At 40.7% G+C, this 125985-nt stretch overlaps 3 protein-coding genes and 1 long non-coding RNA gene across 4 annotated transcripts; 2 read left to right on the forward strand and 2 right to left on the reverse strand.

Moving 5' to 3' along the window:
* Positions 1–9028: 9028 nt before the first annotated feature.
* On the reverse strand, positions 9029–9815 carry LOC122708240. Its single transcript, XR_006345070.1, has 2 exons — positions 9737–9815; positions 9029–9692 (listed from the first exon to the last, which is right to left on the reverse strand). It is a non-coding gene; the product is annotated as an uncharacterized LOC122708240 (long non-coding RNA).
* Positions 9816–16688: 6873 nt separating this feature from the next.
* Positions 16689–49017, forward strand: ADSS2 (adenylosuccinate synthase 2). The gene is made up of 13 exons (XM_043923804.1): positions 16689–17083; positions 30389–30491; positions 31296–31364; positions 33268–33318; positions 34215–34281; positions 34565–34672; positions 35689–35770; positions 38478–38604; positions 39792–39946; positions 41094–41218; positions 42457–42554; positions 46401–46550; positions 47870–49017. Exons 1-13 carry the CDS (start codon positions 16901–16903, stop codon positions 47920–47922), a joined length of 1371 nt encoding a protein of 456 aa, XP_043779739.1. The 5' UTR covers positions 16689–16900; the 3' UTR covers positions 47923–49017.
* A 1554-nt stretch (positions 49018–50571) lies between these two features.
* LOC122707857 (60S ribosomal protein L37a-like) lies at positions 50572–51006 on the forward strand. Its single transcript, XM_043923805.1, has one exon. It carries the CDS (start codon positions 50595–50597, stop codon positions 50946–50948), a length of 354 nt encoding a protein of 117 aa, XP_043779740.1. The 5' UTR covers positions 50572–50594; the 3' UTR covers positions 50949–51006.
* A 1025-nt stretch (positions 51007–52031) lies between these two features.
* C14H1orf100 (chromosome 14 C1orf100 homolog) lies at positions 52032–76576 on the reverse strand. Its single transcript, XM_043924341.1, is given in 5 exon segments — positions 52032–52065; positions 52067–52148; positions 62592–62764; positions 67672–67767; positions 76521–76576. Coding segments are annotated over 5 exon segments (441 nt in total).
* Positions 76577–125985: the final 49409 nt, after the last annotated feature.

Raw genomic sequence — 125985 nt, forward strand, 5'->3', positions numbered from 1 at the left:
ACCAGGAAACCTGAATTTCAGTATCAACTGTAACTTTCCGTGGACATGTTTCCCTAAAAATATTTCTGGCCTATCCCCTGTATGGTAGGTGTGAAGTCATATATAAACTAAATGTAAGCAGAGTAAAATATAAGGATAAAAACTCAAAAATTACTTAAGCATTTGCCCTCCAGCAGCATCCAACAAAGGAACACCAGCTTCCCTTGCACTGTTCCCATGTACAGTGCAAAATAACCATTTTTGCAGTCTCACCTGACTAGTGATTTTATTTTCTTGGGCTCCAGAATCACTGCAGATGGTGACTGCAGCCATGAAATTAAAAGACACTTGCTCACTGGAAGAAAAGCTATGACCAACCTAGACAGCACATTAAAAAGCAGATATATTACTTTGCCAACAAAAGTCCGTCTAGTCAAAGCTATGGTTTTTCCAGTAGTCATGTATGGATGTGAGAGTTGGACTAAAGAAGCTAACCACCGAAAAATTGATGCTTTTGAACTGTGATGTTGGAGAAGACTCTTGAGAGTCCCTTGGACTGCAAGGAGATCCAACCAGTCCATCCTGAAGGAAATCAGTCCTGAATATTCGTTGGAAGGACTGATGCTGAAGCTGAAACTCCAATACTTTGGCCACCTGATGTGAAGAACTGACTCATTTGAAAAGCCCCTGATGCTGGGAAAGATTGAAGGTGGGACGAGAAAGGGATGACAGAGGATGAGATGGTTGGATGTACGTGAGTTTGAGCAAGCTCCAGGAGTTGGTGATGGACAGGGAAGCCTAGTGTGCTGCAGTTCATGGGGTCAGACACGACTGAGCGACTGAACTGAGTGACTGTCTGACTGTTATTAACCATTTATTAAAGGGTTCCCCCTATTCCTCAATGTTTCTGTTTTTGTTGAAAACCTGTAAATTAGACCCACAGACTTTATATCCCCGTGTATGGATCTTGTGTACGTGCCTGTGTCTGGTCATAACTTACTCATTACAGTACCAAGGACATTTGTTAGGGTCAGGTTATGGGATGTAACATTTGGAATACAATGAGGCCTTCTAGATTGGGGTGGAAATCAAGAAATTAATGTTTAATATAAGGCAGTTAATTCATTTGGTTGGGAGCCAGAAGTGCCAGTTAGAGCCCTGTCCAGGTGGGTTATCTTGGTTTTTAGGACCCCAGCCTAACCCTGAAATAGCTCCTCAGAGCTGTGTAAAAAATCACAACACAGTGACATGCTATGGATGTCTTAGTAGAAACCCTTTTGGTTTTTCAAGAATAGTTAACAGTACCCTTTTAAAAAGAAAATATTTTTCTCTTTGTAAAAATACATTATAATCATAAAAAAATTTACAAGCATGCTATATTATAGATGAGAATAAAAACTATTACAAGAGAGAGAAAACTTCTGGTAACCTATTCATAATTCCCTCCTGCCACTGCCCGTAAGTACCTGTGGTGGTTTTAAAATGTCCACAAATTCTTTGACAGTCCTTCCACCAAGAGGTAGAGTCCATGCCTTTCCCCTTGAGCCCAGGCAGCCACTATGACTCCCTTAATAAAACATAATGTGGTGGGAGTGACAGGCCAAGTCAGAAAAGGTCAGGCCATTCTTGCTAGTTTCTCTTGAAACACTTTCTCTGGGAACCCTGAGCTACTATATAAGAACTCTGGCTACTCTATGGCTACCATGCAGAGACTGTGTTAAAATCTTCCCAGTCTACAGGCAGACAAGTAAGTGAAAAAGCATTTGAGATGACTCTGTCTGGGGCTTGGAGATGGGAGTAAGGGAAAGAGCTGAGCCCAGGCACAGATTTAACAAAGATTCTTCTGGATCTTTTAAAAAACACAAAGAAAAGGGAGAGGAGTTTATAATTCCAGAAAAACCGGCTAAGAAAGAAAACAAAAAAAGAAAGAAAATAATTTTTTTTTTAAGTTAAAAAAAAGAAAAAGAACAGAAGAGCAGGCTAGACGTACTTGCCAAATACATACAGGTCCAGATCCATGAGGCACCAGGCAGATTTTCGTAATCTCCTTCCCTTCCTTAACTCCACCTCTAACCCAAGCCCTTTGAGTCCTAGAGGAGCCAGGAGGTTAAGAGTCTGCCAGGAACAGCTTTAAAGTCAACAATTATTACTAGGGAGACCTGTGCTGCTTGAAATGGAAGGAAGGAGAGGCAATAAGAAAGACATATGCCAATGTTAGAGCTTTGAAGGAATTAGGACAACCCAATAAAGTAGGTTGAGGGCCTTGTATTCTTCGCACTCTAAGGATTGAGTAACAGTGAGGGAAAACCAAGTAGGAGACCTGTCAGACCTCTACACTCGGAATTGCAATAATAGAGGAAAATGGGAAACCAGAGAAAGAGACCCATCACCAGGAGACTGACAGTCACATAGGCCCATAGCCTCTATTAAATGCATGCAGCGCCATGGTAGGGGTCAAAGCCATGGGCCCAGGCACCACACTAATGGGCTCTAGGACACCATTCTCTCAGCAAACCCTCCTTGGGGTCAATCAAGCAGGGCTCACAGATGTTGGGGACCAGTTCCTAGATTAATGCTAATAACTAGTTCCCTGAACTCAAAGCAAGGCCATGAGTAACATTTCCAGGCAGCCCCTGGAAAGGCTCACTGGAGCCTAAAAAAAGCTCACAAGGCTCACTGGAGCCTAAAAAATAGCAGGCGCACATTTCTGAGTTATATATGCTAGAGTTGAATATCTGAAAATCAAAGCAGGTAAAACCAGGTCAAGAGAATGAGTCTTATTTCTCTGGTGAGGGCTGGGCTGGATTCTGCTCAGGCTTGCCTGAGGCAGAGCCTGGCCCCATGAGATTCCCTCCTCTTTGAGAGCACAAGTATGCCCTCCTACCTGGCTGAGGGCTTTTCAAATACATTAAAGAGAAGTCTCCTTGAATCTGAGCTGAGCTGGAAAGGGCCATCCAGTTTAGCCCTTAGCTACTGCTATGCACTTTGACTAATGCACTGATCTCTAAAACTATACATGATTAGACCCTGGAAGAATAGTTCTTTTCTTATTAGAGACCCCTTTAAGAGTAGAATTTATCGATCTTCTTGTCTAACAGGCTCTTTGGCACTTCAAAAATTATTTCAGATGTTCCAGACAAGTTAAGATCTATTAAGTTAAAGACAGCCTCTAAGGCTGTTGTTTGCCTGATTCTCCCATCCCTAGTGCCTGAAGTTCTACAGGAATCTCACCTCTCAGTGGGTACACAAAAAGCATGCTAATCCCTCCCTTTCCCCCCAACTTGCTTTGAAACACATGGGACACCAGCCCACAAACCAGATGATGCACCTGGTCTTCAGAGTGGCAATGGCGGCATTCACATGCTTGGGTACCACATCTCCATGGTAGAACAGGCCATTGTTTGCCATGGTGAGGGTCACACTTGACCCATCTGATTGGGGGCTTTGGAGCAGACATTGCTAACCCCTGACACCAAGAGCCGCTCATGATGGTCTTTCTCAGCTGAGACAACATGTGAGTGGGTCACCAAGGGGAAGTGGATGTGGGGGTAGGCACCAGATTGGTCATGGACTCTGTGAGGTTCACATTGAGGGCACTATTCAAATGCAAGGAGGCAATCGAAGAACAATCTGGCTTATGAGCCAGTTGAGGTGGATGCAGGTTGAGCACTTGATGTCCTGGTTACAGTGACAGATACCATAGATAGCTTCATTATCTACATGAAGACACAGTCCAAGTGCTTCAGGGTGGAATGGTGGTCAGGATGGAGCTACCAACTGCTTTGGACACTTGAGAGGCTGGGTAAATAGCAAACTCCAACATGGATTTCTTGTCATAGCAACAGAAAGCCAATCCATCAGCAGGATACCGAGCCAGTGTCCCCCTCAAAGCTATAGAAGATCAGGAAATAACACTATTAAGGATGCAGATGGCATTATCATCTCTCCCCAGCCCTCTTCTCTTGACAGAATGATTTCCTGTCTCCAAAACTATTGTGACCTAACTACAACTGTATTCACTTCTGTACTTAAACACAAAACTTTCAAGCATAATTTATACTTAAGTATATACATACTACTGTATATACAATTAATGATTTGACAAATGTATATACCTATAGAACCATCAAACCAATCAAAATATAGAAATTCCCCCCCCCCCAAAAAATATACAGAAATTTCCATCACTCCAGAAAGTTCTCTCATGCTCTACTGCTTCACCTCTAGAGATATGAGAAGAGAATACTTAGAAGGGGCTTGGAGTTCTGGGGAGACAGATGACCTCGAAGGGCAGTACTATGTGTATGAAGTGGAGAGGGGAGATGAGGGTCAGGTGGACACAGGATTTGTAGTCAGAGAGCTGAGCCCTCTCAGCTTTGTGGCTTTGCCACCTAGTTGCAGGAGAATGGGATTGAGGTTGGTGGTGCTGAAGTCCATGGGGTCACAAAGAGTTGGACACGACCGAGCAACTGAACAACAACAACAAATATATAATAAATTTTTTAAAAGCTAAAGATAAAAGAATTAGGCTTTATATAAATTGATAACTAAAAAAATTCTCCTTTTAAGAAGGCTCTAAGCTTAGTGAGTACTTCATTTTACTTTCACACAGAATCGCATTCTTCAGATCTCCAGCAAATCCTCTGTCTCTGAGCAGCAGAAAGCATATCTGGACAGTCCCTCTAGTCTAGAAGGCCAGTGACAATGTACTGGCTCCTAGCTGGCCTCAGTCCTGGTATTCTCGGCCTCAGGCAAGGGTTAGGGTAAGCTGGAAGAGTAGCTAAAGCTAAACAGGAGCCTCTCCCAGCTGGAAAGCCCTGCTTAGGAGTCTAAGAACAACAAGCCGAACTGCTGAGGCAGCTTCCTTCCATCTGCTGGGGCTAGAGGTGAATAAAAGACCAAAACAGGTTTGGATCAGACCGTCAGGCTTGGCAAAGCAAGGAACCAGCAAGGTGGGAAGTCCTAGCCCACAGACTCACGGCAGAGCACGTTTCTCAGGCTTCTAAGCCTGGATCCACACTCAGGACATGCAGCTCCCCGCAGAGGAAGCCGAGTGGCCAGACAGGCCAGAGAAACCAGCGCCAGCCACAGGCCTTTGGGTCCCCTTTCTTCCACACAAGTCCATACTCCAGGCCAGAGAAGAGGTTGTGTGTGTGTTAGTCATGCAGTTGTGTCTGAGTCTTTGTGACCCCATGAACTGTAGCCCCCCAAGCTACTCTGTGCATGGACTCCTCCAGGATATACTCCAAAAATACTGTTAAGAATGCATTGAAAAAAAAAAAAGAAGAATGAATTGATCTGCAGGTGCCAAGGGCACATGGTCTGCTCACCAGTTCTTGGATCCAGTCCAGCGCGGGATAGGGATCTCCTTCCACACAGTGTAGTGGCCTCTGGCAGAATGGCTGACAGCATCTTCCTTGTCAGATATCAGCTGCTCAGGAAGAGCCGCGGATACCTGCCAGTTTTTGCCCTGCCCCGCGGGGAGGAAAGGTCTCCTCTCCTGTGGGGACACGGGCACTAGGACCCTTTCTGCTGAGTTCCCCCAGGTAGAACTGGAGAGCGGGGCGTGAGAGGCACATGGCACTCCCGAGAACCACTTCTAAAGCCCAGTCTTAACCTGAGCAGTGAGGCATCCTGCGGGGCCCTAGTGGTAAAGAACCCACCTGCCAATTCAGGAGATGTAAGATGCAGGTTCAGTCCCTGGGTGGGAAAGATCTCCTGGAGGAAGGCATGGCTACCCACTCCATTATCCTTGCCTGGAGAATCCCATGGACAGAGGAGTCTGGTGGGCTGCAGTCCATAGGGTCTCACAGAGTCAGATATGACTGAAGCGATTTAGCATGCACACATCTGAACTGTGAGGAGTTAGGGGATCCCTTTTCCTGTCCCGTCCCATCATGGCTACTTCATTCTGCTTAGTGAGGAATCAGGGATGTGTTTAGGGGAATCTCCTTTGACTTTTGATTCAGATAAGAACACAGACTAATGCAGAAACCCCATCCACAGTTTAATATCTGCAACAATGTCTTTAGGAAGATGGGGGAGGGGCAATGTTTTCAAGAACAAGAAATAGGAAATCCAGATGCAGAGACTCCCTGGGAGCCGACAACAGCCAAGTTCACACAGGTCCGCATCCTATTAAGGAACCCATTTCAGTTAAACTTAGGGCTTTCCTGATATCTCAGTTGGTAAAGAATTCGCCTGCAATGCAGGAGATCCCGGTTCGATTCCTGGGTCGGGAAGATCTGCTGAAGAAGGGATAGGCTATCTACTCCAATATTCTTGGGCTTCCCCTGTGGTTCAGCTGGTAAAGAATCTGCCTGCAATGTGGGTAGAACTCGGTTCGATGCCTGGGTCAGGAAGATCCCCTGGAGAAGGGAAAGGCTACCCACTCTAGTATTCTGGTCTGGAGAATTCCATGGACTGAATAGACCATGGGGTCGCAAAGAGTTGGATACAACTGAGCGACTTTCACTTTTCAGTTAAACTTAATTGTTATCTCTGAGAGCCGGAGGGTAGGGAAAGGGTGGTTTAAAGTTTCTGCTTTAATATTCACTCTTTTCTGCAATCCTCTTTCTAAGTCTGACCTCTGACTCAAATATTTAGCAGTTTCCCAGGCAGAGCTCTTTGACTAATCTCCCACTCCGCACAGGAAGCCCCCAGGACCCCTCCTGGAAGACAGAGTCTAGACGAAAGCAACAGACCTCATTGCTGTTCTTGTTGGGTGACTGCCTGAACTACAAGAGTTTTTTCTCCTAAGCAGCGCCCCCAGCAGATTTTGGAGATTGTGAAAAATATGGACTGGGGAGTGGGGAACTCCCCAGTGCTTGCCAGTCCTGTCTCACTGATGGTGTTGAAAGAGTCACTACTAGCTCCCTAGTTGCTGGGCACAGTGCCATCTGCGCTCCTGGCAGTCAAGTTCCCAGCAGGCACTGCCCATCTGCACCCCAGCCTGGCCCACGGGGATAGAGTCACCCTCATGCTGTTGGGGGAAGCAGAGCAGTGGTATGATCTGAGAAGGGAGGGAGGTTTCAAAAGCCTTTCCTGGGAGCACCCCTTTGTCTTTCCTCCCCTGAAGCTGAAACCTAGCAGTGCATTACCCAGTTCCCTTTACTGGATGCCTTTTCAGGCCTTCTTACACTTCACAAGACCCTCATTTTCTCTTCATTTACTCAGGGCTTGAGAACAAAGGTGGCTAAAGCCTAGATCTTCTAGAGAAAGTCAATACCAAGCAGCCAAACCCCACTGCCTAGTGCCCTGTCTTGCTGGCTGGGGTGATTTGGGAAGGGGCAGAGCCCCACATGCAAAGTTAGGGCACCCTGGAGCCCTGGACCCCTAGGAGAACGAGTCTCCAGGGCCAGGACTCTGTGTCCTCCACACCCTGAGGAGGCAGAAGATGGAGTTCAGGTCTGTGGGTTCATGGAGGCACAGATTCTGGAGTAAGAACACTTTACAAGCTCATCTGCACCAAGGGGTGTGTGTGGACACAGGCCCTAGTGCCTCCCAGAATCTCAGGATCCCCACCTCTGACCTGAATCCTGGTGGAGGCTCTGGGGCTGTCTTGGAGGACTGTTCCTAACTAAACTGAACTGTGAAACTGTTGCCAATATTCTAGAAAACTCCCCTCTGCATCTAGGAAGGTCTAGGGTGGGTTGGGGTGAAGGAACAGAAGTCTGGGGAGTCTGCCCATCATAGGAGCTACCTCAGTGAGGAAAGTAGCCAGGTAGGGTGAATTTTCTGCTTCTTTTGTGACCCTTGGAGCAGTTAGCTGAATTAACAAATCTGTGGTCAGTGGGCCAGGACCAGTGTCCAGAGTAGAGGCTTATCCCACTACGCCAAAGGACAGGCTATAATGTAATAGGTTCATAATACTTTTCACACAAAAGAATACATAAAAAAATAAGCAAAGATAAAAAATAAAGAAAACATTTTTAATATTACAGTAAGGTACCTTGAGAAGTACAGTGCATGCTAAATCGCTTCAGTCATGTCTGACTCTTTGTGATCCCATGGACAGTAGCCTGCCAGGCTCCTTTGTCCATGGGGATTCTCCAGACAAGAGTGGCAACTGAAGTGGGTTGCCATGCCCTCCTCCAGGAGATCTTCCTGACCCAGGAAGACAAGAAGATGACCCAGACATCTCTTATGTCTCCTGCATTAGCAGGCAGGTTCGTTACCACTAGCGCCACCTGGGAATACAACAGCTGTTTACTAGCAGTTCCAGCTACATCACCATGCTTTCACTCTTGCTTCCGGACATCTTGGACTTGAAATAAAGATATTGTCTACTGTACTCTATACAGTACTCTAAAGGACACAAAACACAACCACTTGCACAACCACACATGACAATGTATGCCAGACACGTGAACTAACTTATGTGATTGGACATGGGAATGCGTGTTCATAACTTTGAAAGTTCACAACCTGAAGGTTCATATGTAAGGGACTAACTGTATCCTGAAATATTTTTAAACTTAATGCTCAGGCGGGAAAAGAGGTTTAAGTCCAGGGTGCAAAGGTTAACTTTGGAACCCTGAAAACTATTCTTTGGTCTCAATCCTTGGGTTTTATGAGGTTGCCAGCTCTAAACTGGATGCCTCTGGTGAAGGGATAAGATGAGAGTGAATATTCAAGAAAGTACTTTGGAAACCCTTGTATGTACAAAGCTAAGTCATGGTTATTCATTGCCTGTCACTGCCCCAAACGAAACAACTCAAACGTTGTGTCCTATTGAAGGTGGGTATACCAATGATGAAAATGAAGCTACTTGGCCATAAACTCAAAAAGTTGAACTCAAGATCATTTTCTCTTCCTTGCCTCTCCTCATTGGGCATCCACTCCACCTGCTAGCAGAGTCGGCCAGTTACAAATGTCCTTCCACCCCTCCATTGAAGAGACTGCACTCTAACCAAGAGATTATAAATACATTTGAAACAGTGACATCCTTGTGTGTTATTTTGTGGAAATTACACAAACCCTTCTCTCTTTTCTTTTCTCATTAATTTGTTATTTAATATTTATCTATTTTTTTTTTTAAGTTAACAACTTTGGTTTCTTGGTTTAATTGAATCTATTCCAGTTAAAATCCTATTTCTCATTAACTTTACAGGAAAATAATCAGGCTTCACATGATACAAACTTAACTTGTGTAAAATTTACGGCTTTGGTAAAACAGGTTGTGAAGAGTATATGAACTAAAAATGTGTGAGAAAAATGTGAACTAAAAATGTGTGACTGCTGTGTATGTCAAGAGTTCTGGAGAGGAGTGCAATTATTCCATGTTATGGATTTTTGTCAAATACTAGATATCTGTTCACCAGAACACTTCCCATATTGTGTTTCCTGCAGCTGACTCCACAAGCCTCTTCTGTCTCACGTCACATCCCAGTGCCATGCTTCACATTTTCTTCTTATTGGGAGACACTCTGAGGATGTCTCGTCTTTCTGAGTAAAGATGACTGTAGGTGAAATACATACCTACAAAGAGCATCATGAGATATATTTTCAGCACATATGGGAAATAGATGGATAAGTCAAAGGGCATCTTTGTGGAGTAAGTGCCAAATGATTCGAAATAAGGCAGCGACTGATAGATGGTAAATGCTTCAGCGAGAACACACAGAGGATAAATTGGCATCCACAGTGTTTGACTGAACCATGTCAAGACAGCATAGGATATTCCAATGACTGACAACATGCTATAAGTGTACCTAACCATATCCAATAGATTCCAAAAGATGAATAAAACACACACCACGTATTTCTCTTGGACTTCTTCTTGACTGGTGATCACCAAAAAGAGGACAATTATTCTCTCTGTGAGCTGCAGAAACCTGGGCTGCAGCCAGGCGGGCAGCGCCCCGGGTCCCATGGGCCGCCGCCACCGAGTCCTCCAACGCCGTCCCTAATATTTATCTATTTTTGATTGATGATTGTTTTACAATACTGGTTTGATTTCTGTCATACATCATAAAACCTCCTTTCTTGATGTAAATATGTTTTTCTTTACATCACACCTATTAAAATTAGTCCTTTTACAAGGTATTTGTATTTATTTCTTTTATCTAAATTGCTTCCAAGTTTAGACTTTTCTTTCTTTTGTTTGTTTTGGTGACTCTTTGTGACCCTATGAAATTCTCCAGGCAAGAACACTGGAGTGGGTAGCCTTTCCCTTCTCCAGGGTATCTTCCCAACCCAGGGATCGAGCCCAGGTCTCCCGCATTGCAGGTGGATTCTTTACCAGCTGAACCACCAGGGAAACCCAAGAATACTGGAGTGGGTAGCCTATCCCTTCTCCAGTGAATCTTCCCGACCCAGGAATTGGACTGGGGTCTCCTGCATTGTAGGCAGATTTTTTTTTTTTTTACCAACTGAGCTATCAGGGAAACCCTTTGTTTTGGTCGCACCCTGCAGATTGCAGGATCTTAGTGCCCTGACAAGGGATTGAACCAGGGCTCCTGGCAGTGGAAACACCAACTCCCAAACACTGGACCACCAGGGAATTCCCTAGATTTTTTTTTTTTAATGCCTGATAGGATTTTCTAATAGTAATTCAGAAAATTATTTATTATATTTTATATTTGACTGCTGGGTCTTTGTTGCTGCAGTGAGCAGGGACTACTCTTCATTGTGGTAAGCGGGCTTCTCATTGCAGTGGCTTCTCTTGTTGTGGAGCACGGGACTTACGTGCATGGGCTTCAGTTGTTGCGGCACACAGCTTAGTTGCTCCAGGGCATGTGGAATTTTCCCAGACCAGGGAGTAAACCCCTGGGCCCTGAATTGGCAGGTGGATTCTTAATTACTAGACCATCAGGGAAGTCCTACAGTAATTTTTTTCTTTTTCTATAGTAATTTAAAAATTTATTGACTTGGCCATGCCAGGTCTTAGTTGTGGCACATGTGATCTTTGATCTTCACTGTGGCACACAGGCTCTTTAGCTGAGGCATGTGAATCTAGTTCCCTGACCACGGATCGACCTCAGGCCCCCTGCATTGGCAGCATGGAGTCTTAGCCACTGGACCACCAGGAAAGTCCCTATACTTTTGTTTCTAACTTTTCCTTCTCCTTTTCTTTATATCACCTGTCAACCTCAAAAATAAAAGTCAGCTATTTTATCAGCAAAATGGGTTTATTTGGGAATAGCAGAGAATTACAATTCAGCTATGGTGAATCATGGGTAAGTCTAGAGAACAAAGAGGGTTTTGCTTTTGTTAGGTTTTAGAAGGAAATTGCTAGAGCTGTTTTGAACAAACATTCACTGGAGAAGAGCCAGAGTTGGAGGCTGTGGCAGTTTCTCATTGGATGCAAGTGGGAGTTAATGCATTTTTTCTGGGTGAGGGAGGGATTTTCTTTTCTTTTTTAAGAGCAGGAGATAGGGATTAAGAACTGCCTTGCAATGCAGGGGATGTGGTTTCGATCCCTGGTAGGGCAACTAAGATCCCACATGCCTTGGAACAACTAAGCATGATCACCACAACTAAAGAGCACACACCACAACTTGACATAATGAAGATCTTGTGTGCTGCAGTTAAGACTTGACATGCCCACAAAAATAAACAAATAATTTTTTTTTAAAAAAAGCAGGAGATAAAATTGCTCTGTGAAAAATGTCTTCCCTTATACCAGAAAAAAATTAACCTTCTTTTTTTCTTTCTTGCTGCTGGTTATGCAGATTGCAACAAGTGGCAGGTGGGTGAGAGCTCCCTCTTTAAGGCTTTCTGACTCCATTGAAGATGACGGTTCCTTTCTTTTCATACTTCCCCCTTTGGTCACCATCTTCCTTTGAGAGCATGCTTGACCAAGAGTCAGGTTTTCCAGATCTAGAGGTTTTGGTCCTTGGTTCCAGGGGGGAGCTTTCTTGATGGCTGTGCCCCATGTCGGAGGGAAAGTGCAGACTGGAAATCATTGAGACCACATTTGAGGAACAAAGAAAAGTAGGAGGGATAACTATCAGGCATTTCCCATCTAAAGTCTATATCTTATCAAGGCCATAAACACTGGAGATCATCTTGAACTGGTAGGCTATTACCACCCTAGCAAACTTGGGTCTACTCACCCATGCACAATAAAGCTAATCTACTGACATCAGATTGTGGTGGAGGAAAGTGTAGTGCTTATTGCAGGGCACAAAACAAGGAGTCCAGGCAGCTAGTGCTTAAAAGACCCGAACTTCCTGATGGCTTTCAGGGAAAGGTCTTTAAAGATAAGCTGAGGGAGGGGAGTTGTGGGGTGCATGCTCAGCTCATGGAAATTCTTCAGACTGGTTGGTGGTAAGCTAATTGGGAGTCAATATCATCAGTCTTTTGGTTCCCAGCTGGCTTGGTTTCTATGCACTTATGAGCAGCATATAGCTAACTTCCTCCACTTGGAGGGGATTTCATTAGCTGCAGAACAACTCAAAGGGATATAGCTCAGAATATTAGCTAAAGCCCTTGAGGAGGAGCTAAAGATCCTTGACTTTATGGCTAAACTGTTATTATTTTGTTTCTCACTTCTCTGATTAAATTTATTCTTTGGAACTTAGAGAAGGCAAGTGGAGGACATGCAAGAGTGAGATCTACCCCAGAAGGCCTCATAAGGTCCTGCTCAGTTACACTGGGTATACGTCATTCTTACAAAGGTTTAACGAGCACAAAAATAATTATGCAAAGCAGAGTTAAAAGTAATATAAGTTCAGTTTGTATTATGGTTCTAAACCAGGAGCCCAAATTTAAAGGTAACACTAAATAGGTTTAAAACAAACAAAAAAAACCCTAGGGATCATCAGGTGAAATTTATTGTAACCAATGAGCTAGTTTCCTGATCTTTTATGACTGAGTTTTTAATCTCTCCAGAGGCATTTAACTATGTGTAACAGGTAGTATTTGCTACTGAAAAAAATGCCTTCTTGTTCAGCAAGTAGGTAATGAGGGAATATGCAATTTTCCAAAACTACTTTAGCTAATGAGTCAGGTGATTGTTGCTGGGCTGCTATGCTTTGGCTGTGGAATTGACTAGCTCTCCTAATGTTAGGGAGTGTGAATCATGCTTTCATTGGAACTTATTCTGACCCAGAGGAGAAAGTCTCTCCCTATGGAGGCAGACTCAGAGTCAAGTAGGCTTCTTTTAAGAGGTGAAAGAATGGGAAGCTTCAAATGTTTTACCCTGCAGCTGATGTCAAGTGATTGATGAGTGAAATTAGCAATAGTGCTTGGGACAAGTGAAAAATGTGTTACAGGATGGACGAAAGGGTCACCACTATTGTGAATAGATTGATTTCTCTAGGGGCAAACCCAATAATTAGGTAAGTTTCCCCCTTTTGTAGTAGATTGAAAATGTGGATAAGAGTATTGTCTTTCCAAGAGGAGGGAGAGGATAAGGCAATAATAATAGAGGAAAAAGTTACACAAGCCTGGTTCAGTCATCTTGGGAAAAAAGATGCGTCCTTCAGCTGTTATCTACTTCAGTTCCTGGTCAGTTTGATTCAGTGGTCTTCAGAGCTTGTTACAGGATGGGATGCCAGGTAGGGTCTTCTTTAGCTGTGAGATGGTTTATTGTTGTTTAGTCGCTAAGTCGTGTTGGACTCTTGCAACCCCAAGGACTGTAGCCTGCCAGGCTCCTCTGTCCACTGGATTTCCCAGGCAGAAATACTGGAGTGGGTTGCCATTTCCTTGTAAGATGTTTACCCAAGGTTCAAAACACCCAAGGCGTTTTGGCGCATCTGGGTAGTGAGGAGGACCTTTGTGTCCAAGGAAATTCACAAATTTTATTCTTATTGATTCCAAACCAGAAGTGTTGGAAAAAGTTGGAAATGTTAATTTGGAGACTTGTAATCAGATATTTGAGGAAACAAGAAGACTTTAGGATCTAGTCCAGCTTATAGGTATATAACAAAACTTGAAAGAAAATTAACAGGACAAGAATCTAATATCTACAAAGGTGCAAACATAATTTCTCTCTCCATAACTTTCTCCCTTTTATCAAAAAAATCATAGTAAAACTAACTTGTTTGTATTATATTTGGCCTGATTATTTACATAAATGTAGCAAGAATAGTGATTGACCATATAAATTCTTTTTAAGATTACTGTGCTGGAACCTTACAAGCAAGGTGCTAGGCTTAGTTTTTCCAAGCAATTCCTTAAAATTGGTCATATCTGAGTCTATGTAACTCTCTCTCAAATATGACATTCCAGTCAAAGCCTTGGCAATGTAGTTAATATTTCCTGTTGTATACTGTTATAAGAACAGGTTCTCACTGAATTCATGTAAATAACTAACTGTACTGTCAGGAAAAGAATATTTAAGAGTTCCCAAATTCTGAAGGGATCAGGTAGGAAAAGATGAATATTTCATCTTTGTTTACAACTAGTTTAAGTGACAGATGCTTAAGAGAAAAATTTCCTTAAATACGGAAAAGTAAAAATTAGGGGATTAGCATATGAAGTCATAAAGATTATAATCATCCTCTAAAAGACTTCATTCAGGAAAAGCAGAACATTAGGGAACCAGCATAAAAAAATCATATGAATTATAGTCATCCTCATTTGTTCATTCAGTCTCCTGTAATTCTTGTTGATCTTGGGTTAGAGGCTTTATGAATCAATCAATTTCCATTAAAGCTTTGTAAGTTTTTACCTAGTTCAGTGTTATGATCTTAAAGTTCTCAGAAATCTGCATTCTAATTATTTGCGGCGGCGGGGGGGGGGGGGGGGACTTTTCCACGATTCTCCTTGAAGATGAAGCATTTTTATAGGAATATTTTTGCGAAGCATCAGAGTAAAACTAACTCTCTACGGTGACAAAAGAAATGTCCGTTTTTAGAGGTCCAATAAGAGCTCATTATAATAGAATGGACAAGGGAATTTGTTAAGTTCTATGACATGCATTTTAAGATAATAACTAGAATTATGAATGGTGCATGTGTGTGTGTGCTAAGTTTCTTCAGCTGTGTCCGACGCTTTGTGATCCTATGGACTGTGGCCCACCAGGCTCCTCTGTCCATGGGATTCTCCAGGCAAGGATACTGAGGTGAGTTACTGTGTCCTCCTCCAGGGAATCTTCCCAACCGAGGGTTAGAACCTGTGTCTCTTATGTCTCCTGCACTGGCAGGCAAGTTCTTTATCACTAGTACCACCTGGGAATGGTGACTGGTAATAATACACCAGATATATCAGATTTCGAGGAATGTTATATTTATGAAGCATTTATAACACATACCTATATAGATGCAATATAAAGAAGGCTTAGTATTATTCACTTGACAATGCTTCCCATGTAATTTCCCAAATAAGTCCAATTAGTTTAATATCTCCCTTTTTATAAACAGAGAGAACAGATCCTCTGAGATGCTCCACGGGCCCTCCAAAAAAATCCCAGTTAGTTCAAGGTCAAAAAGACTTCAATTATAGCTTGATTTGGGGGAAGTTTTTTAAAAATATCAAAAATTTTGGACGTGACTAAATTGGATCACAGATGATCGTAAAATAATATTTAACTATTCATTTAACTAAAGTGACAAAAAGATTTCAAAGGTTAGAGCATTGTTACGGGGGCAAAGGAGGAAACTGCCTTCCATTTTTTAAAAGCAAGAGATAAAATTCCTATGTGAAAAATGTCTTCCCTTATCCCAGAAGGAAAGTAATATTCTTATCTTCCTTCTTCCTTGTTAGGCAATCTGCTCGGAGTGGTACCCGCATGAGAGCTTTCCCCTTTGGGGCTTCCTGATTCCGTTTAAAATGAGCTTTAGTTTTATAGTATGCTTGGGAATCTAATAACTTCCCTGGTGGTTCAGACGGTAAAGCGTCTGCCTACAATGCAGGAGATCCGGGTTCAATCCCTGGGTGGGGAAGATCTTCTGGAGAAGGAAATGGCAACCCACTCCATTACGCTTGCCAGGAAAATCCCATGGGAGAAGTCTGGTAGGCTACAGTCCATGGAGTCGCAAAGAGTCGGACACGACTAAGCGACTTTATTTACTTACTTCTGGAAATCTAATGGCAACTGAAACACTAAACACTGCAAAGAGGACCTGGGCTCTGAACTGACCATCTAGGTATCAATTCACTCCTCACTAGAGGTAGTTAACTAACTTTTAAATCCTGTAAAATAAGGATAAGATAGTATTACTTACCTCATATGGTTGTTACTGTATTCTGGCATACACTATAATGACATCGGCATTTAATTCTAATAAGAAGGTATAGGACTATACGTATTCTGTAGATTTTCAGGCCCAATGACCTCTACATTACTGCTTTACATTCGAGTTTGCCCTTTTTTGATGCCCGTTCGCGTCTGTTCTTACTTTCAGACCTTTACTTTCCAATTCTAAACTATAGTATGTTCCAATTTCATCCCATTTGTATTTTGAAGTTCCACCCTTCGTATTTTGTATACACTCTCATTCCTTAATAAAAGCAAATTAAGAAACAACTTAAAAACAAACATTTTTCACAAACTGAAACGTGCAGATGGCAGACACCAAATCACCGGAACACACCACTTCGACCAGAGCGCTGCCGGGAGTTGTAGTCTGACGCACTGGCACGTACCTCCCCGCCTCTCCAGTTTGAAAAGCCCGAGAAAGGGCTGGTGGGCGGGGCGCTGAGGTTGAAGCGCGCTCGAAGCCCCGCCCCCGCCCTTTCCGTTCCGCGTTCGCACTGGAGGGGCGCGCCCGGCCGCGGAAGGGGCGTGGCTTTTTTCTGGGGCGGTGCTGCCGAGGCCGGCGTGCGCGGGGAGGTCCTGGTGCCCCTCGGAGAGGGCGGTGGGAGCGCGGGGCGGGCCTGGCGGGAGGGTGGCGACCCGGCAGGCGGGGCGGGGGCGGGCTGGCTCTGGCTCCTTCTTCCTCCGCATGTGGCTGGCGGCCGCAGAGCAGTTCAGTTCGCGCACTCCCAGCTACCCGCGTCCCCTTCGGGCTCTCCTCGTGTCTCCGGAGCCATGGCGTTTGCCGAGACCAACCCGGCGGCATCCTCCTTGCCCAACGGCGACTGCGGCCGCCCCAGGGCGCGGCCTGGAGGGAACCGGGTGACGGTGGTGCTCGGCGCGCAGTGGGGCGACGAAGGCAAGGGGAAGGTGGTGGATCTGCTGGCGCAGGACGCCGACATCGTGTGCCGCTGCCAGGTGAGGCGGCAGGGCTCTGACGGGAAGCCGGCCCCTGAGCTCGGGCCCAGGACTCGCATCCACCGTCCGAAAGAAGGTGTCACCTTGAGGTTCTTTCCTCTTACTATGAGCTGCGGCGACGTGGAGAAATGGCGGGAGGTCGGAGACCCCTGACCTGGGTCTCGGGCTGAGGGCTCATGATGGCTCAGGAGGAAAATGCGGCTTGACTCTGGGAGCCTTTGAGATGCGCGATGCCTGGGGAGTTGCAGTGTTCGGTCTGAGGACCAGTGCTCAAACCCAGGATGGGCCGGGGTGGAGATGGGAGACCGTTCGAGTCTGAGGAGCTACAGTCCGAGGCCTGATGGCGACTCCGGGCAGAGACCCTAGGGGGCCGCAAAATCGTCCCCGTCATCACCCATCCACCCAGGGGATATCAAGTGGGCCGAAACGCCCAAAAATCCAGACTCGCCACTCCCCCACCTGCAGGCCCGAGCTTCCGAGCTTTGCCTCCTCGGGTCCACTTTGTTGACATGAGAACCCACCTCTGGGCTTTAGGGCGGTTTAATGGCCCCGTCTTTTACTGGGTACCCGGTATACTAAGGAAGGTTAATTTTACTTCTTGGTCCTAAAGGTAGGAATCCCAGCTCTTTTACGAGTGAGGCAAGTGAAAGGACACATGTGTCAAATCTAGTATTTAGAAATATTTACATTGTTAACGCTTACACCTAGAGTGAACTTTCGGGAAATGGAATGGTAATATACTTCCTACCGGGAGACACGTGGTTTTCAGTGTAAGCCGCCTTCCTATTTGTCGTTTGCTTTGAAGCAGCCTAGAGGCTAGGCCTTTCTAAAGGCTCATAGGTAACTGTTACGAATTTCAAAATTCGAAATAGTTGAGCAATAAGCCCTTTCAGAACGAATGGTAATATAATGTCTGAAGTTAACTGCTGTTTAGGTTGCAAGAATGTTTCTTCTTCATGAACTGTGTACATGACATAATATAATAATGCTGTGTGCATTCTAACAAGTTCGTAGGCCTGCTTGATTAGAAGTGTTCTACCTAAAACTGAGTACCATTTTGGCAGGCAGAAAAAAGTAATCATAGGTACATCAAAAGTTAAATGGGAAAATCTTGTTTTTTGCATTAGGAAATCCATCCTGCCTGTTTTCTGGGCTAAGATAGCTGTTGCACCAGTTGCTTCTTAGTATTACCAGCACCACTTCTCTTCCAGTCTTCTTTTCTTCCACCTCTCTGGCTACACACACAGGTTACTTCATGACGCTCCTGAAGGTGTTGCCTCACACTGCTGTAGAAGCTGCTTCAGAAGACTGACCATCACCTTCCTTTTCTCTTAAGATTCTATATTGCTGTGCTGTGGCAAAGTCTGGGAATACCTAACTCTTTCTGGGCGGGAGGAGAGGTTGAGACCCCTTTATCTACTTCACTGTCATTTCTGATATCTTTGTTATACAGAAATGGTTGTGGTTTAGTTGCTAAGTCCTGTCCGACTGTTTCAAACCCATGGACCGTAGCCCACTAGGCTCCTTTGTCCATGGGATTCTCCAGGCAAGAATACTCCAGTGGGTCGCCATTTCCTTCTCCAGAGGATCTTCCCAACCCAAGAATCGAACCCAGGTCTCCTGCACTGCAGACAAATTCTTTTATACAGAAACAGCTAACATAAATAACAGAATAAATATATTATAGGTTGTAAGTAGTTTGGGGGGATGTAACCATTTTGTGTTTATTCTAAAAGAGCCTCAATTTTAATAATCACTTTGAAAAGAAGTAGAACTCGCTTGTTGGTTGGAGAGGGATTACCATGTTACTGTAAAAAGTAGTCTTGAAGGAAGTCATAGGCTGATCTGATCTGATGCCCTTGGAAAGTCTGGAGAGAAGTGATTGAGAAGGAGCCAAGTTTGGCTTTAGAATGTTAGCTGAAGATAGAGGAGAAACGTGTGAGCAGACTTGTTAAGCAGACTTGACTCACCTGTAAAATTTTGACTTACTACCTTCCTTATATAATTTTAAAAATGTATATTCTTCTAGTGTTTAAGAACCCAAAGGATTCTTATGTCTTGTTAATGCCAGTAGATAAATAATGAATAGATTTAAGAATATCCATTGTGATTCACTTTGGTAACTGTATTATTTGGTCAGTCCCAGTAAGCTGACATCTCTTAGTGAAGTTCTCCTGACTTATAAAATTGACAGTTATGGATTGTTGAAATTCTTAAGAAGTATGTATAGAGAGCTGGGAAAGGTCAACTTTTGGAAGGACAATTTGGACTAGGCTTGCTCTGTTTGATGATTTAAGTTTTGTGTATTATTGAAAATAATATGCACTTTTTAGAGTTTAATCAGTATATTTTGTCATATTCATGCCATAAACTCAAAATTTTATAGTGTTTCTCCAGAAGTGGTATACTCACAATGCATCTCTAATGGAATCATAAAATAAGGAATTTCTCCCAATAAAAATACAGTTTTTAAAAGAAAAACTGACATTGCATTTAACTGTTTATTTTAAATATAAAATATCTTTTTGGAAAGAATACGTGCAAAGCTTGTGGCATATTCATCATCATTTTAGATTTGGGATTTATAGGAAGCTATAACTTGTCAGATACTTAAACTTTAGATCCTTAAATAAGTGTGTAGGACTTGCATGGAAGGATGACTTAATTCAATAGGTCTTGTAAGAAAAAGAGAAGAAGTAGTATAGGACCAATTTCTGGCATAGTTCATTCATCTAACAATCTCATAATAAATATCTATAGGGGACCACTTAGCCCCAGAGTTAGCTGACAAAGACAGGGCTTGTGCTCACAAGGTGTTTATAGTTAGTGGATAACTGTTACTTAGAAAAGTATTGCCAGGGTGGGGATGGAGAAGGGTGTTAGTGTGGGTTTTTCAAAAGGTTAAAATATGGAAATAGGAAGGCCCCTTCCTGGCAACAACACTAAAATAGTTTTATTAGAAGGTCTATTACTGTCCCCTCACCGCAATTCCCTCAAAGTAAATTAGGCTCTATTTTCTTTATTTCGTCGAATAGAAACTACAGAGATTTTGACTATCATACTTTATGTCAGGCCTGAAGCATAGGCTTGTTTATTGTTCTGGTGAAAGTAAAGCTTGGTAGTCTTGTCTATGACAGGCATGAGTTTAGTTGCCTGTGATGGGGTAGCTAGAACAGTATTTCCTTTCTTTGTGTTTTTCCTCAGGGTTTTAATGTTAATATAAAGAGGAAATACTAAGTAAAATTAATTATAAAGGGAAAGTATGTCCTGTCACATGCTGTATGTAAAGTTGGCCATAAAACTAAGCACAGTGAAAAAAATGTTTGTAGCTAGATTCAGGTATCTGTTGAAGGGTCTGAAACCAGTTATTAGCAAGTGATAAAGAAATGCAAAAGATGTACCAGCAGCAACTGAGACTTTCTCCTTGAAATACTCAGAAAGGTTGAGAGATAATTTAAAAGAAAATAACTTCCGTGTTTTTTTAATGCCTTGACCTTATACAGCTAAAATTATCTTCTAAACCACCTCCCATAATTTTGAAGCTGTTGGAGAATTAGCATTTAAGGTAAGCCATTCTTCCAGTTTTATAACAATTGCTGTTTCTTTGTCTCATGTCAGGATTGTTTTCTATATATGGTATTTTCCAAGATTGTACATAAGTGATTACCACTGTGTGTTGTACTTTGTTAAATCTTACTTTCTTGGATTATTGTGCTTTCCCTAATAGAATGCTTTCCAGGTGGCGCTAGTGGCAGGAACCCACCAGCCAATGCAGAGTCGGACACAACTGAAGTGATTTAGTACTATTAGAATGTAGGTTTCTCAGAAAGAGGACTCATTCCCTTTTTGTTTTCTTCCATAGCACCCAGTACTACATGAGGCAGTGTGTGCTTAGTCTCTCAGTTGTGTCCGACTCTTTGCGGCCCCATGGATTGTAGCCCGCTAGGCTCCTCTCTCCATGAGATTCTCCAGGCAAGAATACTGGAGTGAGTTGCCATGCCCTCCTCCAGGGGATCCTTTGCAAGCCTGGGATTGAACCCATGTCTCCTGCATTGCAGGCAGATTCTTTACAGTCAGCCACTAGGGAAGCCATATGAGGCAGAGAGGAAGTAAATACTCAACAAATATATATTGGGTGACCTGGATCACCCTTAGAAATTTCTTTGAATTCCGTAGGTTAGCCCTTTCCTGTATTATCTTAATACGTGCTCAGTCACTTCAGTCGTGTCTGACTGTGACCCTATGAGCAGTAGCCCACAAGGCTCCTCTGTTCATGGGATTCTCCAGGAAAGGATACTGGAGTGGGTTGCCATGCCCTCCTCTAAAGGATCTTCCCCACCCAGGGACTGAACCCACATCTCCTGTGTCTCCTGCATTGCAGGCGAATTCTTTGCCGCTGAGCCACTGGGGAAGCCTTATTATTTTTAATATATTCCTGGGCAATTTAATTGACCATTGATGTGAGCTTAATGTGGAATCCCCAGCGTTCCTTGGATTAACATTTGTTACATAGTATTTTTAGCTGGTATTAGTTTTTTGTGTTGTACTGTTATGTTCAAAGGCTTTACTCCTTTGATAATTTTTGTGCATTTCCTCAACAAATTTCAGTTGACTGCCATGTGTTCCTAGTAAATAGTTTTTCTTTGCTGAGGGCAGTAGATCTCAAAGTTTGGTCGATGAGGATGTCCCAAGTTGTTCACTGTTTAAGCTTAGAATAGATATTAGAATATCTGTTAGATATTAGAATAGATATTATCGCACTATCTTTATTTTTGAGGCATAAATTTTTAAATTATATGAAATTATCTTCAGTAGTCTGACCAATATTATTCTGTTTCTTTAATTTTGGTGAGAAAGGGTGGATTAGTTTGGTAGTTTTAAGTATCTTTAGGAAAAATTGTTGCCTAGAACAAATCTAGAGTGAACTTGTAAATTGATAATATACTTAATAGCTTACTTAACAGTAATTGGATACAAATCTACATATGTTTTGGGGACTAAATCAGTGTTGACACCAAAGATTAATGTGGATTAGCTACATAACAGTAAGTGAAGATTGGTGATGTTAGAGTACTTTTTATCAGTGGAAAAAGGGATGTTGAGGTATTCAGTATTGTCTGGGGAAAGCATTTGAAAAGAACAGTAAAGTGTGTATACACAGGGAACACAATGTTTTGTAATAACCTATAAGGGGAAAGAATCTGAAGAAAAAGTATATGTGTGTATAACGAATCACTTCACCGTCTACCTGAAACTAACACAACATTGTAAATCAACTATGTGTTGTTGTTCAGTTGCTAAGTTGTGTCCAACTCTTTGTGATCCCATGAACTGCAGCATGCCAGGCTTCCCTGTCCTTCACTATCTCCAGGAGTTTGCTTAAACTCACGTCCATTGAGTCGATGATGCCATCCAACCATCTCATCTTCTGTCACCCCCTACTCCTCGTGCCCTCAATCTTTCCCAGTATCAGGGTCTTTTCCAGTGAATCAGCTCTTAGCCTCAGGTGGCCAAAGTATTGGAGTGTTAGCTTCAGCATCAGTCCTTCCAATGAATATTCAGGGTTGAAGATTCCAGCTTGTGATTCATCCAGCCCAGCATTTTGCATGATGTACTCTGCATAGAAGTTAAGTAAACTGGGTGACAGTATACAGCCTTGATGTACTCCTTTCCCAATTTTGAACCAGTCCATTGTTCCATGTCCAGTTCTAACTGTTGCTTCTTGACTTGCATACAGATTTCTCAGGTGGCAGGTAAGGTGGTCTGGTATTCCCATCTCTTTAAGAATTTTCCACCGTTTGTTGTGTGCTTCAATTAAAAAAAACAAAAAGGACAGTTAAAAGAGGACAGTTCCCATGGCTACTCTGGCTCCAAGATGGAATGGTTCTTTACATTGAACCAACTTTTAATTATATTTAATTCAATGTAATAAACTTCCTTTTTAAACAATAGGAGGTCCCATGACATTTTTTAAAATGGGACTTTTGTCTGTATTATGTTTTGAAAACCCGTTTAAAGGAAGGGTTTTATTCATGAGAGAAAATTTTTTTGACTTGAAATCTGCAGTTCAGTGTCAGTGTTTTAAGAAAATATCTCCATAAATGTTTTAATGACTAGAGGAGTTTTTATCTGGCATTTATAAAGAGCTGCATAACATTGGTTTATGCATTTTTTCGTTGCATGTCTGATCCTCCTATCTATGACTGGTCATCTCTGACCCTTCTTAAGTGTGTATATTAGAGCACACACATGCACCTAGAATCTGGAGCTTCTTAATCAGGAATCTGAGATCCTCCAAGTCTATTCCTCTTTCCATTTTCCTCGTGAGTTGTTTTATAATGTAATTTAAGGTACAAAATGCAAGGTACCTGAGATTTTTGTCTTCCATGTGACACTTAGCTGTGTGTGAAACTGGAAGGTAAATGTAATACTGTAAGGTAAAGCAGATATCTTAAGCCTTTAAGAGATAACTTAGCAGTGCACTTGGATGTCTTTGCTAAAAAGAAATTCAGATACCCTGTATATGTTTTCCTATCTAGCGTGTCTGGTTACTGTTGAATAGTTTAATTTGATCAGCTTACTGCTGGTAACTTAAACCTGCTCTACTTTGGAATCACAAGCTAATTGCAGTTATTTGAGTGTTTTTATAAAAGAACAGTCATCCTTGTTTATAATTCCTTTATTGCTGCGGATTGCTGTGTTTTAGTTTTGGCAAATAGTGACATCAACAACGGGACACAGGCCGCAACAGTCTTTACCAAGAAAAACAGCACAGGTAATGAAGCACCAACTCAAAAAAACTATTAGGTTTCTGAGGAGCTTGAAGACTAGATACGAAGTGGGAACCCTTTTTTGGTTGCTAGAATAGTTCAAAGGCATGGATCTGAGGCATTGCTGCTCTCTGCTGCAATCCACAGTGTTTATTCTGACTTTTTTTTGATTGATGTTCATTTTGAGCTCTATGATTACAGTATAGTATTCATGTATTCAGAGGAACAAGGACAAAGAGAAGACACAGACTATTTTGGAGGCCAAACTAAGTGGCCTGAGTAATGCCTCTGGGCTATGTGCATGAAATTGTTAGCCCTTAGCACTCTTGCTATTAGATAGAAGAGAGACACTATTGTTTCAGGTTTGTAACTGACTGTTTTCCATCTCCTCTCACAGCAGAAACTCACTTAGTTGGAGTGATTTTGGAAAGAGGAAGACCTAGTAGCAAACTAAGTCAAGACTCAGGAGTCACTTTTTGCAGACTAGTGTCATTTCATTCCAGGCTAAGAAAAATTTTTTTCTTTTCCTTTCTTCTTTTCTTTCCTGTCCTGGACCTTCTTAGAAACTAACATATAACAGCATTTCCTGATCCAAACTTTTATTCTAGAGTTGGGCTTGATAGCCTCTGGTTCTGAGGAATTATGGAAAGAAAATTTAAAACACTTGTCTTCTGACTTTCTTAAGTTTAAAATCAAATTGGGAAAAAAGTATACATGAAAACAGTATAAAAGAGCTAAATATTTTTATTTTGAAATATACGATCTAAAACCCCAAGAAACAAACCAACCAGTGGAGCTCCAAAGTGGCTTCATAGTGTGGCAAGTCTCTGAGGAAAATCATAAGTCTATAATGCCTTTTATGATATTTAAGAGAACAGTTACAAAACAACTAAATAATATTATATTATCCCTGTGTCCTCCAGTACCATGTTTTAGAGGTTTATTTTTGACGGCATAGATACTAAAATTTAGAAATTAGTTTTTAATTGAAGAATAGTTGATTTACAGTATTAGTTTTAGGTGTACATAAGTTAATCTTATATTCAGTTATTACTAGTGCAGGATGTGAATTTAGAGAATGGGCTGTATACATACTATCTTGCAGTGACTTTGCTTTGTAAATAATTTGGATTCTTTACCAACAATGGTAAAGAGACTGTCTTAAGCAAAATGGAGCTATGTTTAAAGGAAGACCTATGTGGCTAAACCTTGGAGTGGCCTGGCCTTAGGCAGCTCCTTGGATCTCAGCAGGCAGAACTGGCCACCTTTCTCTTCAGGATACTCTGTTAGGTGATAGGCATCTCTTAACTCTCACAATCAAATTCCCGAGAGAAGCTTGATTGGCTCAGGCCTGGATCAGGTTTCCTCCTCTGGATCAATTACTGTGGCCAGAGGGGATGATTACACACTATGATTTATGACGTAAATGGTAAGGGGGAGGGGAGGCAGAGGGACTCAATGTACTGAAGGTATAACTGACCTTCAGTTCGTTTCACATGGGAGGATAAGAAATGAGGAAACAATTCAGGGTTATTCTCATTTGTAAGTTGTTTTCTAATACATTGTAGACCTTTGTTGCTTTTCTGGAGGGAAAATGTTTGGTGTTAAATCGGTTTTTATTGTTTTAACTATAATTAAAATAATGAGACTTAGCTGTGTTGGTTTTTAAACCCTAAATGTATACAAGAAACTTTGCTCTTCATCTTGGAGAACATAGAATTTTAGTTCTGCTCTCCCCCACCTCCATCATAATATTCTAATTTATTCCAGTGAGGTACAGTTTTTTTTTTGTCATTAAGAAGCTTGTTTAATATTTACATTCAATCTTGATGTAAGAATAATGGTCAAAGAAAATCAGTAAAATAAACACCAAATTAGAGGATGTTTTTGTGATTCTGGTGAGTGCTGAGTGGATGATTGGATTTTTTTCCTTTTACATATTCTTCACTTTAATATTGTTAATTTCCTTTTGTTTTGAAGAGGTGGTAGAATGGCTTTATTTTCAAAGAATTGTAGAGTTTTACTTTTCTAAAATTATCATTGTTGTTACTAACTCTTGTCCAACTGTTTTTGACCCTAAGCACACCAGGTTTCCCTGTCCTCCACTATCTCCCGGGGTTTGCTCAAGTTCATGTCCATTGAATCGGTGGTGCTATCTAACCATCTCATTAATTAGTCCATATCAAATAAGTACTAACAGTGTCTAGAACTTTATTGATCACTGTAGGGGAAGCAAAGAAGTATTGAGCCCTTGTATTTAAAGAGTTTATATTCATCATCTTATATCCCCACTGAATTTTACATTTGTTCTTGTTATATAATGTAAGAAAAATATATAAGGCATTATAAACTTATGTTTTTCCTCAAAGAGACTTGCCATGCAATATGCAGCCACTTTTGAGCCCCACTCATTTGTTTAATGGTGTTTTAGATGGTATATTTCAAAATTAAAAATGTTCAAAAGTGAAGACATCTGAGATTCATTAAGAAATATTTTCTCGATTGATATAGTTGATCTGCAAAACAGCATTAATTACTGTTCCACAGCTCCTTGTTTCTATAACAATTGAACATATTCTGTTTTTTTACTTAAGTAGTATAAAATATACAGCTGTGATATTTAGAAGTATTTGTTAAATGCTGCATGAATGAGTGGGATCATAAGTGTTATGGGAATTTAGCAAAGCAACAAGAGGTAGTTACATATAACTATTAATATAAATATGTGGTTAATGTTGTATCTGGGAGGATACTTTTCCAAATTTGCTTTGAGGCATCTGTTAAAAGTAGAACGAGAGATATATTTATCTTCCATCATTTATCTGGCCTTCCCAGCACTAGTTAGGAGAAACATGAAACATAATTAAACATATATGTCCTTGCTACTTATCTAGGTACATACTACAGAGAGTTGCCCATGTGAGAAGCTGTTCCATCGCAAATGTGGGAGTCTGCAGTTCAGAGTACAGTTGGCCCTCCATATCCATGGGTTCTGTATCCAAGGGTTCAACCAACTGTCAATCAAAGATAAATTGGAAAAAAAAAAAATCCAGAAAGTTCCAAAAAGCAAAACTTGAATTTGCTATGCTGGCCACTGTTTACATAGCATTTATGTTGTATTGGGTATTATAAGTAATCTGGAGATGATTTAAAGTATCCCTGAGGGTTTGCATAAGTTATATGCAAATGTTACACTATACAAGGGATTTAAACACTTGTGGATTTTGGTGTCCCTGGGGGTCCTGGCACCAATCTCCTGTGGATACAGAAGGAGGACTATATCTGCCCTGGTAATGTGATCATGGGTCTTGGTGGTTGGGTGAGACCGGCAATGATAGTTCTATTGAAACCTGTTTATTTTGCTGTCTGCTGCTAACGTGTGACCCCTCCTTGGACCTGTGTTTCAGAACAATTTCCTCAGCACCCAAGAAGAGTTTTGTATATTCCACACAATTTATGGGCTTCCCTGGTGGCTCAGATGGTAAAGAATCTGCCTGCAATGCGGGAGACCTGGGTTTGATACCTAGATTGGGAAGATCCCCTGGAGGAGGGCATGGCAGTCCACTCCAGTATTCTTGCCTGGAGAATCCACATGGACAGAGGAACTACAGTCCATGGGGTTGCAAAGAGTCAGACACGACTGAGGGACTAAGCACATTGCACACAAAATTTATACATATTGTAGGTTGGCATCCAAACAGGTAATTGAAATTTGAAGCTTCATCTGAGGCTTTTTGTGAAATGACCCTATACTAAAAGTTTTATAGTATATAGATTTGTCAAAAAATGCCTTGAGTAGCCCCATCTCATTTCACCTCAGGACTCTTCGGCACAGCAAGTGTTTGAAGATTAGAAGCTTTTACACCCCAACCCTCTTAGGGCACTAGTGACAAACTAACTAATACACACATTTTCTCCCTTAACTCCTCAGCAGGATAATTTAGGGTTATTCTTGGATATATTTAACCATATTTTCCTACGCAATCAATTTGTGGGATTTAAACCACATAGTAATCCTTAATAAGGCATTGGTTATTGAACAATCTTGGTTAATGTTTGAATGAGCAAGCTGTTCATGAAAGTGTGATTTCAAGCCTTTTGCAGCTGAACTTTTCCAGCTGAACCACCACGTGTGTAAACTTGGAAGAGCTCAAAGAATTAAACCAGTATATCACCCTGAAGTCATTTATCACCAGTCACAATGATATGTCTCAAACAAACGTATCAGCTACTATCTTTCCATCATTACGTCCTATCTTAGTAAGATATTATCTAAGAGAGTAGTAGGCTTTGTTATACACAAGAACAACTGAGTTAAAAATTATTTCTCCAAATGACTATATTAGTATATCTTTAAAAACAACTGTGTAAAAAAAATATGTAAAGAGACTTACTTTAAAAGTCTACGTCAAAATTACAAAGTGGTTTGTTTTATATTAAGCAAATGATGAATTAAAAAGAAAACTGGTTCTGCTTAAATAATAACACTTTATTGTTTCAAAGTCACCAGTACTTTATAACAGTTTAATATGAATTCATTAAATTTAGTGTTTTATAACAATTTAGAGTAAATAGTTATAATAACAAATTAACATTTTCCTAAGATTTGAAGAAATTTTAATGAGTTTTCATACTCTGAAAATATTTTTCCTGAAACTTGGGGGAAGTTTCCTAAATCACAAAAAGTTGTGATAAAAAGGCTAATACTGGTATGAGGGATAGAATGATAGAAAAGCCATAAAAACCAAGTAAGAATTTTCCTGTGGGTTATTTAAGAAAGACTAAGATCAATATGTTCTTTTTTTTTTCCAGTATATTCTTTAGTTTATGTAATATATGTTTTAGGATTCTGTCAGAGTTGGTGATAAACTTGCCAAGGGTAAAATAATAAAGTATGTACCAGGAAGTATATTGCAACATTGTTAATAAAGACAAAAGGTTGGAAATAACCCAAATGCCTTTCTGTGGGACCAGTTTAATAAATTTATGTGTCCTAGGTTTTTCTCTTTGCAGGGTTATAGAATGAGCTTCAAGGTTTGTTAAGTAGAAAAGCAATTTGCCCAGGTCTGTATCTTTGCTACTGTTTGCATAGGTGGAATATGCAAATATGTGTGTGTATATGCAGAATTACTCAGGGAAGGACACAGAAAGCTGGTGGTAACAGCAGCCTTGTAGCAGTGAAGGGGAGAGCAGTCATGGGAAGGCTTCACTTTTTACTGTGCGTCCTTCCGTGCCTTTTGTATCCATATGCAGATGTTGCCTACAAATAAGTAAATAGTAAAAAAAAAAAAAAAAAAAAAAATTCACCTGTTCCTTTGACGTATCAAGTGAAGGAGGTATTGCTTAAATCCCTGCTTCTGTCTTCCTGTGTCTTGTCACCTACCTATTATCTGGTAGACTACAGGCTACCACTGCCAAGTCTTTTTTTTTTCTTTTAAACATACATGACATAACTCTAGTCTTTAAGCAAGGAACCCTTTGTACAATGCAAAACACTGTAAATAAGTATTTGCTTTGTTGAAGATTTTTAAGCAGGACCTATCTTTCTGGCATTTTTGTGAGTTCATGATGACGGTAAAAGTACGTAATTTTGGTAGCCTTGTGATCAAGTTAAACCAGTCATGTCCTGCAGAGTTGTTGTTAAACTTTTCATTTGTTCAGATATATTCCTAGTTTGTTGTTTATTTTTAAATTATTGTTAGTGTTCTGTAGACATTTGAACATAATCAAATTGATTTGTGTCTTTTCCTCATGCTTTTTAAACTTAGAAATTAGAAAAATTGTCTGGTCACTTAATACTGTCTCATTTGTACCTGATTTTTATAATTCAGTTTCACATTTTGTTTCATAGAGTAGAAGTTTCACCATGGATTTGTACTGTGATGCTCAGCTTTAGAATTTCCTTGACCCAGTGTGTTACTTTAGCCAGAGACAAGCAGATTCAAGGAATTGGTCACTAACCAAGCTCACAAGGCTGATTTTAAAATTTAAAAGTTAGTCTTCAGGATAGCTAATAGTTAAGGGAATTGCTTGGGAGATATCCTAGTTGATAAACCCATATAAGAATAATAATTTTAGGTCACAGAGTTGCCTGTCACACTTTTAGGACAATGAGAATTGTGTGAATATTTCTATCAAGTTAGGATAGATTACTTTTTCAATTTTAAGGATATTTTAAAGATCAGTGTCATGGATAATTAAGTAGATTGCTACATGTTCCACATAGTGCCAGAAACAGAATAACAAGCTAATTGTTCCCTGTACTTTTTTCATTTTTTTCTCTCTTTTTAAGACGGGATATGTCTTCCAGAAATCTGAATCCCCCAATTTCTAGATCCCATTAGGAATAATCATTAAAGTAGGGAGAGGAGAGAGGATGACCAGACTGTTGGGAGCCTCGAGAGAACAAGTATTCATGGCCAGTACTGGGGTTGCCTCAAGGACCGTCATTTTAGATCATTAATTCACTTTGGAAGGAGTTATATTGCTTGCCATATTCATTGTTAGGTTTAGTTTTCCCAATCTTGTATTTCAGGGAGGAAATAATGCTGGCCATACAGTTGTTGTAGATTCTGTGGAGTATGACTTTCACCTTTTACCCAGTGGAATAATTAACCCGAATGTTACTGCATTCATTGGTAAGTATGTAAACTGAACTTAGGGATTTTCTTCCCCCAGTTGATAATAGTGTTTATTTTTCATTAAACTTATTTAATCTCTAATCAAATGATTTATTGATTGCTTATTAATCCTGACAATGGTACCTCCTGGAGTATACCTGACTTTGACTGTTTAACACATCTTTTAGCCCTAATACTTTTTGGAATGATTACTTTGCATTTATTTCTTATTGGCATTCTTAACTGTGTAGCAAAGTGTTGGATCATCAAATCAGGTTTCCAAGCACTATGAAGCATAGTAAGAAAAGCGAGAAGTCTATGTTTCATGGATGGATTCTGAATGCTTTTAACATAAGATGCAATCTGACATTTTCTCTTCTAGTCTTTTATCTTTAAAAATGCTAATCACAATCCAGTAACTTGATTTTATGGCCACTGATTGGTTTGAGTTCCCAAGTTGAAACACTGTGATCTGGTTCAGTTTGCCTAAAACTATATAACTGGTTCCTTTCAAAATAACAGTTTCACTTCATTTCAAAGAAATTTCAAAGTTTATTGAGTGTAGTTTTAAGTGTTTTATATTATGTGTATTATGTTCTACTGTGTATTTACATTTTACTACTATTTAAGACTTGGAGTCATTTCTGTGGTAACTCTCTGGTAAATTAGAATGTTCTACTAATCAAAGTGTATCACTCTTTTACTATTCTAGATAAGGGTTATTGTAAATGTCTTTGTTTAAATATCATTATGTATTACAAATATAGATGTTCAAAGTTGGGATTTGTTTATTTGTGTGTATGTGTGTTTTTTTTTTTTAAGGAAATGGTGTGGTGATTCATCTACCTGGATTGTTTGAGGAAGCAGAAAAAAATGTTCAAAAAGGAAAAGGTATGAAAGAATGAGTCTGCTTTGTCTGGTAACCAGCTATTTGTGGTGTTTTTTTTTTTTTTTTGGAAGAGTGGGTAAAGTTTTAAAGGGACTCTCATTCCAGAAAAAAACTTCACATTTTTATCTTCTACTTTAAAATTGCAGGTTATTGTAGGACATAATTTTTATGTCATAATTTTTATTTATTTTAATTTTTATTAAATTTTATTCATTATAATCAGTGTTCTAAACAAAAGACAAGCATAGCAAGTTCATTGTGTAAGTCTTGATTTTTTTACACATTGGTTGTCTGCAAACCTTATCTTTAGGTAGCTAGAATTACTATATGTTGGTGGCAGGACTCTAGGAAGTTCCCAAGCTCATCTTGTCACTTGTGCTTGCTAGCATCCTCTTCTGCACAAACCAAAATTAGCTTAAGGCAGTTTCAGGAAGTCACTGTAGCCCATTTTGTACACCATTAGCCTCATTTCCTAGAGGATCTGGAAGTCCCTTGGTTACCACAACCCAGGACAAAATAGGGTTGTTTAGATCCCTCCCTCCAAGTGAAGGAGACACTTCTTTGCAGTGTATCCACTTCCAGGTTTAAAAAATAACTTGATTTCCTGCCTTCTCTAATCTTTTCTGGAGTTTTGGAAGTCTATTTACATTCAATTTGGCTGCCTTTCTAGGGTTTGAGGGGACTGTGACAATACAAATAAAACATAATTGAGAAAAATCATTAGTAATTTGAGTAATAATGAGTAATTTCCCCTTAACTCATATTTAATTTACTAAGTCCTATTAAATTTTTAAAGTTTATCTTTCATGCATAAAAATAGCAGTCCATCCATCCTTAAGTGTTCCTGACAACTAAATCTGACTTAAGAGAATCCTGTCTTGCTTCTGTCTCTAGTCTTCGCTGAAATGTTACCTGTTTGTTGTGTCTGCTTTCTTTAATTGGTCAGGTTGAGGTTCCCATGCTACTCTCCATTGTTCTTCATCCCCCTTACAGTTTTGCCCTACTCTTTTTCCTTCTGCCCTACCTAACCTAGCTGACTCCACCTTGCTGAATTTCTTTGTAATATTTACTTTATAATAATGCCTAAGCTAACTTTAGAATACATATGTGTTTACATGTCAACAACTATGGGGGGGGCTTAATGTCATCTTTATAAGGAATATTTTTAAGACAAATCTTTGAATATTGTCAAAAGTAATTTTTTAATATTCAAGTACTAATTTTGAAAATTAGTATCTGGTGGCTTATCCTTAGAATACATATAACCCAAGGTTCTGTCTTTAAAGAAAAATATTTAAATTCATTTATTTATTCATTCAACAGTGATTTTCTTTGAACATTGGATGCCAGACCCAGTGCTATGAAAACTCATGACCTCTACTCTCAAGCATTCCCACTTAAATGGGAAGATACATAGATCTTCTTATAATTCAGTGTGATAAGTGCAGTAATTGATAGTACTTTGGAAGAATAGTGAGAGCATTTTATTATTTTGTTTAATCACATTTTTTGTAATTGTCTTGGGAAAGGGCACCATTCCCAAAATTAATTCCCTCTTCTCAAAATTCTCCCCATGCTCTGCTCCTCACTCCCCACTGCTGACAAAATAATATTTTGTACCATTTGTGTTTTTGGATGCTTAAAAGTATTTTATGTGGCTATGGCTGGCTTGAATTTGGAGCAGCTTAGAGCAAAACATTTAGAAAGATAGAATTTGTGAATGAGTTTATATAATGATAGATGAGAAAGTTCTTGTTAAACATATTTCCTATGCAGAAGAAAAGATACTAAAATGATTACTTCAGTGAAAAACACTTTTAAACATTGTATTTCTAAGGAAATTAAGATTTAAAAATTATTATACAAATGTTCAATTAAGCATGTCTATTCTTCCTTTCCTTCTAGGTCTGGAAGGCTGGGAGAAAAGGCTTATCATATCTGACAGAGCTCATATTGGTAAGGGGGATATGGTGCATTTATATATAACCATGTTTTTATCAGAAACATATGAAAGTGTTTAATAGATGATTTGATCTTTAATTTTATTGAAAACTAAGTAGGATGAATTGTTAACAATTGAGTTCAAGTACATGAAATATTATTAATTTTTTTCTTCTGTTTCTGATAAGGACTAGGTTAAGATTACCTATTTCTAAAGAATTAGCCAATCAAATGAATAAGCAGTGTTTCAAGAGGCTTTGCTACTTCTCTTTGAAAATAAGCCATGTTAAAATACAAAGAGCATTTATTTGCACATATTATTAACCTATTTATATCTTTATATTTATGGCTCATTTATTGTCAACAAGTATATTGGGACCTTGCTTTTTATTCATTGTGATAATGTTCCTTTTAATTGGAGTATTTAAACTATTTACTTTTAGTATAGTTAATTAGTGGTATGGTTGAATTTATATTTACTCTTTGTTTTCTATTTGTTCTTTGTCTTTTTTCTTCTTTCCTGATTTCTCTGGGATATGATTTTTTTTAGTATTATCTCCACTATTAGCTTATGAGGAAGAGAAGAGGGAGATGATCAACATAACCCCCAAATTTCTAGAGTCTAAAACATGCAGAGAATATCTTAGTAAATTGAGCTTTATAGAATTGTAGGGTAGGGTATTCCAAAATTACTGTCTTAAGGGCTCATTTGTAAAAATATGATAGATTGCAATAAATAGGAATGAATGATCAGGTATATTTTCATAATAATATACCAGTTAGGATTGTATTTGTCATAAAGAAGCTAGGCTGAAGGGATTTGTAACTTAAGTAATTTAAAACAAAATACATTTTGCTTTCCTACATTACTTTTGATTCATTAACAGCTGATTTTGTTTTTTCTCCCTCAGTATTTGATTTTCATCAAGCAGCTGATGGTATCCAGGAACAACAGAGACAAGAACAAGCAGGAAAAAAGTATGTTGTGTTTTTTGTGGGTTTTTGTGGGTGGATGTGTGTGTGCAGTTTTAAGCATATCTAGTGTTTTTTTGTTTCAATTCTAGGCCAGAAGTTTAAGAAAAATAGCTATTAGACTATCCTGTTTAGATTTCAGAGAAAATCAGTAAGATCATGAAAATAAACATAAAGAAAATAGCATAAACAGAAAACACTCATAGTAACTTAATTCTTTGTGGTCAACTGACCTTAAGAACTGGATCTTTCTTTTCTAACTCAGAGCTTGTTTTGATCTATTTTTAAGTTTGGGTACCACAAAAAAGGGCATTGGCCCAGTTTATTCTTCCAAAGCTGCTCGGAGTGGACTCAGGATGTGCGATCTTGTTTCTGACTTTGATGGCTTCTCTGAGAGGTAACTATCTTGTATTTTGAAATGGAAAGAGCAAATGGATTTTTAGAATTTTTAAAACTCAATATGCAAATTGATAAAAATCTGTATTCTAGTTGATTCGTGGTGGTTGGCTTTTTCATTTCTTATGAAATACTAAAGTTATTTTGTATTACATTTGAATTGGTCCTTAATTTGAGATTAACTTCATGAAAATAACATGATGTCGATATCATATGAGTACCCCCAGAAAGACAAAGCCAAAATTATATTTAAGGATTGGGATTTAGAATGCTTTACTGAGATATAGACATGTTTCTGGGGGGATGTGACAGTGCTATGGTGGGGTCTCCATATCCTAGGGTCTTGATCCTCAGATTTTCAAGTTCAAAGACACTATTGTGTCCTTTCACCTAGAAATAATTAGGTTATCAGATACTTGTGAAATAACGTGTATCAAGCTCAGCTTGAAAAATAAGAATGCCACCTTGACATTTAATCACTGTAGATGGGAAACCTAATAATCATCAGAAAACTATATGGTGACTCAGTGATGAGTTAGTTGGTTTCATCTAATAAGAGCATCAAAGATCACTTGCTGTATCCGTTTCCAGTCAGCAGTTTGTCTGTCTGCATTGTCAGGGCACCTCTAGTGAGAATATTGGAGACCAGTTGCTAATGTCTGTCGCTGACTCTCCTAGAAGCATGATTTTAAACCATTCCCTTTTATCTTTCACAGAGAATAATATAATTAATTCAGATTTAAGTCTTGCAGTTACAGATTTGAGTCATTCCTTGCTCCTCCTGCCCCTCACACACATCACCTTAATTATATTGTTGATATTCCTATCAGTAAAAAATATTTTGAATGTATCATTTATTCATATGACTGACCTTAATTAGATTCTGTTTCTCAGAGTGTAACTTCATTTTGGGGATCGTTATTAAGACCACTTAACTCTAGAAATCATTTGAATAGAATGAAATTATTCAGAATATTTTAAAACAGAGCTAAGGTCTTGATTTATCTTTTTTCTCAGGTTCAAAGTTCTGGCTAACCAGTACAAATCTATATACCCTACTTTGGAAATAGACATTGAAGGTGAATTACAAAAACTCAAGGTAATGCTTTCTGACATTTATAATATTCTTCTTAAAACTTGTTTGCCAAAATAGCATCTAGATCTTTCATTCATTCAGTCTTGTATTAGGAACTGAAAATACAAGATTGAAGAACATGTGGTTAATAAGTGCCACACAGATATGTGTAAAGTATTATAGGTAAGAACTAGTAAAGTGAGTTTGTATTTTTAAGTCTAAAAGTATACAGGCCTAAAAGGACGTGGCATGTTTGAGTAACTTTACATGATGTGGCTTTAACAAAACATCCAGTGGGGACCAGGGAGCAAGAATAAAGTACTTGAAAAGGAGCCTGACAGGCTACAGTGAATGAGGTCACAAAAAGTTAGACAAGTAGGAACTAAATCACAAGTCTTGTGTTGATCTTATATGTAGTAATAGGAAGGTTAGCTACTCAATAATTTTGAGCAGAAAAAAAGGACTAACTTTGTATTATATAAAAATCACTCATAAGCATTTGGAGGATAGATCAACTAAGGGACAAGTGAGAGATGATAACTTTTAAAGCTAACCAGCACATTTAGGACTGATACCCCAAAGGGTCAGTTTCTTTAGCACTGTGCTCTTTAGAGACAGAAGGTGATTGACCAAAAGTTAGGACCACAGTTGGTGCCTAAGTTAGTCAGTAATCAAGTTGCCTATCCTTTCCACCCTTCCATTCCTCCAAAATCTTTGGAGTTTCCAGCTGCTTCCTTTGTGTCTGACTATTACTCTTTCTTTCCTGTGAATAAGTATGACATCAGCTCCAGAACTGAATAGGAATTTACATACCTTATATGTCATTTTAGAATTGTAGCAGACCTTAGGTCTGCCTACTCACTGAATTTCTTTTGAAAAAGTGACCTTCAAGGGACAGTGTGAATGTTAGTTACTTGGATTTCAGCATATTGATTGTTGCTTAGAATGGACTGCCACTTTGTTTTCATTCTGTCATGCAACAAGTATTTTAAATTTATTAGTAGCAACTTAAAAATATTTACATGCTAATAAAAGGTGTATCTTTTCAATTCTATTTTATGCATATTCCATATAAATGTAAAGTAGATGAATAATAATGACCAGAATTAGGTAAGAAGATTTTTAATAGGTGATGAACAGTATTCCCCCATTATCCTTGGTTTTGCTTTTTGTGGTTTCAGTTTCCTATGGTCAGCTGCGAAACAACTCTCAAGTTTTAAACTTGAGACTTTCTGAGTAGTGTGATGAAACCTCTTGCTGTCCTGCTCCATCCTGCCCAAGACATCAGTCATCCCTTTGTCCAGTGCGTCCTGCCCGTTAGTCGCTCACTGGCCATTTCACTTGCCAGATTGACTGTCCTGGTATCACAGTGCTTATATTCAAGTGACCCTTTTAACTTACTGATGGCCCCAAGGTACAAGAGCAGTGATGCTGGCAATTTGGATACACCAAAGAGAAACCATACAGTGAAAGTTCTTGACTTAATAAGGAAAGAGAAAAATATGCTGTGGTTGCTAAGGTCTACAGTAAGAATAAGTCTTCTATCCATGAAATTGTAAAGAAGGAAAAAGAAATTTGTGCTAGTTTTGCTGTTGCAAAAGTGTAACAGTGTGTTACATAATTTTTATTATAGTATAACGTCATAAGTGTTCTATTTAATTATTGGCTATTGTTGTTCATCTCTTGCTGTGCCTCATTTAAAAATTAAATATTATCATAGGTATGTATAGATAGTAGAAAACACAGTGTAGGTGGAGTTTGGTAATGTCTGTGATTTTAGGCATCCCCTGGGGGTCTTGGAACATATTCCCCTAGGCTATGTGGGGGATACTGCTGTATGTTGAACCGGGACTTTAAGGAACGTGATGAATGGTACAGTCATTTCAGGCATTAAAAAAAAAGGACTAAAACAGGAAGCAGCATGAGACTGGGGACTCGAGCCAGAGGGGGATTATATGTCCATCAGTACATATAACATACTCAGTGAGTCATGAGTGGATCTTGGAATTTCCATACTGGTCTGGCTAAACATTTAAACATGGTTGAAACTAGATTTTATTGCAGTTATACTATAGGCCTTGGGGGAACTCTTGTTTATATTTTTAATTGAATTTCTAGAATTAAGCAGTATTATTAATACTTTAAACATGTTTTGAGAAAGTTTTATCATGTTTATGTGAGTTAGTATTTGATATTACTAGTAATACTGCTAAGGTATTTTACTGTAATGGAATACAGTGGGAAAAGAATATTAGTAATCAATTATTGACGCTTGCTTGGCAATGTCACTGGTGGCCTTCACAACATTTTGAGAAAGACTTTAATGCACTAATGGTTATATGGACTCTAAGTGCTGCTTTTTTAATACCTACAAAATATAAAAGCACAATATTCAGTTCTTTTTATTTTCCTAAAAACTGGTATATGAAGTATGAGTACTGGGCAGTTCAGAAGATTGTTACCATTATTTGCAGTGAGGTTGAAGTAGAACCTTTGAATTTCATTGTATCTCTACTTCTCTTCAAATAGTGTCTCTTTTCTGGTTCTGGAGAATCAGCATGAGAGACCAAAGCCATGCCAAATATTGCAATAGGGTGAGCATTGTCACCAATCCCTTTCTCCTTTCCAGTTGTCAGTTTTCACTGTCAAAAGTTGGGTAATTTTTACTCAGATAGTTTACATTGTAAATTTATTAGTATACATCGAACTTGGTTTTTGTCTTTGTATATAGGGTTATATGGAAAGGATTAAACCAATGGTGAGAGATGGAGTCTATTTCCTGTATGAAGCTCTCCATGGACCACCAAAGAAAATCTTGGTAGAAGGTGCAAATGCAGCACTACTAGATATTGATTTTGGTAAGTGAGATACAACCCACGGGGGGCATAACTGAGCCCTAAATTGCTTAAGATATGCATAATTAATGTTAGCATTAAAGGATTTTAGAACAAGGCTTTTTTGCTTGTATATTCAGGAATGATGCAAGTTTGTCATCTTATCCTAACCCTTTTTTTAAAAAAGGAATATTTTATGTTTTGCAGTTCATTAGAAAAATGAAATCACTCTTTGGGTCAATGGGATTTTTGTTGCTTGGTTTATAGCAATTCCAGACTGTATTTCATTGGAACTGAAAGATGATTAGATGAATTCTGTGAAAGAACCTATAATTCAACCTTTTAAAAACTATCAAGAGCTAATAGTATACATTGTTACTGAGCATACACATCCTAAGATCTATGGAAGTCTGTTTAATTAGTTAATTAGAGTTCCCTGGATGAGAGATTCTGAGTTTAAAAATTTAATGCTTATCATCTTCAAACTTTGTTGACCTTTCAAGCTAAAGATGATCTCTCAGTATAAGACTGATTGTTCTCAGCTGTTACTAACATTTCATTGACTTTTGACTCCAAGTAAGCCAATTCAGGTGTATTTCTATACAGTAGGTACATATTTTTGATACCATAATATGCCTGTCCAATCTGGAAAGAAAGCAGTGTCTAATTAGCATAGGGGATAGTTCAAGAATGAAGAGGATCTTGGGGTCAGAGTTGGAGGGGATAGGAAGTACACCTTTGCTTACTCTTGTCATTTCTGGGGTTTATTCCCTGAAGAGAGATCAAAAGGTCATAGAATGTTGTAATACCACAGAATTCTTAGTGTACTCTTGTCACTCCAGGCTGCTGGGGTATCCGTATCAAGGGAGTAAAGTAACTTTACTCCTGTTTTAAATTAACAGGAAAGTATAAAATATAAATCTACATAGTAGGATAACACCAGAGTTTTGGCATTAAATTAGGTGAGAACCTACTGGACAGAACCGAGTAACTGCATGTACTCAAGGAGCATCTGTAGTATAGCACTGCAGCTAAAGCATAACCACCTATGTTTTTATCTCTGCAGACAAAAAGAATCAGGAATAAAACATCGAGGCTTTGAAAGGGTGGTTCCATAAGTCTGTCAAATACCTAGAATATACTCAAATGCAGAACTTTAAAAAATAGCGTCTATCATTTGTGTATATTTTACTGTTTGTTTCTGTTTTTAGGAACTTATCCTTTTGTGACCTCTTCAAACTGTACAGTTGGAGGTGTGTGTACTGGTTTGGGTATGCCCCCTCAAAACGTTGGAGAAGTGTATGGAGTTGTGAAAGCTTATACAACTAGAGTTGGTATTGGTGCCTTTCCTACAGAACAAGACAATGTAAGCCTGTTTCTCAGTAAATCTGATTCAAAAGTTTGAAAATGAAAAATCATGCCTTTTTCTTAATGAATTATTGTCTTTTATGCATTTCACTTAATTTGCAAGATTAATCAGTGCAACTTTAAAGAAAATTACATATACCTTTATTGTTAGTGGTAATAGATTGGCAACAAAAGGAGAGAGATTAGTGGGCACTTAAAGGTAACTGTAATTGCAGGCAAGTGAAGGTGGGTTACGAAGGGGATTAAGATAGTAGAGGAGGGAGAATTTAAAAATAACAGGTATCTTTCACCAAGAGCTTATTAGGAGTCAAGGTTGAGGAAAGTGACCTCCAGACATTGTCTAATCATAGCCCACTCTTTACTTTGTGGTGACCTCAGGCCAGCCACTGTTTAATTGCTGTAAACTTAGAAGCTCTTTTTATCCTCACAACAACTCTGGGAGCTGGGTGCTGTTACCATCCCTATTCTACATATGGGGAAACTGAGGCCTGGAGAACTGAAGTAACTGCCTCAGGCCACACAGATAGACAAGGCTAAAATTCAAACCTGATAAAGCAGGATTTTAGTTGTAATTCCGTCAGAATATGTGTGATAATGAAATGATGGCTTTAATCAGAAAGGTGTAAATTAAGGAATAGATAGATGATAGATGGGAAAATTAGGTTGTAGGGAGTGGCTGTAGCTTAGAACTTTGAGCATTGTTTTGAACCTTAATTTTCTTCGAAAGGACATTGTGGTAGCAACTAGTAGATGGGAATTTGCCTTATGGTTTTCAGGAAAATCATCAAACTACAGTTCTTAGAACAAATTGGCCTAACTTATCTATTTTAGTAAATATTTATTAGCAGCTTAGTTTTTAATATGCAATATTTATAATTTTTATGTTAATCCAAATTTTTAGAAGTTATCTATATAATGTAAAAAAAAAAAGGTTGGTCTTAAAATAGTGGTTAAAAAATAAAGTCAAAAGTGGATGTATTTCAAATAGTGCCTCCTTCACATAAAATCTATCTCTGAAATTGTTCCTTCCAACTTATTTTTTCTGAAAGACGTTTATCTCTAAGAAACTTTATGCCTTGTTATATGATCTACTAGATTTAGAGTGCTGGTATTCTAATCCTAAAGTTTTATTTTCTGTTCTTTAGGAAATTGGAGAATTATTACAAACAAGGGGTAGAGAGTTTGGTGTAACGACAGGAAGGAAAAGAAGATGTGGCTGGTTGGACCTTGTTTTGCTCAAATATGCTCATATGATTAATGGATTTACCGCGTGAGTATTCTTAGAAACACTTATTTCATAAATGACAATTCATGACCACAGGTTAAATTTTGTGGAGTGCAAACTTGAGGTAGTGCACTAATACAAAAATTTCACTCTTTAGATTCCAAATGAAATTGCAGTTCAGAAGTAGACCAAAGTACAGGGGAGGGGTGCATCAGGAGAAAGACCCTAGTTTTTCTCCCTAGACACCCAAGGTTGGGAGAGAAAATCGTGATACTCTTACATGCATATAAGTTTAGAGGGAAGTAAGACAGGCAGGTAGAAAGGTGAGTAGGTAGACAGATGGAGCAACATAAAGTATGTATATCAGAGGGGAGGCAATGTAACTGATTTAATGGATAGGCATCTTGATTGACATCTGACTTCTGGATTCAAATATCAGATCCATACATTATGCTATGTGACTGTGGGTAAGTTAATCTTTCTGTGCCTTTTTCATCATCTTTAAAATCTAAATAATAGTACTGTCTACATCACAGGGGTATTTTGAAATCTAGACGAGAGTATATAGCATGCTGCCTGGCACACTAAAAATGCCCAGTAAAAGTTGCTCTTAATACTGATGTTTACACATAATAAATTAAAAATGTATTCATGTTTGTGTTATTCAGGCTTAACTTTTAGCAAATATTAGAGTAAAGGATAAAAAATAATCTGTAGGCAAGAATCTCAGACCTAGTGTTTTATCTCATTTCTATAGATTTTCCTAGAAAACTGTTTTCCAGTCAATTTATTGGGAGAATTTGATGTGTTATGAAGAGATCCTCCCTCTCCTTTGACAATTTCTGACCAGAAGGGTAATGTTAAAGGAGAGTGAAGAAATGAGGATTGATCGCATATGTGTATATATCGTACAGGTATCTTGTCATTCACGTGGAACAGTCAGTTTTGCTGTGTCAGCCACAGAATGCATCCTTTGCTCCAGGCAGCCCTATCTGGATATGTATTAGTTGATCCTGAGAAACTAAGCGAGAGGATGTGGATCTATCAATCAGTGAAGATCTGTTACAGTTATAAGAAAAGTGACTCACTAGTAGATCAGTTAAGTCATTGTTTTTAATAGAGGAAAATATATCCATGTATTGCCCTGTAGTGTTTTATGTGTGGTGTGCTTTAAAATATAATTCTAACCAGTTTTCAGAATTGCTTTGGAACTTTTAGCTTTGTATGAATTCTCCTTTACTTCTTCATCAAGTTGTTAACATCTCCTTTTCTTCCAAAATTAGGTTGGCACTTACCAAATTGGATATTTTGGACATGTTTACAGAAATCAAAGTTGGAGTTGCATACAAGTTAGATGGTGAAATTATACCTCATTTTCCAGGTATTCTTTTTTAGGCTGTGTATAAAGAGTATTATTAGGTGTATGTATCAGAGCAATTCATAAAACTCTTTTGTATAATTTTATGACATACAGCCACAGACTTGAAATGCCCTTTGGGAACAGTGCAAGTATACTCACAGCATTTGTTTCATGTTGCTGTGGATTTGGGTGCTGTGTCATGACAAGCTTGTGTTCACACCTGAAACGGGAAAGAAGAGACGGTACCACTGGGCCCAGTTACGCTGCTCCTGAATCTTATCTTCCCTACTCTGAAAGTAACCTCTCTGTAGGCATTCCTTGAGAAATGTGAGATAGGACAAAAGAGCCCTGCTTGTCAGGGTACGCAGGCTCTTAATACATTAACCCACTGTGTCCTTCAAGCTATAGGAATGATTTTTTTCTAACCTATGTGTCTAAAGTAGATGGATGTAAAGAGATTTCCTACTAGAGCCAGTGGGTTTCTTCAGGCATATCTTTAGTTATATGAGTTCTTCAGTTACCCAGAAAGTTCCAAAAATGTTTCCATTTTCCAGAAATAGAAACTGTTAAATTGTTTAGTCATTCTGGAAGACTAAGAATATGTCAAATGAAGGAATATTGACTAGCTTAATGGAACTTGGTAGACTGGTAGGTTTTTGACCAGTCCTTGGGAATTGAGAACTGCGAGTTCTTAGAAGCATGTTTAAAGTCATTATTTGTTAGCTGACATCTGGGCCATCTCCAGTTTGATTTCTTCTGACTATTCTTTTCCTTGATTGTGGATCACTGTGTCTGTGTCTCATGACTTTTGGTTGAATATTGTACATTGTGCATAATATGTTGTAGAGACTTGGATTCTGTTATCTTACTCTGAAGAGTATTGGTTCTTGTTTTAGGGGACAGTTGAATTACTGTCTTGTCATCCTGAACCTCGTATAGCTTGGTTTTTTTATACTTTGTTCGTATAGTATATGGAGAGTACAAGGTGTTTCCCAAATCTCTCTAACCTAGTGTGAGACAGTCTCCAAATTATCTCTGTGGGTCTTGGCAGAACTTAGTTTTAGGCTTTGTTGAAGGGTGAATGGGGGTTGGTGGGGAGCGGGCAGGGTGAGGGAGAGTCTGTAGTAGATTTCAAGCTAAAGTTTGGTTTTTACCTTTAGTGAACAACCTTTCTGTTGTCTCAGCTGGATGCCAGGAGAGTTAACAAGGTATAAAGAGATCTTTCCAACCTGGCAGTGCTGGAGCTCCAATGTACCCTGTCCCTTCCCTTTCACCAGCACTGCTTGACCTCTAGAATCTTTGTCCCACTCAGCTATGTGACAGCTGCTATCTGATAAGCCTCCCGTGGGACCATGTGTGTATGGTTGAGCTTTAGCCATGGTACCTTCACACCCATTTCTGGGGGAGGAATACCGTCTCTATAGCTCTCTCCTCTCAGGTGCTTGCCCTTGATGATTCTAGCTGCTTCAGCTTTCCTGAAATCTGATATCTATGTTCTCAGGTCAGTGGGACCCCCATTCCCTACTGACTCCAGTGTCCTGACCTTCCTTGATCAAGAAATTGCCCCTGGCAGAGAGTTAAGTAGTTTCAGGAATTGCTTGAGTTTTCTTCCTCTCAGAGACCACAGTTTGTATTACCTATTGACCACTGCCTGGAAACAGTTGTCATGTATTTCGTCCAGTTTTAGTTATTTATGCTAGAAAACAGAGAAGGCAATGGCAACCCACTCCAGTACTCTTGCCTGGAAAATCCCATGGACGGAGGATCCTGGTGGGCTGCAGTCCATGGGGTCACTGCAAGTTGGACATGACTAAGCGACTTCACTTTCACTTTTCACTTTCATGCATTGGAGAAGGCAATGGCAACCCACTCCAGTGTTCTTGCTTGGAGAATCCCAGGGACGGGGGAGCCTGGTGGGCTGCCGTCTATGGGGTCGCACAGAGTTGGACACGATTGAAGCGACTTAGCAGCAGCAGCATGCTAGAAAAGTTCATCTAGAACCATATGCTCCATCATGACTGAAAGGAGAAGCCTCCCTGAGTCTCTTGATTCTCTGTGGTCTGTCACAAGCAGTGTAACTTAGTGTGGTTCATCACTTTCTCTAAGTGTCCACAAACATTCCTAACATGATACATTTTCATTGTGCCATGGATCATAGGAGAGAACTCTCGTATCCATATATTCTCTTATTAAACTTTTTATTCCACCACTTGCAGAATCCTTTCATCCTGTACCTTTAGGATCCAGTTCTGTACATACTCCTTTTGCTCCTACTGGTAAATATTGACTCAGTCCTACAGATCCTTCAGAATATATTTCCTCTCCTTTAGCAGGCCCTGTGACTCCTTGGCCAACTTACGTTTGCATGTCAGGAGAGGAGGCCCTGAGAGGCTTCTGCATCATCCTCAAGCCAAGGGAAGCCTCAGCCATTCTGCAGGCCATCAGCGAATCTATAGAAAGATTCAGCCAGATGTCTCAAAAGTCTCAGGGTTCCAGTTTTTCTCAAACAGGATCTGGCCTTGTAGCAGATTTGCTGGATTTGAGCGTTCAGCTTTCTCTGGAGCTCTGCCATCTGTATGATTGAGTCCTAAGCCTGATCCTCAGCTCTTCCTGCTCTTCGCTGTAGGAGATGAGATTCTCTCTGGGTGTTTTCATTACCCTTTCATTGTCTTTGTCCAGTTCATGAACAGTGTCCATCTAGAGCCGTTCAATCCCAGTTTCCCTTCTGCTCATTGCCAGTGCTTTGCCTCCCACCACGGCATCCCAGTTCACCTCCCGTGGACAGTTGTACTACTAGAACATGCCAAAGACTGGACTCTCTCTATCACTAGCAATTGTCCTCATTGCCAGCCAGCTGGCCAGTGATCCAGCTTCAAGATCCCATTCTAGAGCCTTCTTCCTCAAGGCCACTCCTGGCACAGTTGTCTTACTTTTGGTTCCCTGCGAAACAGACTATGATACAGAGATGTACGTGTAGGTAGTTTGTTTGCAAGTGCTCTGAGCAACAATGTCTGTAACGAGGGGGAGAGAAGAAGTAGGATTAAGCAGAAGTTGAACTGCCAAGAAGTTCCATGAAAAACCCTCAGTTGGTCCCATGGGGAACTCTGGGACTAGACTAGTCCTCCAGACTAGTCCCAAGTTAAGGTAAACAGGCAGGTCCTTCATATCCCCATTTTGATTCGTCAGTATGGGCTGCTCCAGGGAGACAGCTGAGGAGATTCTGAACTGTGCGTTCTCAGCAGGCAGTACTCCCGTAGCTGGGGAATTAGCGTGTGAGTCCTGAAGAGGGAAGTCTGGACAGTGTACCAGAGCATCCACCATACTACCTCCAGTCAAGGACACTATATTCTTGTTTTAGTACGTTTTTGGCTTCTATTAGGGAATATGGAGAAACTGGTTAGGTGAGATAATGAAGAAATTTTCCTCCTAAGTCTTTGTATACAGTCACAAAAACAATAGAGGATTTCCCACGTGAGAGCATGTATGCAAGCCTTCTTTCTGTGACATTGCTGCCATTATACAGATCCATAGCCCCCAGTCCATAGTATGGAAGTCTAAAAAGCTCTGAAAACTGAAAGTTGTTAAGTTTGGCACCAAAACTCATTTGACAGGAAAACCTGACTTGAACTGATGTTAGAATTAATAATACTACCCACTTAGAGTGAATAATCCTATTGCTGCAAAAATGTTTGATTATGAAATACTAGATGTTATACTTTTCTACCTCCCTAAATTCTGAAAAATTATAAATTTCAAAACATTACCTGGCTCCAGTGTAAGAGATTGTGAACCTATGATGTATTAAAAACTCATTTGACAATAGGCAGTGTACACCATGGGCATATATATTTATTCTTTAACTTTCAGCAAACCAAGAAGTCTTAAATAAAGTTGAAGTTCAGTATAAGACTCTCCCAGGATGGAACACAGACATATCAAATGCAAGGACTTTTAAGGAACTACCTATTAATGCACAAAACTATGTTCGATTTATTGAAGATGAACTTCAAATTCCAGGTAAATATACTTTATGAACAACTATTTTTTCTACTTTTGATTTCAGCTATCTTTGAAATAGGATAAAAAACAGATTATTTCTCTGTAGAGTGCTTATGATTTGCACAGATGCCCAGGAAAAAATAAAATATCTTTCTCTAATCCTTCACATGCCTCAAGACAATATATTACCTCTCACCCTTTTTGATCCTGTTTTTAATTCTGTTAGTCTTTTTTTTTTTCTTTTTGCCCTATGACATTCATTCTTATTCCTTTCTCCCTCTTAATAATAAATCCTTGTGTCTTTACCACCATCAAAACTGGTTTGTGATTTTTTTTCCACTTGAGCTTAAGCTACCCTTGAGAGTTGATGAAGTTTCTTGACTAGATATTAGGAAATAATAGATGCAGAAAATAGGAAATCCAACTTGGAAAAAATGAAAGAATAAAGAGTAAAACTTCTTTATTTAAAAAAAAAAAGTAAGCTGGCCAAAGAGTGAGACATAGCTAAATTATGGCTATGAACTAGTTATGTGAAATCTCTCTTTTAAAACATTGCTTTTTCCCCTTTGGTGCTGTTGGAGATTTCAGAGACAAAAGGTAGAGTGGAAAATATCCTCTGTATAAAATCTATTATGCACTTAACCTGATTTTATATTGTTGATTATATTTGTGGTTCATCTCCAAACATGAATCTTGTTTTCCATATTGCTAGCTGTGTCTCCCAGCTTGATATTAAATCTTATAAGCATGTTTGCTCATTGTACTTACTCAACGTCTTTTGAAATATAAAAAGCAGTTAGTTTAACAATGACATCTGTAAAATGCCATAAAGGTTTGCCCATGTAGTGCGGATGAGGAGAGATTCCCCTAGACTGGTACAGTAGCCAGATTCTCAGGCTGTGGAAGTTAAAACAGTATTCTCTTCCAGATATTTCTAGTTTTTGTGAGATATGGAAGTTACAGTGTCACTTCAGTGTCTTCTTACTGTCATCCATTTATTAAAGATGCCTGTCTTTTCTAGTTAATTAGGAATTTGATTAAAGGTTTTTAGGTCGCTAATGGTTTGGGCCAGTATTTTACTAATCACTAGGAACTGAACAGTTGTAAATATTGTACAATTAAAACAGGAAAATTTTAAGGCATACTACCCTGTCCTGGATGTTGACTGCACATTCTGTTTAGAAATTGGCATAATCTGCTAATAGAGGGAAAAGATAGCAAAAGACATGGGGGGAAAGTTAAATGGTGACGCTGAGAAAAGTGGGGGATCTGTTAATCCCAAAGATTGAACATTATACATGGATTAATACTATTCTTATACTTTTTCTCCCTCCCAGTTAAATGGATTGGTGTAGGTAAATCCAGAGAATCTATGATTCAGCTCTTTTAAGGATTTCCAGTGATGCAAGAAACACTCCTGGAGAGGCGGGGAAAGGACTTTCTTAAATATGTCATTTATGATCTACAAATTCCAAGAATAAAGACATTGAAGTGAGTGTTAAGCCCTACAGTTGTTTCCAGTCTTTTGAGATGGATGGCTGGTGTGGAGATACACTTTGGCATTTTCCAGTGTCAGCTTTCTTAGCTGGCATAATTGCCGAATCATTTGTTGCTCCTGCTGCTCATGGTGCCATGTTTTCTTTGAATGTTTAGTAATAATATAATCAATGTTGTTTGAAATCTAAAATAGAATTACTTTCAGTGTAGTTTTTCTTCATTATTGTTGTTGTGTGTTCATAGGTTTTACCTCTATTGAATGGTAAGAACAATTAATGCAGTTTTGCACAAATATTTTTACATTCTGATCATTCATTTCTGTCACTGTAACCTTTGTTGTTCGAGAGAAAATGATAAGAGAGGAGTCCTGTAAATTTTTGTAATGCTATAAATTCTGTTTAAATTGTGAACTGTTTATTTTCTGCTGAGACCATTGCAAATTTGAGCTTTGGTGATGGGAGGGGATTATATTCATGAGTCCTCTAATTTGTACAGAACACAAAGCTTATTTCTCTTGTGTAAATTATTTAACATATTGAACATTTAGCTAAATGTTCAAAGAAAGAAAAAAGTGTTCCCTAAAATAACAATTGTATTGTTAGAAAACTTAGTCATGAAAAGATCTGTTGTGATATTTGGTGGATATTTTTCTTTAATTTCAGACATTAATTCTGAAATGTATAGCTTTCTTACCATTATTTCTAAAGTCAAATGGGTTGATATTTGAACATCGTGCCTGCCAGTATGCCTACAGAGTCATCTATAAGTGTCCAAATGAAACCAACTTGTTGGTCATAATTTTGATCATACCTTTATTTCTTCTTTCTTGAAAAAAAAAAAAAAGGTGTTATTTTGACTGTTTGGCTTACCATACTGCATTGTAGATCATCCTTCAATGAACTACTTTAAATGTTTAAATTAGGTGCCACTTAAATTTATTTTATTATACCATCAATAGCTGATTAAAAAGAACCAACTATTTCTAGTATGTTTTGTGTATTGTGTTTTTGTTCTGATAAGAGAAATAATAGTAATACTACTAGTACGTATAAGACAGAGTTTTACCTTTGTAGTCTGTGGGGTACAGTGAGGAAAACTCGGCAACAGAATCTTTGAAAGGATCTAAGTGTCTTTTATCTTTACTAAGTGTATTTTTATTAATAGTTTTTAGAGTCCGTTATCTTGGCTATAAGTATCACATTATTAAAACGTGTTTTTAGTAATGGTCCAGAAGCAAATAAAGTGACCTGTTTGGGGACTTCCCTTGTGGTCCAGCGATTCTGCGTTTCTACGGCAGTGGGTGCGGGTTCAATCCCTGGTCAGGGAACTAAGATGCCACTTGCTGCACAGTGCAGCCAAAAAGTTAAAAAAAAAAAAAAAAAGTGAGCTGTTACTAATTAAATTGGTTGAGAGGATATGTTCTTCAGGTACAGTTAAGTTTTTAAAATTATAGGCAACTGTATTAAAATAATCTTTGTTGATCAAGTATATGTGCTAGGTATTAGGTATGTAATAAGTACACAGTCTTCCTAAAGTTTATTGTAGTGGGGAGAGCATGCTAAACAAACATATGCTAGGATGGAAAAGTACCGGAGTGCAGTTCAGGAGAACCTAATCTAAATTTGGAAAAGGTCAGAGAAGGCCCTTAGTAGATACAGCATTTAAAGGGACCAGAAAGATAAGTGGCTGGAGTACAAAGTAGTCAATGTGCAAAGACCCAGAGGCTCGAAATAATTTGGGAAGTTTGAGCAACTGAACAAAATAGCGAGGGACTGGTGAGGCCGCTGAGGCTGGCAGGAAAAACCAGAGGAGGGTAAAGCCAGACAACCAAACGGTGTTTTCTGTGAGGACTAACAAGATACTTCAGTGTGGAGAGGACCGGTCTAGTGTGTACGTTTATATATGTTAATACAGTTAAATGGGGATGCCTTTCCTTCACAAATGAGTGTATGAATTTAATGCCATTCCAATCAGAATCACCATGGTGTTCCTTGTAACTGGAGAAAAGTTATTGAAGCTTAGGTGAAAAAATGAATACGTAAGAATGTCTAAGATAGTTTTGAAAAAGGAATGTGTTGAGAGAGGAGGTTTTTACTCACCAGATATTAAAATGGTATAAAGCTACTAAAATCAAAGTATGTGATACTGTCATGGGAAAGAACAGATATGTAAGGGAAGTGGACTAGACATTCCAGAAATAGATGCAACATATGTGGGAACATAATGTAAGCACTCCATTTCACTGGGAAAAGAATACATTATTATTTTTTATTTTTTTTTATTTATTTATTTATTTTTTTAATTTTTTTATTAGTTGGAGGCTAATTACTTCACAACATTTCAGTGGGTTTTGTCATACATTGATATGAATCAGCCATAGATTTACTATTATTTTTTTTTAAAGAGTACATTAAAAAGAATGATAGCAAAACAATCTCAACGTAGAATAGAAATTTATAATAGAATAAAAATTAAAGTTTTAAGTAATAAAAGTAATATCAGAAAATATATACTCTTAGAGCCTTCTAAAGAAAAACAGGAAACTTGGAAACCCTAAAGAAAATAATGTACAGATTTGAACAGAGTAAAATTTTAAAAACACTAAACAGCCTCTTGGGCTCGGATCTAGGTTGCGTTAACGTGGTGGAACACACCAAGAAGGTCGAAATCGTGGGCAAATACGGGACCCGTTATGGTGCCTCCCTCAGGAAAATGGTGAAGAAAATTGAAATCAGCCAGCACGCCAAGTATACCTGCTCCTTCTGTGGCAAAACCAAGATGAAGAGAAGAGCTGTGGGCATTTGGCACTGTGGTTCCTGCATGAAAACAGTAGCTGGTGGTGCCTGGACCTACAACACCACTTCTGCTGTCACAGTAAAGTCTGCCATCAGAAGACTGAAGGAATTGAAGGACCAATAGAAGCACCACCATTTGATAATGTTGCTAGCCTATAATAAATGGGTTAATTTATGTAACAAAAAAATAAAAATAAAAACACTAGACAAAATTTTAAAAAACAACTGAGAAAAGTAAAAGTTTGGAAAAAGTCAACATATGTCCCTAAAACACAACAAACTGCAACAAATAGACCACTGACAACCAGTAGAAAGATAAGCAAAGCTTTCATTTGGGAGGATTCTTGTCTTAAGTTCTGTGAAATATTTCTTTGGAAAATACCTCCAAGTGTTTATCATTTTGTCTCTGGCATGCTTATAAGTTAGATGATGGACCTGATTTATTACTTCACAACTTAAGACTAAGGCAATGGAGATGTATGTATATTAATACATGTGTGTGTATATATACATATATATATGTATGTATATAACTGTTCTTGGGGGTAGTTTATTAACTGGTAGACTACTTTGGGGTGATGAGTAGGGGACCAACTACTATGCTTGGGGAGTCCCTAGAGAATAGAATGAAGATTCTTTTCTTTGGGAGCATTTCTTTAGAGAACCTCTATCGTTTTGCCTAGGGAGCTGGTGACTGGTTGTCAGGCTTTCTTGTCAGTATAGGGATGTTAATTCTTCTGTGTGGAGACTTTCCGTTAATCCTCTCACAGTAGCCCTCTGCCATACTGGGTTCTGCATCCAAAGCACTTTCAGGGTCTCTGATGCCAGGAATCTTCCTCCTTGGCAATATCTTTAGGTTCTTCTCTCTCTCTCTTTTTTTTGCCCCTAACAGTGTTGCAGTTATTGAACAGATGCAATTATCTCCTTAACTGGTCCCACAGGTAACCACTGGACTAAATGTGAGATGGTTTGGCGACATTAGCAACAAGACTGGTAGTGGGGCCTTAAGAACAGGTGACAAACTCTTCAGGCTGATCTTGATTCCCTGCCCTAGACTGACCAAATGAGTAGAAGAGAATTTGCAATGTGTAAATATTTTTAGGATTGTAGCCATCAGGATACACACTTAAAAGTAGTTCTGCTAACCATTATTTTAGTCTAAAGGAGCTACTTAAGAATGCCAAATGTTTTGTTCAAAATGCCATGGTTACTTTAGTTTAAAAGCCTTTCTTTCAAAGCCACCTCCCTTCACAACAGTAGTGCTCTGGCAGTGAATTGAGTGGTCTAGGATTCGATGAAACTGTGCCTAATTTCCGGGCCCAATCTGGAAAATAAAAGAAATTAATGATTTATTTTAAAACTACTCAGTTTTAACACACTATCTTTTCAGGAACAATTGTGTGCAATAACAAAGTGATTTATAAGGTTTAAAACAAAGGAATATATTTAAAAGATGTGGGGGGGAAAGGGCTTAATCAAAAGGTTGTTTTTGTGGTTCAATCTCTGATTGAGGTGTGTGATTAGATTATTCCAAAATGTAAATAAAATGAAATAAATTGCATAAGTTTGTATTCTTACATTCTAATTCTAGATACCTGCTTCACCCTTTAAGCCCTAAAAGGTCATTTTGTATCATGTTTGTATCAAAATGTAGTTACCATCCCTAAATTCAGACCCATTGGAGTGCCCTCATCTTTTATATTGTCTACAATCACCAGCATTTCTGCTTACCTAAAGGTATGGGTTCAAGGAGTTTGGGTTGGATACTGCAATCATTGCATCTACAACTAGTGGACCAAAGACTAGACTGTTTCAATGATAGTGTAACAAAACTTTATCAGGTATAGTGCTATTCCCTGTGTTAGGTGTTTTACTTAGGGTTAACCCTAAAATTCACAGATCCTCAGAGGCCCACTGATACTATCACTACCTCAAAGAGATCAATGAACTTTCCTGAGTTTACAGGACTTGTGAGAGGAGGAGCCCACATGTGACCCAGAATTAGCAGGCCCCAAAGTCCCTAATCTTTTCATTGTTCTCTCCACCTTCCATAGCACTTCAACAGCATTTAAAGAAATAAGCATTTTTAATATTAAGAATGAATAACATTTCATTTACTCGGGAAATATAGCTGGAAATGCCATGTCTGGAAGATTGTAAAGATCAGATTTAACTAAATGTGATGCTGTCCGTAGTTGGTAACCATATGACTTCTCAAAGCTTACTATTAGATTAAATAATAACTCTGACCTTAAGGATTACATTGTATACCAGGGAAATATATTAATGATGTTTAGAAGTGTTAGGAATCCTACTTGATAGCCTTAGTGATCTTTGTTATGAGAATTATGGAGTTGAATTAGATACATTTAACCAGGTAAATTCAACAGTAAATGTTTTAAGAACACAGCAATATTTTGGGAGGATTTCTCCTGCTATTCCACTTAGTGCATATATATGCCTTCTGACAGTGGGTGCTATCAAGTCTGAAATATACTATACAAATTTGGGGGTGGGGAATACTATGGAAAGAACTGTGAAATGATTTTTTAGATTTCTATATCATTTGACAAAAGTCGAATTATTGTTCATGTGAATTTGTGTGTGATGACTGCTTTGAAATTCATTGCTGAAAAATGAAGTGAAAAATTAGTTGAGAACCACAGAGAAAATGTAACCAACTTGCTGAAGAATCTCATGTATTCCAAATGATTTAATAATTTAGTATTATTTAATAGTATCACTTTAGGCAATTAAGAAATTTTAAAGGATAACCTTGATTATATATGATTACTACTTTATGCCCTAGTTTTAGAAATTAATCCCAGTGAAAGATGTCATTCCAGTGTATTAGGTTTTTTTAAAAACAAACTTTTATTGTGGCACATGTTTGTCCTTGATTATTAGTAATAGCTAACAGTTTTGGAGGTTTCTTAATGTTATGTACAGGCACGATGCTACATTATTTATATGGATATCTCAGTTCTATTAGGTAGATACTATTTTTATCCTTTTTGCATGTGAGAAAACTGAAGGTCAGAATCTAAGGGTCACACTGCTACGAAAAGAATATACTTTATTTTGGAAGAATGAGGTTTTTTAATTATTTGGCACCAAGGTGCATAAAACAAGTGCAACTTTCATCTGAGGGGCCATCTCACCCTCCCAGGCTATAGATCCCCTGAGAACAAAATCTTCTCTTCTACTGTATCTTGCACATAGTCAATGCTTAGTAAATATTTCCCAAATAAATGAACCCCTGTGTTCTGAGAAAGAACTTTTACTGAGGAGGAATTTCTTAGCTAATAACCATAATCTGTCATGGTCTGTATATAATCTGTTCTTCAACTGTTTCCAAATAAGAGGTAAGAACTGAACATGAAATGCAAATTGCTAATCTAGACATGAACTTGGCCCTTAAACTCTGATGACAAAGACTGGTCAAATGGATAAGATTTTAAAACAGTCTTACACCTTGATAAACACTGTAATAGTACTTTCTCTTATTCTGTGAAAGGCCTTCCCCCAAATACTCCTTCAAGGAGTCAGTTTCTTGAATTAAACAAAAGCTCAATTCAATCAGTGCTCAGCTTCATAATAATTCTCTGTTAGGTCTCTTGCAAACCAGCCCTTTGCCTGCCTGATAGTTGTTTATAAAATAATTGCCACCTAAGTATCTCTAAAATCCATGTAAGATGGTTCAGTTCAGTTCAGTCGCTCAGTTGTGTTCGACTCTTTGCGACTCCATGGACTGCAGCACACCGGGCCTCCCTGTCCATTACCAACTCCCAGAGTTTACGCAAACTCATGTCCATTGAGTTGGTGATGCCATCCAACCATCTCATCCTCTGTCATCCCCTTCTCCTGCCTTCAATCTTTCCCAGCATCAGGGTCTTTACAAATGAGTCAGCTCTTTGGCCAAAGTATTGGAGCTTGAGTTTCAACATCAGTTCTTCTAATGAACACTAAGGACTGATCTCCTTTAGGATGGGCTGGTTGGATTTCCTTGCAGTCTAAGGGACTCTCAAGAGTCTTCTCCAACACCACAGTTCAAAAGCATCAATTCTTCAGCGCTCACCTTTCTTTATAGTCCAACTCTCACATCTATTTGTGACTACTAGAAAAACCATAGCCTTGACTAGATGGACCTTTGTTGGCAAAGTAATGTCTCTGCTTTTTAATATGCTGTCTAGGTTGGTCATAACTTTCCTTCCAAGGAGTAAGCGTCTTAATTTCATGGCTGCAGTCGCCATCTGCAGTAATTTTGGAGCCCCTCAAAATAAAGCCTGCCACTGTTTCCACTGTTTCACCATCTATTTGCCATGAAGTGATGGAACCGGATGCCAAGATCTTAGTTTTCTGAATATTGAGCTTTAAGCCAACTTTTTCACTCTCTTCTTTCACTTTCATCAAGAGGCTCTTTACTTCTTCACTTTCTGCCATTAAGGATGGTGTCATCTGCATATGGAGAAGGCAATGGCACCCCACTCCAGTACTCTTGCCTGGAAAATCCCATGGATGGAGGAGTCTGGTAGGCTGCTGTCCATGGGGTCGCTAAGGGTCGGACACCACTGAGCGACTTCACTTTCAGTTTTCACCTTACACTTTCATGCACTGGAGAAGGAAATGGCAACCCACTCCAGTGTTCTTGCCTGGAGAATCCCAGGGACAGGGGAGCCTGGTGGGCTGCCGTCTATGGGGTCACACAGAGTCGGACAAAACTGAAGCAACTTAGTAGCAGCAGCATCTGCATATGTGAGGTAATTGATATTTCTCCCAACAATCTTGATTTCAGCTTGTGCTTCATCTAGCCCAATATTTCTCATGATGCATATAAGTTAAATAAGCACAGTGAAAATATACAGCCTTGACATACTCCTTTTCCTATTTGGAACCAGTCTGTTGTTTTCTGTCCAGTTCTAACTGTTGCTTCCTGACCTGCATACAGATTTCTCAAGAAGCAGGTCAGGTGGTCTGGTGTTCCCGTCTCTTTCAGAATTTCCCACCGTTTATTGTGATGCACACAGTCAAAGCCTTTGGCTTAGTCAATAAAGCAGAAATAGGTGTTTTTCTGGAACTCGTGTGCTTTTTCGATGATCCAGCGGATGTTGGCAATTTGATTTCTGGCTCCTCTGCCTTTAAGGTGGTGCTAGTGATAAAGAACCTACCTGTCAATGCAGGAGACATGGGTTCAATCTTTGGGTCGGGAAGATTCTCTGAAGGAGAGCGTGGCAACCTACTCCAGTATTCTTGCTGAAGAATCCTGTGGATAGAGGAGCCTGGCAGGCTATGGTCCATGGTGTTGCATAGAGTCGGACACGACTGAAGTGACTTAGCACACAGGGATGCATGCACTGCGTGCTGCTACTAGGCAGACTGGGGACCTGGGACCCTTTGCTGCTTTGCTATAATGCTTACACCTGGAAAAACTTCTCTAGTAACAAAATATTAATACAGAGAAATGAGAAAAGACTAAAAATAACTGCATGCAGGCAGTTGGGGGAAATCATAGACAACAAGATACAAAAAGAGCAAAAATCCCAACTGCCACTTTTGAGGAGCTGGAAGCAAAAAGAGTGTCTTGGGAGCTTTGGCTCTATACATGCCCCCCTGCACACATCACCACCAAAGAGGTGGGCAAAACACCTAAGCCCAATACCTGAGCATACCTCTACTCATATCCCATAAAAGGAACCAGCTCTACCATCTACTGAACAAGGGAACCTGTTACTTGTTCTTGCTCCCTCCTACAGCTAGCTCAGGAACCCCAATAAAAGTCTTGCCTGAATTTCTTGTCTGGCCTCTAGTCAATTTCTATTGCTTGGGGAAGGCCTAGCACCCTGGCCGGTTTCACTGCCTCCCATCATCAGCGGCCTGAAGCACTGGTTCCCAACTTGGCTATACAAAGGAATTATCTGGGGAGTTTTACAAATTACTCATGCCTGGGACCTTCTTCCTCCCACCAGGAGATTCTGACTTAATTGATATTGGGTATATCCTTGGCATCTGGATTTTTAAAAGTGATGTAGCTGAAGTTAAAAACCTTCAGCCTAACCCCTGCAATCATCTCCTGACCCTTCTTATTCCATCTTGGCTCCACTCTACTCCCCATCCTGTCCCTTTTTCTTCTCCATAGTTGGAGTAATCTTTTCAAAATGCAAGTGTAACTGTGTCACCTCCACCCCCTTAAAACATGGGGGCTTCCCAGGTGGCCCTAGTGGTAAAGAAACTGCCTGCCAATGCAGGAGACATAAGAGATGCAGGTTTGATTCCTGGGTCAGGAAAATCCCCTGGAGAAGGAAATGGCAACCCATTCCAGTATTCTTTCTGAAGAATCCCATGGACAAGGAGCATGGTGGGCTACAGTCCACAAGGAGGCAAAGAGTTTGACACAACTGAAGTGACTGTGCATGAACCCCTTAAAGCTTTTCAAAACTTGCCCAGTAATCTCAAGCTAGAGGCCCCAAACCTGAAAATGGCTCTTAAAGCCCTCCTTCTTCTTCTTCTTTTTAAAAATATTTATTTGGCTCCGTTGGGTCTTAGTTGCAGCAAGTGAGATCTTCGGTCTTCCTTGTAGCATGTGGGATTTTTAGTGGAGTCATGCAGACTCTTACTTGCATCATGTGGGATTTAGTTCCTTGACCAGGGACTGAACCCAGGCCCCCTGCATGGGAGTGCAGAGTTTTAGTCACTGGACCACCAAGGAGGTCCCCAAGCCCTCCCTGACCTTGTCATCTCTTTAGCCACATCCTTCTTGACTTATGGGCTCCAGCACACTCATTTATCTTTTAGTTCTTCAGCCATGCCATGCTCTTCCCACAGCGCCTTTGTACACACTGCGCCTAGTGAAGCTCTTCTCCCATTCCTTCCCTCGTTAACTTTTAGCTCATCTTTCAGCTGTCAACTCATCATTTTTCTGACCTGTTATATGCTCTTATAACACCACATAAACTCTGCTTCATAAGACTTACGGCCAGTGAAATTTTATGCTTATCTCTATGCTGGTTCCCCCATTGAAGCTCCTTGAATGTAGAAACTTTGGGTCTATTTCTGCTTCACATGGTGTTACTAAAACCTTGCACACTGGCCTATAGTTATACTCTCAAATTAGTTACTGAAGGAATATGTAGGAATGAATGAAAATATGCTTGACATCAGATCTATCACCAAGTTCAACTGATGTCAGCTCCAAAATATCTCCAGGACCCATTTGTTCCTCTTTGTCTTCCCTGCTGGTCCAAGCCACCATTATCTCTGGTCTCAACTCCTAAACAATGTCCTCACTGGTCTGCAGACCCTCCCTCTTGTTCCTCTCCAGTGTCCTAACAGCAGGCAGACTGATCTTTTAAAAATCCAAACAATATGCTACTCCTCTGTTCAAAATTATTCCAAGTCTTTCTCTTGTTCTCAGAATAGAATCCAAGCAACTTACCACTCTCACCCTCACTGACTATCCACCGAACTACACTGGCCTCATTTCTGTTCCTCAAACATGCAAGCCGTTTCCAACTTTCAGGCTTTAGCACTTACTGCTGTTTATATGATTCATTGTTATTTTCCAGGGCTCAGTTAAAATTATATACAGATATTCCCTGACTGCAGTGTTAAAAGTAATCTCCCTTGGCTACATTCATCACTGTTTACTTCCCTAACAGCAGGACTACAGTCTAAAGTTCGTTTTAAATGGACTTGTTTATGCTCCGTATGTGCTTTCCAGGTGGTGCCAGTGGTAAAACAAACAAACAAAAATGCCGCCTGCTGAGTGGCAGGCAATGGGTTTGATCCCTAGGAGGGGACGATCCCCTGGAGGAGGGCACGGCAACCCACTCCAGTATTCTTGCCTGGAGAATCCCATGGACAGAGGAGCCTGGCCAGCTACAGTCCATTGGGTAGCAAAGAGTCAGACATGACTGAAGTGACTTAGTTCATGCTCCATATCCCCCATTAGAATGTCAGCTCCATGAAAGCAGATGTCTTGTTTATCCTGATCACTGTACTCCCAGCAGATAGGTTGTACTGGGTGTTCAACCAGTAACTGAATCATCTTACAGCTGCCAGCTTCCAAGATGGATCTCAATGATTCTTGCCTCTGGTGGTATCCATGCCCTTGGATCCGACTCCCCTCCCATACTGCTTCAGGGCTGACTGTAATATGACCTTCAAGTTTAAGCCATAAAAGACATTGCAGTTCCCATCTTCATCTCAAATTACTCATTCTAGGGGAAGATAACTGTCACACCATCAGGATGCTCAGCATGGAAAGAATCAAGACCCCAATCCCCCAGTAGCCTGTGATAACCACGTGAGCCGTCACGCTTGACAACTATATGAGTGAACCACCTTGAGGGTGGATCCTCCAGCCCCCTTTGAGCCTTCAGATGATGAAGCTTTCACTGTCACAGACTGCTGCATTGAGAGAGACTCTGAGCAAGAACTGCCCACCTGAGCAGTTCTCAAACCCTAACCCACCAAAACGATGAGAGGTATTAATAAAAATCATCATTATTGATGTTTTAGGTTACTAGGTTTTGGAATGGTTTGTTACTCCACAATAGAAAACTAACATACACTCAATGAGTAATCAACGGAGTCCTGAATACTTCAACATAAATTATCTCTTGAATCGGTCAGGCTTCAAACCTCACTAAGCAGGGAATGACCCTAGGCCACACTTTCAAGTACCATATTTTCCATATTTCTATCAGAGGCTTTAACAATCTTGCAGTACAAGTGGGAGGCTGTGCAATTAGCTTTAATTGCTCTCCTGTGAATTCTTTATTCAGTACTGTCTTTTCTCTCTCCTGAGGCTCTGCCATATGAGTCTTCCCATTTCCCATGAAACTTCCTCAGTTCAATTTAAGAGCAAGTTTTGGGAGTGTGACATCTCTGCACATGACCTAGACCGATGACTTAGCAGCTGCTTTGCCTGAACAGGTTTTTAAGTCTCTAAGCCTCTGTTTCCTGTTCTGCTAAACAGAATTAGTAAAAATACCTACTTTGTGGGGACAATCCGACTCATCACAACGGTGAGTGTGACACACATATGAGTAAACCACTTAGCACACCTTGGGCACATGACAAATATTTTAAATTTTAGCAGTTATCCTAAAATGCGGACCTTGAATCTCTATTTTACAGACAGAAAGGTTCAGAAAAGTCGAGTGTCCTGCCCGACACCGCACAGCTGGGATGTGCCAGGCCTGTAGCACTCTAAGGCCTGAATTCTGCTCCCTGCCTCGCACTGCCCCATCCATGGTTCTGCCACCGCCTCCCAGCTACCCTTCTCACCTGCTGGCTGTATCTTCTCCTGCCCGTGCTAAGCAGTCCGACAGACTGATGCTAAGCTAACCATCCGACAGAGGATGCTAAGCTAACATCCTCTGAAGCTGATTGGGTTGCCCCCTTGACTCTGATCCTATAACGGCTCTGATTATGCAAATTCAACTTTCCAGGCTCCTGTAGCTCCTCTTCAGTTCCAGGCACTCTCGCCCACTCTGCCAATCTTCATTTTACTTCCCACTTCTGTTCTACCTTGCTCAATCATGCCTGGCCCTCTTGGGGTTCCTCCCTGCTCTCCTACCCCGCCACCCCACAAACTCCCCCTTCTTCTCATCCACTGCCTCTGGTAAGTCCCCCTGTTTCTTTTTCTACCTGCAAATCTTATCCATCGAGATGAAGCTTAGTTCCCCACTGGTGCATTCTGCTTTCCTGGCTGTTCTAGGCCCCAGTGATCTCATCTTTCTACTGCTGCTCCTCTACTTGGTACTTTTCCCCAGGGGGCTCAGTAGTAAAGAATCTGTCTGCCAATGCAGGAGACTCAGGTTTGATCCCTGGGTCAGGAAGATCCCCTGGAGAAGGAAATAGCAACCCACCCCAGTCTTCTTGCTGGGAAAATTCCATGGACAGAGAGGCCAGATGGGCTACAGTCCATGGGGTTGCAAAGAGTCAGATATGACTTAGCGACTCAACAGTAGCAGCAGCAACCTCTGATAGGTTCATTATTGCCTCATCTTCCCAGTTAGATTGTGAGCTTCCTGAGGCTGGATCATAGTCTGGACTTTCTTTTACCTCCTCCCATGGCACTTAGCCTGGGTGTTTTTTTTGCTAAACATTCACCTGATTATATAGGTTTGGAAAGAATTAGGAATTGCCTTTTAAAATAAGCAAGAGAGAAACTTCTTGTGCCTGTCTAACAAGACTTCCTTATAGCAGAGAAATGGTAAAGAAGTGTTTACCATCACTTTGGAAACTAGAGGTCACCTAGATTCCCTCATACAAAGGAAATAAATTTCACACTCAGTCAGCCTCCAAAGACTGCTTCTACAGGGATGGGAGCCCCACCGGTTCTTCCCAACCACCCCTTCTTTTTTCCAGTTCCACCTCAGCTCCAGGTAGTGTCTTCTGCCTGAAGCCAACTTTCTTTAACATAACCCTCCTAAGGTCCCCTGATTCCTACCACTCCATACTTCCTCCTCCAATGACCTATCTCAGCCTTCACCCTCCTCCCTATCCCCTCAGCTCCCTCTCTTCTCAGGCTCCAAACTTCTCTCACCTCCAAGAACCCGATTAGCCTGCTTGCAACTTCTTATCCCAACTAGCCCTGTCACTCTCTGGCCCCAATCCCAGCTTCATCCATCACCACCCCTATGCCTGGCTCCACTCCCTGAGATCTGCCTGGCTCTGCTGGGTTCCCGCTCTTCCCAATTGCTCTTTTTCCTGTCCCCTTGCGACTGAGTCCCAGCCCTGCTCTGGCATTCCCTCCGGGCTGCAGCTCTTTGTTCAGGGAGAAAAAAAGAGGGGTAGATTCTTCCCATTCCCCATCCCATTCCTCTCACCATCCTTCTACTAGTTCTGTTATTTTTAATTTTAAGATAAAAAAAAGTGGCTCATTTTAAAGAAAACTGTTGAATAGATAGTAGTACAAGTGATGGTCAGCTGTGACAGAGGTAAAATAGCCTGAAGGTCCAGCACAGACCTTGGGCTAGGGCTGAATTCTGTGTCTGAAATGACCTGGGTCTGGGTTTTGCTTCTATTTCCTGTGACTTGGGGCTGTCTCTGCAACTTGGTCACTGTAAAGAGGGGGAAATAATAGTATTTACTGCAGAGAGCTGTTAGAAGGCCCAAATATATGCTCACCACCATGTAAGAGCCCCAGAAGTGTTGGGGTTCACTCGTTTAGAAAGTCTGTCAGTGGAGCAATCGATGGTGTGACTAAAATCCAAAGCGTCAGTGATTACAGGAATACAGTCAAGTTCAAGGTCATTTCTATGTGTACTTCCCAGGGTCATATCTGTGGGGGGGCCTTGGCCCCTCAGCACTCATACGCGGGCTGCAGCATGGAGAAATACTACAGAGGGAACTTAGAATTTTTGAAACATACCTGCAAATATTAAATAATTGTCATAAATCCATTTAAAGTAGAATGAAAGGAGGAAGACCCTCTCAACAGTGTGTTTAGGCACAATAACAAATTTGTCGAGTGACAAGGGGGCTCCGAGGAGTGGTCAGGCTTGAGCCTGCTTTCTACCAAGGACATTTGTGAATTTTCAGCCTTAAAGTCTCCTGTACGAGGAGCTAGGAAAGAAGGATGTAGTCCAGGGGCAGCTCTCGAAATTCTTCTTCCTGCACCAGACACAAGGGAATACCCCTCCCTGCCAATGTGACTGGTCCCAGACAGGCTCCCTGAGACAGCAAGCCCACAGGAGATGCTCAAATGTGGCCCAGGCAAAGTTGCTCTCAGACAGTGAGAACCCTTGATCTGACTTACCCATCTTGTAAAATGGCAAAGAATAGTCTCTTTGGTAAGAGGTTTCTTTATACCATGGCTCGGCAGGCTTTGAATGTCTTCGAACATTGATATAATGAATGAGAGTTTGTTGGTCTAATTGAGGCTGATACTGACTTTTCTTCTTAGATGGAATTTCCAAGTCTATGAGAGGTCTAAATGAAAATAGAAACAGCTTGCTAAATACTCACCCAGAAGGAAAGAAGAAAAGCATTTCTTTTTCTCATCAGCTGAAATCCATTCCCTAAAAGTGGCCCAGAGGCTACCAAGATAGTATTGACAAGACTCTGTAACTCCAAGGCGAGCTCTAGCAAACTTGTCAGTAGATGGTTTAAGGATTCCAGACCCCTATTCTCTTTAGCATCCCTCCTCCTTTCTAATCACAGGTCATAGAAGGTGACCTGCATCAAAACTTCCTCTGGATCTGTTCAGGCATGGCTACTTCCCAGTGCCCTTTTGAAATGTAATTTTTTTATGCATATTTAGTTCCCTCAAGGAACTAGTGCTTTATTTTGACCAGACTAACCGCTATGGTGCATACTGGTGTTTGATGAGCCTGAAACTGGTTATAATCTTCCTGTACCTCCAGATGAGTATAATGTGAGCTGTGGGCTTGTCATACATGGAATTTATTATGTTGAAGTATGTTCCCTTCATGCCCAATTTGTTGAAAGCTTTAATCATGGTGCTCAACATCACTAATCATTCAGTTCAGTTCAGTTCAGTTGCTCAGTCGTGTCCGACTCTTTGCAACCCCATGAATCGCAGCATGCCAGGCCTCCCTGTCCATCACCAACTCCCGGGGTTTACTCAAACTCATGTCCATCGAGTCAGTGATGCCATCCAGGCATCTCATCCTCTGTCGTCCCCTTGTCCTTCTGCCCCTAATCCTTCCCAGCATCAGGGTCCTTTCTAATGAGTCAACTCTTCACATGAGGTGACCAAAGTATCGGAGCTTCAGCTTCAGCATCAGTCCTTCCAATGAACACCCAGGACTGACCTCCTTTAGGATGAACTGGTTGGATCTCCTTGCAGTCCAAGGGACTCTCAAGAGTCTTCTCCAACACCACAGTTCAAAAGCATCAGTTCTTTGGCGCTCAGTTCTCTTCACAGCCCAACTCTCACATCCATACATGACCACTGGAAAAACCATAGCCTTGACTAGACGGACCTTTGTTGGCAAAGTAATGTCTCTGCTTTTTAATATGTTATCTAGGTTGGTCATAACTTTCCTTCCAAGGAGTAAGCATCTTTTAACTTCATGGCTAATCATTAGGGAAATGCAAATCAAAACCACAATAAGATATCACCTCATACCTGTCAAAAAGGCTATCATCAAAAAGACTAAAAATGACAGGTAATAGCAAGAATGTGGAGGGAAAAAAAAGTCCTCATGCACTGTTGATGGGAATGTAAATTGGTTGCATCTACTATGGAAAGTGGAATGGAGATTCCTCAAAAAAAATAAAAATAGAACTACCATGTGATCCAGCAATTCCACTTCTGTGTGTTTTTCCAAAGGAAACAAAATCACTATCTCAAAAAAGATATCTGCTCTCCCATCTTCACTACAGCATTATTTGTGATGGCCAAGACATTGAAATAATCTAAATGTCCATTGATGAGTGAATGGAAAAAAAATGTGTTGGAAAAAAAATGTGTGAAATGTATATACTATGAAATGCTATTCAGCCTAAAAAAGATTAATAGCCTGCCATTTGTGACAACACAGATGAGCCTTGGGGACATTATGCTAAGAGGCAAAGAAAGACAAATACTGTATGATCTCACTTTTATGTGGAATCTAAAAAAACTGAACTCATAGAATCAGAAAACAACATAGTGATTGCCAGAGGTGAGGTTTGGGGCCTGGGGGAAAAGGAGTGCTCCCACACTGAAATGGGTGACTGACACTATTTAATCATAATGCATTATGTTTATATACTTTGGTAAAACTTGATTGTGATGTGCCTTCTTTAAAGAGAAGAGTTTGTTAGCAGAAATGGGATGCCTCCGCCTGAAATTCAGGAAAAGAAAGAGCAAGACTCTAACTGTGTCTGGACAGTGGAGCGATGCTGGATGCATGGGAGATGTTCTGTTGAGGACAGGTGTGGAGAAGCACCAAGAATTCCTTCCCACCTCGACTTGCTGTTGCTTTGTGCTTAAAAGTTTCTTGGTCTTGGAAAGTGGGTACCTTATATGGTGTGTGGGAGCACTCCTTTTCCTCTGAAAGCTTGTTTCCTGCTGTCAAGCAAAACATTTGCTTTCTGATGAATGGGTCAGTCTCTTGTGAGTTTGTGTTCTGCCTGTTACTGTCATCTGGTCACTTCTGTGCCACTGACAGCTATGGATGGCTCCCGAACCGGATCCTGGTGATTGCTCATACACCCACCCCTGCTAGACTGGCAGGCTGTTCTGACTTTGCCCTGGATGTTTCTATGGAACCAGAATCATCTCCACTTTCAAGAATACTGATGGTGTTCTGGAGACAAGACTTTTACTCAAAAGGGGGACTCTAATTCTGAAAATATCACATTGGTGGGAGAATATATCTGGGGAAGGTAAGCCATAGGCATCTGTCTGTTTAAGTTATGAGTATAAAGACAAGAAGTTAGGCCTGGTCCTAATAATTGCATGATTTCCTGTCTTGTTTGTTTGTTTTGTTTTTGCTTGTCGTTTCCTTATTCTTAGCCAGAAGTTTAATAAAGTCGTTGGTTGACAAAACATTGACTGAGTTTTTCCCCTAAGACTAATCTTAGGCAGGCTCAAGTCTTGTCAGAGTCAAGGTTCCCTTTGCGTGAGCATCCTGTGGTTGGAGGAGGGGCAGATATTGGAGCCAAGGGAACGGTCAGAGTCCACGGGACACACGTGGAGCTGGCTTATGGAAGAGGGTTTCAGTAGTTTCCTTCCTTGTTTATCCTCTGGCAGAGATCATTCTCCTAACAAGATTTTGATATAAGAATGTATTTGAGTTAGAACAAAGAACCTTGAACTGGGAATCAGAAAGTGTGGATCAATTCACAACTCAGCTTTTACACCAACCAGCTACATGTCAGGCAAGACATGTCGTGTCTCTGGCTACATCTTATTTATCAAGTTGAATCAGAATTTTAAAAAGCTAAAGCTACTTCCAGTTTGGTCATCTATTAAGTTTAGTCTGTGTGCTACTTTGTCGTTGCTATGGCTTCCTTTTCTTTACTTGAAGAATAATCAGGAGTTGACTATGTCAAAGGCAATTAAGAAAAGAAAAGAAGTTTCTAAAATACACTATGATGATGAACTCAAAATAATAGCTATTGTATTTTAAGTGCTTACTATGTTCTGGAATTTTACATCAATTATTTTATTTAATAGGTAAGCCAATTGATATTCAGAATGGATGAAAACTGCCTAAAATCAAACATTTCATAAGTTACTCAGATTGATGTTTCTAACTGGATCATGGAAAAAGCAAGAGAGCTCCAGAAAAACATCTATTTCTGCTTTATTGACTATGCCAAAGCCTTTGACTGTGTGGATCACAATAAACGGTGGAAAATTCTGAAAGACATGGGAATATCAGACCACCTGACCTGCCTCTTGAGAAATCTGTATGCAGGTCAGGAAGCAACAGTTAGAACTGGACATGGAACAACAGACTGGTTCCAAATAGGAAAAGGAGTATGTCAAGGCTGTATATTGTCACCCTGCTTGTTTAACTTACATACAGAGTACATCATGAGAAACGCTGGGCTGGAAGAAGCACAAGCTGGAATCAAGATTGCCGGGAGAAATATCAATAACCTCAGATATGCAGATGACACCACCCTTATGGCAGAAAGTGAAGAAGAACTAAAGGGCCTCTTGATGAAAGTCAAATAGGAGAGTGAAAAAGTTGACTTAAAGCTCAATATTCAGAAAACTAAGATCATGCCATCCAGTCCCATCACTTCATGGCAAATAGATGGGGAAACAGTAGAAACAGTGGCTGACTTTATTTTTCTGGACTCCAAAATCACTGCAGATAGTGACTGCAGCCATGAAATTAAAAGGCACTTACTCCTTGGAAGGAAAGTTATGACCAAACTAGACAGCATATTAAAAAGCAGAGACATTACTTTGTCAACAAAGGTCCGTCTAGTCAAGGCTATGGTTTTTCCAGTAGTCATGTATGGATGTGAGAGTTGGACTATAAAGAATGCTGAGTGCCAAAGGACTGATGCTTTTGAACTGTGGTGTTGGAGAAGACTCTTGAGAGTCCCTTGGACTGCAAGGAGATCCAACCAGTCCATCCTAAAGGAGATCAGTCCTGAGTGTTCAGTGGAAGGACTGATGTTGAAGGTCAAACTCCAATACTTTGGTCACCTGATGTGAAGAGCTGACTCATTTGAAAAGACCCTGATGTTGGGAAAGACTGAAGGCGGGAGGGAAGAGAAGGGGACGACAGAGGATGAGATGGTTCGATGGTATCACCGACTCAATGGATATGAGTTTGGGTAAACTCTGGAAGTTGGTGATGGACAAGGAGGCCTGATGTGCTGTGGTTCATGGGGTCGCAAAGAGTCGGACACGACTGAACGACTGAACTGAACTGAACTGAACAGCCTCCCAAAACTAGAAAATAGCACTGAAGTGCCTGCTTTTTTCCCCTTTCTGTTAAAATCACTGCAAAAAGGCAGAAACTGGTTAGGCCAAATTTGTGATTTTATTGAGAAGGAAAATGAGTGTCAGGAAGATTAAGTTATTTGAGTTAAAATGTTAAACTAATGATATTTCTTACATTCCTTTGATGATTTAAATAATTTTATATTTATTGTTAATTATAAAAGTAGTATATGTTCATCATAGAAAATCTGGAAAATAGAGAAAAAGATAAAAAATGAAACACAAATATCAATAATCTCATTATTCATGAAAAGCCAGTGTCAACAGTTTGCGTGTATTTCCTTCCAAATTTTTGTATCCATTAAACAATAATTATTATTTTTATTATTATCATCGCAAATTGTGATTCCAAGCTTTTCATTTATTAGTCTAACTTTAGTGAAATTTTTGTATATTACGATTTAGGAAAGTGTCTTACCTGGGAGATCTCTTCACACTATAATCATAATGGAGTCTTGCCAGCTGCCCAGTGTAATAACCACGGAGATCTTTTCCTTGGTGAACAATGAATATACTAGTGGGGACAGGAAGGAGAATGAGAGAAAAGGAGTTAATATGACTAGCTCTTTACAGAGGAAAACCAGCTGTGGTATAGTACAAAATATATTCAGTCTCTATCCTCAGTTCCTGGCACAAAGGTCCTAAAACCCTTGGAATCTCTTGATAGGGGTGTCTTTTGTTATCCATTTTTCAGGATTCATAAAGAAATATTTGACTTGTCAGGTATTAGTTTCAAAATATCAAGAAAAAAATAAGGGAATATATAAAGCCAGTGGAGCAAATGTTGATATTTACTGAAAGATGGAAATGGATAAATGGAGATTCTTTAAACTATTTTTTTCTACTTTTGATATTTTTATGAACTTTCATAGTGTTTAAAAAGAAACTCTAATAATTAAATATATAGGGGCTAAAAATGAAGAAGCACTATAAAGGTCAAAGCACAAGTTACTTGCAAGCCTGGAGGAGGGGTTCCAGCCTTGCCTGGGTGGGTTGGGCTGTGAGGATGTTTGGAAACACAAGCATAAGTGAGTAAGGTCGAGAGTAGGGGGAAGTCTTCTGGGGCGTGAGATGAGCTGGGTGTGTATAGCTGAAACACAGCAGTGTCGGGAGGAGCCGAGGGCTCATGGTGCCCAGATCTTACATTTTGAAATACATCTTCTTTATAATTAATTACTTTTCTTTTAGATGATCGTTATAGCTTAATGTTGTTGTTGTTTAGTCACTAAGTTGTATCCAACTCTTTTTTGACCCCATGGACTGTAGCTCACCAGGCTCCTCTGTCCATGGGATTTCCCAGGCAAGAATACTGGAGTGGGTTCCCATTTTTTCCTCCAGAGAATCTTCCCAACCCAGGGATCAAATCCGTGTCTCCTGCATTGGCAAGTGGATTCTTCACCATTAAGCCACCAGAGAAGCCCTACAGCATAATTATATGTAGTTGTATTATGTTATTTACAGATTTTATTTCAGGAGAGTAGCAGGGACATTACAAAATATTTATTATAAACCAATGGAGTGTGTCATCTGAAAAACAGAACCATTGATACAGGTAATAGGGAATCGTAGGATTTTAAAGAAAATCCATGATGAATGCAATTTTTGTTGAAGAGAGTTTCTGCTGGTGGCAATGTGGAAAACAAATCTGAAGACAATCTGACTAGAAGTATAAGGACTGATCAGGAGGTAATCATAGCAATGTATGTGGGACGTAGGGAAGCTTTGAACTCTGTGGTGGAAAGTTCACTTGGGGAGGAGAGGCCTAAGATGACTGCTAGGAGAGAGGGTTGAGGATGAAAAAGAAGGAGCACACCAAGGCTTCAGCACAAGACAAGGCTTCAGATGTTGGGAAACAGGCTGCCATTCACCAGGAGACAGAGTGCAGGAAAGTGACCCTTCTTGAGATGATGACTGTAGAGTTTGTGGTATGTGGGGTCTTTGGGGACCTTCCATACGTTCTTACTCAGTAGGTGCCATAAGAATTCAAGAAGAGTTAGTAAAAGGTACTACATAGTTTTGCATGGAGTAGCTCATCAAGTACTTGCTGAATGATGAATGGAAACTTAAGCTGTGCCTACAGTTTGACCAGAATTTATTAACTATGCATAATGTATCCTACAGTGAACAAAACCATCCCAAAGAAAAAGAAAAGCAAGAAGGCAAAGTGGTTATCTGAGGAGGCTTTACAAATACCTGAAGAAAGAAGAGATGCAAAAAGCAAGGAAAAAAAGGAAAGGTATATCCAACTAAACACACCTTTCCAAAGAACAGCACAGAGAGACAAGAAGGCCTTCTTCAATGAACAGTGCATAAAACTAGAAGAAAACAGTAAAAGGGGAAAGACTAGAGATCTCTTCAGGAAAACTGGAGATATCAAGGGAACATTTCGCCCAGAAATGGTAGAGACCTAGTAGATGCTGAAGAGATCAAGAAGAGATGGAAAGAATACATGGAAGAACTGTACAAAAAAAAGATCCTAATGAACCGCATTACTACAATGGTGTGGTCAGTCACCCATAGCCAGACTTTCTGGAGAGCAAAGTCAAGTGGGCCTTAGGTACTAGTGTTAATAAATCTAGTGGATGCAATGGAATTCCAAAAGAACTATTCAAAACCTTAAAGGATGATGCCATCAAGGTGTTGCCTTCAATATGTCAACAAATCTGGAAGACCCAGTAGTGGCCACAGGATTGGAAAAGGTCAATCCTAAACCCAGTTCCCAAGAAGGGTGGTACTAAAAAATGTGCTAACCATCACACAATTGCACTCATCTCCCATGCTAGTAAGGTTGTGCTTAAAATCTTGCATTCTAGGCTTCAGCATTATGCGAACCAAAAACTTCCAGATGTCCAAGCTGGGCTTAGAAAGAGGAACCAGAGATCAAATTGTCAACATTTACTGAATCATAGAGAAAGCTAGGGAATTCCAGAAAAACATCTATCTCTGTTTCATCAACTATGCCAAAACCTTTGACTGTATGGATCATTATAAAGTGTGGCAAGCTCTTGAGGTGATGGAAATACAAGACCATCTTACCTGTCTCCTGAGAAACCTGTATGGGGGCCAAGAAGTAACAGTTAGAACCCTGTATGGAACAAATGATTAGTTCAATATTGAGAAAGGAGTATGATAGGGCTGTCTGCTGTCACCCTGTTTGTTTCAACTATATGCTGAGCACATCATGAAAAATGCTGGCCTGGATGAGTTACAAGCTGGAGTCAAGATAGGCGAGAGGAACATCAACAACCTCAGATATGTGGATGATACCACTCCAACGGCAGAAGGCAAATAGACACAAAAGAGCCTCTTGATGACGGTGAAGGAGGAGAGTGAAAGAGCTGGCTTAAAACTAAATATTAAAAAAACTAAAACCATGGCATCCGGCCCCATTACTTCATGGCAAATACAGGTGAAAGTAGTGACAGATACCCTCTTCTTGGGCTATAAAATCACTGTGGATGGTGACTGCAGCCATGAAATCAGAAGACGAATGATTCTTGGCAGGAAAGCCATGACAAACCTAGACAGTATGTTGAAAAGCAGAGACATAACTCTGCTAACAAAGGTCTGTATAATCAAGGTATGGTCTTCTCAGTGGTCACGGATGGTTTTAAAAGCAGGATGGTAAAGAAGGCAGAGCACCAAAGAATTGATGCCTTAGAACTATAGTGCTGGAGAAGACTCTGGAGAGTCCCTTGGATAGCAAGGAGATCGAACCAGTCAGTCTTAAGGGAAATCAACCCTGAATGCTCGTTGGAAAGACTGATGCTGAAGCTGGAGCTCCAGTATTTTGGTCATCTGATGCAAACAACTGACACATTGGAAAAGTCCCTGATGCTGGGAAAGATTGAGGGCAGAAGGAGAAGAAGGTGTCAGAGGATGAGATGGCTGGATGGCATCACCGTGCAGTGGACATGAACTTGGACAAACTTTGGGAGATGGTGAGGGCAGAGAGGCCTGGCGTGCTACAGTCCATGGGGTTGCAAAGAGTCGGACACGACTAGGTGACTGAATAATGACAACAATGTGCCCTGCACACTACTAGGCTCTGCAGATACAAAGCTGACTCAAAAGCAATCCTTGTCTTCATCGTGCTCTTTATGTGCTGAAATCATGATCTGAATAAAGGGTCAGTGGGGTAGAAAAGAGGGAGGGCTGTCTAGGGTTTGAGCAAGGCAGTAGGAGAGGGAAGAGATTCCAGGTGAGGGAATGATAGAACCCAACTCTTGGACAGAGTTGTGATCAGAGTGGAGTGTGTGAGGGCCAGTGGGGACTTTGCTGTCTAGCTGGTGCAAAAGGCAAGTGCTGTCAGCAGGGCGGGTCTGCCTGTCTGTGCAAACAGGACCTCAGGGAGCTCTGATTTTCAGAAAAACCACAGTCTGTCTGGGCCTGCCCAGTGGCTGGGATAATATGACTGAGCCCTGAAAGGTAAATAACAGCAGGGGATTAGGTCGTAAGAGGAAAGAAGAACTGGCACAATGATAGGGAACAATGACATTCTTGAGGGCACGGGAATGGGAGATATAGCTTTCTTAGGTGCCTGTCCGGTTTCCAAGCCCCACCTTGGGAAGATCACCTCACTGGAGGCTCTGTGAAGCATCCAGCTGGAGTTCAGAACAACACTGATTTCTCACGGTTGCTACACCATTTGCACTAGGCTGTGTTTTGACTCTGGGTTCCTCCTGGGCATGAGTCTGGGTGAGCAGCCTAAGCACTGCTCCTAGAAATGGTCTGTAAAAGCCATCTGAGACTGGAGAAGCCCCTCACCAGCACTAGGTAACGTGCCCACCCCAAGTCCCTCGGGAGTCTCCCTGAGTAGCTTTTTAATTTTTATTTTTTTAATTTTTTTTATTTTGGTTGCAACACGCAGCATATGGGATCTCAGTACCCTGACCAGGGATCCCACCTGCAGCCCCTGCAGTGGAAGCGGAGAGTCTTAACCACCAGACCCCCAGGGAAGTCCCTCTCCGGGTAGCTTTTGAAGTGGAGAGAGTAGGAAAGTGTGTAAGCAGGTGGGTGTTGGAGGCAAGGCTGGGTGGGGTTGTGGTCATTTGAGGAATGAAGGTGTGGTATGCTTTTATTCCAACTCTTTGGGTAGACTTTCCAAGATCCCCCCCGTGATTTTCACCTCTAAGAGGAGAAAGCTCTAGATGAAGGGGGTAACATGTCAGTGGTTTGGAAGAGAATTTTTATCTCCTAAGAGATAACGCCTGGCCTGGCCCGGCAGTTAGTGCCCCCAGAGGCTGCACAGTACCCGGCCTCTCCCAAGGAGGGGCTGGGTGTGAGGAAAACATCGATTAATGAGTAGGAAAGCAGGGCTGGCCTCCAGACCTGGTCTGGGAGCCCTGCCCTGGACTCTGCTCAGACCCACTTTATTGACTTGGCTTGTGAGATTCTTGAGTCAGCTGTAGAAAGGCCTTTTCTCCTCCCTGGGTGGGAGTAGGAGTCCAGGGACAGTATTTACCAGTGCCTGACAGCGTGGCTCTTTGAGGTAACACATTCAGTCTAGACAAGAGCAAACCCGTTCCCTGGGAGGGTGAATGCAACCAGAGCAGGATCTGGGCTTCCCCGCAGGCAAAATTCAACACCCAAAGGGGAGGATCCCTCTGGGGCCTGAGGTAGCCCGGGCCACTGTGATGGTGCAGCCCTATGTCTGTGCTGGGCCTCATCATTACAAAGCTTCGCAGAGATGATCTCATCTAGCTCTCACAGTCATGTTGCTAGGTAAACACTGTTAACACCCTGTTACAGAAAAGGAGACCAAGGCTCACAGAGGTTAAGTGGGCTTTCTAAATAACACCCAGCTGATAAATGCCAGAGGCTTGAGTCAAACCCAGTTCTCTGAACTCCATGTCGCATCCAGAGTCATCTCTGTTTGTGCGATGACTTCTTGAGAAGAGTTCAGCGTTACTTTTGTGTGAACTCTGTGATTCACTGTGGGCAGACAGGAAGTGGATGTCCTGTACCAAAGCAATAGGAAGAGAAGTAGACCCCGCAGTGAAACTGGAGGCTGCTTTCGGTTCAGGAAAACAAGTGCTTACTGCAGGCTCTGAAGTGTGCTAGATGCCAGGGCTACAGTGAGGAGAAACACTGTCTTTCCACCTAAGAGTTCATAATCAGGTAAGGAAAACCCTCCTCAGGCCCAGTCATGTAGAGTGGGGGTAAGTGCTGCACCAGTCAGGAAACAAAGGCTCAGGGGGAATGTGTCTCTTACTAAGGACAGGAGCTGATAAGTACAGAAGGTGGGAGACCACCATGCCCACATCCTCATGCTTTCACTCCTCAGACTCTACTGGCTTCACAAATCTCAAGGAAGAGGGAGCCTCAGTTTTCTCATCAATAAAATGGGGTGGGGAGGGCTTCCCTGGTGGCTTAGTCGTAAAGAATCTATCTGCCAATGCAGGAAGCACAGGTGTGGTCCCTGATCTGGAAAGATTCCACATGCTGCAGAGCAACTAAGCGAGCTACAACTAGTGAGCCTGTGCTCTAGAGCCCAGGAATCACAACTCCTGAGCCCGCGTGCCCTAGAGCCCATGCTCTACAACAAAACAAGCCATGGTAATGAGAAGTCTGGGCACTGCAATGAGCAAAGAGAAAAGCCTGCATAGCAACAAAACCCCAGCACAGCCAATAATAAATAAATAGGCAAATGAAATTTTTAAAAAATTATAAAAATAAAAAGTGGGGGTGATGCTATCTCCATTAATGACTACATGAGAATCAACAAGATAAGTGTGAACGTCCTTGGTGACTGAAGTATCTCATAGGTGTTGCTGTATATCATTTGAGGCAGGATGATCTGACCTTCACAGCTGCCCCTTGATGTCTCAGAGATTGCGTCAGTCAATGTTTTTAAAGTTCCTTTAAGTCCAACACAAATTCTTTGTCTTTTGCACACCACAGTGAGTTTAATCCAACCTAAGTAATCTTTCCAGGAGCATCTTAGGCCCCACAAGTCAACACAATACTCAGTCCTGCCCCTGAGTGACAAGGCTAATATAATTTGTATCTAATGTAATTCTTTTACGAGAATTTTGTGTGGTCACTAGTACTTGTAAATCACTTAATGAGGTGCCCCTACTGGTTTGTAATTCGGTTTTCCCTGCTATAGCCCAAGGGTTAGGCATTTAAGGATGAATTAATTGGGTAAATGCTTACAGAGAGGAGTAGCAGAGGGCAGACCTTCTGTCAATACTGTCAATCACCAGGAAGCCAAACCTCAAACACATGCTGGAATGAGTTTTTCTCATTGATTCATTCATTTTCAGTTTTCCAACAAAGGTACGCAGAGGTCCTAAAAAGTGTGGCAGTCTGCTAGGCAGAGTGGCCTATGAAACAAGCCCCGCCCTGGGGCTGACCCAGAGATGCCAAGGGCAGTGACCTAGAGTACCGATGTTGGCTTCAGACCAGCAGGTTCAAATGCTACTTCTGCTAGTTCACTACTGTGGAATCTGAGGACAGTCACTTAACCACTCCTTGACTCAATTTCCTCCCAGTCACTGTGAAGATTAAATGAGTTAATATATACTTAGAACAGTGCCTGCCACATATTAAGGACTGTTAAAGGGTTAACTATTATTCCAGTGGGTGATCTAGATAGGAAATAAAGAAACAGAAAATAATTGAAAGTTATGATTGGAGTCATACAGGAAATCAAAAAAGGTGTGAGAGAGAGAACTGACAGAGGTGATGAGGTAGGTGGAAGGAGGACACCTCCCCCAGCCAGGATGGCACCATCTTCTGCTCACTGAGCACCTGATAACAGTGGAGACATGCTGAGTGAAAGGGGGCTGGTTGAACCAAGTAAAAAGAATAGCAGAGAGTCGAGAAGGCAATGATGTAGGGGAAAGGAACATGTCCCAAAACCCTGAGACATGAAAGAGTGCGGGCCTACTGAAGGAACAGAAGAAAGATCACGGGGCTGGAGCTAAGAGGAGGTTGGAGAGATCAGCAGGGTCTGTTTGTGTAGGGCTCTGCAGGCCCTGGCAAGTGTTGAGGCTTCATGCAAAATCCAATAATTGCAGGGTTTGGTTTTTTATTTTTTGACTGTGCTAGGTCTTTGTTGTGACACTTAGGATCCCTAGTTGTGGAGTTCTGACTTAGTTGTCCCGCAGCATGTGGGATCCTAGTTCTCTGACCAGGGATAAAATCTGTGTCCGTTGCATTGGAAGGTGGGTTCTCAACCACTGGATGACAAGAAAGGTCTCAGATTGCACAGTTTTATGCAATGGAAGGCTCTGATCCTGTTTATGTTTTGTGGGGTTCTCTCTGGAGAATGGATTGGAGGAGGACCAGAGTGGCCGTTGTTGTAGGTGAACAGGGGAGAGGCAATGGTGGTCTGGACCAGGTTGTGGCAGTGGAAATGAAGAAAAACACTCCAATGGAGACACATCCTAGAGGCAGAATTGAGGAACCTGCTGATGGACTGGTCCACTATGTTGCAAGGCAGGAGAGACAGAAAATAGACAAAGACCTGCCCCACGGGGAGCACTCAGCTGGCGAGTGGGGGCCCCAGTCTGGTGCAGGCACAGTGTGCCTCTGATGGATGAGCCCGAGAGAGCTGAATGCAGCCCAGCCCGAGGACGTCCGTGGCCTGGCGCCTTTGGCTCTGTGTTTCACCCCAACCCTCCAGCTCCCCATGGGCTGCCTTAGGTCAGGTCCAGTGATCCTGACTTGGTTCCATTTAGCTCCAGGCGGCAGCAGCCATTGGAGGATTGTCTCCATTTTCCCCAGGAGATGAGACCACAATTAAATAGGCCCAACAGTGGTGGGCAAAAATCTCAAATACACACACGGAAAGCCAAGGGCATGTGGGGAGGCAGAAATCAAGTAATTCTGGAACCCACCCCTTTCTCTCCACCCTGCTTCCTCCGCATGTGCGTTTCAGGGAGGGAAGGGTAGGCACTATACTTTCTCTAAAATAGGACTTTTTTTTAGAGAAAGAACATCTTTTTAAGAACAAAGCATCCTTCCCTTCCTCCTTCAGTGATTTCTGGAAGCAAAAGGACATATCTTTGATGACTAAACATTGTGGAAAATAACTAAGTACTAAAATTTGGAGTTGTCAGTTTGCTTGGATGCTGCCATAAATGTAGGATTTTTTTAAAAAAAACAACTTTTTGTAAACCCAAAGAAACTTCAGTAGAACCTCTGGCAGCAGTTGTCTCTAAATCAGGGAGCAAGCAGCAGAGTGAATAATTCTAGTCTCCCAGGAGCCTGTCTTCCGTGCTGCAGCTCTGGAGGTGTCTTCATTTGGAAGACCATTACCTGGGTGGGATTGCTGGGCGGCGGTCAATAAATTCTCATAGCCGGATGGCAGTCATGATGGATAAGATTCTGAAAAAAAATTAAAATGAAGTTTCTTATTGCAAGTTTATATACATTTCCCAGGCATGACTACCTAGTACTACAAAGTCTGTCTTGAAAGTAGAAGGACCATTCATAGCTTCTGCTAGACTATTTAGGGAAGGAAATAGACTCTTTTTTTAAAAAAATTTATTTATTGATCTATTTATTTATTTCTGGCTCTCTGCAGTTGTGGTGAGCAGGGGCTACTCTTCATTGTGCTGCGCGGGCTTCTCATTGTGGTGGCTTCTCTAGGTGCTGAGCACGGGCTCGTGGATGCTTGAGCTTCATTAGTTGCGGCACGTGGGCTCAATAGTTGTGACTTCTAGACTCTAGAACACAGGCTCAGTAGTTGTGGCACTTGGGCTTAGTTGCCCTGCAGCACTTGGGATCTTTCTGGATCAGGGACCAAACCTGTATCTTCTGCATTGGCAGGCAGATTCTTTACCACTGAGCCACCTGGGAAGCCCCAGGAAATAAACTCTAAAAGAAGCAAAAAGAAATGGAAAGCATAAGCCAATATACAGAGGCATGCTTTTCTTTAAGAGTAAAAAGTACTGTGTGAGTTGGGGACGTAGCCTCCTTTCTCACTCTTCTTGAGGTATCTTCCTACTGCACTTGCTTGTAGGCTAAGCACTGCATCTTCCACATGCCCTCATGACTAGAGTTCTGGAAATGAGTTAGGATCCTCGAATCAGAGGTAATTGAGTGAGATTTGGAAGATGAAAATGAGACAGGGGCTAATTTCTGCCTCTTTGCCTTTTTCTACTGGCGAAACTGGTTAAGAAAATGTGATGTTTCTTTCTGCAGCAGAAATGCCAGTGTCCAGTCTCCAGCTTTGAGGGTAAAAGAGGCAATCGTGTTGAAGCAATGCTGAATGCTGCATTTAGTGCTCAAACACCAGCTTCTTGAGGGCAGAGAGGCAGCTGGAGTGGCAGTGCTGTTAGCTTTGGGACCAGGTTCTTGAACTCAGTTGTCTGGAAGCAACTTCCTCATCAGGGCACAGGTAGCTGCTTTTATGATGGATCAGTTTTGTGAAGATGTTCTAGAAGCTTCCTGGAAGCCTTCCCCAGAGCATACTCTTCCAACACTTCCAATGATTTTGTAACCACCTCATTATCTACATTGAACTCTTTCTGTTTCTTTTGCTGGCTCCAGTTTAAACATATAATATATAATGTTTCTAGTCTAAAATTTCATTTTGCATCTGCTTATGTACTGGAGAGGGCTTGCCATAGAAAACCACTGCATCTAAGTATTCACTTGAGAAAGAGTCTACAATGGGGAAGACACTAAGTGCCTCCGGGGACAGAGGTGGGAGAAAGCCTTATTTTTTACAGTTTACCTTTGGTGTACCTTGTGAATTTTGTACAAGGTGTATATATTATGTATATACAAAGACAGCTGGGCCTCCAATTTGCATCAACATGGGGTAGCAGAAGAACAATGTACTGAGACCCATGTGGCTTGTGGTCAGTCTTTGCCTCGCCAGAGTGGAAATGTGTGTGAACAGTTGTGTCCTCCCTGAAAGTCATATATTGAAACCCTAACCCCAGTGTGATGGTATTTGGAGGGGGAGCCTTTGAGAGGTGACTATCTCATGGGCATGGAGCCCTCGTGAATGGAACTAGTGCTCTTATGAAGGAGACCTCAGAGTGTCCTCTGGCTTTCTGTCTGCCATATGAGAATACAAGAAGTCTGCACCCTACAACCTGGAAGAGGGTCTCATCCGAACCCTATCATGCTGGCACCCCAATCTTTGACTTCAGCCTCCAGAAATGTGAGAAAGAAACTTCTATTGTTTACAACCCACTCAGCCTCTGAAGCTTGTTACAGCAGTTTAACAGGCTCAGGCACCAGCTAAGTACATTGATGATTATGATATCTTTCTGGAGAGTTACGTGAGACAATGATGCATGTGTGTTTTCTAACCTAAAAATCAGGTTGGAGAAAGGAGACTATATGAGTTTCTATTTATGAACATGTATTATGTGTACAGTAAAATGTATTAAGGAGCTTTCCTGGTGGCTCTGTGGTAAAGAATCTGCCCGCCAATGCAGAGGATACGGGTTTGATCCCTGGGTTGGGAAGACCCCCTGGAGAAGGAAATGGCAGCCCACTCCAATATTCTTGCCTGGGAAATTGCATGGACAGAGGGGCTTGGTGGGCTACAGCCCATGGGGTCACGAAAGAGTCAGACATGACTTAGCAACTAACTACCACCACCACCAACACGTATTAACTCCTATCAGCCTCCCAGTAATCCTATTAAGTGTTTATCACTACCCTTTACTGACAAGAAAACTGAAATTCTGAGAAGTAAAGTAACTTCTGAGAATCCATGGTTAGACTCCTCTAGCTCCAGAAACAGTTGTCTTAACGACTGTGCTGTATCAAAACAACCACGGGGCACCCTGACCATCAGCCAAAACAAAACTGGGATAATACAAAAGAAGCAGTAACCATGAGGGAGGAAGAACTGGAAAAAAAGAGTGTGATATCTCCCTCTTTTCCTTGGATAACTTGTTGACTTCTGTCCACAGGCCAGCTGGTTGCTTTACTTCACCTCTGTTTTTCAAGCAAGTTGAAAAGTTTCAAACAAGATTGTAATAGAACAGTTTGGCTATCCAACAGAATCTGTTCATTACTAAGTGTGTTTTTACTTTCAGCACTGGTGTGTTTATTTAAAAAAAGAAAAAAGAAGGCAGAAAGAATGAAAGAGAGAATCTGAGCAAACACAATTGAGCTCTCTCTTAAACTCAGAAAACATCACTGCTGGGATTTCAGTTCACTAGAAGTGACATGCTGGAGAAGAATGCAAGATATTTAGGACATTTGTGCTCCTAACCAAGACAACACCAAGTGTGCCTTTGATGATGGAGTGATTGCTCAGTGCCTAGAAATTCTGAATCAGCACCACAGGGAACATCAGTCCTGGGTGGCTGTGACTTGGCTATGTGGTAGAAACCGTTTCAGAGGAACACATTAATAACTCACTTTGAGTCTAAGCCTAAGCTTCCAGAATAATCAGAAGACCTTGTCTGGGAGGGTGACCTTGCCAATTCTACATCTTTAGAGAATGCCTCTACCATGCATACAGGGCACCAGATCACATTTTGTGTGATTAGCTATCATCTCTTGAACACATAAGAAAATGTAGCTTGCAGTAGATATGTCAGTGCATTTTATTTTAGTTAATCTTAAAAAATAGTCATCCACCAAATCAGAATGTGACTTAGGTATGAACATATGTTAAACGTGCCATCATTTACAAACTCACAGCCAACACTGTTGTTAGAGGCAGCACGAACAACATATCTTTTATCACCTTTAAAATGTATAATTTCTTAGCTACCTTAATAGAAGATTCTCCTTCTGATGTGCCCTTAGTAAAATTCTTCCAGAACAAATATGAGTTCTGTCTATACTGTCATCCTCCTTTTCATTCAAACTCATATCAATTCTACAAAACCTTAAGCTTTTTTCTTTTTTTAAAAAACTGAAATGTAATATGCTCAGAGTGAATAATTCTGTAAAATAATATTAAAACCACCCATAAACAACTATTTAAAATTTTTATATTTCATCTATGCACATATATATATATATACATATATATATATATATATATATGTATATGTGGGACTTCCCAGGTGGCTCAGTGGTAAAGAGTGTCCCTGCAACCAGGAGGTACAGGCTGTATGCTTGCATTGGGAAGATCACCTGGAGGAGGAAATGGCAACCCATTCCAGTATTTTTGCCTGGAAAATTCTATGGACAGAGGAACCTGGTGGGCTACAATCCATGGGATCACAAAAGAGTCAGACATGACTTAGTGACTGATCAACAAAAAATGTGAATATTGTTTTCTTGGGCTCCAAAATCACTGTGGATGGTGACTGCAGCCATGAAATTAAAAAAATGTTTGCTCCTTGGAAGAAAAGCCATGACAAACCTAGACAGTGTATTAAAAAGCAGATATATCACTTTGCCAACAAAGGTTAAGCTAAAAACCATAGTTAGAGCTATGGTTTTTCTAGTAGTCATGTATGAATGTGAGAGTTGGACCATAAAGAAGGCTGAGTGCTAAAGAATTGATGCTTTTGAACTGTGGTGCTGGAAAAGACTCTTGAGAGTCCCTTGGACAAAAAGGAGATCCAACCAGTCCATCCTAAAGGAACTCAACCCTGAATGTTCATTGGAAGGACTGATGCTGAAGCTGAAGCTCCAGTACTTTGGCCACGTGATTCGAAGAGATGACTCATTGAAAAAGACCCTGATCCTGGGAAAGACTGAAGGCAGGAGGAGAAAAGGGTGACAGAGGATGAGATGATTGGATGGCCTCACCAACTGAATGGACATGCGTTTGAGCAAACTCTGCGATATAGTGAAGGACAGGGAAGCCTGGCATGCTGCAGTCCATGGGGTTGCAAAAAAGTTGGGCATGACTTAGCAACTGAACAGCAACATAAATAGCATATATACTTAAAAACTTGAAAACACAGCAGGCATTCTGTTTCATATTTTTTGGTTTTCATTTAACAATATATTATGTTAAAATTAATACAGTATATTAAAATTTTCCACACTGCTACAGAATAGTCTTAATTCTAATATTTAATGTTCTTTTGTGTTGTTTAGTGAGGCTCACCTATTACTCTATTTTAAACAGTATCATGTTCACTCTCTGGACTCCTCATCCATATTGTATGCTTGATTTTTCTCCAAAACCCTCATCACCATCTGCCATACTGTATGTTTACTTAGATATCTTGTTTTTGTCTGTCTTCCCCATCAGAAAGAGAGCTTTGAATGTTGTGTTAACAGCTGTATCTCTAGGATCAAAGATGATAACTGACACTTGGTAGACATTTAATAAATATTCTTTGAACAACTGAACGTGCTATAACTTATGAAACCCAGCTCCCTAATGTCGGACATTTGGTTATGCTGAGCTTTTATATGTTTGATGCAGTTGAATTAATTTCTTAGGATACATTCCTAGAAGTGAGTCAAGGTTTGGGCATCTTCATGGATCTTTCTTAGGAGGATTTTAGTCACTTTCAATAATTAATTTTGGTACCTAAATCACTATGGATAGACCCCTAGGGCCTAGAAATTAAAATTTAATAATAGAATTTTTTATCATGCTGATGTTCAGGAGGTGAACTAAGGTAAATGTATATGAGATGCACATTCCAACAAGCTTCCTCGAAGTTAATATTCAACATATTCAACATGCTGACTTCAGGATTTGTTTTGGTAACTTTCTGGTATTGTATATTATGGATCAAATCAAAATTTTATAAAATATAATAGCAGTCAAAAGCCTGATAAATTCTACCAATTTATGGTAATATTTCTTAGCAAGTCATGAAGGAACTTTCTCAGCATGATAAGAAGCATCCATAAAAACCTACAGCTAACATCATACTTAATGGTGAAAGGCTGACTTCTTCTTAAAATCAAAAACAAAACAGGATGTTACTCTTACCTCTACTCAACACACTGCTGGAAGTCTTAGTGCAATAAGGCAAGAAAATGAAATAAAAGGCATGCAGATTGGAAGGAAAGAAAACGACCCCTATTTGCAAATGACATAATTGACTCTAGAAAATCTCAAGGATTCTACAAATAAAGTCTTAAACTAATAACTGTTTTTTAACAAGATCATAAGATACAAAGTCAACACATAAAAAACAAATATACTTCAAGTAAAAAAAAAATTTATAACACAACTATTTACAATAGCCCCCCCCCCCCCCCAAAAAAAGAAAGAAAGAAAGAAGGAAAAATACTATGTATAAATCTAACAAGACATGTTCAGGTTCTATATTCTGAAAAGTACAAAATACTAATGAAAGAAATCAAAGACCTGAGAGATATGTATTCTTGGATTGGAAGACTCAACATTGTAAAGATGACAATTCTCCCTAAATTGATTTGATTTCTCTGGTTGAACTTCCCAGCAATATTTTTGGTAATAGATATAAACAAGTTTTTTCTAAAGTTTATTTGGAAATGCAAGGGAAATATTAATAAAATAGCTGAAGTAGTTTTGAAAAAGAGCAATCATGCTTTGGTAGAAAGGAGATGGAAAAAAACTAGTCCTCAGCTCACATCTATTATCAACTAGACATTTCACATGTGTTATTTCACTCTGTCTTCATAAGAGTACTGAGAGTTGTTTACTGGTATCCTGAATTTGTAGAAGATGTTAAATTACATGTTCAAGGTCATATATTCCCCAATAGCTCAGTGGGTAAAAATCCACTTGTAATGCAGGAGATGCAGGTTTGATACCTGGGTCAGAAAGATCCACTAGAGCAGGAAATGACAACTCACTCCTGTGTTCTTGCCAGGAAAAACCTATGGACAAAGGCTACAGTCCCTGGGGTCTCAAAGAGTCAGACACAACTGAGCGACTAAACACACACACACATACTAAGCATAGCCAGTAAACAACAAAAACCCAGATCTGCCCGATTCCAAAGCCTGTCTGCCTTCTCCTCTAGTGCCACTGATTCATTGATTTACTCAGCAAACATTTAATGATCAACTACCTTCCCTTGGCATTGTACCAGGTACTGGGAAAAAGCATTTAGCCAAAAGTATGTGGTTTTGCTCTCCTGTTATGTGGTAGAGGAGATGAAGTCAGATACGAATCAGAGTCGCACAAGGCAATGTAAATTTGAAGCTCAGTGACTGCTGAAATAGAATCATCTGATGTTTGCTTTCAGTTAGTTGAGGGGCTGCATCCCTCCTCCCCTTTTTCAGAATTCTAAAGTAAAAGACTCTAAGAATGGATAAGTCACCTTTGCTTCAGGACATTTTCCCTGATAAGAAACTTTCAAGAAGTTCTCCTCTTGGAGATGCCCTTTTCGAGGTTGAGAAAAAGTTTGTAAAAATTGACACCAACTTTTATGGTAGGAAAGAATTAAAAATAAGATTTGTTAAATCAAAGGTTTATGATGTCAAATGGATCCAGCAGCAATTACCTAGTAAGTTAATCAGCTTGTGGACCTGAAACATTAGTACCTGATAACTAGCAAGTTATCAGGCTTCCCTGGTAGAACAGCTGGTAAAGAACCATCTGCAATGCAGGAGACCCTGGTTTGATTTCTGGGTCGGGGAGATCCTCTGGAGAAGAGATAGGCTACCCACTCCAGCATTCTTGGGCTTCCCTGTGCTTAAGAATCCGCCTGCAATGTGGAAGACCTGGATTTGATCCCTGGGGTTGGGAAGATCCCCTGAAGGAGGGCATGGCAACCCATTCCAGTATTCTTGTCTGGGGAATTCTATGGACAGAGGAGCCTGGCGGGCTACAGTCCATGGGAGTTGCAAAATGTCAGATGCGATTAAGCACAGCAGAGCACAGCAAATTATCATTTAATTCATCTGTCCAAAGAAGGGCAGAGGCAGGACATTAGTGTCAGGGTCCCTAGACTCTGATGTTGTTTATCTGGTAATTTTTGGAAGTAGAAGGGAGTGGCATATAATCTGGTGTACACATGGCAAGAATTTACTTTCAAAATGTACTGCATAACACCAGAGTCCTGGGTGTCCCCTTTCCTTGAAGGTGTGGCATCTGTACTCTTTGTACCAGGGGAAGCTGGGCCCCTGGGGAAAGCCAGGTCCTAGTAATCTGACAGTGCAGAATCCTATGACCCGCCCTTGCTAGGAGCATGACAGCAGCCTCGCTGACTGCAGAGTTACTCTGTGGCCAGGGCAATTGCTCTCAGCTGCTTTTGAGCATGTGTGTCATAAGAGGACATTTAGAAAATGGTTTTGAGTAACTGAGTTACTTGCTTCTGTTTCCTCAGGAAGCCAGGGTTCCCAGTTCAAGAAGGTTACCCACTTGCTCTCTTCCCCGTCCACATTCCTGCATTTAACCCCCAAAATCTTACCATGAATTTTGCTGCCTGAATGTTGTTTCTTTTCTCCTTTTCTAATCTAAATTCCACCCATCCTTCAGGGCCTTCCTCAGGTCCTTTGCAATCTCTTACTAGGACTCTGAGTTTCAAATGGTCTCTTGTCTGCCCCTGAATTCCCAGAGCCCTTGATTAATTCTGTGATGCACTTTGGTTCTTATTGGTTCATTGATTTCTGAACTCGTTTATTCATCATTTAAGAAAATATTTAATGAGTGGCGGTTTTGTGCCTGGCCTTGAATAAGGCTCTAGAGATTCTTCAACGAGTAAGAAAATAGTTTCATACAATGTCTTGCCTCTCAGCTAAAGTTACGTAAGCTTCTGGATGTTGGAACCATGTTTATTTTTTTAATTAATACATTTGATTGTGCTGGGTCTTAGTTGTGGCATGCAGGGTCTAGTTCCCTGACCAGGAATTGAACCTGGGCCCCCTGTGTTGGGACTGTGGAGTCTTAGACACTGAACCACCAGGGAGATCCCAGAACCATGTTGTTTTGATGGTTTTTTTCCTCCCTCTCCTTGTCCTCCTACCTCACTGACTTGCAAAGTGTTCCCCATCCAAAGAAGTGCTCAGTGCATACTTTAGAGTGAATAAATAAATGAAAGAATCAGTCAACCAGCCCACTCAGTAACCTGGCAATCTAGTTAATAGGTTTTAAACTTTGTTCTTGTATCATAAAGAGCCAGTTGCCTTAACATAGGTATATCCCATTTCTAAGAAAAAAATGTTGATCTAGAAAAAGCTCTTCAAATAATTCAAAATTGAGATATGAATATTCAGTTTCCAAAAGAATTCTTCACTTTACAAAATGGTTTGCCACAAAGTTTCTCTACATTGTGAGCTCTTGTCCCTAGAGCATTCAAAATGCAACCAGCTATTCAGTAATGCAACCGCTAAGTGGGAAGAGAGAGGTCTGGGCAGTAACTGGTGTTACCTGTTTAGGCTGAAGTGGGTAGAGACCTCCTTGTTCTTAAAAGCAGTCCTCTAAGGACAGCAGTTATTTTAGCTGTCTCCAAGTACTGCCAAGGCTCACTGCAGAGTTATAGGACTTGATCTTTTTACATCATTCAAAGGGTATTATGATGCACTGTGAGTTAGAAACTTTTGGTAGGTAATGCCTTTCAAGTCTTGGACTTATTAAAAACAGAGATCCTTTGGTCTGTATGAGAGCCCAGCTGTACATGAAAGAAAGGATAAAAATTGGTGTGGAAAGGAAAACCATGTGGCAAGTAACCTAGACTATTTAATCACTAGAATTTTCTATAAAGATTATTCCAAAGACAACATAAGATCAAAGATCTGAGAGGTGCTGTGCTACAAGCACTATCCTTTGCAAGCTAAAATTGAGGAAGTAGGGGTTGGCCCCTGGAACAAATGAGTCTAGCTCTGCTTGGTCCAAGACTAGATTAGGCTCCATCCTGCTACTACTGAAGGCATCAAAGGAGACATTTAATTGGCCCTCTGTATGTCTTCTTTGGAAAAATATTTCTTCAAGTTCTCTGTCCATTTTCCTAATTAGTTTGTTAGTTTTTTAGCTAATGCGTTATATAAATTTTTTATGTATATTTGGCTATTAACCTCTTACCAAACATACCATTTGCAAATAACTTCTCCCATCCAGTAGGCTGTCTTTACATTTTGTTGACGGTTTCTTTCATTGTGCAAAATCTTTTTGGTTTAATTTACTCTCATTTGTGTAGTTTTGCTTTTGTTGCCCTTGCCTGAGGATCCAGAAAAATATCGCTAAGACTGATATCAAAGAGCATGCTACTATGTTTTCTTCTAGGAGTTTGATGGTTTCAGACCTTACATTTAAGTATATAATCCATTTCAATCTTTGAATATGGTGTAAGAACATGGCCTAGATTTATTTTATCATATGTAGTTGTCCAATTTTCCTGGCACCATTTTTTTGGAAGATACTATCTCTTCCGTATGTGTATTCCTACCTTCTTTGCTGTAGATTAAACCTACAATATCTCTGAGGTATGCCTGTAGTCATTTTGAGAGCTATAAATTGATATCTGGTTATGGTTTTGATCTGCATTTTCCTGATTATTAGTGATGTTGGTGAGTTTATTTTTGAGCTCTCTATTTTGTTCCATTGATCTCTGTGTCTGTAATTTTGCCCAGTACCTTACGGTTTTGATTACCATAGCCTTGCATAGTTTGAAATCATGGAGTGTAATACCTCCAGGTTTTTTTCTTCTTTTTCAAAATTATTTTGACTATTCAAGGTCTTTTGTGATCCCACCCAAATTTTAGGGTTGTTTGCTTTAGGTCTGTGAAAAATGCCATTGATATTTTGATAGGAATTGGGTTAAATCTATAGATTGTTTTGGATGGTATGGACATTTTAACAATATTCATTCTTCCAATCCAAGAACACAAGATATCTTTCTATTGCTTTATATCATTCTCAAATTCTTTCATGAATATTTTATAGTTTTTCAGAGTATAGGTCTTTTACCTCCTTGGTTGTTTATTCCCAGGTATTTTATTCTTTTTGATGCAATTTTAAATGAGTTTGTCGTCTTGTTTTCTCTTTCTGACAATTCATTATTGGTGTATAGAAAAGCAACAGATTTCTTTGTATTGTACCCTGCAGCTTTACTGAATGCATTGATTAGTTCTGATAGCTTTGTATATAATATGTATATATATATAAAATTATTATTTCTATATATATTATTAAGCCATCTGCAAATAATGACAATTTTACTTCTTTTCCCCAATTTGGATGCATTTCATTCTTTTTGTTGTCTAACTGTTATAGCCAGGACAACTAATACTGTGAACAAAATACTAATATTTTGAATAAAAGTGGCAGGAGTGGGCATTCTTGTTTTATTCTTGGTCTTAGAGGAAAAGCTTTCAGCTTTTCACAACTGAGTATGTGTTAGCTGTGGGTTTACCATACATGGCAGTTTATCATATACATCATATATGTGCAGATATTATAGCTTCTTGGGAATTTCCTGAAGTGCTTTGAGAAACTATTGATAAAGACATGTACTTATCTAGCAGGTTTTCTTTTCCTGGGGAAATGGAGTTTATGGTCATCACAGGAGTCCGGTGAGATGGAAGGAGCTTTCCTTTCAATAATTCATTCATAACCTTAATGCATGTTTAGCAGATTTATAAATTCATGTCTGTTACATTTGACAAGGCTTCACAAAATATTTAAGTAGATGAAAGCACAGCTGAGTTTCCAAAGGCTGTAGTGTGGAGCAGAAAGAGAACTTGTTTGGACAGAATTCATTGTATCTCGCCAGCATCTGGTCATCCTTAAAGAAATGCCTGCCGCAGCTAGAGGAAGCCTACGGACAGCAACAAAGACCCAGAGTAGCCAAAAAAAATAATAAATAAAATAATAATAATAATAAATTTTTAAAAATTGAAGGAAGGATGAGAATCACTAAGCCTCAGGAAGGCAAGCATTAGGACAGGTCTTGGGATCCCAGAAGCAGGGGTTCCTGGTCCACTGGGTACTGAAATTGTTATGACAGTGACACAGCTCATCTGTCAGAAGAGAGGATCACATAGCCTGTTCAGAGCCACTAGGAAAAAGGGATCAGGCAGCCACTCCAACTGCCTTCTATTTACATGATGCTGACAATTTACTGTCATACGAAGCTTATGTAAAAAATGTTTTTGCTTGCTTTAATTGTTTGATTGTCCCATCAGACCAAGAGATAGGAAAGTCTGGGAAGAATCCCAAAGCAATAGAATGTCTCCTGAGTTATAAAATCATTTTATGCATGCTACAGACTGAATGAATGTGCCATCTGAAAAATGTATATGTAGAAACCGTATTCCCCAGTGTGATGGTATTTGGGGTTGGAGCCTTGAGAGGTAATTAGAATTCAATTGAAAGGGGGGCCCTTTTGATGAATATTTTGTTGTTCATTCTCTCAGTTGTATCCAACTCTTCACAACCCCATGGACTGCAGCACGCCAGGCTTCCTTGTCCATCACCAACTCCCAGAGCTTACTCAAACTCATGTCCATTCAGTCGTGATGCCATCCAACCATCTTGTCCTCTGACATCCCCTTCTCCTCCTGCCTTCAATCTTTCCCAGCATCAGGATCTTTTCTAATGAGTTGACTCTTCACATCAGGTGGCCAAAGTATTGGAGTTTCAGCTTCACCATCAGTCCTTCCAATGAATATTCAGAGTTGATTTCCCTTAGGATTGACTGGTTTGATCTCCTTGCAGTCCAAGAGACTCTCAAGAGTCTTCTCCAACACCATAGTTCAAAAGCATCAATTACTCTCACATCCATACATGACTACTGGAAAAACCATAGCTTGGACTATACTGACCTTTGTTGGCAAAGTAATGTCTCTGCTTTTTAATATGCTGTCTAGGTTTGTTTCTTCCAAGGAGCAAGTGTCTTTTAATTTCACGGCTGCAGTCACCTCTACAGTGATTTTGGAGCCCAAGAAAATAAAATCTCTCACTGTTACCATTTGATGAATATAATGTCCCCTTAAGAAGATAAAGACAAAAGAGAGAGAAACTCTGCATGTGCATGAAGGAAAAGCCATGTAAAGACATAGTGAGAAGGCAAGTCAAGAAGAGAGCTTTCCTCAAGGAACAAATCAGCCAGCACCTTGATCTTGGATTTTCTAGCTTCCAGAACTGTGAGAAATAGATTTCTATTGTTTTAGCTGTCCTATCACATAGAGAACAGCGAGGGAACAAGAGAGTGAGACAAATTGAGAACGTAGCATTGAACATATACATTACCATGTGTCAGATAGATAGCCAGTGAGAATTTGCTCTATGGTGCAGGGAGCTCAATTTGGAGATCTGTGATAACCTAGAGGGGTGGGGATGAGGTAGGAGGGAGGTTCAAGAGGGAGGGAACACATGTATACCTATGGCTGATTCATGTTGATGTGTGGCAGAAACCAACATGAAATTGTGAGGCAGTTATCCTCCAATTAAAAATATATAAATTGTTAAAAAAGACCAAAAAAAAAAAACCCAAAAAACAAACAAAAACCAAGCTTCTCTGTCTGTGGTGGTTTATTATGGTAGTCCCGGCTGACTAAAACAATAAACTTATTAGTTTGCCTTCCAGCTATAACCCTCTGCTCCCTGATTAATTTAGTCACTGACAGCCCAGTCACCCAAGCCATGAATCTGAACACCTAACAATCCTGGCCTCTCAGCTCTCACCTCTAGTATCTCACTAAATGATTTCAGTTCTTCCTCTCACACGTCTTACTGCGCTGTTCTCTTCTCCCCCTGGACTTCGGTGTGGAGGATGGTGACTTCGGTGTGGAGTCTATGCGCTGTCTGCCTCCCCGTCTCCCATCCCCGCTTCCTTCTTGGCCAACACAACCTCAGTTCTGTTATTGCTGCAGCAGGCCCAGCCCCAGGGGATGACTCATGACTAACCACAGGCAATGTGACATTTCTGTCCTTCCTCGTGGCTTGGAGTAGTCTTGTGACATGGTCTGGCCAGTGGGACATGACAAAGTCTGTTGGGGAGTTGCTGAGCAGTCTTTTCCTCACTAATCAATGAGACATCTTTTCCCACCCACACCTTTCTGAGGGAGAGCACATGTCTGGAGCCCAGCAGCCACTTTGTGGTCAATGAAGGCTGTGCCATAGCATCTGTTGTTTCCTGGGTCTAGAACACTTGTCCCTCTTTGTCTGCCTGGCCAATTTCTATTCATTCTTCCTCTAGGGAGCCCCCACCATGCACCTGACCTTGTAGGCACCTGGTGACTATGTACTGTTTACTTGCCTCTCAACCTCTATATGCCTGATGTTGGCATATATCTTCTCTTTGTGAGAAGAAGGATAGAGTGAGAAATCTGACCTTTCAAAGCCTAGGGTTCAAATTCTCACTGTGCTACTTTCCCAGTTCCATTGGTCATCTCTTAATCTCTTTCTTTAGTTTGAAAAGGGGCAAAAAAAAAAAAAAAAAAAAAGAAAAGGGGCAATAATCACATTATGTATATCATAGGATTTTTGTGGAGGATAAAAAAATGTGTAACATGTATGGCACCCCACTCCAGTACTCTTGCCTGGAAAATCCCATGAACGGAGAAGCCTTGGTAGGCTGCAGTCCATGGGGTTGCTGGGAGTCGGACACGACTAAGCAACTTCAATTTCACTTTTCACTTTCATGCATTGGAGAAGGAAATGGCAACCCACTCCAGTATTCTTTCCTGGAGAATCCCAGGGATGGGGAAGCCTGGTGGGCTGCCATCTATGGGGTCGCACAGAGTCAGACATGACTGAAGCGACTTAGCAGCAGCAGTGCATGGTAACATCTCATCAGGCATTAATTGCTATTGATATTTCTGTTCTGGTACCTATACAAAATCACTCATAAGATGGCTGAACTCTGATTCTTAATTCAATTCTGAACTCCTGACTTCAAGTCCAGCGCTCTTTTTAATGGACTGCAGGGAGTGAAAGAAGCAAATGCTTTGCTAATGTCTTGGGCTCAAGTGTGCTGCTGTCGTTGTGACAAGTACATACGCATCACTCAGTTACATCCAGATGTCACTGGTGGTCTGGCCACTTAGAATCTAGATAAGATTGCCTCAAACCCACAATATTGTTCCATGCGGAAGTGCAAAGCCCTCTCAAGATTCAGCAGCCCTGGGACCACATGATGGAAGCCATGCATCTAGGGTGATAGAACAGTAAGTCTGAAGGAGCTCACTCCTTCATGATTTTGGAGCCAGCAAACAACCCTTGACTTTGGACTTTGTTTAGGTGAAAGCACACTGGGCTTCTGTCTTTTTTTTTTAAATTTTATTTATTCATTTATTTATTTTTGGCTGTGCTGGATCTTTGCTGCTGCATGCGAACTTTTTCTGGTTGCAGAGAAGGGGGGCTACTCCCTAGGTGCAGTGCACAGGTTTATCATCGCAGTGGCTTCTCCTGTTGCAGAGCATGGGCTCTAGGGCACAGGGGCTCAGTAGTTGTGGTACATGAGCTTAGTTGCCCCACAACATGTGGAATCTTCCTGGGCCAGGGATTGAACCCATGTCCCCTGTATTGGCAGATGGATTCTTAACCATTGGACCACCAGGGAAGTTCAAGTTTCTGTCATTTTAAAGCTCATCTCATCACAGCTAAAGCCACATAGCTGCTGAGCAGGACAAGAAACATCTTCCTTAAAGGTAATCTTGTTTTTAAATAGGGTTTTCTCATCCACTCACTCCTCCTCATTCATTCATTCCTTGGAAAGAGTTAAGTATTATATGCTAATACTTCCTTCACTTCATACTTAGCAAAGGACAGGAATTTGAGTACAAACACAAGGGCACTGGGAAAAAGCCAAATGGTTATTATGACTAACATCCTTTTTTAGTTCCCAAGTCTAGTGTGGCCTGTCGGAAGCAACGATTGACCAATAACATGGTTGTCACAACACAAAGTTTACAGTCATGTTTTCAGAGCTAACAATAACCACGGTAGGATGTGAGTATCTGTACTGTTTTCTTGTGGAAACTTGTTTTGTTTCTCTTCCTTTCTTTGCAGCTCCACAGAGTATGGCAGATGAGTGTAAATATTTCTCCTTGTCTCCTACGAGGCTTTGAACACTATGTCTGATGTTTCTGATGTTAATCACTTGGACTTTGGCTCCTTGCTATAGTGTCGTTGGAAAATGGCAAGATCCTAGAGAGAAATGCCTCAGATGGGAACCTGAGCCACATAAGCTCACATAAGAACATAAGCCACAGTCAATATTAAGTTTATGGAAAAGAAGAAATGCAAAAAAATTTTTTTGTTTATGTAGATTTTGGAAAAAGAGTCATATTTGCTCTGTAACTCCATTTGTCGAGAACTTACCACAAGCCCGACAGGTTGTAAAGGACTTTGTAAGATTATTTTTCTTAATTCTCACAATGATACAAGGTGAGGAATGCAAAGTTCATTTTACAGGGGAAGCCAATGAGGCCTGGAAACTGTCAGTAACTCACCCATAGTTACACAAGCAGTAAGGGTAGTCTTTGAACCCAGGTCCGTGTGACCCCAGTGGTCTGTTTCAAAACCATCAATTTTTTCTGCTTCCATTGAGCATCCTGTGAGCACAGTGGGAAGAGTGGGTCAGAAGACCTGGCTTGGCATGCAGTAGCACCCTGATTTTGGATGTTTAAACACTCTGGCCTTATGATTTCTCATCTAACAGCATCGTTTCCTTTTACGCCCATCAGCAGCAGCAAATCATTGTCCCACAGCCCCATCCTTCTGTTTCTGTGATTTCTCATTTTCTCTCATGTAATGATTGATTAATGTGGAGAAAACTTCTGGGAGGATTTTATTGGGCAATGGACTGGGTGGTTCCATTGGGAGGTTCCTGCAGAAAGAAAAGAAACTGCAGGTAAATTACGATTCCTCTCCCACTCCAGCTCCCTCGGACCACAGCCCTTGTCCTGGAAGTGAGGGACTCAGCACTTGTGATGGGAAACAAGGCTGAAGTTGCCAAAGGAAACCAAACAATTCTTATTTACCAAACTGTCAAAATCCTATCATTGCAATTAAGGAGATAGGCAATTAACTGTGTCTTAATTACAGCAGCTGCCACTTCATCTGAATGCCGTAATTTGCACAGAGAATGGGAGGAGACTTTAAATTAATGTGTATCTTTAAACAACGAAAAACATTGATGGAGCTGAAAGAAAATTGTCAGCAGTGGTCATGGAGGCCCCTCCTAAAAAGAGGCATTGTTACAAGATATGCTTACAGAACGCTGCAATTTTCTTCTGCCTTTGTTGCCTAATGGCTGTATTCTTAATAAATGCCAGAAAGACATTATTATATCCTATTTTGTCTGCAATGCAATTTAGTGATTTCAATAGCAATATCATCTGTGAAATCCTCTGCAAGTGTCATCTTTATTTTTCTTTTTCTTAACTCAGCTTTAAAACAAAGATTTTGAAATAATGAGTCCAGACTCATGGACAGTGAAACAAGCTTTTAAATTTAGGATTTTAAAGGGCAGTCAGATTCGCATCTGTACAACCATTCTCTGAGATGAGTTTTAACATCACACCTTACATACGAGGAAACGGAGGCTCAGAGTAGTTAAGAAACTTGCTCAGGGTCACAGAGCAAGCTATGAAGTGGCCAAGCCCAGATGTGACTCCAGAGTTTGTTTTTTTTCCCCAAAGGCTGGTTAACAGCATGAAGTCAAGGTGCCACAGAGGGGAACCCCAAGCCAGGGAGTGGACAGAGTTGTGGCAAATCTAAGGTGAGTAGCATTTAGAAGTTGCTGGGTGTCAGAGATGGGGCTGGCAGGTCAGGCCAGACAGCTGCATTTAGAGCTGGGCTTCAGTCAGTGGGAGGCCCCAGCGTGGAGGGGTAAGAACATAGAGCTTTCAAGCCAAACTGACTGTGCTTCAATTTCTGTTCCTCCATTTAGAAGCCAGGCGACCTTGGGAAATGTCCTTATTGTCTCTAAGTTTCACTGACTTCAATGCTCTTCATCTATATTTGGGGACTAGGTCAGTTTTGCACGAGTGCTGTGAGCACAGAAAGGGATAACACAGGCGCAGTGAAGCCATCAGCAAATGTTAGCTCATCCCTCCTCTTTCCAGAAGGGATCCCAGCTCAGATCTGGGAGGCATGGGTGGTGGTGGTGATAGGGAGGGTGTTCTGCCAGATTAATTAAAAATATCCAGGAGCCTATGGTAAGAACTAGATCACGTGTTGGGGAGGAAGACAGTCTAGCAACAAAACCATGATGCCTGGTCTCCAGGACCAGACCGATGTGGACAGCAAGTACACCGACTTCATGTTGGGTCTGGCAGTTGAGTTTGAAGTCCTCCTGCTTCAGGTCAGAGTGAATCCTAGGACCTGAGTGTGACACTAAATGGCTCAGCTTTGGGGAAGGGGGGGCCGCTGAGCTATGGGGCTGGGCAGGCTCGCACATCAGAAAACCAGCTGCGTGGCCCTGGGTCCTGTTTTCCTCTAGCCTCAGTTCTTGCAGCAGAGGAATGACAGCTCTGGTAGAGGAGAGCAATGAGTGAGGGGCAGGGCTACCTGGTTGCCAGCTACCACCTTAGCCAGCTTGGCTGGACAATCGCTTCTCTTTCTGATTGAACTTTGACCTCTCTTCCAGAAAGACAGCATTTTCAATACAATATAATAATGCAGAGTTAAAACTACGTAACAGTATAGCTGATGCCATAAGTACCTTCACAAGAGAGGTTGAGAGCTATAGACAGCAGCCTCCCTGACCTTGCCGACAATGACCTAACTCTCCACTGCCTTCCTCTGCTTTCTTCCTCACTCCTCTGACCAAGGTCAGCACCCAGGAAAGGAGCTGATGTTTATCATCTGGATCCTAATGTAATCTGAGGTTTGGCTTGCCTCTCTCGGAAGAACAAGCATTTTACCTTCTCCATTTGTAACCCACATAATTACAGAGGCATCACTCATCTAACCGCCAGCAGACTTGCTTAGCCAGGAGACCATGATGCTCTTAGAGAGCTGCTAGTAGCTTCCCAGAGAGGAGGGCAGAAGACGAAAGAGCACAGGTGGTGGTGGCCCAGGGGGCTGCAAGACAGAGGAAAGGTTGGGGGGGGGGGATCATCCCAGTGAGCCTTACTGTCTCAATAACTGATATCCTTACTCTCTAGTGGCAGGAGGTTGCCATCATAAGGAAGGCAGACTCTGCATCTTCTAAATCTTGTATATCTAGATTTAGCACAGAAGCAATAAATGTTTACAGGCTCCAGTCAACTGGAATTAACATTTGGCAGACTTTAGGATCTGTGCCCATCATCCTGTCATTCAGCCATATGAAGCCACCTGAAACTCTCCTTTGCCCTCACAGAATCACAGAAAGTAGAGCTCAATGAACCTTGGAGACCATCTGGTTAAGTTAGGAAACTGATTAAGACCATAGTAAGGTTTGTTCATTCATTTGAAACTACTTACTGGAGCACCTAGTGTGTGCTGGGCATGGTGCTAGTTACCAAGTGTGAAGTGAAAGTGTTAGTTGCTCAGTTACGTCTGACTCTGCGACCACAGGCACTGGAGCCCACTTGGCTCCTCTGTCCATGGGATTCTCTAGGCAAGAATACTGAAGTCGGTTGCCATTCCCTTCTTCAGGGGATCTTCCTGACCCAGGGATCAAACCGTAGTCTCCTGCATTGTGGGCAGATTCTTTACCATCTGAGCCACCAGGGAAGCCCAGTTACCAAGTGTACTGTGGTTACAAAATAGGCTGCAGGCAGACCTCGAGAAAATCCTCATTTCTTTTAACCTTGTCTTTACTTTTCTGTAACCCAGGGGAAGGTCAGCGAGCCCCCTGAGAGTTCTATCTAAGGTGTTTTGTAGAAGTAATTTAATGAGATTCTCAGGACTAGAGGACAAGAGGCAAAGAGTCAGACATGACTGCTTAACTAACACTCACTTTTGCCTGCTGTGAGTGAAGAGCTTGGAAAGAGACCAAGAGGAACCTTCTTTTTGGAAATAGAAGGTTTGAGAAGAGTTAAAGAATCTGTGAAAGAGGGGTCAGAAGACTCAGAACCCTAGGAGCGAGGAGCCAGCAGACAGGCAGAAGTGAGCGGAAGCCCTCAGGAGCCTAAGGACAGAGGGGTTGTGGGTATGGAGGGCTCCCCGCCCCGCAGGGGGCGACTGCTGCTCGGCCGGCACTACAGCTGCTGCTGTGGGAGGGTGGACCCAGGGAACGCAGGTCTTCCAGAGTTTCCAGAAAAAACAGATTTCTAATGGAATCTTTCTTACTTCCCATACCCTGAGCAAGCTGAACAAAGCATGTGGTTGAATTTATCGTATTAGCCTTTCATTCTTGTTCTCGCCCCTGAGAATCTCAAAATTAAACAACTTATATGCATCAAAGTAAAACAGATTACCTCTCCTCTTTTTTAATCTCCTTCTTCATATTCTTTGCTTTAACAAAGGTCCCCAAATTAATTATTCACAGTGCTGTAAATGAAAAATTTCATTCAGTGGTAGAACTCCATTAGCTGAATCCATCCAGGCGCTGGGGGTGCCTTCACCAGCTGAAGATGGGGGGCCTCACGCATCAGGGAGAGCCTGCCTGACTGGGACTATGTTCCTGGGAACAGTGTTGTCCTTTCCTGTTCTGTTCTCCTCAGGCTCCTGCATTGCCTCATTGACAACGAGAGAGTATCCCGGGAAGCTCTGTTTTCATAGACAAGGAAACTTCAGCTTCTTCAGAGCTTTCTCTCTGCCTCTGGAGACTGGCTCTCCCAGATGAACCCCCAGGGCTCCCAGGGTTAAGGTGTGGTGGGTTTTCTGGTGCCCCAGGAGAGGTGATCCTGGGGAATAGGTGTGGCCTCATCAATCAAGTCAAAGAATGGGTTTTGTCCAAGGCATCAGGGATTTTAAACATTCTCCAGGTGGTGCTAGTGGGAAAGAACCCACCTGCCAATTCAGGAGAAGTAAGAAATGCAGGTTCAATCCCTGGGTCAGGAAGATCCCCTGGAGAAGAGCATGCAACCCACTTCAGTATTCTTGCCTGGAGAATCCCATGGACAGAGAAGCCTGGCGGGCTATGGTCTATAGGGTCACAAAGAGTCGTACATGACTGAAGTGACTTGGCAGCACTCATTCTTTATTTGTGAAGCTAAGAGTATAATTTTTAAAATAACTTTTAGCTGCAGATGTGGAATTTAGGAACACTACTAATTTGGGAATTACTTACTTATAGTCACTCCTTACAAGAAGCAGTGGGTGCTTAGAGAGGACTCCTTCTGTTAACTGACCTGCTTCTATCATTTCAACATCTTTTTTGAGCCCTTCACTATCTGCTGAATAAGGACCAAACTCCTTCATCTGACATTCCTGGTCCTCCATCAACCAGCCGCCATCTCATTTAGGCCAGCTCTCCACACGGACATCATGCTCTAATCTCCCCAGGCTATTTGCAGTTCCCTGAACACTTTGTAAAGTTTACTTCAGTGTTTTTATTGCTCCAACCTATATACCCTTTGCTTCATTGTCCAGTCATTAAAGTTCAATTATTTGCTTCTTTAAATGATTATTGTGCATTGGAACTACAAATATAATATGAAAAAGAACTAGACCTTGTCTTGCAAAAGTTTAGAATCAAAAAAGGGAAACAGACATAGAAATAAATGAGCTCTAAGCTCTCTCCACCTGGCTAACTCATCATTTTCCTCAGGGTTCCTATATTTCTGTCCACTGGAAAGCTTTCAATGACCAGTAATGGTTGGGTCATGCACCATAGTTATCATGGTAATTGCCTAATTTCCCCCACCTAGGCTCTAGGCTTCTCAAGAGAGGAGACTTTTTAAATTCATAGTGGCTTTTTCAGTGCTTGGGAGTTTGGTTACTCAGTAGACATCTATTGGACAGAGGAATGAATGAATTGTTAGGCAAGAGGAAGCACACAGTTCTGGGAAAGCAAATAGAGGCTGCACTCATCCTAGTCATTAAAGCCAGAGAACGTTGTCCAGAGACTGCCTAGGTTGAGTTCAGGGGATTAACAAAAGTAAGAACAATCAGTTAAGGACTTTGAGTTTCTGATTCCATATGTAAGGTGCTTGGAAATTGCCACTCATTCCACTGTGACATCAAGTGAAAAGCTGAACAAACTGAAAACCTGACTTCTTAGATATGCAAGATACGTGAAGTCACAGGACTGCTGCCTCCAAAACTGGAGAGACAGAAAGATGAATACAGAGAATCACAACTTACTGGAGCAGAAACTCAGGAGCAGAAACTGCGTGAGAACCAGTGTTAGGGTTGGAAAACCTAAAATGATATCGACAAATCACAGAAGGCTCAGTGTGGACAAGTAGGAGAGACAAAAACTCTAGCGGGACCCAATCACAAAGGGGTCCCACATTATTGTGAAAATAGGAGAAAGATCCCCTCACGCTTTTGGCAGGGGGATGGGAAGAAGAAACATTTGAAATGCACCAGAGCATTTTGTTCTTCTTAGCAAGGCTGGAGAAACTATTTTACCAGAGTCCAACCTGCTGGAGCCTAAGTGATCTAGAGGAAGGGAAGTACCCAACTCCAGCCCACCCTAGCCATTCTGTCCCACCTAAGAGGGAGCGACTGAGAAGCACTGGCGAAGTTCATAACCCAGCAGCACAGGCTCACCGAAGCTGAGACCAATCATAGGGCTTTAGAGCGCCTTCCCTTTCCCCACACTTCACCACATGACTAAACCCTACTACAGCAGTTTCTTTTAACTGGTATATCAAATAAGATGTCAAGGGAAAAAATTACAAAACATATTAAAAGGCAAACACACTCTGAGGAAACTGAACTAGTATCAGAAACAGACTCAGACATGGCAAAGCTATTAGAACAATCAGACCAGGAATTCAAAACAACTATAGTTACAGTGTTAAGGGCTCTAATGGATAAAGTTGAGAGCATTAAACAACAGACGGGCAATGTAAGCAGAAAGGTAGAAATTTTGAAAAAGAACCAAAAAAAAAAAAAAATTGCTGGAAATCAAAAGCCCTATAACTGAAATGAAGAATGCCCTTGATGGACTTATTAGTAGACTAGATATGTCTAAAAGAACCTCTGACCTTGAGGGTATAGCAGTAGAAACCTTCAAGACTAAAAAGCAAAGAAGAAGAAGACTGAAAAAAGCATAACAGAATATTTGAGAACTGTTGGACAATTGTAAAAGGTAATGTGTATGTAATTAGAGCATCAGAAGGAGAAGAAAGAAAAGGACAGAAGAAATATTTGCAAACTGATTGAGAAACTTCCCAAATCGATGTCAAATACCAAACCACAGATTCAGAAATTTCAGAGAACATCATGCAAGATAACTGCCAAAAAACTACACAGACATATATTCAAATTACAGAAAATCAAAGATAAAGGGGGAAAAATTATAAGATAAAGAAAAAGCTGGGGGTGGGGATGGGGAAACACTTTACCTATAGAGGAGCAAAGATAAGAATCACATGCAACTTCTCAAAAATTATGTAAGCAAGAAAAAAATGGAGTGATGTATTTAAAGTATTGAGAGAAAAGGTCCAACCTAAAAATATGTACTCTCTAAAATGTTCCTTTAAAAGTGAAGGAGAAGTAAAGAATTTTTTTTCTAACAAACAAAACTGAGGAATTTTGCCAGTAGGTCTGCCTTGCAAGAAATGTTAAAAGAAGTTGTTTAGAGAGAAGGAAAATTATATAGGTCAGAAACTTGGACCTACATGAAGAAAGAGCGCTAGAGAAGGAATAAGTAAAGGTAAAATACAAATATTTACTTTTCTTATTTTTTATTGATATAACAATATTTTGAACAGTTTGTTCAAAATAACAATAGCAAAATGTACTCAATTATATATGCCTACATATGCATGTATATGTTTATGTACATATGCTTGTATGTGCTTATATATAAGTGAAATAAATGGCGGCAATGACACAAGGAATGGAGGGAGGAATTAGAATCAGGCTGTTATTACTAGGTACTTTCTCTCACCCTGAAGTTATATAGTGTTATTTGAAAGCAGAGTTGGGATATTTGTAAATGTATATTCAAACTATAGAGCAACCACAAAAAAAATTTTCATAAAGAAGTATAACTGAGATGCCAAGAAAGAGAGACAATGGAATCTTATAAAATGCCCAGTTAAAACTGCAAAAGGTAGAAAAAAGAGTGAAGGACAATAACAGGAACAAAGAACAAGGGCAACTAATAGAAAAGAGTAAAAATCATGTTAGATAATGATCCAACTATATCCGTGGTGGTCTGGTCGCTAAGTTGTGTTCAACTCTTGCATCCTCATGGACTGTAGCCCACCAGGCTCCTCTGTCCATGGGATTTCCCAGGCAAGAGTACTGGAATGGGTTGCCATTTCCTTCTCCAGGGGACCTTCCTTACCCAGGGGCCGAACCCATGTCTGCTCTATTGCAGGTGGATTCTTTACCAACTGAGCCACCAGAGAAGGCTATATCCAAAATCACTTTTAATGTCTTTAGTCTAAATACCCCAAATGAAAGACAGAGTTTGTCAGAGTAGGGCAAAAACAAGACCCATCTATATGTTGTCTATAAGAAACCCACTTTAAAGTCACACATAAATTAGAAGCAAATGAATGGAGAAGGATATACCATGTTAACACTAATAAAAATAAAGTGAGGCTACCGGTATTTTAATCAAAGCAGGATTCAAAGCAAGGAGGATTAACAGGGCTAAATTGGGGCATTACACAATGATAAAGGGGTCAATTTTCAAAGAAGACATAATAGTTCTTAATGTGTATGTGCCTAACAGCAGAGTGTCAAACTACATGAGTCAAGAAAAAACTAATAGAACTGCAATGAAAAATAGATGTCTCCATTATCGTAATTGGAGATCTCAACATCCCTCTATCAGAAATGTATAGATACAGTGCAGAAAATCAATAAGTACATAGTTGAACTCAACAATACCATCAATCAACTGGATGTAATGGACATCTGTAGATTGCTTTATCCAACAACAGCAGAATATACATTCTTCTGAAGCTCACATGAAACACTCACCAAAATAGGTCACATTCTGGGCCATAAAACACATCTTAACAAATTTAGAAGAATGGAAGTCATACAATATCTCCTGTTAGACCACAATGGAATTAAGCTAGAAACCAATAGCAGAATGATAACTGGAAAATCTCCCCAATACATGGAGATTGAATAAAACATTCATCAAAGAAGGAACCTCAAGAGAAATTAAAACATATTTTGAACTAAATGAAAATGAAAATACAACTCAAAATCCATGAGGTGCAATGAGAGCAGAGCTTAAAGGAAAATTTTTAGCTGTGAATGCATATACTAGAAAGAAGAAATATTTAAAATCAAGAATCTAAGTTTTCACCCCAGGAACATAAAAAAACAGCAAATTAAATTCAAAGTGAGCAGAAGAAAAGAAATAGTAAAATTTAGAGCAGAAATCAATAAAATTGAAAACAGAAAATCAACAGAGAAAATTAATAAATTCAAAAGCTAGTTCTCAGAAAAGATTAATAAAATTGACAAACCTTTAGACAAGCTAAAAAGAAATCAAAGAGAGAGAACACAGATAGCAGATATTATTAATAATAATAATAATTAATAATTAAATTAAATTATATTTTATATTATATAATATAATTATATAATATAATTATATTATATGTTATATATTATAATAATAATTAATAATAACATGAATATCAATAACCTCAGATATGCAGATGACACCACCCTTATGGCAGAAAATGAAGAAGAACTAAAGGGCCTCTTGATGAAAGTCAAAGAGGAGAGTGAAAAAGTTGGCTTAAAGCTCAACATTCAGAAAACTAAGATCATGGCATTCAGTCCCGTCACTTCATGGCAAATAGATGGGGGAACAGTGGAAACAGTGGCTGACTTAATTTTTCTTGGCTCCAAAATCACTGCAGATGGTGATTGCAGCCATGAAATTAAAAGACACTCCTTGGAAGGAAAGTTATGACCAATCTAGACAGCATATTAAAAAGCAGAGATATTACTTTGCCAACAAAGGTCCCTCTAGTCAAGGCTATGGTTTTTCCAGTAGTCATGTATGGATGTGAGAGTTGGACTATAAAGAAAGCTGAGCACCAAAGAATTGATGCTTTTGAACTGTGGTGTTGGAGAAGACTCTTGAGAGTCCCTTGGACTGCAAGGAGATCCAACCAGTCCATCCTAAAGGAGATCAGTCCTGAGTGTTCATTGGAAGGACTGATGATGAAGCTGAAGCTCCAATACTTTGGCCACCTGATGTGAAGGGATGATTCATTTGAAAAGACCCTGATGCTGAGAAAGATTGAGGGCAGGAGGAGAAGGGGACGACAGAGGATGAGATGGTTGGATGGCATCACCGACTCAATGGACATGGGTTTGGGTAGACTCTGGCAGTTGGTGATGGATAGGGAGGCCTGGCGTGCTGTGGTTCATGGGGTCACAAAGAGTTGGACACGACTGAGTGACTGAACTGAACTGATGAACAACTCTACCCACAAATTTGAAAACCTAGATGAAATGGACCAATTCCTTGAAAGGCACAATCTGTCAAATTTACACACACACAAAAATAACAGAAAATTTAAACAGGTTTATGTCTATTAGCTCAGCTGGTGAAGAATCCGCCTGTAATGCAGGAGACCCTGGCTTGATTCCTGGGTCAGGAAGCTTCCCTGGAGAAGGGATAGGCTACCCATTTCAGTGTTCTTGGGATTCCCTGGTGACTCAGACGGTAAAGAACCTGCTTGCGATGCCAGAGACCTTGGCTTGATCCCTGGGTTGGGAAGATCCCTTGGAGGAGGGCATGGCAACCCACTGCAGTATTCTTGCCTGGAGAATCCCATGGACAGAGGAACCTGGTGAGCTGCAGTCCATGGGGTCGCTAAGAGTCAGACATGATGGAGCAACTTTCACTTCACTTCTTCATGAATATTAGAGAAATTGAATCAATTTTGGTGCCTTCCAAAACAGAAAGCATCAGACCCAGATGAGTTCACTGGTGAATTCCACCAAATATTGAATGAACAAATTAGACTAACTCTCTATAATATCTTCCATAAACTATTAAAAGGAATTCTTCCTAATCTATCTTACGAGGTCAGTATTGCCCTGACATCAAAACCAAAGACATTACAAGAAAGAAAACTACTGACCAGTTATCTATCATGAACATAGGTGCAAAACTCCTCAACAAAATACAAGTAAACTGAATCCAACAATGTATAAAAAGAATCATATACCATGATCAAGTGAGATTTATCCCAGATATGTTAGTCTGATTCAACATTTGAAAATCAAGTAATGTAATCATCACTTCAGTTCAGTTCAGTCACTCAGTTGTGTCCGACTCTTTGCAACCCACGGACTGCAGCATGCCAGGCCTCCCTATCCATCACCAACTCCCAGACCTTGCTAAAACTCATGTTCACCAAGTCAGTGATGCCATCCAACCATCTCATCCTCTGTTGTCCCCTTCTCCTCCTGACTTCAATCTTTCCCAGCATCGGGGCCTTTTCCAATGGGTCAGTTCTTCACATCAGGTGGCCAAAGAATTGGAGTTTCAGCTTCAATATCAGTCCTTCCAATGAACACCCAGGACTGATCTCCTTGAGGATGGACTGGTTGGATCTCCTTGCAGTCCAAGGGACTCTTAAGAGTCTTCTCCAACACCACAGTTCAAAAGCATCAATTCTTTGGTGCTCAGCTTTCTTTATAGTCCAACTCTCACACCCATACATGATTACTGGAAAAACCATAGCCTTGACTAGAGGGACCTTTGTTGGCAAAGTAATATCTCCGCTTTTTAATATGTTGTCTAGGTTGGTCATAGCTTTTCTTCCAAGGAGCAAGCGTCCTTGAATTTCATGGCTGCAGTCACCATCTGCAGTGATTTTGGAGCTCAAAAAAAAAAAAAAAAAAAAGTATCTCACTGTTTCCATTGTTTTCCTATCTATTTGCCACAAAGTGATGGGACCAGATGCCATGATCTTTGTCTTTCAAACATTGAGAGGGGAAAAATAAATAAAACCCACAGATTACGTGCCTAAAAGCAACTCCCAGAAGAAAAGTACCCCAGACGCCCACATCCGCCACCAGCAAGTGGGGGCGGAATGGAGAGGAGCGGGCGGCGTTGCTTAGGGTAAGGACCGGGCCGAAGGCCCTGAGAGCAATCGGAGGGAGCTTTCGTGAGATAGCAACTTAAACTGTGGGATAGCAAGAGAGAGAGAGAGAAAATTAACCGGCCCGAACACACTGCTGGCCATTCTCAGAACAAAGGACTGGTCCCCACCAGAGGCAGGAGGCAGGTGGGAGGGGAAAGGGGCAAACTCGGTCCCAGAGATGGCATCCCCTACCACACTGCAAACAGGCCTCCAGTTTCTAACCAAAGACTTCCTGAGATTCTGGATGGTCGACATCCGCCGGGAGGGTCGCGGCTAAACACAAGGCGCACGCACCTGACAGGCGCCGGCGGAAACTGAGGCTGGGACTGCGGAGGGGAGAAGGCGCCCCGCACCCAGGGAGAGTGCGCCCATCAAGCTCCTGGCTGCCTGAACTGCTCAGGCCAGGGAAGGCACAAAATGCAGGCGCAACCGAGTCCGCGCTTTTGTGGAATACCTGAAAACTGGAACCGCACCCAAGGCAGGGCACACTTCATATAGAGCAGCTGGGAGCCTGAGCAGCATAGACGGGGAGAGCACACACACCCGTGAGCGGGGGCAAACCCAGTGTGGCCGGAACACTGTGAGTGCTGCCCACACACAGCGATATCTGTCTGCAGCGCCCTTCCCTCCCAGCAGCGCGACTGAACTAGCGAACCTGAACAAGAGACCACCTCCGCCCGCCTGTGTCAGGGTGGAAATCAGACACTGAAGAGACCAGCAAACAGAAGCCAAATAAACAATGGGAACTGCTTCAGAAGGGGCCAGTGCAACAGATTAAAATCCCTGTAGGTAACACCGACTACACTGGAAGGGGCCTATAGATATCGAGATGTGTAAGCTGGAACGAGGAGTAATCTGAAACTGAACCGAACCCACACTGACTGCAACAGCTCCAGAGAAATTCCTAGATATATTTTACCTTTTATTTTTTTATTAAAAAATTTTTTTTCTCTTTTCTTTTCTTTTTTATTTTTTCTCTTTTATTTTCTTTTAAAATTCCCTATTACTCCCCCATTACTCCTTAACTTTCATTTTCATAGATTTTTACGATTTTTTTAATTAGGAAAAATATTTTTTTTCTTTTTTTCCTTTTTTTTCTTTTTTTCTCTTATTTTCTTTTAAAGCCCTCTATTACTCCTTAATTTTCATTTTCATTTCACTATAACCTTGCAAAAAAAAAGAGAAGCCCTATTTTTAAACTGAACTTCATATATATTTCTAAATTTTTTTGTGTTTTTGTTTTTAATATTGTATTTTTAAGAGTCTAACCTCTACTCTAGATTTTTAATCCTTGTTTTTCAGTATGTGATATGAATTTTGGACATTTAAGAATCCAATAGTCAGTTCCCATTTTTATTCAGGAGTGTGTTGATTACTCTCTCCCACTTTTGACTCTCCATTTTCTACCTCAGAACACCTCTATTTCCTCCTTCCCCTTCTCTTCCCAATTCAATTCTGTGAATCTTTGTGGGTGTCTGGGCTACGGAGAACACTTTGGGAACAAACAACTGCGTAGATCTGTCTCTCTCCTCTTGAGTCCCTCTTTTCTCCTCCTGCTCATCTCTATCTCCCTCCCTCCTCTCCTCTTCTTCATGTAACTCTGTGAACCTCTCTGGGTGTCCCTCATGGTTGAGAATCTTTTCACCATTAACCTAGAAGTTTTATTATCAGTGCTGTATAGTTGGAGAAGTCTTGAGACTACTGGAAGAATAAAACTGAAATCCAGAGGCAGTAGACTTAAGCCCCAAACCTGAGAACACCAGAAAACTCCTGACTACACAGAACATTAAGTAATAAGAGGCCATCCAAAAGCCTCCAAACCTACACTGAAACCAACCACCACCCAAGAGTCAATAAGTTTCAGAGCAAGACATACCACGCAAATTCTCCAGCAACGCAGGAACATAGCCCTGAGCGTCAACATACAGGCTGCCCAAAGTCACACCTAACACATAGACCCATCTCAAAACTCATTACTGGACACTCCATTGCACTCCAGAGAGAAGAAATCCATTTCCACGCACCAGAACACCAACGCAAGCTTCCCTAACCAGGAAACCTTGACAGGCCAATCGTCCAACCCCACCCACTGGGTGAAACCTCCACAATAAAAAGGAACCACAGACCACCAGAATACAGGAAGCCCACTCCAGACACAGCAATCTAAACAAAATGAAAAGGTAGAGAAAAACCCAGCAGGTAAAGGAACATGAAAAATGCCCACCAAGTCAAACAAAAGAGGAGGAGATAGGGAATCTACCTGAAAAAGAATTTAAAATAATGATAATAAAAATGATCCAAAATCTTGAAGACAAAATGGAGTTACAGATAAATAGCCTGGAGACAAAGATTAAGAAGATGCAAGAAATGTTTAATAAAGACCTAGAAGAAATAAAAAACAGTCAATTAAAAATGAATAATGCAATAAATGAGATCAAAAACACTCTGGAGGGAACCAAGAATAGAATAACAGAGACAGAAGATAGGATAAGTGAGGTAGAAGATAAAATGGTGGAAATAAATGAAACAGAGAGGAAAAAAGAAAAAAGAATCAAAAGAAATTAGGACAACCTCAGGGACCTCTGGGACAATGTGAAATGCCCCAACATTCGAATCATAGGAGTCCCAGAAGAAGAAGACAAAAAGAAAGGCCATGAGAAAATACTTGAGGAGATAATAGCTGAAAACTTCCCTAGAATGGGGAAGGAAATAGTCACACAGATCCAAGAAACCCAGAGAGTCCCAAACAGGCTAAACCCAAGGTAAAACACCCCAAGACACATATTAATCAAATTAACAAAGATCAAACACAAAGAACAAATACTAAAAGCAGCAAGGGAGAAACAATAAATAACACACAAAGGGATTCCCATAAGGATAACAGCTGATCTATCAACAGAAACCCTTCAGGCCAGAAGGGAATGGCAGGACATACTTAAAGTAATGAAAGAGAATAGCCTACAACCTAGATTACTGTACCCAGCAAGAATCTCATTCAGATATGAAGGAGAATTCAAAAGCTTTACAGACAAGCAAAAGCTGGGAGAATTCAGCACCACCAAACCAGCTCTTCAACAAATGCTAAAGGATCTTCTCTAGACAGGAAACACAGACAGGTTGTATAAACGTGAACCCCAAACAACAAAGTAAATGGCAATGGGATCATACCTATCAATAATTACCTTAAATGTAAATGGGTTGAATGCCCCAACCAAAAGACAAAGACTGGCTGAATGGATACAAAAACAAGACCCCTATATATGCTGTCTACAAGAGACCCACCTCAAAACAAGGGACACATACAGACTAAAAGGACTGGGAAAAAAAGTGAAGGACTGGAAAAAAATATTTCACCCTAACGGAGACCAAAGGAAAGCAGGAGTCTCAATACTCATATCAGATAAAATAGACTTTCAGATAAAGGCTGTGAAAAGAGACAAAGAAGGACACTACATAATGATCAAAGGATCAATCCAAGAAGAAGATATAACAATTATAAATATATATGCACCCAACATAGGAGCACCGCAATATGTACGGCAAACACTAACGAGTATGAAAGAGGAAATTAATAGTAACCCAGTAATAGTGGGAGACTTTAATACCCCACTCACAACTATGGATAGAACAATTAAACAGAAAATTAACAAGGAAACACAAACTTTAAATGACAAAATGGACCAGCTAGACCTAATCGATATCTATAGGACATTTCACCCCAAAACAATCAACTTCACCTTTTTCTCAAATGCACACGGAACCTTCTCCAGAATAGATCACATCCTGGGCCATAAATCTAGTCTTGGTAAATTCAAAAAAATTGAAATCATTCCAGTCATCTTTTCATACCACAGTGCAGTAAGATTAGATCTCAATTACAGGAAAAAAATTATTAAAAATTCAAACATATGCAGGCTAAATAACACGCTTCTGAATAACCAACAAATCATAGAAGAAATCAAAAAAGAAATCAAAATATGAATAGAAATGAATGAAAATGAAAACACAACAACCCCAAACACTGTAAAAGCAGTGCTAAGGGGAAGGTTTATAGCATTACATGCTTACCTCAAGAAACAAGAAAAAAGTCAAATAAATAACCTAACTCTACACCTAAAGCAACTAGAGAAGGAAGAAATGAAGAACCTCAGGCTTAGTAGAAGGAAAGAAATCTTAAAAATTAGGGCAGAAATAAATGCAAAATAAACTAAAGAGACCATAGCAAAAATCAACAAAGATAAAAGCTGGTTTTTTGAAAAAATAAACAAAATTGACAAACCATTAGCAAGACTCATTAAGAAACAAAGGGAGAAGAACCAAATCAACAAAATTAGAAATGAAAATGGAGAGATCACAACAGACAACACTGAAATACAAAGGATCATAAAAGAATACTACCAGCAGCTCTATGCCAATAAAATGGACAACTTGGAAGAAATGGAGAAATTCTTAGAAAAGTATAACTTTCCAAAACTGAACCAGAAAGAAATAGAAGATCTTAACAGACCCATCACAAGCAAGGAAATCGAAACTGTAATCAGAAATCTTCCAGCAAACAAAAGCCCAGGACCAAATGGCTTCACAGCTGAATTCTCCCAAAAATTTAGAGAAGAGCTAACACCTATCTTACTCAAACTCTTCCAGAAAATTGCAGAAGAAGGTAAACTTCCAAACTCATTCTATGAGGCCACCATCACCCTAATTCCAAAACCAGACAAAGATGCCACAAAAAAAGAAAACTACAGGCCAATATCACTGATGAACATAGATGCAAAAATCCTTAACAAAATTCTAGCAAACAGAATCCAACAACATATTAAAAAAATCATACATCATGACCAAGTGGGCTTTATCCCAGGAATGCAAGGATTCTTTAATATCCGCAAATCAATCAATGTAATACACCACATTAACAAATTGAAAGATAAAAACCATATGATTATCTCAATAGATGCAGAAAAAGCCTTTGACAAAATTCAACACCCAATTATGATAAAAACTCTCCAGAAAGCAGAAATAGAAGGAACATACCTCAACATAATAAAAGCTATATATGACAAACCCACAGCAAGCATCACCCTCAATGGTGAAAAATTGAAAGCATTTCCCCTGAAATCAGGAACAAGACAAGGGTGCCCACTCTCACCACTACTATTCAACATAGTGTTGGAAGTTTTGGCCACAGCAATCAGAGCAGAAAAAGAAGTAAAAGGAATCCAGATAGGAAAAGAAGAAGTGAAACTCTCGCTGTTTGCCGATGACATGATCCTCTACATAGAAAACCCTAAAGACTCTACCAGAAAATTACTAGAGCTAATCAGTGAATATAGTAAAGTTGCAGGATATAAAATTAACACACAGAAATCCCTTGCATTCCTATACACTAACAATGAGAAAACAGAAAGAGAAATTAAGGAAACATTACCATTCACCATTGCAACAAAAAGAATAAAATACTTAGGAGTATATCTACCTAAAGAAATGAAAGACCTATATATAGAAAACTATAAAACACTGATGAAAGAAATCAAAGAGGACACAAACAGATGGAGAAATATACCATGCTAATGGATTGGAAGAATCAATATTGTCAAAATGGCTATACTACCCAAAGCAATCTATAGATTCAATGCAATCCCTATCAAGCAACCAACGGTATTTTTCTCAGAACTAGAACAAATAATTTCACAATTTGTATGGAAATACAAAAAAACCTCGAATAGCCAAAGTAATCTTGAGAAAGAAGAATGGAACTGGAGGAATCAACCTGCCTGACTTCAGACTCTACTACAAAGCCACAGTCATCAAGACAGTATGGTACTGGCACAAAGACAGAAATATAGATCAATGGAACAGAATAGAAAGCCCAGAGATAAATCCACGAACCTATGGACACCTTATCTTCGACAAAGGAGGCAAGGAGATACAATGGAAAAAAGACAACCTCTTCAACAAGTGGTGCTGGGAAAACTGGTCAAGCACTTGTAAAAGAATGAAACTAGAACACTTTCTAACACCATACACAAAAATAAACTCAAAATGGATTAAAGATCTAAATGTAAGACCAGAAACTATAAAACTCCTAGAGGGGAACATAGGCAAAACACTCTCCGACGTAAATCACAGCAGGATCCTCTATGACCCACCTCCCAGAATATTGGAAATAAAAGCAAAAATAAACAAATGGGACCTAATGAAACTTAAAAGCTTTTGCACAACAAAGGAAACTATAAGCAAGGTGAAAAGACAGCCCTCAGATTGGGAGAAAATAATAGCAAACGAAGCAACAGACAAAGGATTAATCTCAAAAATATACAAGCAACTCCTACAGCTCAATTCCAGAAAAATAAATGACCCAATCAAAAAATGGGCCAAAGAACTAAACAGACATTTCTCCAAAGAAGACATACAGATGGCTAACAAACACATGAAAAGATGCTCAACATCACTCATTATCAGAGAAATGCAAATCAAAACCACAGTGAGGTACCATTACATGCCAGTCAGGATGGCTGCTATCCAAAAGTCTACAAGCAATAAATGCTGGAGAGGGTGTGGAGAAAAGGGAACCCTCTTACACTGTTGGTGGGAATGCAAACTAGTACAGCCGCTATGGAGAACAGTGTGGAGATTTCTTAAAAAACTGGAAATAGAACTGCCATATGACCCAGCAATCCCACTTCTGGGCAAACACACTGAGGAAACCAGATCTGAAAGAGACACGTGCACCCCAATGTTCATTGCAGCACTGTTTATAATAGGCAGGACATGGAAGCAACCTAGATGCCCATCAGCAGATGAATGGATAAGGAAGCTGTGGTACATATACACCATGGAATATTACTCAGCCATTAAAAAGAATTCATTTGAATCAGTTCTGATGAGATGGATGAAACTGGAGCCCATTATGCAGAGTGAGGTAAGCCAGAAAGATAAAGACCATTATAGTATACTAAGACATATATATGGAATTTAGAAAGATGGTAATGATAACCCTATATGCAGGACAGAAAAAGAGACACAGATGTACAGAACAGACTTTTGGACTCTGTGGGAGAAGGCGAGGGTGGGATGTTTCGAGAGAACAGCATCGAAACATGTATATTATCTATGGTGAAATAGATCAATAGCCTAGGTTGGATGCATGAGACAAGTGCTCGGGCCTGGCGCACTGGGAAGACCCAGAGGGATCGGGTGGAGAGTGAGGTGGGAGAGGGGATCGGGATGGGGAGTACATGTAACTCCATGGCTGATTCATGTCAATGTATGACAAAACCCAGTACAATACTGTAAAGTAATTAGCCTCCAACTAATAAAAATAAATGAAAAAAAAAAAAAAAAAAAGGCAATCACACTTTTTTGGGGGAAAAAAAAAGAGGCTCTTTAGTTCTTCTTTGCTTTCTGCCATAAGGGTGGTGTCATCTGTGTATCTGAGGTTATTGATATTTCTCCCAGCAGTCTTGATTCCAGAAACCTTCATTGTTTGATTGCTTCATTGATTCCAGCAATCTTCATCCAGCCCAGCATTTCACATGATGTACTCTGGATAGAAGTTAAATAAGCACGGTATATAAGACGATATACCCTGTATACAATATAACATTATTGTATATAAGACAGTATACAACCTTGACGTACTCCTTTCCCAATATGGGAAAGTTCCCCATGTCCAGTTCTAACTGTTGCTTCTTGACCTTCACACAGATTTCTCAAGAGGCAGGTAAGGTGTATGTCTGGTATTCCCATCTCTTTAAGAATTTTCCACTGTTTGTTGTGATCCACACAGTCAAAGGCTTTGGTGTAGTCAATAAAGCAGAAGTAGATGTTTTTCTGCAATTCTTTTGCTTTTTTGATGAGCCAAAGGATGTTGGCAATCTGATCTCTGATTCCTCTGCCTTTTCTAAATCCAGCCTAAACATCTGGAAGTTCACGATTCACATACTGTGAACCCTGGCTTGGAGAATTCTGAGCATTTCTTTGCTAGCATGTGCTGCTGCTGCTGCTGCTAAGTCGCTTCAGTCGTGTCCGACCCTGTGCGACCCCATAGATGGCAGCCCACCAGGCTCTGCCGTCCCTGGGATTCTCCAGGCAAGAACACTGGAGTGGGTGGCCATTTCCTTCTCCAATGCATGAAAGTAAAAAGTGAAAGTGAAGTCACTCAGTCATGTCTGACTCTTCGCAACCCCATGGACAGCAGCCTACCAGGCTCCTCTGTCCATGGGATTTTCCAGGCAAGAGTACTGGAGTGGGTTGCCATTGCCTTCTCCAGCTAGCGTGTGAGATGAAGGCAATTGAGCGGTAGTTTCAATATTTTTGGCATTGTCTCTTTGGGATTGGAATGAAAACTGACCTTTTCCACACAGACTTAAAGAAGAAAGTCTGATTATGAAATCAATAGATGCAGAAAAATCGTTTGACAAATCCAATACCTATTCATGATAATACTCTCAGTTAACTAGGAAGAGAGGCATACTTTCTTAATTTGACCAGGACTATCTACAAAAAACCTACAACTAATATCATACTTAATGGAGAAACTAGAAGTCTTATTAAGATCATGCACAGGGCAAAGATGTCCTCTGTCACTGAAGTGAAGTGAAAGTTGCTCAGTTGTGTCCAACTATTTGTGACCCCATGGACTATACAGTCCATGGAATTCTCCAGGCCAGAATATTGGAGTGGGTAGCCTTTCCCTTCTCCAGGGGATCTTCCCAACCCAGGGATCAAGCCCAGGTCTTCCACATTGCAGGCAGATTCTTTACCATCTGAGTCACAAGGAAAGCCCAATAATCTTTTTCAATACAGTATTGGACGTCCCAGGGAAGGCAATAAGTGGAAATAAAATACCTTTTATTTCCTTTTTAAATAAAAGATATTTATTTCCTCTATTTACAGTGAGATAAAGTGATCAGTGACTGAGGGTGAGGAGAGGTGATCAACTGTAAAGATGATACAAAGAACTTTTTGAAGAGAGAGAGAACTACTATATACCTAGACAATGGTGGTGGTTACCAGCTTTCATATCATTATTAAAGCTTATCAAAGTTCTCACTTAACATAGATAAATATTTTTGTATATAATACCTCGATTAAAAGAAAACAGACACTTTTAAAGTGCTTGTACAAGAGTTTGCCCACAAAAATTCTGGTTTGCCTCATTAGGTGTGGGCCTTCGGAAAACTGTTGACCCTCTGACAGCTCATTCTCCAATTCTATAAGATGGCAAAAAAAGTATCTTAGGATTACTATGATGAATACATGGGGTAAGTAATGTGACTGTCACCAAGTTAATGCTCAGTCCACATCTGTCCTGATGATAAAGGTAGGCCAGCAGGAGAAGTAGAAAGCATATCTTAGGCTAAGCAGGCATAGAAATTGAGGCACAGAGAGCATTCTTTGCTCAGCTGTGAGACTTGCCCCAAATTCCTCCAAACTGGAGGACAGGTGACATTTTGAAGAAAAGTGACATTTTCTGTGGGGCAGGAAAGCTGCTTTATCACGTTTCTGGAAGCTGGCTCAAGGTGACCCCTCATTAACCAGACTGAATTGTTTTTTCTCTCCTGAAAGTCAACTGGTCAGGGAACTTTGAGTCAAGACTGAGTCACAGCTGTGCTATGTTCTCCAAGAAAACAAACCTTGTTTTTTAAGCCACCAAGGAAACGTTTGAATAAACTAAATGTACTTCTGTAGTTATATGTCATCTCTGATTCACGATCTTTGAATGGTTCACTTGAAAATGGCTATTCTGTTTATAGCAGAATTGGTGCACTGGATATTCGTAACACTTAAGTTGGTCTTGTACTGTCTTCCCCAATCTGTCTTGGAACGACTCTTTTAGTGTCTTCATAAGAAACAATACAAAATTTACCAGTTACTCCAAAGCTGGGCAAACCAGTTCAACAGCCTCAGTGCAAGAGGGAAAAGGAAGAGAATCAAGTGAATGATTGGTTTCTTTTTTTCCTGATTACTTTTTTTCTTTCCCTCTGATTACTGATATAAGAGCTGTGGCTCTACTTTTGATCTTTTTGAATTGCTTCCAAAACCCCCAAAAGTCCAACCAGAGACAGAAAATCCAGTGAAAAAGGATCAAAACTATTTCTATTAAGATTTTTGTTTTTTGTTCTGTTTTCCCAGACTCAGCAACATTACCCAAGTATGTTAATGATAATGACAATGTTTTAACCAAAAAGATTGAGCAGCCCTGTCTAAATGTCAACTAGACCATCAAGCAATGCACTTTTAGTGATTATAGAATCACAGAGTCACATGTTAGAAGCAACCTCAGAAAGCCCCTGGTGCATCCCTTGCATCTTAGAAGAGACAGAATTCAAGGAAACAGCAGTAACCTGTCAGGGTCACAGAGCTTAATCTGCTGAATCAAACTCCATACTCTTTTATGTATTGAATGTCTGTGATAACTTGTAATGGTGGGGTACAGATTTGCAAACAACAAAAGCTGAGGTGTAAGGTATTATTTTTTTAAAAATAACATGTTTGTATATAATTTTCTCATTAGAAATTTGTCAGAGCTGGGGACACTCTTGACCTTTTGAGGGATTTAGAAATCAGGGAAACCCTTGACGTATTTAAACATGCAATGGCTGTATACTGGCTTAGGAAGGCAAGTTTAAGTCTCTAAGGGTTTGTAGGTTGAATTTCGTGATTGCTTTCTTCAGGGCTATCAATTCTATACATGTCCTTTATATTCTCCCCCTCATCTGCCCACTTCATGAAGTCATCGTCCCCTGCTCTTGAAGCATCAAATCTAGAGGTGGCTCTGTATCTAGTTAGGAGAAATGCTGGGGAAAGTGGACTCACTGGAAATAACTTCCAGGACCCAATGCCCATTGGGAGTATTTTTTGTTTTGAGGAAGATAACTGCTCTGATTTTAGATGACCAAGTAAAAGACAATTATGCTAATCTTCTCCAAGGGAATCAATTTTAATTATTTTCATTCAAATGGTGAGCCAGTCGTCCCACTGTCATTGAGTGAACACTTTATACTTTAGTTTTATCATATGATCACATCGCAGAAAGTGAGAAATACTTTTAATACTATTTCTTTCATCTCTCTATTCTGTAACTGTTGTACACAGTTTTAATTATTGTAGCTTTAGGGAACCCCTTAATTACCTAAATGGGCAAGTAGAGACAGAATTTGTTGCCCTGAGAGACCTGTGGGCACTTGACCTTTGGCACTGATCTTCAGTGCAAAGGACCCCCAAAGAATCCCTGGATGCTTTGTTGTTCTGGTTTGACAATGGCCAAAGGATTTTCCTGACAGATCTCTCCATGGAGAATGAGTTAATCACAGTGGAGGCTTGCCCTACCTCTTAAAATTCTAAAACCACAGGTCAACATTAGCATTCATTTCTCACTGGAAATAAGCATGGCAACTGCCATCATGCCACACCCCTACTCCTCTTGGACTGCAAACCAGTACATGCTCATTGCAGCAGTTATTTGCTCTTTGTCTCACTTGTTTGCCAAGCCAAGTGTGCTGATCTATTTTGGCATGTAAGATCCATTAAAAATTTATTTTTATTTAATCGGACAGTCCAATTTTGTTTGGCTGTCTAACTCAGTTTTAGTTTCCTCATTGTCACTTCTTTCATGGTTCAGTTCATTTCCTTTCTTTTGTCATGGGCAGTCACGTTGTTGGTCCTATTCACCTTGTAAATCCCCAAGCATAGCCTAACAGTTTTCACTTGAAAATACTGTATGGTTGCCAGGTAAAACACAGGATGTGTGCGTGTGTGCTAAGTTGCTTCAGTCATGTCCAACTCTTTGCAGTCCTACGGGCCTGCCAGGCTCCTGTGTCCATGGCATTCTCTAGGCAAGAATAATGGAATGGGTTGCCATGGTCTTCTCCAGGGTATCTTCCGGACCTAGGGATTGAACCCGCGTCTCTTTTGTCTCTTACATTGGCAGGCAGGTTCTTTATCACTAGCCCCAATTGGGAAGCCCAGAATACAGGATACAATGGGATATGATTTATAGGGTGCTGTGCAACATTTGGGATATACTTGTACGAAAAATTATTTATTATTTATCTGAAATTCAAATTTAACTGGGTTTGACTTCCTTGGTCATCCAGTTGTTAAGAATCGCCTGCCAATTCAGGGGACACAGGTTCAGTTCCTGGTTTGGGAAGATTCCATATGCCTTGGAGCAATTAAGCCTGTGCGCCACAACTACTGAGTCCATGAGCTAGAACCCATGATCTTCAAGAGGAGCCACCACAATGAGAAGCCCACACACAGTAACTAGAGAGAGCAATGAAGACCCAGTGCAGCCAAAAACAAGAGGAAATTTAACTGGCCATCTGCATTTTTATTTGCTAAATCTTACCACCCTAAAAACAACTACCTCCGTGCCTCTGAGACATAATAATGTACAAGTGAGGCCCAGACCCAACTCATGAACTGGCTTCCCTTTACTTCTCTATCTCCAAAAACTAGTGTCCTTTCACTATTAAGAATTCTGGTCTGTGTTGTAAGCAGGGGAGGGGGTACAACAAGATAAACCCAAACATAGTTTATTGTTACACTGTTGATATGAATAATAAAATTTAATTGAAAATTGATTTATTTTTCTTTTAACTTCAAAGTAAAATGATAAAAGTGAAAAAGAACCCTATAAACTCAGGTCTTCTCTTTGGCTCTCCTACCCACTGCCTCTGAGCACCTCTGGACCATCACCAGTTTCTGTGGACCATGTTTATACCATGGCCACCATAGGCATATCATTTCAGTCTTGGGAGTCATAGGGAACTCCTGCTGGCTTCTCAGTCCTTGTGCTTAGCCTGAACTTGAAACAGTTCCTTTTTATTCCCACCTGAAGTGGCCTAGCTCCAAAGAAACCAAGCAACCTTGACACTGATCAGTGGCTATGGAAACACAGGTCAAATTCCTTTGTGGCAAGACTTCCTGTGAAAAATATCTTCAGGACATAGCCAGTGATCTTACACAGAGAAATGTTTTGTAATAAATGACCTCTGTGTCAAGAGGGAATACTTCTCCTCACAAAACTCTTTTAGAGAAAACAACCAGAATGGTCAAAGGGTGGTTTCATTCACATTTTGCCTACTTTCAAAACCTCAAATGGCAATTAACTTAGCAAGTGATTCCTGTATCTACGCAGGCAAGCTGTTAATGTAACGTCACACTGTTCTCATAGCAGAAAGCAGAATCTTGGGGGATAGCGTTTCCAACACTCTCTCTCAAGTACTTCAAAGCAAAATTATCAGTCTTCTGTATTCTGAGCTTCCAGATCCTGCTCTTTAAATAAGTGTGAGAAATATTTGATTTAGGTTAACACATCTGTCTCCAGAAAAGTTACCCATAGGAAATCGATGCTCCCATTCCTATTCCTTGCCTTTTAGACCTATTACAAATCCAGGTATTTAAGGTCCTAAAGTTAACTAATTCTGTCATGGAGAAGGAAATGTAAATACGAGTTATATAATCATAAAAGAGAGACCATCTGTGTAAGCAGATAGCATGCACCTTAAGGGGGATTAAGCATGTTGAAATAAATTATGTCCAGGGACTTCCCTGGTGGTTCGGTGGTTAAGACTTCAACTTCCAATGCAGGAGGTGTAGGTTCCATCCCAGGGAACTAAGATCCCATATGCCTCAGGGCCAAAAAACCAAAACATAAAACAGAAGCAATATTGCAACAAATTCAATAAGACTTCAAAAATTGTCCACATAATATTAAAAGATGCTTGCTCCTTGGAAGAACAAACTTAGACAGCACATTAAAAAGCTTGAGAGTTGGACTGTAAAGAAGGTTGAGTACTGAAGAATTGATGCTTTCGAACTGTGGCGGTGAAGAAGACTCTTGAGAGTCCCTTGGACAGCAAGGAGATCAAACCAGTCAATCCTGAAGGAAATCAACTCTGAATATTCTTTGTAAAGACTGATGTTGAAGCTGAAGTTCCAATACTTTGGCCATCTGATGAGAAGAGCTGACTCACTGGAAAAGACCCTGATGATGGGAAAGATTGAAGGCAGGAGGAGAAGGGGGTGACAGGATTAGATGGTTGAATGGCATCATCAACTCAATGGACATGAGTTTGAGCATACCCCGGGAGATAGTGAAAGATAGGGAAGCCTGGTGTGTTGCAGTAAATGGGGTCGCAGAGAGTCAGACACAACTGATAGACTAAACAACAATAAAACATTAAAAATAAAAAAAAACCTTAAAAAAATGATAGCTCATGTCTAGACTGCAAGATGCAGGATGGTCCAGCCCCATCCCTGGTCCCCTGCAGATCTGAAGGACTCTAGGAGTGCTGCTGCCTGAGAGCCCTGAGCTGTTTGCCTTCTTCAGAAATTACCCTTGGCTACAGAGGTCCATCCTGCTCAAGGTCACATCCTCTTCTTGGGGCAGCCTGTATCCAATGACTGCTATTTGTGAGGGTATAATGCCTCAAATGACTTGCCCCAAATCATGACAACTCTGAAGGGGCATCCCAGTATTAAAGTTCCCCATGGGGTCAGCTGAGGCTTTTGTTGAGACCACAGCACAGTCTAACTTCTCCTTGCAGTCATTTCCCTCTTTCTCCAGGGAGGTTAATCCCAAGAACATACTCTTTAGTAAGCTTCCTGCATGTTGATCTCCATCTCACAGTCTGTTTCCCAGGGACTCAACCTGTACCTGTTGCTACCCGCAATAGTCCAAGAAGAAGATGCTAAGCTGGGATTGTGTAGCTGAAGCACCTATTGTCCAGTTGGCAAAGTTGGCTTCATAACTGGTAGCTGTGGCCCATCTTAGCCCTGGTAGAAGGTAGCAGTGCAAATGATAAAGCTTTGACCAGTAGTGAACTGGGATGATATGCTAATGAAAGGAATACACTCGTAGGTAAAATGTATTACACATTTAAGAAATGAGGGGGAAAAAGGAATTAGAAGGACAATGGATTTAGATGGCTATTGCTGGGAGGCAACTGATGCTTTGGAAAATTAAAGGCTGACAGTGATTGCACAGATTACGAGGTAGTTACAAAAGTCAGAGGCTTTCTTGGCAGCATATAAAGGAATCTGTAGCCCCTGCAGCCAAAGTGCAGAAAAGCTGAAGACCAGCCTAGCATTTATAATTAAAAGAGTAACAGAACTCTAGAGAGTGTAGAACACTCAGCCTAGATAGGTTGCTCTGTCCAAGTCAGGACTCTCATGCAGAAAGAATGGAATCTGGACATACAAAATGCAGACGTCTGGGTTGATGCTCTTGAATATCCTGGTTCTTCTGTCCAAAGAATCAGCTCCCTTCTCCATATTAAGATCTAACATCTACCCCGACAAGCCTTGAGACACTTTAGAGGCCATTCCCGTGTATGACAGCAGGCACCTTCATCAGCATCTGCCCTCACGTGTCCTCTTGGATGTTAGGCCAATAACTAGCATGAGGAGAGACCATTCTCCAGCTGGGAAAGTGCTGAACTTGCTAAGGGAGAAAAGGAATTATACACTGAAGGGGCTGCAGGGCCTGGCCAACATCTCCTGGAGGGAGCCAGCAGTGTACTGAGAGGACTGGTTCTCAGAGTGCTGAGTCTGAGAATAGGGGCTAGGGGGAGAGTACGGGATGTCTTGACTATATTTTTGTATTCTCTGTATTCTAAGTGCTTTGGCATCTGGGTCATGATCCTGAAGAGACTGCTGCTTCCAGGGCTACTCATTCCTAGAGAGAGCAAATGACTCCCATGAGAGTGTGCTTCTCATATGCACACCAACCCATCTTAGCCCCATATTCCCCAACCGTCTCCTTGAAGAGACTCCCACACACCAAGTCAATATTTCCCTTTCTGTAAGACATCACCCCAGGGCTGGGTATGAGACAACTGTGGGCCACTCTTATAGTCCAGAACCTGGGGGAAAATATTCAAATTATGCAGTCTTAAATCTACTCAGAGTACTGTTGCAGGAAGTGGAGGGGCCCTTCCAAGGCCTGAGAGTGAGCTGTTGTCTAACACTCAGAAGTGACTCATCTGAGGAGACACACGTGATGACAAAGCAAGAGACTTTTCTGGGAGGGGGCACCCGGGTGGAGAGCAGCAGGATAAGGGAACCCAGGAAAACTGCTCTGGCTCACAGTCTTGGGTTTTATGATGATGGGATTAGTTTCTAGGTTGTCTCTGGCCAATCATTTTGACTCAGGGTCTTTCCTGGTGCTACACACATTGCTTGGTCAAGATAGATTCCAAAAAGGAGGATTCTGAGAGGTTGGTAGGACATGTGGCATCTCCTTTGGACCTTTCCTGAATCTTCTGGTTGGTGGTGGCTTGTTAGTTCTGTGTTCCTTACCAGGATCTCCTGCTGTAAAATACGCAAACAAATGGTCACTATGGTACCTGGCCAGGGTGGGCGGTTTCAGTCTGTGTTTCCCCTAGTAGTACCTGCCTCACTTATTTCTTTCCAAGAAAACCCTCCAAAGCCTCTGGGTCATACTCTCCTCTTCCTTCTTCTGACTCCAAGCCATCCCTTCTCTTTCCCCATGTGGCTCTGCATGTGTGTCATGCCTCCTGTGTCTGGGTATCTGTGAGTATAAATGTCTTCCTTCATAACAACCATTTCCATGTCTGCTGTCTTACCAAACCCATATATATTTATATTATGAGGTAGAAAATAAAGTTGGACAAGGGAAATCTTATAGATACTGGAGCATTCTCCTGGGATACAAGATTTAACTCTCTGGCAAAGATCCCAGGAGACAGAGCAAAGATAGCTCCCAGAAGATTGGAGGAAGCAATGGCCCATGTTAAGTCAAGTAGATGTGCCAGATATATTGCGTCAGGAAGTGGAGGGAAAGGTCAGAGGGTCAGAGAAGTGGGCCATAATATATCTGTAGAGTATAAGGCTGGAAAAACCCATCCCAATGACCACATGCTGCAGGAGGTAGGAGGTGACTGGTAGGTCAGTTGGTCAGCCAAGGGACCAAATCTACACAGTTATGGAGATGGTTAATAGAACACGTGTTGCTAAGACACTATAGATGGGCACCAAACACGGGCAATATTAACAACCAAAAAAGTAAAGGACAGACAGGGGCAGCTGCCACAATCAAAAGTCACAATCATTTTCCCATTTTCTGATCCTGAGATAGTTTTCAGACCCACTGATTGAAGAAGAACTTGTGTTATTTCAAGGAAAAACTCCACAACATCACAATTATATGTAGTAATGTTTGTCCCAGTCTTTCTTCAGTGATTGTTTGGTTATTTTCTTGCATAATGACATTGATCACCCTCAGAGTTAACAAACATGATCATGGCACCCCTGTTTGAATGGAGACATATGAGGACCTGGTAATAAATGGTATTCTGGCCTGAGTCTGGCTTATAGGGAGTCCACTGGGCTCACTGACCCATCTGGTGGTCCTTTTCCCAGAACCTGAATGTACAATCATGATGGACATACTTGGTGCTGGTTTTACCCCTACATTGGTTCCTTGGTCTTTGAGACAATAGCTAATAGAGTTAAGCAGGAAGAGGAGTCTTTGAAACTCTCCTCTTCTTCCCTGGATTAGTGAAGACAGTAAAACAAAACCAATACTCCATCCTGATGTGCATGCTCAGTCTCTTTAGTCAGGTCTGACTCTTTGTGACCCCATGGACTGTAGCCCATCAGGCTCCTCTGTCTATGGAACTCTCCAGGCAAGAATACTAGAGTGGGTTGTCATGCCCTCCTCCAGGGCATCTTCCCTACCCAGGGATTGAACCTGAATCTTCTGCATCTTCTGCATTGTAGGCAGATTCTTTACCACTGAGCCACCAGGAAGGCCATTCCATCCTGGAGGAAATGGCAAAAGTCAGATACAGAGATGTAGGGGTAGGGAATGAGAGATGTTTTATGATGTGGAGAGAAAATGAGACTCTCATTCATCTCTTGTTAAGATTTTCCAAGTGCATCTGGGAGGTACAGAATGGATCCTGATAATAGAGGTTCATCTTGGAGAGAACTGTGTTGTTATTTTAAAAACTCCTTCAGAATAACCTCCACATTGGCCAGTTTTTCCAGTACTGTCTTTGGAGGGAAGCCTGGAGGACCACACACCCAGCAACCTTTCCTGGCCAGCCTGGAAAGAAGGTGACACACCTTGGAAATAAGCATATTGGAAACAGACAGGAAAACAAGTCTTGTATGGGCCTGATGACAGTGCCTCTGCAGAACTCCTGTGCAGGGCTCAGGGCCAAATGGGTAAACCACATCCAGCCAGGCTGCTGTGACCTCCTTGACCCCATCCTTTCACCTTGTGAAATGTCACAGCTCACCAGCATGTTTCATTCAAAGTTTGGTTAGATATTAAAGATCACTGACTTTAAAACACAGATGATTGGATTATGTGAGATGTAAACAATATTTTTAAGAGACTCATAGCTCTGGAGTGGATGAAATTTCTGAAGACAGGGCAAGGATTCTGTGAGGACTACGGTGGGAACCAGACTAGAGGCTTGAGAGACAGATGGAGAAGACAAACTGCAGAGTCACTGCTCTAAATGCCTCATGCCCTGGGGACCATCCTCTTAATAGTCACTGTCAAAGCCAGTCATTGTAAGGAAGAGGAAGAAAAGGAAAAGAAGGAAAATTAGGGCAGGATGACAAAGGGCCAATGGAAGTTTGAAATATTAAAGGTAAAAATTAAACATAAGAAAAATAAAACAAGAGCAGTCAACAACCCATTAAATCCGAAAGGTAATGAAAAACAATAAAGGATAAAGTGTCTGAGATTTCAAGTAGAAAAATAAAAGGCAAAATCCTTTTATGGGCTAGATTGAAAGGTTAAAAACATGCAGAGATAGATTTTAGACTGAGAGCAGGAACATGTGTGATGGGCAAAAAGGAATTGTATTTCTCTTTCTTTGATAGGAGCTTCCTTGGTAGGTCAGCTGGTAAATAATCCACCTGCAATTCAGGAGACGCCTGTTCGATTCCTGGGTCAGGAAGATCTTCTGGAGAAGGGAATGGCTACACACTCCAGTATTCTGGCCTGGAGAATTCAAAGAGTTTTGGGTTGCAAAGAGTTGGACATGACTGAGTGACTTTCACTTTTCTTTGATAGGAATGAAAAGAAAAGAAAATCAGGACAGACAAAGTAAGAGCAAAAAGGCTAAACATGAGTCTAAAGTCAAATTAAAAATAAAAGCTGAAGGCATGCAGCATATATGGCACTGGATGATCCTTAGGACAATGCTTAGGTGCCCAGCCTTGGAGGCAAGGGCACAGAACCCAGTCTTATGAACCAGATAAGCCCCTATTCTCACTCTTAGGTTTTGCTTGAACAAACCTTCTCATGTGTCTTAGTCGCTCAGTCGTGTCTGACTCTTTGTGAGCCCATGGACGGTAGCCCTCCAGGCTCCTCAGTCCATGGAATTCTTGAGGCAAGAATACTGGAGTGGGTAGCCATTCCCAAGTCTAGGGGAATCTTTTAGGCCCAGGGATCGAACCTAAGTGTCCTGAATTGCAAGCAGATTCTTTATCATCTGAGTCACCAGGGAAGCCCCAAACTTCTTATGGTTATGACCAAATTCTAAATCAGTTCCTCTGAAATTTGATCTCCTTGACCCCAAAACAATATTTCAAGCCCTGGAAAATGCTGAAAATGTGAAAAGGCAAGACATTGAGAGGAATGGGGGTTTTCATGCTCTTTCCTACCCAGTCAAGGAGGGTTGTCCCCAAACTTTGAGACCCTCAAACAAGATGACAAATGGTGGCCGAACCTGTGGAAGCTTGAACATCTTGTCTTATTGTTTCTTGCATATTGCCCCCTGAAAACGTTCAATAAAGGTCAAAAGCAGATTTTAAAAAATTTAAATGATTCATTTGGAAATAATTTCAAGTGTATAGAAAGTTGTGAGAATGTTCCACAAAGAATTGAGTCCCTCATTATCACTATCTGAACTTTTTGAGAGCAAGCTGCATTCACAAAACCCTGTCACCCCTAAACACTCCAGTGTGTGTTTCTGGATACAACCCTTTTGTGGGTTGAATAGTGTTCCCTCACTCAGAATGTGGTCTTATTTTGAAATAGACTGATGGAATTAAAGGTCTCGACATGAGATCACTTGGGATTAGTGTGGTCCCTAAATTCAGTAGACTGATAAGAAGAGGAGAGGACAAAGAGGGACCCAGAGACATACAGAGGAGAAGGCCACGTGAAGATGGAGGCAGAGACTGAAGTGATGCTGCCACAGACTCGGGAATGGCAGGGACTGCGGCGCCCTTCAGAAGCTAGGAGAAAGGCACGGGGCAGTTTTGCCCCCAGTCTTCAGAAGTGAACCCTGACTGACATCTCAGTTTTGAATTTAGCCTCCAGGTGGTGCCAGTGGTAAAGGATCGGCCTGTAATACAGGAGACACAGGAAATGCAGGAGACAGCAGGTTTGAGCCCTGGGTCAGGAAGAGCCCCTGGAGTAGGAAATGGCAACCCGCTGTGTATTCTTGCCTGGGAAATCCCATGGACAGAGAAGCCTGGTGGGCTACCATCCCTGGGGTCGCAAAGAGTTGGACACGACTGAGCGACTGAACACACACACACTCCAGTGAATAGATTTCTCTCATTTTAAGTTCCACTTGTGGTAATTTGTAACAGTAGTCCTAGGAAGCTAATGCAAACCCTTCAAATGAGGAATTAACAATGGCACAACATTAATATCCAGTCCACAGACCTCCTTCAAAGTTTGCAAGCTCAGCCAACTCTCTTTCCCTTTTGGTTCAGGATCCAGTCAATCCTGGAACACACATTGCATTCAATGGCCACATCTTTTCGATCTCCTTCAACCTGGAGTAATTTCTCAGAGTTTTTCTGTCATTAATGTCCTTTAGTTTTTTAATAAATTTAATTTTGTATTAGGGTATAGCTGATTAACAAACAATGTTAGACAGTTTCAGGTGAAGAGTGAAGGGACTGAACCATACGTATATATGTACCCATTCTTCCCCAAACTCCCCTCCCATCCAGGCTGCCACATAACAATGAGCAGAGTTCCCCGTGCTATACAGTAAGTCCTTGTTGGTTATTTCTTTTAAATATAGCAGTGTGTACATATCCATCCCAAACTCTCTACATATCCCTTCCCCCCATCCTCCCCTCCAGCAACCGTATGTTCTTTCTCTAGGCCTGTGAGTCTCTTTCTGTTATAAGCTCATTTGTATTATATCTTTTTATATTCCACATACAAGGATGTCACACAGTATTTCTCCTTCTCTGTCTGACTTACTTCACTCAGTATGGCACTCTCTAGGCCCATCCATGTTGCTGCAAATGGCATTATTTCATTCTTTTTAAAAGCTGAGCAATATTTCATTGTATATATGTACCACATCTTCTTTATCCATTCTCTGTTGACAATGTCCTTTGGTTTTAAAGAGTACAGGCCTTTTATTCTGTAAGATGACCACAGATATGGTTCTATTTGATATTTCCTTTTGGTCAGACCTCACTATTCATTCTTGGCAGCAACACTATGGAAGAGAAGCTGGACTTTACATATTATGGCATAAGATGTCATCCTGTCTAGCCATGGGACATTGATCTTGATAGCTTGGTTGTGCAGGCATCTTCCAGATTTCTCATCAAGTTACTACTTTCTCTTTAGTAATGGTAAGCATTTTGGGGGGAGATTTTCTGAGATACCAAGATCCTAGTCCTTATCAACCTCCACTAATCAGTTTTGCATTCATTGTTGACTCTTACCTGAATAAATCACCACAATGGTGTCATATGATGGTTTTCTATCTTCATCATTCTGTTTCCATTTACAGCTTGGCAGTCTACTATAAGAAAGAGCTTTCCCATTAACTTATTTATTCAT

This window comes from Cervus elaphus, chromosome 14 (assembly GCF_910594005.1).
Source record: "Cervus elaphus chromosome 14, mCerEla1.1, whole genome shotgun sequence".
NCBI lineage: Eukaryota > Metazoa > Chordata > Mammalia > Artiodactyla > Cervidae > Cervus > Cervus elaphus.

Bases quoted from the DNA above. Each gene is read 5' to 3' on its own strand.
- ADSS2 (XM_043923804.1), top strand. From the start codon at position 16,901: ATGGCGTTTGCCGAGACCAACCCGGCGGCATCCTCCTTGCCCAACGGC. The intron at 41,219-42,456 runs GTGAGTATTCTT...TTCCAAAATTAG, and splicing joins ATGATTAATGGATTTACCGC to GTTGGCACTTACCAAATTGG. The intron at 46,551-47,869 runs GTAAATATACTT...TCTCCCTCCCAG, and splicing joins AGATGAACTTCAAATTCCAG to TTAAATGGATTGGTGTAGGT.
- LOC122707857 (XM_043923805.1), top strand. From the start codon at position 50,595: ATGTACAGATTTGAACAGAGTAAAATTTTAAAAACACTAAACAGCCTC.